Here is a 126,847-nt window from a genome sequence, read left to right as displayed (position 1 = left end):
TCCACCCATCACTAGCCTCACCCTCACTGATCCGCCCATCACTAGCCTCACCCTCACTGATCCACCCAACACTAGCCTCATATTCACTGATCCACCCATCACTAGCCTCACCCTCACTGATCCACCCATCACTAGCCTCATATTCACTGATCCACCCATCACTAGCCTCACATTCACTGATCCACCCATCACTAGCCTCACCCGCACTGATCCGCCCATCACTAGCCTCACCCTCACTGATCCACCCAACACTAGCCTCATATTCACTGATCCACCCATCACTTGCCTCACATTCACTGATCCACCCATCACTAGCCTCACATTCACTGATCCACCCATCACTAGCCTCACCCTCACTGATCCACCCATCACTAGCCTCATATTCACTGATCCACCCATCACTAGCCTCACATTCACTGATCCACCCATCACTAGCCTCACCCTCACTGATCCGCCCATCACTAGCCTCACCCTCACTGATCCACCCAACACTAGCCTCATATTCACTGATCCACCCATCACTTGCCTCACATTCACTGATCCACCCATCACTAGCCTCACATTCACTGATCCACCCATCACTAGCCTCACCCTCACTGATCCGCCCATCACTAGCCTCACCCTCACTGATCCACCCAACACTAGCCTCATATTCACTGATCCACCCATCACTAGCCTCACATTCACTGATCCACCCATCACTAGCCTCATCCTCACTGATCCACCCAACACTAGCCTCATATTCACTGATCCACCCAACACTAGCCTCACATTCTCTGATCCACCCATCACTAGCCTCACCCTCACTGATCCGCCCATCACTAGCCTCATATTCACTCATCCGCCCATCACTAGCCTCATATTCACTGATCCGCCCATCACTAGCCTCATATTCACTGATCTGCCCATCACTAGCCTCATCCTCACTGATCCGCCCATCACTAGCCTCATCCTCACTGATCTATCCATCACTAGCCTCATCCTCACTGATCCACCCATCACTAGCCTCACCCTCACTGATCCACCAATCACTAGCCTCACCCTCACTGATCCACCCATCACTAGCCTCACCCTCACTGATCCACCCATCACTAGCCTCACCCTCACTGATCCACCCATCACTAGTCTCATATTCACTAATCCACCTACCACTAGCCTCATATTCACTAATCCACCTATCACTAGCCTCATATTCACTAATCCACCCATCACTAGCCTTATATTCACTGATCCACCCATCACTAGCCTCATACTCACTCATCCTCCCATCTCTAGCCTCATATTCACTGATCCTCCCATCACTAGCCTCATATTCACTGATCCTCCCATCACTAGCCTCATATTCACTGATCCACCCATCACTAGCCTCATCCTCACTAATCCACCCATCACTAGCCTCATTCACTGATCCTCCCATCACTAGCCTCATATTCACTGATCCACCCATCACTAGCCTCATATTCACTAATCCACCAATCACTAGCCTCATCCTCACTAATCCACCCATCACTAGCCTCATCCTCAATGATCTACCTATCACTAGCCTCATCCTCACTGATCCACCCATCACTAGCCTCTTCCTCACTGATCCACCCATCACTAGCCTCATCCTCAATAAATCCACCCATCACTAGCCTCATCCTCAATAAATCCACCCATCACTAGCATCATATTCACTGATTCATCCATCACTAGGTTCAAATTCACTGATCCACCCATCACTAGCCTCAGCCTTATACTCACTGATCCACTATCCTATATCCTCATAATAAATTATTTACCTATCCCTAATCCCTGGCCTCATCCTCACTAACCTACTATCTCATAGCCTCTTAAAGGTTTTCCCAGGAAACAGGTTAGGGCCTAACTTGCTGATCGGAGGGGTCTCGGTGATGAGAACTGAGACGTGAGTGATCCACACACACGTCTCAAGGACTTCTCCCTAGCTGAACAAATTCCCTGGAATGCCCTACCCCGTTCTAATAGCCAAGCTCCAACTCCAAAGCTTCAATTGTGCTCTGAACCCCTTAAGTTTTCAAATTTAGGCTCAGCCCGTTTTTGTGAAATCTGACCAGTGTCTCTTCGTGTCATAATAACTTTTTAACGCTTTAACTTATCCAACTGATTTTGAGATTGTTTTCTTGTGACACATTGTAGTTTATATTAGTAGTATAATTTTGGTGATTGATCAGGGTTCTTTTGGGTAAAAATTCAACATTTTAGGAAAAATGTGAAAAAAATTAGACAATTTTTAGACAAAAAGTCATACTACTACTTTCTATTTCCATAATATTTTTTAGGTTTGCTTATTTTTTAAAAATTTTAGAAGGTTTCTAGTTTTAGTAACAAGTTCTCACATTGCATGCAGTACTACCTCCTCCACACACGGCGTGCACTACTACCTCCTCCGCAAACTGCGTGCACTACTGCATTCTCCACAAACGGCGTGCCATACTACCTCCTCCACACACGGCGTGCACTACTACCTCCTCCGCACACGGCGTGCACTACTGCATCCTCTGCATACTGATCGCACTGCTACCTCCTCCACCAACGGCGTGCACTACTACCTCCTCCGCACACGGCGTGCACTACTACCTCCTCCACACACGGCGTTCACTACTGCATCCTATGCATACGGATCGCACTACTACCTCCTCCGCACACGGCGTGCACAACTACCTCTTCCACACAGCGTGCACAACTACCTCCTCCGCATACGGCGTGCACTACTACCTCCTCCACACACGGCGTGCACAACTACCTCCTCCGCATACGGCGTGCACTACTACCTCCTCCCCACACACGGCGTGCACTACTACCTCCCCCACACACGGCGTGCACTACTACCTCCCCCACACACGGCGTGCACTACTACCTCCCCCACACACGGCGTGCATTACTACATCCTCTGCATACGGATTGCACTACTACCTCCCCCACACACGGCGTGCATTACTACATCCTCTGCATACGGATTGCACTACTACCTCCTCCACACACGGCATGCACTACTACATCGTTCACCCATGGCGTGCCCTACTATCTCCTCCACACATGGCGTGCCCTACTATCTCCTCCACACGCCACGTGCACTACTTCTACTATCACAACGCACTTACAAGTATGGTTGGGGGGAAGCAAAAACGGACAATGGGGGCATAACTCAAGGAAAAACGGGCTGTGCTAGGAATAACGCAAGGAATAACAGACGATGGAGGGGGGGGGGGGGTGTAATAGTGATTGTGCAACAGTACCTACAGGACAGATCACACATCTCTCTCTAACACCACCAAATGCAGAATGGTTGCGTGGGAGAGCAGGGGGATCTGACTTACATATGTCATGACAGAGATCACTGGGTAGTCTGCAGCATTGACTGGCCAGTTTCAGTGATCAACATCAGCGTGGGAGTGATCCCCATCTGCCCCATACACTCGTCACCCTGTTGCGAGACAGGGTGACTTCACAAAACCAGGAAGCGCGTAGTTGTTAAAACCCATTTATTTAGGCAGGCCTATCACACTCCCTAACTGCATGTAACTTTAACTCTCTTTATAAACCAATTCTGGGTACTCCCACTGTCTGTTATCCGGAAAATGCTTCTCTGCAGTCCCATTGACCTTAGACTTTGTATATAAGATGGTGGCTGATGGCTGGTTCAAGCAGCAGCATTTTTATTTATTAAATTATTTTTATTCCATTCCCTTATAAATAATGTCAGGACCATTATACAAGCTCTTATACCCAGGGCCGATTCTAGGTTTTTTGCTGCCTGAGGCGAAAACTGAAATGCTGCCCCCCCCCCCAAAAAAAAAAAAAAAATCCTAGCCCTGATCTCCTTCTATATTCAGCCCACTGTATTTACAAACACAGCGCTAGTGTACAGGGGCGGCCTTGACCAGATTGTGTATATGTAACGCATGTGATCGGTAACCAGAACCCGGTGTCTTGCAATAAAACAATACAAGACACCGGGTTCTGATTGCTTACCGCAGCAAAAATTGTGCTACATCAGCAGGTGGGAGATGGAGGGGGCAAAAGAGTAACTGAAGGGGTCAAATAAGGACCAAAATAAGTAAGCAGGAGGAGGAGGGAAAATAGCAGCTATGGAGGTGTGAGGTGAGAGAGGCTGAAGGAAAGCCCATGTGTCAGCAGTTTGTGGGAGAGTGAAAACCTCAGAGCTGAGCACCTGGAGTGTGGAGAAGGGGTCAGGAGAGCCATTAGTGGGGCCGGACAGCCATGTTCTTCTTCCTGCCCCATCTCTGCTTCTCTCTCATCCCCTCCTTTCACTGCCGACAACGCAGCAACCGTAGCAGATCAGCGGGGAGGGGAGCCTGTAGCTCTGGAAGACAAGCAATTAGCACTGGCAGAGTGGCACCATATATACACAGCATACACACACTGAATATACATGCAGCATACACACAGCAGGCAGCAGCATACACAGCATCATATACAACAGACAGCAGCATACACAGCATCATATACAACAGACAGCAGCATACACAGCATCATATACAACAGACAGCAGCATACACAGCATCATATACAACAGACAGCAGCATACACAGCATCATATACAGCAGGCAGCAGTATACACACCATCATACACAGCAGGCAGCAGTATACACACCATCATACACAGCAGGCAGCAGCATACACACACAATCATACACAGCAGGCAGCAGTATACACACCATCATACACAGCAGGCAGCAGCATACACACACAATCATACACAGCAGGCAGCAGTATACACACCATCATACACAGCAGGCAGCAGCATACACACACAATCATACACAGCAGGCAGCAGTATACACACCATCATACACAGCAGGCAGCAGCATACACAGCATCATACACAGCAGGCAGCAGTATACACACCATCATACACAGCAGGCAGCAGTATACACACATCATTATGCATACACAGCATGCAGCATCACACAGCAGGCAGCAGCATACATACACAGTATACACACAAAACATACACAGCAGGCTGCAGCATACACACAGCATATACATGTAGCATACCTGTAGATTACCACAGCAACATGCACAGCAGACAGCAGCACACACATAGCTGCTGCTGATCTTCAGAAGCTCCGAGCTGGTGGGCGGGTCTTGCTTATCTGAACAAAAAAAGGAAGGGTCAACTCACTTACGTATACACCGATATGTAGAGTTCATAGTCTTGTGGTGGAGGGTGCTCGGATGAAGAAAGCTGTGTAGATCACCAGCAACAAACCAAGAATCCAAAAGATGAACAAATCCAACACTCCAAGTTTCAGGTAGACTGATAAAAAATCTGTAAAGGTTTATTTAATCCATTTGTAAAAAAGACAAAAAAGACATACGGTCCAGAGACCCAAAAAGACCTACGTGTTTCGAATGACCATGACTAAGAATGTAATATAATCATTCGAAACGCGTAGGTATTTTTGGGTCTCCGGACCGTATGTCTTTTTTGTCTTTTTTACAAATGGATTAAATAAACCTTTACAGATTTTTTATCAGTCTACCTGAAACTTGGAGTGCTGGATTTGTTCATCTTTTGGATTCTTGGCTTGCTTATCTGAGCTTCTGCAGCAGGAGCAGAGCTCAACTCACTGGAGGATCGTTAATGGCTGTCCAAGGCTGTGGTAGAGCAGCAGCATTGTGATCACACTCCAGCTGACTGCTGCTCCACCGGTCAGAAAAGCCTCCACACAGCCATCCCATCCCACCCTTCAGCCAACAAGGAGAAGCCTTCCCCAAACATAACATCAGGCCAGTCTGCCCCTCCCTCCTCCTGCGGGGCAGCGCTGATCTATGGCTCTGGAGGAAGCAGGTGGCCTTTTATGATGTCACGCTGCCTGCGTCCTCCAGAGCCATAGAGCAGCGCTACAGTGAGAATATGAATCATGGCAGCGGCAGGTCCGTAGTGCTAGTGGGTGATTCGGGCGAGTGCCCAAATCACCCACAGCTGTTTTGCCGCCTGCCTCAGGGCTCTGCATCTGCCGCCTGAGGCGAAATTTTCATCCCGCCTCATGGCAGATGCGGCCCTGCTTATACTTCTTGTGTCACCCCCTCATCCTCATAGACTGTAAGGTCCCACTCCTATTGTTCCATATGACAATGCTATTACTGCTAAATAACTGCTCTTAGTTTTACCAAAATAGAATAAGTTAACAAAAAATATCTATAGACTGTCTTAGACTTCCTCTGTCTATAGACTGTCTGTCTCTGAAAGTCTCTTTCAGTGACTGTCTCTGGTAGTCTCATTAGAGTGACTGTCTCCGAATGTTGCTTTCTCTATGGGGAGATATGTCTAAACAGAACTGCTCTAGTTGCCATGGCAACCAATGAGAGCTCAAGTTTAATTTTTGCACAGCTGTTTATAAAATTACAGATTGATTTCCAGGGACAACTGGAACAGTTTTACCTCAGACATTTCTGATAAATCTCCCCCTATGCCTGTTTCCCTACCCATCTTACCTCACACATAAACTGACTTTTACTCATTGCCTATAGAAACCAATCAAAGCTCAGAATTCATATTAATGATCTGTGGCAGAACAGCAACCAATCACGGCTCAGCTACTAACTGCCACGGCAGCAGTAGACAATGGCTCCTGTATATGGTGGTTAAAAATGCATGGATGGATGGTGAAAATTTTGGCTCTAAACAGAGTCCTGATTTGGTGATTGTAAACGCGATGGTACAGATTCCTTCAGTGGACATACATACATACTTATACACACACATACATACACTCAGCTTTATATATTAGATCAGTGATGGCTAACCTATGACACGCGTGTCAGTGCTGACACACGTAGCCATTTTCACTGACACGCGGCTGCCTGAGAGTTAAGTTTCATCCTACATGATCAGGTGCAGTAGCCGGGAGCCTGAGAGATTGCACTGAGCTTCCAGCACTCCCCCCTCCTCCTCCTCCCCCTGGCCGGCCCCCCCCCCATGTGTGAGCTGTGCCTAGTGTCTCCAGTCAGCACAGGTATCAGCACAGGGCACAGCAGGAGAGGTGACCCGGCCATACACCCAGGAGGCTCCTCTGCAGCTCCTGATAGTTGTGGTGGGGGTAGGATGGCAACACAGTCAGAGGCCACATTGCTGCTGCCTTGTGTGATGTCCCAGCAGCTGCCACCTCTACACTGACCAGCTCCAGAGCAGGGACCAGGGAGGACAACCACTCCCATCATACAGTGAGTAATGTCAATGTAACTCTGCCACCTCTACCCTGACCAGCTCCAGAGCAGGGATGAGGGAGGATAACCACTCCCATCATGCAGTGAGTAAGGTCAGTGCACTGTATGATAGAAGACAGTCATTAGGGCTTGTGTGTCAGTTTTGTGACGTACAAGCTCTGAAATAATCGCAACACCTAGCAGATTGCCAGACATTGCGATTATTTTGCTCCGTACACCTTCTCCATGCCAAGAGGGCATGAAGGAAATGCGGACAGTGGCGCCTGCGCCCTCGCTATAACCTGTGAACTTTCATGACTGCAGGCTGCAGTTAGGATCAATCAGACAATCCACGGTTAAAGTACCCTAGAAGTTAAATAGTATACATATTTGTTATTTAAACTATAAATATCACAAAAATATGTTTTTTTGTCAAGGTGACACACCACCCGAGTTATGCTAGTTTTTTTGGCGAATTTTGACACACCAAGCTCAAAAGGTTGCCCATCACTGTATTAGATGTTTCCCAGAATCTGTAAAGCGCTATGGAATTTGATGGCGTTATGTAAATAAAGATTATTATTATTATGATGGTTAATCCACTTATCCGTCAGACAAGTCATATCATCTTAATCATTGATTCACGTAGTCACAGCCTCCTGTTCCTTGACCCACTCATGCTCACGGCACATTATTTCACTTGTGCTCTCACTCATCCACCAACCCTTGGGCTAATCCTCACTGAACCATCAGTCAATAGCATCACGCTTATAAGCCCACCATTCCCAGCAGCCTAGTCAGTGACCCGTGTATCCTTATTGTAGACCAATACTGGCCAATCATTAAAATATTTACCCACCTCTTTTATGCCTAAAAATCAATTTTATGCCCATCTCTTTTACACCCACCAGTTCCCAGGTTTATATTCATTAATTATTCAGTCCCCATACTCACTTATCAACCATCCTCGCCCTAAGTCCGCTTGGCCACAGTGAGTTCGGTGCATCAAACTCGCATTGTGTGCTTGTTCCAATGTCTGGTCCAAATGCTCATATACTGGTACTGAAGCATGTCAGTTCAGTTCTAGTTTCTAAACGTTCTGAGCAGACATTGCACATGATGCAAGAGACACCTGGACAGGTAAAACCAAAAGGGTCAGGTGGGTTCAGGAGGTATGAGCAGGGTGCAGAAGGTGTGCGCAGGAGTCAGTAGGTGTGAGCAGAAGATGATAGTGGAGGTCAGGAGATGTGAGTAGGCACCTGGGTGGTAGAGCCTCAGTGGGCCCCTTTGCAGTAAACTCACATAGCGGCATTAAAAATTCAGAAACTGTTCCCTAAAACATTTCCTAGTATACCAAACAGCCCCTTCATGGGTATTTTAGATAAAGCCCCCCTTACCCTCTTTGTATTCATTAGATACAGCCCTCACACCCCCATTTATTCCTTATGTGGGCCCAGCACTTGCCCTGGTATGCCCAGTGCTGGGGCCGGCTCTATGAGCAGGGGTCAGGAGGTGTGAGCTGGAGATGTACAGTACGTATGAGTCAGGAAGTGTGAACAGGGTTTTTTTTCAATTAAACAATGAAGTGAGCAGATTTGGCGCACTTTATTTATTGTGAGGGCCATAGTGGGGGTGTGTTCTTCCATATGTATTCATGTGATATCTACCAAGCTCGTTACAGGGGGAAGTAACCCCCTGCGGGAGCTGATGTTTCATCAGAGCTGTACTGGGTCTGTCATAAATACTGTTAGGCTATCTGCAAACTTTTTAGATTCTGTGCAGATTGTATGCAGCGTAATACAGTAGCAGTAAAGTTCTCCGGGAGGGGTGAGCGCTCTTCACCTCTCCTCCGTCCATATGCAGGCGAGAGGCTGGGCTGTAAATCTGACAAGTCCTGTACTATGCCGCACTGCCGCCTGACTTGGTCACGGTGCGGTGATGCACCACGTGCTTACTGCTCCATGACTGGAAGCCATAGTGGTCTATGGGGGCCATGATCTGGTTGCAAATTATGGAACCAGATCACTGCCCCTAGTACAGTGAATGAGCCCCTCGTTGTTCTAGTCCAAATCAAGGCTAAAGTTCCATCTTTAGCCAGAAGGTGGCGAGCACGTGTTGTCTGTAGAGTATATGGAGCGGCCATGTTCACGCCAGTGATCTCACCCTACTCCAGGAGCAGCTTGGCCTTGTGCAGTCCAACTCATTGGTGGTGTCCCAGACATGAATGATGATGATGACGATTCACATTGTCAGTGATCAGTTCATGGTCACAGACCAATCACTATACTGGGGACTATGATCTTGTTTTTCTTCATTTCTGGAAGTGTAAGCAGTTGTGTTAACATTTTCACAGGTGCTCACACTTTCAGAATTGATTAAAGACCGATTCAAACCAGCTACCAGCACGGCTGCATGTGTGGCACCGTACCACCGCCGGGCCGCCATTGCCGTCTGCAGAGCATAGCGGCGCATATACATCCCCCTAGATGGGCATGTAAATGCACCCTAATGTTGATGCCACACATAATGCCAGCAACACATGTGGCTTTTTTAACCCGTTTTAGGCCGTTTTTTAAGCAATCCGTTAAAAAAATGCATGCGGTTTTTGAAAACGCATCTGTTTTTGACCCGTTTTAATTAACATAATTGGTAAAACCGGTCAAAAACGGTTGCATTTTCAAAAAGCGCATGCATTTTTCAACGGACAGCTTAAAAACAGCCCAAAAACGGGTTCAAAACACCACGTGTGCCGCCAGCCTTAGCGTTTTGATTCAGTTTTGTAACGGAATCACAGCGCACTGGGGCGGCGTGCGGTCAATCCCATATGCGTTTGTATGCAAAAGCATGCGATCAGCAATCTCACATTTACACAATACAAGACACCGGGTGCTGATTGCCAATCGCATGTGTTTGCATAGAAACCTATAAGTTTACAAAACGCAATCAAAACGCTAACGTGTGGCATCACCCTCATGGTTGAGGACACATCATTGCGAAGCTGCTCCACTTCTTTTTTCATTCCTCTACTGGACATCAAAAAATATATCTGAAAAACTCAACATGTGAACACACCCAAAGACTTCCTAAGAAATGGATGGTAAATCCAGTAGAGATCAAATGATTGTAATCCCACCAATTCCAAGTACATAACTTACTCGTAGTCTATATGCCAAATGTAATACAATGGGGGTTTATATTTCACACTAATTTCTAGATTAAAATATATGACTTGGGGTACATACACACCCGGTATGCCGCCTTGACACCATATGTGGCATCACCCTTAGGCTATATTCACACTGCCGTTGCCCGCCTGTACCGTACCGGGCAACGGCAGTGCACGGGGAGAGGAGGAGGAGGTGAGCGCAGCTCACCCCCGCCCCTCTCCATAGGAAGTTATGGCGGACGGCGCCGTTTTACGGGTAAAGATAGGACAGGTCCTATCTTTTTCCCGGGTACGGAGCGGTACGGTGCCACACCGTACCGCTCCCGTAGGGCGCCGTGCGCCCATTGCCGTCTATGGAAGACGTATATCGGCCGTATATACGTCGGTCATATATACGTCCTCCATACTGTAGTGTGAATGTAGCCTTAGGCTGTGGAGGGGTTGTCACTTCCAATCTAGAAACTTTTGGTGTCATATGCACACTGTCAATATTGTCAGATTTATGCAAGAGTTTGCACGCCTAAATGTTTTATTTTTATTGAAATTCATAGGGAGTAGAGTTAGACTATAAACAAAATTAGAGAAAAGGACATCTACCATCAGACTGACTGATGGTAGATTCCGATTATTGACCATCACGTTAATTTTTTACAAAGTCTACTGCATCAGGTTTTATAATGGCAATTTGCATATACTCCAGAATGTTATAAAGAGTGATCAGCTTAACAGCAATTAATTGAAAAGTCAATATTTTGCAAGTCCAAAGAGAGGTATAGAGTCTCCGCACTGCTCAAAACTTGGTGGACGCCCACGCAGGTGCGTCCTATAGGTGAGGCAAATGGCTAGGAGCAAATAGGTAGTTTACCGATGCTGTGGAGTTGCGTAGCGGTGTTGCTCAGCCTGAGCTCAACAAGTCCACAATGTGCATATAGAAATAAAGAGGCGGCACTCACCGGGCCTGTGGAACTACTTCTTTTATTCAGCAAGCGGTGTGGTACAGGGGGAACACTGGAGCCATACGGCGACGGGCCGTTTCGCGCTTACTAGCGCATCTTCAAGCCGTTGACGTCATCCACCTGTGACGCACCGAATATATGCGCCGAGGCCGGTGGGTGTCGTCAAGGAAACAGTGTAAACAAGGTGAGATCATGAACATGTGCATAAACATCAAATACAACACATCAATATTTAAAAACAAGTACAAAATGTATCAAGTAATACAGCTATAAATGAAAAAAGCTAGTAAAAAGATCATTACGGGGATAACGCAAAAGCTCATTAGAGTACGTATTATGGCACAGAATAAGGGGGGTATGGGCGCATGCGTTATAAGAAAACGCTAAAATCATTTCTGTCGTTCATGCCCAAGGGCCCCATGGCATCGAACCTAATGATACATCTACTTTCGTGCTGCATTAGGATTTTATTTTTATTGCCTCCTAACGGATCCGCTGCCACTACTTCAATGCCTGCGAACTTTAAGATATTAGGATTGCCATAATGGTGATTCCTCACGTGCCCAATCAAACGTGGGCAACCGTTTCCAATTTTTATGGACCTTTGGTGTTCCTGAAATCGTACGTTAAGTCTACGTATTGTTTTACCGATATAAAAGAAATTACAGGGGCAATAAATGATGTATACCACATAAGTGGATTTGCAGGAGATGAAAGACGTGACTTTCTGTATTTGTCCCCCAAATTTGACCCATTTTAGTTGGCTATTGAAATGACAACTGCTGCATCCACCGCATCTAAAATTACCCACCGGCGTTACTTTATCTAACCATGTGGATTTAGGGGTATGGAAGCGACTCCTGATAAGGGCCTTTCTAATAGTGGGGGAGCGTCTGAATGCAATATGGGGACGTGTAGCCTTAAAACTTTGTAAAAGTCAATATTTGCCTAGAAAATGAACTTTTTCCCCCAAAACACATTACAACTTCATTGCAGGCCTGCCTTAAAAGGAGCAGCTAACATTGTTTCGGTGATTGCTCCAGTAACACAGGTGTAGGTGAGGACAGGGCTGGAGATCAATCTGTCATATTTAAGTAAGAATCACACCACTGGACACTTTAAAAGGAGGCTGGTGCTTGGCATCATTGTTTCTCTTCTGTTAACCATGGTTATCTCTAAAGAAACACGTGCTGTCATCATTGCACAAAATTGGCCTAACAGAGAAGAGTATCGCAGCTAAAAAGATTGCTCCTCAGTCAACAATCTATCGCATCATCAAGGAATTCAAGGAGAAAGGTTCCATTGTTGCCAAAAAGGCTCCAGGGCGCCCAAGAAGGACCAGCAAGCGCCAGGACCGTCTCTTAAAAGTGTTTCAGCTTCGGGATCGGGCTACCAGCAGTGCAGAGCTTGCTCAGGAATGGCAGCAGACAGGTGTGAGTGCATCTGTGAGGCGGAGACTCTTGGAGAAAGGCCTGGTGTCATGTAGGGCAGCAAAGAAGCCACTTCTCTCTAGAAAAAACATCAGGGACAGACTGATATTCTGCTTAAAGGAAACCTACCACTTGTAGTGGCAGGTTTCTGATGGAAATACCGGGCACCAGCTCAGGGTGAGCTGGTGCCGGAGCTTATTTTCGTTAGTGTTTTAAACCGCGGTATCGCGGTTTAAAACACTTTTTAAACTTTATAGCCGGCGCAGGCAGGTACGCGCTCGGCGCTTACCGTGCGCGCGGCTACATAGGAAGTGAATGAGAGCCGCGCGCATGGTAAGCGCCGAGCGCGTACCTGCCTGCGCCGGCTATAAAGTTTAAAAAGTGTTTTAAACCGCGATACCGCGGTTTAAAACACTAACAAAAATAAGCTCCGGCACCAGCTCACCCTGAGCTGGTGCCCGGTATTTCCATCAGAAACCTGTCACTACAAGTGGTAGGTTTCCTTTAAGGTACAGGGAGTGGACGGCTGAGGACTGGGGTAAAGTCATTTTCTCTGATGAATCCCAAGGTGAGTGATACCACCAGTCTTGTCTCATGCCAACTGTAAAGCATCCTGCAACCATTCATGTGTGGGGCGGCTTCTCAGCCAAGGGAATCGACTCTCTCACAGTCTTGCCTAAAAAAACATCCATGAATAAAGAATAGTACCAGAATGTCCCCCAAGAGCAACTTCTCCCAATTGTGCAAGAGCAGTTTGGTGATCAACAACGCCTTTTCCAGCATGATGGAGCACGTTGCCATAAAGCAAAGGTGATTACTAAATGGCTCAGGGAACAAAACCTAAGAGATTTTGGGTCCATGGCCTGGAAACTCCCCAGATATTAATCCCATTGAGAACTTGTGGTCAATCATCAAGAGACGGGTGGACAAACAAATACCAACAAATTGTGACAAAATGCAAGCATTGATTGTGCAAGAATGGACTGCTATCAGTCAGGATTTGGTCCAGAAGTTGATTGAGAACATGCCAGGGAGAATTGCTCAATAAAAGCTTTTGTTACTCATAATATGATTGCACTTGTATTTCTGTATGTGATAAAACCATCTGACAAACACACATAAAAACCAGTGGGCAACAGATCATGTGAAAATATAATATTTGTGTCATTCTCAAACCTTATGGCCATGACTGTATATCACAGATATTTACATATTTTAAAATCTTCAATGAGGCAGAGGTGCTCCAGGGTAGGTCACCGGAGCGTGTTTTGGCTCCACCGGCTAAAAATTTATTCATGCCCCACCTTGTTCACTGTAAAACTTCAATTTCTATGCTATATGTCCATTCCCCAATATAAAAGCCAAGGTCTCTAGAGTTTTTCTAAAATGGCCCATCAGTCTCATGGTAGATGTCATTCAATTAGGATTTGTCAGATTAACACCAAGAACGTGCAGATACCTGAAAGCGTTTTTAAATTTTGATCAGCTTTCCTTTACAATTATCTCATTTAATTTTTTATTCTGTACTTTAGAAAGTATACAATTTATTAAATAAGCTGAAAATATTACTATTTTACTCATGTTAGGAGAGATTCTTAATGACCAGGTACGTGCATAGTCCTATGTGAAAGCGTGCACGTTCTCCAATTTTGATCTCAAGTGTATATTGATGTCTGGTATTTGGCTTGTTTTGCTTAAATGGAAATGAATTGAACATAGACCATGTGACCAATGTACGTCTGGCCACTGGCCTGTGATGTGGAAGCAGCCAACCTCTTACTTTTCCCTTTTACAGGCCACGTGCTTTACGTTTTAGGATTTAAAATGAGTAAAACGTGACCTTAGGAGAAAACACACTTGGCAGCAGGAGACAATCAAGCTCCCAGATATCTATAGTTTACAGAATATGGAAAGTTGTTTTTTTTCTAACAGGAGACCTCAGTGAGGACAGTTGGGATGTGGGCGAATTTCAGTTGTTTTCCATCAAGAATTTGTGCAGCAGAACAGTCACCACCATCCTCTGTTACCCAGTGAGAGCAGATTTTAGTAACAAAAGAATGTACCGTAAAAAAAAAATAAAAAATCTAATGCATTATTTTATAATAAAAATGCCTCGTCATATCCAGAGCTGTAGATTAAAACAGATATTTGGGGCTTGACGTAGCAGATGTATACCGGTATGTGCCATTCAGTTACCTACAGATTTTTATATAATGTGTGGCATGCATTTTGTTCATTTTAGTATTTTGTTTTGCTTATAGCAACAGCATTACCAATGCTGTAAAACTCCCATTAATTACACTTGGGGTCCATTCACATATTCAGTTTTTTTTTTTTTGATGTCCAAACCAGATGTGGAGTGAAATAAGAGGAGTAGCAGCATCTCTCAGTGATATGTTCTCCCTCATTGTGATCCACACTTCAAAAGCTGCATGTGAAAAGCTGCATGTGAAAAACTGAACATGTGAACACAGCCTTTGGGCATCTGCAGATGGTTTGGATGCAGAATTTCCACACAACAAATCTCGACAAAGACTCGACCTGGCATGTTCTTACAGAAAGTGCACAGGAAAGGGGCAGAACTGCACTGTGCCAGCCCACTCTGCCGGTGGCCACGTGGCTTCACTCCCACGTGTTATGGAGATTGTGTAGTGGCAAGAAATTGCAATTATTTCAATGCTTCTATGCCAGGAAACTGGCATAAAAGCAGCGATAGATATCCCCCCCAACTTTTGGGGGACATCTATTGTACACTGGCATACGATAAAGTCCCTCACTCCTCCATCCCTTAGTATAAACGGGATAATCGCAATGCCTGGTGGTTCACTAGTAATTGCAATTATTTCAGGGTTAATGTCCCGCATTAAGTCTACATAGCCAATTTTAATTTCCTCCATGGAGATACTGATTTTATGGTATGTCAATGGACCGTTTAACATATATTGGGACAACCTCCTCAGTGAAGAGACACTTGATCGAGGATGGCTACAATGCAGGTAGACCAGGCTTCCTATTATAAGGACCATTATAAATATACCGCTTCCAGGCAGGATTACCAACCTTTCACGTGATCAACACAAGTGAGAACTCACAATAGGTTGACCTCGATAAAACAGTATCTTTATTTAAACCTCACAACTCACAAGATGACAGCTGCCATTTTGAAAGTCATACTCTTTATTGATTCCATGTAAGACACCAAGAGTTGGAAAGCACATAAAGGTTAAGTGCTATGCAAAGTGTGTATAGGTAGGTCCCGCTCCATTATTTAAAGCCCGCCCCCTACAGACACAGAAAAAAAATATAATATATATTTTTAGCTATAGGTAATGGAGGTAATCCAGTTTAGATTTACAGTCAGGAAAAGAAAAATTAGTCTACTGTTTTTCGCAAAGCTGTAATTTGTACACAGGACCATTTTGTACAAAATATGAAGTCTAAAGTTTTATTACTTGTTACCATAAAACAAAGTACAATGTATGTACAATATTAAAATAAAGCCATACTAAAGCCACACTAAAAAGACACTCAAAATAGTACTTAGGACATTCCTCATGTACAGGTAAAATCTCTGAAAGGTGTGTACAATAAATTTTATCAAGAAAAACAAATCACCAATGGAGGAAAAAAAAAATAAAAAAGTAATACCCCCCCAAAGTAATACCTATTAATTTGGTATAATCTACAGGACAAGGGGGAGAGAAAAAAAAAAAAAAAGTTATTGGAGTCCATGTACAGAATATATTTGATTTCTTATTCCATGGGGGAAAAATACAAAAAAATAAAAATAATAGGAGAAATGGATTCCGGTAGCCCCATGGTAATTTCAATTTTTGGTGAATGTTTATCATCAATAAAGAGCACAAATAAAATCTAGACAATATATGATTGGAGGGAGTGAATTATTACAGTCAAACAAATATGGCTATAACAGGTTGTAGGTCGAAAAGGTTTTTTTTTTCCTTCTTCAAGGCAATACGTTGCCATTGGAATCAAAACAACCAAACTCAGAAAAATAAAGAAAAAAACACAGCAAAAGATGGGAGTTCAAACAATGGTATACCATATATACATATAATGTACAAGCACCCAGTGTCCCTTAAAATGATGGCGTCAGTGCTCCTTATCCGAAGGGATTTGTAAAGCGTTACTTCAAGTTTAACAGGAAGGATTTTCAGCACACAGGGGAACAAACCTGCAATAACTCTGCTGAAACATACACCCTGAAATAACACATACCTATGACTTGTGTGCAACTAGCAAAACTATTCAGACATTTGAGATTTGAAGAGGTTTTAATGACAAAAATCGGATTAATACGGCAATAACAGAGGAGCCCTGTTGGTCATTTACTGGAGAATGGTGAACTGGTGAAAGCAGATGTTAGGGGGTACATAGAGCAGGATTGGTAATGTTCTGTCAAGCCGCTTCTCTGCTGACAAGTTAAACCATGCCAACTATCTTATAGCCTTTCTAATCAGATTTTTCTGCAAGAATGGAGATGAACCAATATAAGCAAAACCTGGTTGAGGCATTCTGACTAGAGATGAACAAACATCTTTGGTCTGTTGTAAGTGTTAGATTTTTAGATTTGCTTTTAGAAGAGATTGTTGAATCCATTTCTCAAATATAGACCTGTGATTCTTTCATCTCTAGCTCTGACCACTAATTTCTTTATCCAGCCTGCACAAACAGGTCAAGAACCCAAGTTAGATCATCACAACTGAAAGTCCTCTAAAACTGATCTCTTACAGCCTTCTATCTGTTTCATGGTGCCATGGCAGGCGAATGGTGCCCATAGTCATCGGATCCAGCCGACAGTTATCTATACAAACCTATGGCAGCGACATCGGAAGGACCATAAGGGATGATTATCCAAGTCAAACGTGAGAAAATTCACCAATGCTTTGTTACAAGAAATAAAAGGAACCTGAATACTGGCCACCTGACAAGAAAACAAACAACATTTTGGTACATTGCCATTGTGAAACGTTAAATATGTAGCAGCATCTAAAATTTAAACAAGAATTTGGACATATTTACAACAAGGGAGATCGGCAGGTGATGTGCGCTTCTAAAATACAACTTTAGAAATCCTCTACTCGGAGCTGCTCTCGATTTTCATCTCATCACTACTATAAGATGGATTCACCAACTTGCAAATTGTCAAAAATATACACATTTCTTATACAGCAAGTGTGCAGGCTACCGGCATTCATATATTATAGAAAAAGAACAAAAACCCCTAAAAAGTATCCAATGTAACTTTACTGTAATAAATGAGCACAAAAGAAGAAAATAAAAAAAAAAAAAAAGGTTTTAGCTCCCGTGCACAGGAACAAGATCAGCAGTGAAATGGTATTTTATTTCAAGAACAAAATTTTTAATACAATTTTTTTTTACCACCTTAATTTCAGCTTTCCTTGTTTTTTTTTTTTTTTTTTTAAGTTTCTTGATTGACCAGATAGTAACATGACGCCTTGGTTAGTGCACTTTCTAGAAATGGCATAGTAATATTTAAAAAAAATATATATGACAGATGGCGATGACGGCAACTGACAAGAATATGGCTTTCAATACATGGAGAAAAAAAAGAGACTTTAACAGTATATGAGACTTTTCTGACGCAAACAATATACATAAATGAGGGAAAAAGAACAAAATTCTATCGTATAGATAGAAAAAAAAAACTACCCCATAAAATTCTACACGGCACATGCAGTTAAAGCCTCTATTTTGTTCCCCCTAGTTGCAATTAGACCACACACTCAAGTAAAAGAGATCACAAGAAAGGTTAGTACGTGGACCAGTAGAGGAGAGATCTCTTTGAAGCACCATCATTTTGCATGGCTGTCATGTGGTTTGCGATCATTGCAAAGTGGATGGTGATCTATAGACGGTGCATTTCTTGAAGGAGCCGCTGGAGTGGGCTGACGAATAACACGTAACCCAATGTTCTGCATATACAACAAAGTTTTTTTTTTTTTTTTTTACCATTGTTTGAACATCTGATCTTAGGCTGTACAGCATTTTATGTTATTGCCTACAGAACTGGGTTGAAGAAAACTGACTGCATTAAACAGACCGGTATGGCACAAAAAAACAAAACAAAAAAAACTGCTGTGTAACTGCTTCCGGGAAAACAAAAAAAAAATCCACAAAATGTTTAATTGTCATAGTCTAATGCCCATCATGTGTTATTAAATCGTCAGCTCTGCAATGAGATTCCAAGGCTTTCATGGTATAGATGTCCTGAGGCAATTCTGACTTGCGTCGTACAAGGGGTCTTTCTTTCTTCAGTTCTTTTTGAGCCTGAAAAAAAGGAAAGAAATGAATAAAGAAAACTGTAGCTTCATATTGGTGAATATATAACAGGTGGCTCGTAGTCAGAATCATCAATTCTCATGACAACTTTGGAATACTTAGTGACTCTACCCCCACCAAGTAGTATAATGTCCTGCCAGTATATGGTACAGAAATCTACTGCGATTCACAACATATGACATGTACTCAAGTATAAGCCGAGGCCCCTACTTTCCCAACAACAAACTGAGAGGACTTACTGATTAGCATATAAGCCTTGTGCGAGAAATGCAGCCTCTGACTCGGTATTAAAATGCCCAGCAGAGCCCCATTCAAAATAAAAGTAATACTTACCATGGACGCTCCCCGTAGCTCCTCGTGTTTCCCAGGCATACCCCTTGTGGCGTCTTTCCGGCAGTGCAGGCAGAGGCACGTGTATGTGCTCTGCCCACACACATACTATGACGCAGGGGGGCCCGGGATGTCACAGCATGTGTGTGGGAAGAGCCCATAAAGGTGCTCGCACTGCTTGAAAGACGCCAGGATATAGACACACACACTCGAGTATAAGCCGAGTAGCAAGTCTAATTTTCTGCTTATATAACAGGGGCTTATTGGTTTCGCCCGGAATAGCAGTGTCCCGGGTGCACTAGCTACCATATTAACTCATGGTTCAGAGTGGGAATTCACAGAAATTACACAATGGACCAAAATAGGAAAGGTATTTTCCAGGCATTTCTCTAGAACATACTACTAGCAGATTATAATGTTTGATAGGGCGGTAGACTACTTTAAAGAGCTTTTCAGAGACTTTCATTCAGTTGGTTACCAATTCCAGACAAGTGGAATTGGTAACATCCCATCAAACTATTCACTCTTATGGTTTAACAGACGCAGTGGTTGTGTCACAGCTCCATCCCTTACACCAAAATAAGAGTCACGTCTGGCATCCAACAAAGGGGATGCTACATTTTCTGGGGTAGTGCAACCCCTTCAATGATCTGATCCATGTATATGCAGTGTGTTGCACCCCACTGCACTGATGGCCTAAAAATAAAATACCCATAGACTAGGGTCCAACGCCTCCCCTCCAATTTGCTGTTCTCTGCAACTGATAAAGAGAACGAAACACAAGGCAGGGAGCTCCATTCAAGGTGTAGTGGTCAGAGCGGCTACATTTGAATGGTAGCGACACTGTTCAGCCACTACACAGAGATTAGAGACGTTTTCTTCAGTTACATTCTTCATTAAAGGGGTATTCCGGGAATATGAACGTCTGACACAAAAACCCATGATGATATAAATAAATATGTACAACAATACTCAATGTCATTAGTCACAAAATTGAGCTTATGATTTACAAAATGTATGGTCTCTCTAAAGTAGGTGGAGTTATCACTAAGATGGCCGCCACTGGAAACTACAAGTTCCATGATCCTTTAGTTCCCAGTAACTCCTCCTACCTCTTATGCTCTGCTCCCAGTGATGATGTAACAGACTTTCTTGCTCTGTTACCATAGTAATGCTGTGTAACTGCCATCACCACAACACTGGTCATACTGGATGCACTGCAACCAACCAACTACAGCCAAACGTAGTGGTGATCACATGACCTGCCCAGGCAGGTGCAGGACATGTGATGTGGACATGTGACCAGCGGCCATCTTCTGTCCTGTGTCTGCTCTGCAACGGACCGCGCGGAGGAAATTAACGGACTGATTAAAGGGCCAGTAGCATTTTAATTTTCCATTACAGTGTATGTCACCAGCATTTTCTGCTAAGGGGAACAAAATTTTAAATAACAACTAATTACACTTTATCTTCTATTTTGAGTACCCATTTGTATATGAATTATGCTGATTCCTGGAATACCCCTTTAATCAGGTGGTAATTTGATATTGAGGACGTATCATGAGAATGATCAATATTTTTAGACCAGAGAACCGCTTAAAGTGTTATTCAGTACAGTTTTAACGTCAGTGTTTGATCGTCACTAAAGAACCTTAAAACATTGCAAACATTGTAGGGTTATCTAGAGAGACAGCCAACTACTCAAACCATTAACCCATGCAGTACTTTCTAAGCAGAGGATTAAAGGTGACACTAGAAAACTTTTTTATATGAAATTTAAAAAGTAAAAGAATTGTTGGTAGTTACCTGTGATGCCTCTTCCCTCACGGTCTTCTTAAGCATCTGTACATCTTCAAGTAAGGGGCCATCTGTTTCCATTGCAACAGGACTGTTCAGAGCAGATGTGTCAGTATACATGGGGTACTGAAAGGCAAAGCAGTCATCAACTGGAGAGTAAAGCCACAAGTTGGCGACTCTCTACAAATAATTCAGTCGTGATGATCCATGATTTTCCAACAGCAAAAATGTGCAGGGAAGCCCTAACCTAAAGACGACCTAATAGATGAAGCATATCTAATGGATGGATCATATATTCTAATAGAGGTCCTCACACATTGTTGTACGATGTATGTAGCCATATGGCCAAAACAAACTGAAAACAACCCATTCAGATAGCATGTGTATAAACATCATGGCAGCAGCACACTTCAAAATGTCTATATCTTCTGAACCGTGACTTCTTCAAACACAGTTCTGTAGTCATTTTACAAGAAGGAGACACTCATTTCACTTTTAATATTGCATAGTGCCACATCGGCTGTTAAAGTCTCCTACATAGCTCATTCTAGATGCTATGGTACAGATGTTAGAGAGGTACAGCAACAACTGCATCTCTAGCGGAACCTGGGGAAGGGTGATGGACGGACCCTTTATTTTAAACAGTTTTTGGTATAGGTTCTCTCAATTTTACAGCTTATTAAAAACATGTTTTTTTTTCTCACATTTTCATTATTTTGTCTATAAACAAAAATATGTAATTAATATAACTTTCCCATGTTGAAAAAAAAATATATCAGTATTTAAATAGGAGCATAAAAACAACTGGAAAATATGACCTGTATTTTTGGGTACCAATCTTCCCATGATTTTATCCCCCCCTCCACCCCCTTAAGCGACAGAACCAGTCACTGCTCTGCTCATGAACATATGTGTGAGACACCTCCTGTAGTAGCCATTGTTTGTCACCCAGTATACAATAAGGTATGTGATAGAAATGAGCGGAGAGGAGCAGCTGAGTCAACAATCTTACGTGCGACCCACACAAGAGAAGTGCAGGAATCTCTGGTTCCCTCTCATACAAATCCCCCAGGAGGTAGAGGATGCTGCTTGTCACCAATACCCATAGGACGACCTGTCACTCTCCCCACACTTGGCCACCAGTGACTGCTCTACATTTTTATCTCACAATGTGTCAGGAACAGCTGCTAACTAAAGCCAGATGCTTAAAGAGACCTGCTGATAAAAGGCAGAGGTTATGCTCTATAGAAGTACAAAGCTGCAACCATTATATAGTACAAAACCTACAGGCAGCATCTTACAGAGGAGAAGGGAAAAGATTCAGTAGAACTTGTGTTATATGCAACCTAAATATATTTTTCCATGCTTAGAGCGGGTCCTACCAGTGACTGACTGCCCCTCCATTCATTGGCATATGTTCAGAGATGGCTGTCAACCATCGATAAGCCTGCCTCCTGACTTCACAACATATAAAGAGTGAAAATTGTATTGTAAAAAAAACCTTATTCTGGATATTTTTTCCCCCCACAAAAAACACAGATCAATCCTTTTAGCTCCTGCATGTTGCCTGTGAATTACATATACACTGTATTCTAATGGTGACTGGCTGGCTCCCTTTTAAGTGAATGTAGCATTCCTTTTTACTATACAATACTGCGGTGCATGGTAGCAGCCCTGGAGAGCTTTGTAACCATAGTTTGTGTATGTTGGAGCACTGGGCGAGTTTCCTCAAACTGCTGTGTTCTTTGATCTCTGTATATAAACCTCCCCTAGACCCTCTGCGCGGCTGTAATATCAAACCAGAATACTTATACTGCTCTTACTCAGAGGGGGCTGTGATGTGTTCACTGAAGAGTTCTCACACAGAGCATTCTAGTGTCCCAAGTCCTGCTACAATCCTGGAATATAAATATTTTTTCACAGTCCTGCTTCTACAAGCACTTCATACACAGGTATTGTTACACAGATCTCCAGGGTTAATATCTGCAGCATGTGTACATGAGTTTAACACTTCTAAGTACCCTATATGGCTTGTTTTACCTCTGAAGACTTTCTTTCTATTTTCTCATTCACCATGAGCTGGTGGGTGGAAACTAGCTGCTATGACGTCTCCAAGAAACTGCACATAGAAAGTATTTTTGTTCAAAAAGAATGGAAAAATATTTGTTATTTTCCTTTACGAATAGGTTTTATTCTGCTTTTGGATTTGTCCGCTTGGTTTTTCAGATCAGATATCTGGAAACTCCTAATTAGTAGGATTTCCAGAGGCGGGAAGTTTAAAAAAGCAATGCAAGTGCTCAGGGGTGGGTCTCACCCGAATGCTTCTGCCTTTCCCGTGAAACGCATGCACTCTACAACAATCACCCGGTGTTGTGCATGTAAAAATGCAAAACACTGGGTGCTTGTTACCAACTGCATGCCTTCCAATGGAAACCCAGATGCGATCGGGCCGGCTCGAGCCCAGTCCCCGGATGCTTGCCACATTGTGACTGACAATAGAGAACATCCTCTTCAAAGCTACAAAGTGACCACTTGAGAGGATGCTGTAATTAAAAGGAGAACATAATGGCAGACCTCTACATCAGCCCGAAAACAAAAATTCATCATATATTTTTTAAATTAAAGATTCTTTTTTAAAGGTATTAAAACATAATTACCAAATTTACACGATTAAAAGCAGACCCGAATATAAGCCAATGCCCCTAATTTTACCACAAAAAAACTGGGAAAACCTATTGACTCGAGTATAAGCCAAAGATGGAAAATGCATTGATCACCGCCCCCCCAGTATATTACCTAGCCCCCTGCCCCAGTACTGTATACAGCCCGCCAGCCCCCCGCCCCAGTACTGTATACAGCCCGCCAGCCCCAGTACTGTATACAGACAGCCCCCCCCCCCCCATTATCCAGGCAGCCCGCCCCCATTACATCGCCAGCCTGGCCCATTATCCAACCAGCCCACCCTATTATCCACCCAGCCCACCCTATTATCCACCCTATCCCCTCCCCCAATATTATGGCATGAAAGGTGAGCATTGAATTTCTTTTCTTTTTGACTGCAGTATAAGCAGAGTTTGTGTATTCCGGCACATTTTTTGTGCTGAAAAACTCGGCTTATATGGTATATAAATTTGGCATTTTCCTTACTACACTGAGCCACAGAGTGGAGAGGGAGTGTCACTTCAACTCCTGAGATGTAAAAACAAGATCCATAAGAAAATGTTATAACTTTTTTTTTGTCAATTCCACCTCATTTGGAACATGGATGCCTAATGGCGTGGCATTTGACATGAAGACTCTCCCTTTGGTGTTCTTCATCAAGCTCAATCCCTTCCAACAATGCCCTAAACTTAATACAAATATCTTGTTTTTTGAGTACCGTATTTTCCGGGCCATTAGGCGCACCGGAATATAAGGCGCATCAGTCCGATGTGCCTTATATGTGGAATTATTCCATATATAAGGCGCATCGGACTATAAGGCGCATCGGACTATAAGGCGCATCGGACTATAAGGCGCATCGGACTATAAGGCGCATCGGACTATAAGGCGCATCGGACTATAAGGCGCATCGGACTATAAGCCGGAGAGGTGAGCGGAGACCGGAGAGGTGAGCGGAGACCGGAGAGGTGAGCGGGGAAGGGGGTCCCTTCAGGTGGAGGATGGCAGCGGACCCTACTTACATAGGTCCCCGCTACCGGAAACAGCAGATCTCCAGCGGGAACTGCAGACCGACGCGGCAGAAGTTGTTCGTGCCGCGTGGTCTGCAGTTCCCGCTGGAGATCTGCTGTCTCCGGTTTCCGGTAGCGGGGACCTATGTAAGTAGGGTCCGCTGCCCTGAGCCATACATAGGGCGCAACGGACTATAAGGCGCACTTTGGATTTCTAAGGAAATCCTAGGCTTTTATGCGCGCCTTATAGTCCGGAAAATACGGTATTTCTTTATATACTAGGATCCTTTAGGTTATATTTACACACAAAAGTTCCACTGCAAAAATTTCTGCAACTGAAGATAAATTCCATTCATCGTCATGGGGTTGTCTCAGCAGTGCCGACATGGATTTTAGCATTTAACTGAATAAAACGGTCACAGAAAATTTGCAGTTTGAAGTGTGTGAATATCTCCATAAAGGTTTAGTGATTCTTAGTAGAATTTAAAACAAAGCAGTACACACCTGGGGGTTGGATTTGGCTAGATTCTCAATTTTAACCCAAGCTTCTTCTCTTTCTTTTAGCTTTAGCTTTTCCCTGGAAGGCAGAGAAGCAGAAAAATTTTATCATCTATAAAACTAGTTTAGTTCAGAATTCTGGCATAGACAGATTGATAAATCTCCCTATTGTGGTTTGTAGATAATTCTGAAGTCAGTTTCACCCGAAATGGCTGGCGCCTAATTAAGGGTTATAGGCTATTTTTCCAATCCAATTTATCCAAAAAAAAGGGGAGTGGCGCATTCTCCGTGCCACAAAATTCTGTCTGTTCGGCTGAAAATTCAGTTGGAAACTAGACCAACTAACGACTCGCCTTAATTAGGATTTCAAAGTTCCAAAAATACTACATATAAATCACAGGAAACTACTGTGTAGTCCATTTCTGCTCTGGTCTATTCACCATTTTCATAAAACTCCCAGGAACCATTACAATCAGACTTACTTTTGCTTCTCTGCCTTGAACTGTTGAGTGCAGTCATCAAAGAGTTTTTGGTTCATCTCCATAAACAATTTCAGAGCATTATATATTAAGCCATGGATAGTCCTGTGTTTAAGGTAAAGAAAAAGGAACAGTAAGTGAAAAGATATGCAACATTAATCTTTCATTAACACTACTTCAGAGCGTCTACTGCCTCAGGCAATCCGCACACATATGAAGGATTTATCCCAGCGATCCATAACCATTCTGCAAGCGTCAGAAACCAACAGGCTAAATCTACACGACCCAGAAAATGAGGAAAAATTTTCCGTCCGGTGGAGATGGGAGCCCAGTGGCCACTCCACTAGTTGGGACCTGCTCCATCTTTTGCGGTGTGGCCGCATGGCTTGGTCACGGTACGGCGAGACTTGGTGTACTCACAGCATTGTGAATGATACATAAACGGTGACTGTGAGCAGGCTGCAGTTTGAGTGGACAGTTCATGGCCCAAAAAACGGTTGTGTACACGAGGCCTGATGTGAGATATTGCTGCGGTTAGGGGGCAGAGCTCCACCCTTGCTTGCAAAAGTTTATTTTTGGACCAGGTTACTTATTTGCTGCAGGTTTTTTCTGCAAAACGTGTCTTAAATCCCATACACCACAATGCTACTGTATTAAAATGCTGATATTCCACAAAGTATCATGTACTACGCAACATGTGCTGATAACTTCAGAATATACTAGGACACGGATGTCAAAACTTCTCTTAACCTTAAGCCAACAAAACTGCTTGTGCATGCCCTTGTGCCCTCCCAGCACTCATGCATCCCTGTAATGTTTACTTAAGGCATCCCTCCCTGTATGGTCTTGTATGGATACAGCACACCGGAATAAATGACATTATTAAACATAGTAATCCCTACAGTGCCTAAATGTGCTTCTATACTACTCATATTCTTTCTCTGCTGATCAATGCATACAGAGCTGAAGACTATCCATCAGCCCACTGGAGCGCCATTGTTTACATTGTGACATTGCCAGTAAAGTTCTGCATGACAGGTAATTGTTTTGCGCACAAGTGAAAGATTTCTTACTTGTTCCAATGTGTCTTGGAGTTTCGGTACAAGGATGGGAACATAATGGGAAGGATTTTAGCTGCATTGTCACTGATTAAGCTCATGATGTACTCATTATTCCAATAATACAAGGCTCTTTCTGCCACCTGAAATAAAATAAATTTGGAACTTTTTCCAATATTTGTATCATGTAACATAATAGGGTGAGGGTATTACCCTTAAAAGGACTACGTACCTGGAAATGCGGGCTGGACACACACTTGGCCAGCTGTCTGAAGAGTGGTTCCATGACCTTCACAAACTCGGAAGGCTCTATGACGTCTAAAATTTCTTCTAGTTCATTTAAAAACATAACTTCCTTTGGACTGTGGGTTTTCGGCCAATACTTCAGTAGCGCCATGACCACCTGAAGAAAGCAAAAAAATACTTTAGGTTACTCTTCAGTGGTATACATTTTGCCCCTCAACGTGCACAAAGTATTTTACTAGCCTAGTTTCCTCCCAAAAATACTGAATTATTCTCATCTAACCAAAATAAAAATAACTAAAAACTTACCGGTTCAGTGAGTGTACTGTCCTTCTCCAAAAACTGTACTACACAATACGCCAGCTAAAATAAAATAATTTAGTAAATACAAAAAACACAAAAATAATTCATATGCACAAATAAAGAAAACAAGTTTCATTTTTAACCATTTCTGAACAGCTCACCTCACAGAAATGTAAACAAGAACAATATGCCATAATTCACAAATCTTTTAACCTTTTACTGCCTGAATAAAATTTACTCTTTTCACATTAAAAAAATAAATAAAAAAAAATAAAATCATTCCTGAGTCATAATTTTCTGCACCACTTTGCAATCATAGGCACCTTAACCCCTTCAGAACTCAGCCGATTTTGGCCCCTAGGACACGGCCCCATTTTTTAAATGTGACCTGTGTCACTATAAGTGGTTATAGCTTTGGAACGCTATAAGATATTCAGGGGATTTTGAGACACTACTTCAAATTACCATACATACTCGAGTATAAGCCTAGTTTTTCAGCACAAAAAAAAAGGCCTCTGCTTGTACTCGAGTATATACGGTAGTTTAAAAATTTGGATGAAATCTTTTGTGGTTAGTTATGAAAAAACCAGAAATTTGAAAATGAAGAATTTTTCCCAAAGTTCTAAATTTTCTACTTTTGATGCAGATAGACATTTGGAAAATCTAAGTGATGAATTTATTTGGGTGCTATGACTGCTTTATGTTGGCATGTTTTTTTTTTTTAAGATTCCCCATATTTTACTAGAATGTTATGAGGCTCAGAATTTAGGTGCCATTTTTACATTTTTTTGGGGGGGAAAAAAAAAAAAATCACCAAACCCCGTATTTAGAAGGACCTGCTCAACTTTTAATTAACTGCGAGAGGCCTAAATAATAGCTATACTCGTAAATTACCCCATTAAGGAAACTACACTCAACGTATGAAAAAGCACTTTTAAGAAGTTTATTAATCATTTACGTGTTTTATAGGGGTTAAAAAAAATGGAGGTGCGGTCTACAAGTTGTCATATTTTTTGACAATACATTCATTTTGGGTGGAAAATTAAACATTTGAAATGGATTAAATGAAAGAAAATAAAATAAATAAATGACTCCACAAAGTTTGATACCCAATTTCTCCCGAGTACACTGATACCCCATATGTGGTGGTGCCTGTTGTATGGGCGCACAACCGGGTATAGAGTGGAAGGAGGCCACATCCAGAGCAGATCTGCATTGTCACATTGTACACCTGTAGGTCCTGTTTTTTTTGCTACATGAGATGCACTTTTCTGGTACATAATTTTGGGGCATCTAAAGCTAATTTGGCCGTTTACCATACCATCAAAATAATATAGAATATTATTTTTATTCTATGGGCTGCCACGATTATGAAAATAGCTCATTTATATATATTTTTTTCATTTTTACTGAATAAAAAGTAATTTGTCGAAAATGTTGTTAATTTTAGCATCAAAGTCTTTCATATGCATTACCGTATATAGTCGAGTATAAGCCGACCCGAGTATAAGCCGAGGCCCCTAATTTTACCACCAAAACCTGGGAAAACCTATTGACTTGAGTATAAACCGAGGGTGGAAAATGCATTGGTCACAGCCTCCCAGTATACAGCCTGCCAGCCCCCTTAAAGTATACAGCCTCCAGCCCAGTTTGCCAAGCACATTAAAAAAAAAAAAAAAAACTTCCATACTCAACTGCAGGCGGCTTCCTGATGCTCCGTTCCGCGTGGCTGGTCTTCGGTCTCCGGTCTTCTCTGTGTTGTATCAGCCGGCAGATACGCATCCATGCGATCTGCCGGCTGGTGCACAATATCATGTGGCGGTGTCACCGCTGATGACGTCGCGTGATATTGTGATATCACAACGTCGCGTGATATTGTGCGCCAGCCGGCAGATCGCGTGGATGCGTGTCTGCCAGCTGATACAACACAGAGAAGACCGGAGACCGAAGACCAGCTGCGGGGAAGACAGAAGAGGAGCCGCCGAACATTGGGAGCCACGCGGACCATTGGCCTCCGGAGGGCGAGTATGGAAGTTTTTTGTTTTTTATTGACTCGTGTATAAGCCGAGGGGAGGTTTTTCAGCACATTTTTTGTGCTGAAAAACACGGCTTATACACGAGTATATACGGTACTTTTATTTTTCATCAGACAAATCTAGTTATGGGCTTATTTTTTTCAAGAAGTGTTGTTCTTTTGGTGGTCTTATTTTAGATTGCTCTACAAAGGGATTAAAAAAAAAATGTTCAGCATTTTTAAAAGGGTAATAATTAAAAATTATCTAAGGGATTAACACCGATTGCGGGTATTACAGTGCGGTGTCAGTTGTAACAAAGAGCTGACGGCTGCTGCTTCTGGTGCCTGCTCCGTTTGTGTGCTGGTGCCAGAAGCAGGACGCTATAGTACGTCCCCGTGTGGGAAGTATCTTCCCGCAGGGACGTACTATTGCGTGCTGGTGCGCGTAGGGTTAAAGAGGACCTTTCACCACATATGTAGATTTGTATATCAGTTTGAAGGGGCTGCTACACATATCCATGGACAATTTGAATTTTCCTTCTAGCCCCCACGGTTGCAGACATCAGTATCTGACCATGGTACTCTGTGTTCTGTCAGAGAGGAGGGGCCGTCGGCGTGCGTTATGCTAATATTATGCCAATTCTCTTATACTGTCCAATCAGTGGCAGACATTGTGTGATCTCTCTATGTAGATGCTCTGTATTGTGTTAGCATTCTGCAAATATGCAGGTAACTGTACGTTTACACCATATTTACGAAAACGCAATGTTACAAAAGGAAATGCGAACGGAATGCAAATGCAATGTAAACGCAAATGCAGCGTAAACACACATGCAATGGTAAACACCATGTAAACGCAAACACCATGTAGATGTAAACACCCCACAAAAGCCATGAAAACGCAATGTAAATGCCATTCAAAACGGCATGTAAACACAATGCAATCACCACGTAAATACAAATGTGACGCAAACGTCAAGTAACCGGCAACGCAAATGCAACAAACGCAACTTTAATGGAAAACGCCATAGAAATGCTAACTACGCGTAAACAAAATGTAAGTGCCAAGTCCACATACACACAATGCAAACGTAATGTAAATGCAAGAGCAGCACAAAGGCAGAGTAAACGCAAACGTCACATGAACGCAAATGGCACAGGCAAAGGCCATGTGAAGGCAAAGGCTCCTCCAAAGTTGCCTGCTGCTGATTGGACAATATGAGGGAAGATTAGCATAACACAGGCCTTTAGCTCCTTCTCCCTGACAGAAGACAGATTACAATGGTCACATACCAATACTGATATCTCTACAGCCATAGGGGGTAGAAATCAAATTCAAAGTGCCCCTGGATCTGCATAGCTGCCCCTACATAATGATATATGAATCTCCACATGTGAGGTGGTAAAAGCTCCTCTTTAAAGCAAATATGCATCATCATGTTGAATGGCTTAAGCACATAGCTATGGTTTGTCCATTAATCATGGACCATCAAGTTTCCCTACATTACAGGCTGACCACAGTGACGCAGACAGGACTCTGATATATATCCCTATTCTCCCCTTCTCTGTGCATCTTATCTCACTATGATACATGGAGTCCTGTCCTAGCTACTGTGGTCAGTCCATGAAATCTGGTCACTGCATGGTCTGTGATTGATAGACCACAGTCAAATGGTAGAGCATTCACCGTTATTCCTCTTGCTCATATGCACTTGGGACACTTATAGGACAAATATCCTTCCTGAGCGATATAGAGGCTGATAATATGAAGAAAACTTTAGTGCACAGCCCATTCCCCCGCTCTTACCTGTGGATGGTAGACGCTGAGTGACTTCACTTTATGTAACGGTAATAATACCTTAAGTAAAAATATCTTGTGCTCTTCTTTTAATGGTAAGGCAAATCCATTAATTATACTGTAAAAGAGGGTGAAGCGTTGTATAATGAAAATATTTTCCTGTGGAATAGGGCTTCTTATTTGATTTGCAGTCAACTTTTGCATGCAAAATGCTGTCCCTGGCGGCCACACGCAGAAAGCAGCTACATTTGTGGCCAATTGCCTTTCTGAAGATTTATTTTATTATTAAACCTTTTAAGACTCAACATTCCTATTCTCATAATAGACAGATGTCTGTATTTATTTGCTTCTGTTGCGTATGTAGTGTACATCAGTCCCAGTCTCTAGGCCCCTTGCAATACTATGTCTTACAGACTTAGGCTACATTCACACACATGTATGGGGGACGTATATACGGGTGATATACGTCCCCCATACACTTCTATGGGCTCACGGCCCTGTACGGGAGCGGTACGGTGCAGCACACGTGCGGCACCGTACCGCTCCGTAGCCCGGGAAAAGATAGGACATGTCCTATCTTTTTCCGTGATACGGTGCCGTGCCCTGTATCTTCCTATGGAGAGGGGCGGGGGTGAACAGCGCTCATCCCCGGCTCCTCTCCGCAGTGCCGATGTATGCCGGCCGGACTACGGTGCATACATCGTGTGAATGTAGCCTTCGAGGTTAATCCCACAAAGTGCCACCAACCTGTTATCCAGGACAGTGACAAAGTCACAACTATGTCCTTATATATTCCAGGATTTTTAGCTTTATATAGAAATAAATCTTTGAATGCTGCGTACCAATGACATGAATGTAGTCACGTGGGTGGATGTCCTTTAGGTTTAGCTGCAATAGGTAACATATGAGGATGTACTAGACCTATGGAGCACAATTGTGGCTCTTCTCCATGTCTTAGTTCCTTTGTATGTATAGTACAGTGATCTTTTTGTGTGCAATGCTGAAACTTCCAGCATATAGAAGGACATTCTATCACTGCCCTGCATTAGAGGATAGTGACAGCTTGTTAGCCCAAATCCAGTAGCCATGAACGTTTTCCTAAAACCACAACATTAGCTTGGGTAACCCTCGATTTGCTCTACTCTCCTTAACAGATTGCTGCCAATAACCAATGATTGGGGAGTGCCGTCCAATTTTGCAGATATGCTGCTTATGAACCAAAAGTACAGAAATATACTGGATATGCAATTAACCCCTTCCCGCCGCAGCCCTTTTTCGATTTTGCGTTTTCATTTTTCACTCCCCACATTCAAAAATCTGTAACTTTTTTATTTTTCCATGTAAAGAGCTGTGTGATGGCTTATTTTCTGCGTAACAAATTACACTTCAAAATGGTGGTATTTAATATTTCATGCCGTGTACTGGGAAAAAAATTCCAAATGCAGTGAAATTGGTAAAAAAACGCATTTGTGCCGTATTCTTGTGGGCTTGGATTTTATGGATTTCACTGTGCACCCCAAATGACATGTCTACTTTATTCTTTGGGTCGGTACGATTACGGGGATACCAAATTTGTATAGGTTTTATAATGTTTTCATACATTTAAAAAAATTAAAACCTCCTGTACAAAATTTTTTTGGGGGATTTTGCCATCTTGTGGCGCTAATAACTTTTTCATACTTTGGTGTATGGAGCTGTGGGGGGTGTTTTTTGCGGATTTTGATGACGTTTACAATGTTATCATTTTTAGGACTGTAAGACCTTTTGATCACTTTTTATAGAATTTAAAAAAAATTTTTAAATGGCAAAAACGTGCCATTTTCGAATTTGGGTGCGATTTTCAGTTACGGGGTTAAACACAGTGAAAAACCGTTATCATATTTTGATAGATCGGGCATTTTCGGACGCGGCAATACCTAATGTGTTCATGATTTTTACTGTTTATTTATATTAATTCTAGGGAAAGGGGGGTGATTTGAATTTTTAGGGTTTTTTATTATAATTTTTTTTATTTTAACTCTTATTTTTTACTATTTTTCAGACTCCCTAGGGTACTTTAACCCTAGGTTGTCTGATCGATCTTATCATATATTGCCATACTACAGTATGGCAGTATATGGGGATTTTACTACTCATAAATTACCATGTGCTGACAGCACATGGTAATGAATGGGTTAACCCGAAGTAGCTTCGGGTCTTCGTGAGACCCGAAGCTACCATGGTGACGGATCGCCGCTCCCCGATGACGTCAAGGGGAGCGACGATCCATGGAAAGATGGCGGCGCATGCGCGCCACCGTCTTTTTGAAGCCGCCGGCTCGGCCCGCGAGCCCTCTCCATGTACCTGGACCCGACATGTGACGTACTATTACGTCACATGTCGGTAAGGGGTTAAAAGGTGTATAAATATTTTTGTTATTTATGAATAATAGTTTTAGTCTAAAGTGTTGTCAATGGCAGATTAGAAAAACTGTATCCCATATAAACACATACCTTCCAAGGATTTCCAATAGCTCTGCTATGCCATTGTGATGTTCTGTTTCATAAATAAACCTAAAATAAAAAAAAAAGGTCTAATTTAGAGCTACTTGCTTCCATCACCAAGAACAGCACACCCCTGATCATTGTTAATAAAGTTTTTTCCAGGCCTCTATACGCCTCCATAGGAAAGATCATTAGTAGATGACCAGTTGGAGTCATAAGGAGCCACATAGAAGATGCAATTCTACCTACAACTCTTCAGCCAGTGATGGCCTGTGGAAGAGTAGATCAGCGTGCTTGGCTGTTTTTGCTGCTTCAACATTCAAATGAATCATTGCTCCAAAAAAGGTGGAAGGGCGATGCCCTATAGTGGGGTCCTGCTGGCATTCATTTATTCGGCTTGTACTGTCTCCCATCCTTATGTAGCACATCATGAAATGGATAGTAATATAGAGACAGTTTCTATTACTCTACACTGAAAGTTTGGGTGCGGCGTTACTGTAAAGAAATTCACCCTGCAGCAGTTTTCACTTAGATTGGTCAGAAGACAAGGCACTAGACAGACTGCGCTATAGAACAGCTGACCTTTTCTTTGTAATAATCAGAGCTCTACATGTCAGCTTTGTATAAAAATGCTGATTTTGGGGAAGCTGCAGGCAGTAAAGAGCATTTTAGACAAAATGCAGGTCACATATCTACAGGATTAAAACAAAAAATTAATGACATCACAAAGCAGTAACTCTAACCAGAAAAAAGTTTTTTGCTTTCAGCATGCAGAGAACTGAACAATACATATGACCAGAACCTTCAATTAACTGATTGAAACCCTCAGCTCTTAAGAACATTCTGTACAAAGCAACAATACAGAGGTAAAATTACACACACATATTATACATACAGATACATTATATATACATATAATATACACATGTCCGCATGCACTGGATTAGACTCTTTAGTCTTGGCAAATATACAATTCACATTCTAAGACTGCATTCACACTGCTGCATGGGGGACGTACATATGGCATACATACATCCCCCATAGAGGGCAATGGGGGCCGTACTAGCGAACCGTACAGTTAAGTACCCTGTGTAAAGATAGGACATGTCCTATTTTTTCTTGGAATACCGCGCCGTGCCCAGTGTTACTCCTCCTACCCCCGGTGCCGGGGCTCATTTAGACGAACGTAATGGGGACTTGTATACTTGACCGCACCACTTGTCAATTATGGCACCTGGTCACGGTGCGGAGAGCACACCATGTCTCACCGCACCCTGACTGACATGGCCTATAATCCACTGTGTTATGGCGCTGGCTGCTTGCGAGAGGCTGACACTATTTCTCCTCTCTCCTGTGCATGCCTGTATGCTAGACAGGGTGTGAATGAAGCCTTCGACTATCAGGGTATTTAGACAGAGATGCCACCGTCCTCCATAAACTAAATGTTTATATCCATTATGACAAGTGCTTGGTCGCAAATATACATTTACCCATTGCATATAAAAACTGACAACTTATGGTTACCGACTTAAAGGGACAAAAGAAGTTAGGCCCTCTCACTCAGCAATCGCCGTCAGCTCCACAGAGATGAACAGGGCAGTCCGACAGTGTGCAAACGACTGCTCCAGTCATCTCTGGGTAGCGTCGAGGGGTCCCACTGGGGTACTTAGGACCCTGTTCTCGTGATCTGTGGGGGTCCCATCACTGAGACCCCATTGATCAGAAAGTGGATAGAGTCCAACTTGTTTTGTGGGAAAAACCCCTTCAATAAACTTAAACTTGGAATAAGAATGGACATAGATAAAAATGGAAGGGCTATCCTATAGTGCTTCATATAGTAATATATCATGTTGGAAGTTAATAATCAGGCATAATCTGCCACGTGTCCACACCTACCTATAAAATATATTATTTATTTGTTTCCTGATGTAAGCTCGAAGGCCTAAAAACTTCCCATAGATCCGGTGAAGAGTGGTCTTCAGGAAATCCCTTTCTCTGGGATCTTCACTGTCAAAGAGCTCCAATAACTAAGAGGTAAAAAAACAAAACCAAAAAAAATAAAGACTTCACTCCAAAGAAAGAAAGCAAAGAGTACATAAGAATATACAGGGACCATCTATAAAGAGTTCAATCATTAGACACATTATCAGGCAACTTTATCTATGTGCGGTCAGTGATTTACACAAACTGCATAAATAAGGAAGAAATGCAAGAGGAAAGAGCATATTTCTTTAATAATGTATATTACAAAGTTTCCCATTATAATATGCAGTATTTATTTATGCAATATTGTCAAAATCCTAGTGACACAATTTTACTGCAAAGAAAACTTGGTCATAAAGCAAATATTAAAAGCTTTGATCAATGGATTTGGAATCAGAATTCCCTTTTAGTCCTGGGGTGTCAAGCCCAAAGGATTTTACAGGAAGGGAGTCAAGAAAATGGCTATTACACAATTGGGCATGTCTTCTGAAAGGGCACTTTCAAACTTTCATAGTTAGTCTGTGAACCCTGGACTGTGCACTCTTCCTTCATGGACCGACAACAGAGAAGAGGATGGGACTCCATGTGTTATATTTGGAGTCCCATCCTTTACACTGTGGTCAGTCCAATAAACAGGGCTTCCACAGCCTACCGCAGTCAGTCCGTGAATCAAGGACTGCCCAGTGTCCTAATATATAGGTACAGACACTTGCCTTCTTCATAGAGGAACAGAAACCTCCTCCCAAACAAGACCAAAAACACAAGCCTGAAGAGAGCTCAAAGGACATCAACCACCAGGATGAAAGACTGTATGCAAATGAGCCCGAGGGGCTCCAGGCTCCATACACACTTATGGAGCCTGGAGCCCCTCAAGCTTATTTGCATACAATCCTTTAGATTGCCGAAGTTATTTTAAAGGACATCAACCACCAGGATAAAGTCTCAAATGAAGCCGCAAGTTTCACAAATGTGTGCTTTATTGGGCAAAACACTGGTCCTGTGGTTAGATTATTTGCAGTTTGCAGCTTCCATGGATGAGGTCAGTTCTCACACAATTACAGCAGAAAAGACTGCATAAATCCAAAAAAAAAAAAAAATAATAATAATCAGGCAGCAATTGGACCTTCTCCAAGTTTGAAGCCTCAGATAGGCTTCAGCCACAGCTGTGTATGTGAGCCCATAGAAATGCAATGCATAGAAATAACTGGACGGAAACAATGGAGGTGTTGAAGCAAACATGTTTCCTATCCGGTACTTGCCTATTCAGCTGACAAAAAAAAAAACTATAATTAAAAAAACAAAAAAACACTTACAAAAGTAATAAAACATACCTGAAGAACAAACTTCTGATCAATGTATTTCTTTGCTACGTTGGGTTGAAAATCAGGAGATTCTAGGAATCTCAAGAAAAATTCATACACAAGCTGAAAGAAAGCAAAACATTACTGAAATAAAAGATGGAAAATGTGGAATGTTTTTATAACTGCAAAACCTACACACAGGTGAAAGTATACATGTCCTGGACTAGTAGTTAGCTAGTGTCTTACATAATTAAGCTGAGCAGCTTTTGTTGCATACACCTAGGGTTTTTTTTTTTTTTTTTTTTAAGAGACAAAGTGCTCAGTCTGCCTAGCAGAATGCAACCTATTCTCCGTTATCACCCTCCACCCCCCTACTATCTTGGTTTTTCCTCAAGTCTAAGAGAGATTGTTGGCAATTACCTGCAAATGAGGCCATGCAGCCTCAAGTGTTGGCTCGTCCTCCTCTGGATCAAATTCTGCTCCTGTTGGATTGGATGATGGAGGTAATGTGCGAAACATGTTCACCGCAAACTTGAAAGAAATACAAATTTGAGTCATTTATAGACAAAGTATCTTTGGTTTCTAAACATCATTATTTCTCTAATGTTTGACATTAGGAGAAAAACTTTGGTTTAAAACAGGATTGAGCTGGCAATCACTGACTGGGGATGGAGATACCAGCATTCCCTCACGGTGACAGCAGTATATATGTAAAAGCAAGGCTATGATGTATTAACCCGTTAACGCCAAGGCCCTTTTTCGTTTTTGTGTTTGAATTCTACACTCCCCACCTTCAAAAATCTATAACTTTTTTTTTATTTTTCCATGTAAACAGCTGTGTGACTTTTCTGGGTAACAAATTGCACTTATTAGTGATGGTATTTAATATTCCATGTCGTGTACTGGGAAGCAGGAAAAAAAATCCCAAATGCAGTGAAATAACGCATTTACGACAGTTTCTTGTGGGCTTGGATTTTATGGCTTTCACTGTGCGCCTTAAGTGACATGTCTACTTTATTGCTTGGGTCGATACGATCACGGGGATACCAAGTTTGTATAGGTTTTATAATGTTTTCATATATTTACAAGAATTAAAACCTCCTGTACAGAATTAATTTTTTTTTTTGCCACCTTCTGGAGCCAATAACTTTTTATACTTAGGTTTACGGAGCTGTGGGTGGCGTCATTTTTTGCGACTTTTGATGACATTTTTAATGCTTCTACTTCAAGTTTTCCAAAATGGCAAAAAAAGTTCCATTTTCGACTTTGGGTGCTATTTTCAGTTACGGGGTTAAACGCAGTGAGAAAGCCTTTTCATATTTTGATAGATCGCAAATTTTCGGATGCGGCAATCCATAACTTGTTTATATAGTTATATGACTCAGGAAATGGGGGTGATTTGAATATTTAGGTTTTTAAAAATTTTTTAAACCTTTTTTTTTTATGTTTAGCAATTTTTCAGACTCCATAGGGTACTTTAACGCTAGGTTGTCTGATTGATCCTACCATGTACAGCCAAGTATGGCAGTATATGGGGATTTTCCTCCCCATTCATTACGAGACCAGAGGCTGTCATGGCGACTGATCACTGCCCACGATCACCCCCTCCCCCCCAATCGCATCATGTGGAGTGACGATCTTCACCAAGATGGCTGCACCCGTCTTTTTGAAGCCGACGGCAAAGTGATCGACGGGTTAACACCCACAATCGTGGGCGTTCACCAGTAAGTGTTTGCTGCAATATGCAGCAAAGACATACCGGCTATGGAGAAGGCTCATCCCGTGAGCACTCTCCATTCAACCGCAGCCGACGCGTGGCGTAGTATTACGCCATGTGTCGCCAAGGAGTTAAAAGGGTTGTCCCAATTTTAGGCGTTATCCCTAAGGATAGGGTATAAAGTGATCATTGAGATTCTGACTGCTGGGACCACCACGATTATGAATATGGGTGCCAGCTATGAACGACACCAGTCATAAAAAATGTGACCCTCCATGTGGAGAACGGGGATCCTGTTCTCCCTAATTGATGAAGCTGCAGGAAAACAACAGACTATGAGAGTGCTGGGCTACCTCCAGCACTTCCATTAGTAACTGTGGGGGTCTCAGCAGACGGACCCACACAGATCACCTTATTATCCCTTATCCTCTGGATAGCAGATAACTTCTTAACTTAGGACAATCACTTTAATAACGAAAAACAAAAGCAAACAATGTTGCTTCTTCACCATGTAATTGCAGTGGTTAGTCTGCGAATCAATGTGGATCGTGCGGTGGCCCTTTTTCAGGGACTGACCACAGTACTGGATATGAAATTCATTCATCTGTGTAAACAACTGCATCTGTATAGCCAAACCATATGATGGAATACATGCACACATTAAACTCTCCGTACTCACCATGTGCACAACCTCAGGGTAGATTGGTTCTGTGATGACGTTGCGATTGTGGGTTATATATTCCACCATCTCGCTCAGAGCCGCTCTCTTTACTTCCTTCCATTTTAGGTCACTCAGTGGGTCTGAAACAAAGTCGAAGAGGACGCAACACTGGCGTAGCTTCTGCACAAACAGCTTTTCTTGCTCTGCTGGAGGTACATCTGAAAAAAAAAATGTAAGAGCAAGAAATAAATTAAGTAGACCATTAAGAAAAAACGGAGGACTGACCCTTCCTGCAAAGCATTGTATATTATATTCATCAGCGGGCATCCGCTTAGGTCAGTATCACACTGCAGTATTCTGCTCCGTATTTAGGTTTCTTGGAAACAGCCTTACTTTTCTCATGCTGTACAAGCCATTTAGAGAAACTAAACACAACGTTCTTGTATTTACAGATAAACAAAATCTTGTTCTAAGGCCATTACAGCATTATTATAATTATGTCAACAGATGACTGACAGGAAGGCACAGTCCATGTCCTCCCAGTGTTGTCCTGTCGTTATCAGGTCATTGGTTTCTATGGCAGCAATCCTTTTATGCAACAATATTGTATGTACTTTCAATAACATTATTTCAAGGGAAACCAACACCATGTTTTTATACATTATATATAAATAAATATAAAACCATTGCAAATTATATACCGTATATTCCGGCGTATAAGATTCACGGCGGCGGTCGGATCGCGCTGCATGGAGAGGGCTCACGGGCTGAGCCCTCTCCATAGCCGGTAAGTCTTTGCTGCATATTGCAGCAAAGGCTTACCGGTAACACCGATCTAGCACCGATCGCGGATGTTTTCACAGCGATGGCTGCCGGCAGCCTCAAAGAGATAGCGGCGCATGGGCGCATACTCACCCTCCGGTGGCCCCGATGTCTGCGCGGCTCGTCTTCAGTCTTCCGCGCCGTCTTCTTTCTTCTGCTGGGTGCCGCCATGTTTTTCCCCGGGGCGGCGCCTAGTATGACGTCAGCAGCGGCGCGTCATACTAGGCGCCTGCCGGGGAAGATCAATGGCGGCGCCCAGCAGAAAGAAGACGGCGCGGAACACTGAAGACGGGCCGCGCTGACATCGGGGGAGGAGCGCAGCACATCGGGGCCACCGGAGGGTGAGTATATAAGTTTTTTTTTTTTTTTTATGCTGGGCAGTGCTGTATACTACTGGGTGCAGTGCTGTATACTACTGGGGGCAGTGCTGTATACTACTGGGGGCAGTGCTGTATACTACTGGGGGCAGTGCTGTATACTACTGGGGGCAGTGCTGTATACTACTGGGGGCAGTGCTGTATACTACTGGGGGCAGTGCTGTATACTACTGGGGGCAGTGCTGTATACTACTGGGGGCTGTGCTGTATACTACTGGGGGCAGTGCTGTATACTACTGGGGGCAGTGCTGTATACTACTGGGGGCTGTGCTGTAATGGTAATGTTGTTGTTGTATGCCTTATGTTTATGAGCGACAGTTTTCCTGCTATATACCTGCATGTCATAAGAATTTACATTAAAAAAAGGACCATGTTAAATTCAAATCTGTTTTTTTAAATTTTTACCGGTGTTTTGTATGCGTTGGAAAAGGGGTAGTCTTATACGGCGAATATATCTTAAACTCTATATTTTAAACAGGAAAGTAGGGGGGTCGTCTTATACGCCGGAATATACGGTAATATGTCAAGCTACTCAGTCCCTCCAGCTCAATAACATCTTAGTGACAGATCTGCAGTAGAGGTATAATACTGCTTGGAAAGTTAACCATGAGGTACTATCCAACTTTATGAACATTGCAAATAAATTTAAGGTTATCTTAAGCAGGGTATGCACAGTTAAAGGGAACCTGTCACCACATTTGCACATATACAGCTGGTTCCTAAAGAGTCCTAACTGAAGCCATTCTTTTAGCTAAAAATTGTTTCCTTCATATCCCCATATATCAGTTTTATGTTATATCACCTGGAATCAGAGGGGGCGTGTCTTGCTCAGCAGTCCCTCCCATCTGCTCCTCCCCAAGCCTTAAGCCTCGTTACTATTCTGCAGTTCATGTTAAGTGACCAGGGTGATGTCAAAGGTCCTGTACCCTTTACATTTGCAAAATGTACCTCATGTAATCACAGCAGCCTCCATGGACTTCTACTCCTCTCCATCCTCCATGGAGGCTGCTGTGATTTCATGTGATTACATTGCTAAAGGACCTGAGATGTCACCCTGGTCACAGGACATGAATGTAACACAAGGCAGAGCTGTCAGTCAAAGTAAAGGGGCGTGGTTTACTGGCAGCCTGGGACAGAGAAGAGTCAAAGAGTCAGGAAAGCTAATTTGCATATCAGAAAAACGACTGTAATTAAGGTACAGTGTCGCACTGGCAGCTAATTTTAGGTGATATGGGGAGGACTTGTAATCCTTTACCAGCAGGCATTGTTATTCAGGGTGGTAAAATTCTGGCAACAGTTCTTCTTTAAGTATATAAGGAGCCAGTGTAGGTGGTTTATTGGGTGCTGCCACCATCATGCAGACAACCCACCTACAACATCGCAATGTTATCCATTACATTTTAGCTTGGCTTTCCTCAGTACCTGGTGTCCTGGCTAATTTGGGTGATCTGCATACTTTCTCTCTTTGTGGCACTATCGCTTAAATTTCTACATTTGAATAATTCATGATTCACCCCCTCAATATTGGAAGTTTTTGATATTGTGTAGGCTCCTTTATATGTTATTTGTTTGAGAAACTGATGATGAGACACGGACTTGAATAGTACTTATTTTACTACCTGATGTAAGTCATGATGAACCATGAAAAATAAACGGCAAAACTGTATTCTAAGAAGGTATAGAGTCAGCTCACCTGAAGATCATGCAGCAGCTTCTGGTAAGGTTGGAGCACGGACAATTCTTGTTCCCAGTCCAGCACAAGCAAAAACATGTAGCGGATCCAGCTTCACACAACCATCCAGGGTCAGTAAACACATAGCAATTTATTTCATATTCTCTAAAAATTCTATGTTTTTACTGACCCTGGATGGTTGTGTGAAGCTGGATCCGCTACATGTTTTTGCGAAACCGTATTGGGTTTACTTACCAATACATTTGGACTGTATCAGTTTTTTTTTTGCCTGTAAATGTTATGACATTTGTCTGTTATATGTGTGGTTTGTGGAGCCAACTAATGTTACCGGGACACTATATGTGTGTTAGTTCATATTTAGTATAAGTAGACGTTGCTTTTCTGCCATTTTTAAAAGTATTCTAATAAAAGGTCATCTTTTAGAGGTTCCTAGTGATTTTACAATTCTCTATATAATATCTATATAGGATACATCCTTATTATGTATGTCCTACTGATGGTCAGCCACTGTGATTTATATATCTTAGGCAAAGGAAACAAATTGCAGGGTTGCTGCAGAATGTTTGACTAATGAATTTTTTCTGGTTTCTTGTGATCCAAAAATCCGTCACCACAATTGACCAGCTTTGGGTTCTAAGCTTTTTTTTTTGCAGCATGTGGATTGCCATTCATTTATGCGCTGGCCTCTCTAAAACCAAATGTCAGATGGGTCCCTGAGAGTTCATCTCAGGGAACATGAATTTGTTTACCAATGTAAGTCAATACCCCATCCAACATGCATGAGGTGCGGACACTGAACATGAACATAATGTGTAATGCAAACTCAAGTCCAAAGTCTAAAACCTGTTCTTAAAATAGCCGCTACACTGAAAAGAAACCCCACGGTTCCCATTTTTGTGGCCAAACAAACAGACACTTCTGAATAGATGAGACATTGATGTAGCTGCCATGGGATACAAAGACTCAATCAAAGTATGTGCGGAAGTGGAGCTCAGCGAACAGGACCCGGCACAAACAGAAACTAGAAACAAGGCTTTCTGCGAGACAATTCGTGTGTTGGGTCGGTGTTTATACAAAAACCTCACAATGTCTCCATGGCCTGATTTTGAAAGCAAAATTTGCTCACAAAAGGAACAAATTTAGCCATAAATTCAGACCCCAAAACATAAGCAACATTCAACATTGTAAGTTCAACATTTTTAACACGCGTTCTACCGAGTTCCACCTACACTCAGTGCAAAGGGAATTGGCCATATTAGAATTCATCAGCCCCAATCTTTTATTCTGCAGCATCCAACAAGTCACATACACTGAAAATATGTGATAACACTATATTGAGGGATTTATAGATGCACTTGACTGTAAAAGCACATGCACACACAGCATAGCTCTGTAAAGCATAGTTTACACTTGCACTCAAACCTGGATTAGTTTACTTCACTTCCATTAGGGTGTTGTCACATGTACCTCTAGCGCAGTTTCCAAAGCAGTTCTAGCGTATGTGTACACATATGCATTTAATTATAATAATCTTTATTTATAAAGCGGCATATAATTCTGTAGCGCTTTACAAATCATAGAGGACAAATACAAATATACTATTACATTACAGAATACAAACAGTCATATGGAACAATAGGAGTGAGGGACCTGATCACAAGAGCTTATAGTCTATGAGGATGAGGGGGACACAGGAAGTACAAGAGTTTGTATAATGGTAAAGCCATTCTTTATAAGGGAACAGAATAAAATAATAAAAATTATGCTGCTGAAACCGGTCATCAGTTGCCATCTTATATACAGATTCAAGGTGAAAGTAACTGTAGAGAATTCTAGAGCTCGGTATTAGGACTGGCACCAGCACTGGGCATACCAGGGCATGTTCCAGGGCCCAGAGCTGTTAGAGGGGCCCACAAAAGGCTGTACATAAAGATTCCACGGGGATGAGGGGACTGTATCTAATGAAACCATAGGGGGCTTAAATAAAATAACCATAAAAGGGGCTGATAAACTAGGGAAATGGAGACTGTTTTAGTTTTTGAAATTTTAATGCCGCCATGCGAGTGCATCGCAGAGGAGTCCACTGATGGAGCCAGCAAGGGGACTCTGTTACACAGAGAAGAGCCCCTGAGGCTCATTGGCATAACGGATCATGTTTCAGGAGGCACAAGCCAGTATGTAAGCGTGCTTGGTTTAGAAGCACTGCATCCACTTGTTCCCAATTTTCTACTTCCTAAACCTGCAGTGTGTCAAAAAAAAAAAAAAAAAAAATGCTACTTAAAGAGAGATCTGTCTGGTTAATCCCTTTAGACTCAAACATAGTACGACAACACTCAGAGGCAGAGATGCAAAGTAAAACACCAGGTTTGTCAGAAAGAATTTCTCATGAAACAATATTTTAGCTTTGTGGACTTAAACGTTGAAAAAGAAAGGGACAATACCAAAAGCAATAGAATGGATACCACATAAATAAAGGCAGAACCGTATGTCCTGCCAGTCAGAGAATTCAGCTCCATCACAATAGGAGAGGAAGGTTCTCCTGCAGAGGGGCAAGGTTTTCTACAAGGATACTTGTTGGCATTCTCTCGCCTGGCATCAGCGTCTCCTGCCCCTTCCTGATTGCTAATGAGCAGCGATGCCATGTATCATCATCACCCTGTGCAACAAGCAGGAGACAGGAGGTGGGGGCAGGAAAACCACCACAGTTTATCCCAGTAAATAACACACAATACACAGTCAAACTCAATTACAGCCTTCGTCATCGTTGCCTGGAAACCATTGATGGCTGAGAGCTTTCTTACTGGAAAGGTGCTAAATGACAGCAACGCATGAACCACCAGCGCTCAGGACTGGAAACATACGGGCGAGCGCACAACATGGGAGCCTCCTTCATACACCTATACCACCGGGCTAGGGAGAAAGGGATTTCATCTCCATAAAAAGGGGATTACAGAGATCATGTCAGGGCGGGCGACCATTTTACCCTGTGATGAGAATAAAATTCACAATTGATCTGTCTGACACACATTTAAGCTGATCATAGACTCAATGAGAACATGGAGCAGCAAAAGAAGAATAGAAAAAAAAAAAAAAGCATAAATGGACTCGTTGTTCGAATGTTTGTAACTACAAAGTTTACAAAGGCTCTTGGAGAGAACCCATCTCCAGGTTTTGCCCTACTTAAACCACAAGCCCCTTCAGGTGGGGTATGAAATGCATTTTCTAGAATGTTTTATGTGAAATCTCACCTGTTTAACTAGAAAATCGCCTCCAAAGCAAATCTGACTCTTCACACCTCATTTTCACAAGAGAGAGAAGTCATGTTTCTCTCCTGTCCTATAGCACCTAGAAACATGGGTTTTTGTGTCATATTAAGATCACCTCAAGAGCACATAAGGCTTATGGCTTTGTGAGCAACAGAACCAGAGACACAGGCAGCTAATGATAGCTGGAAATGCAAACTGCAGGTAAAAGGTTCCAGTTCCCACTTTATTTTTAACTGCCTGTGTTTAACATAAAAAGAGAAAATTTTAGAAAATCGCATCCCCTACCTGAGGGGAGTAGTAGTTCGGTGTGGTAAACCTGGTGACAGGTTCCCTTTAAGTTAGATTAATTGACAACATTGCATGCAAATGATGTATGGGGCATTAGAAACTTATTTGGAACCACACTGGCATTTTAATTTTTTTTATATATTTAGCTTACAATAACAATTTTAACCACCTCATTTCCTCTTATTTTATAAATATTATAAGTAACTTTGACAACTGGGCATCACCAGTTTGTCAAAATTTCAGTGTGCATTACATCAGAGATGAAAATGCCATAGTCACGTCTCTGACTAAAGAAAAGGGAAAATTCTAGTACCAAATTTAGCTACAAGCAAAGGTCACACTAACATTTTTCCAGAAGGATAATACAGGCAGTCCCCGGGTTACATGCAAAATTGTTCTGTAAGTTTGTTATCAAGGTGAATTTCTATGCAAGTCGGAACTGTGTATTTCATCATTGAAACCCCAGTCAGAATTTTTTTGGTCTCTGTGACAATTGGATTTTTAAAAATGTTGGATTGTCATAAGAACCAAGATTAATAACAAAGCTTCAATGCAGACACCTTTGATAACTATTATATCTGTTTGTTGTAGCCTAAGGGTAAAGTTCAGTTATTTAACAATATCCAGAGGTCCGTTTGTAACTGGGGGTCATCTGTAAGTCGGGTGCTCTTAAGAAGGGGACCGCCTGTACTCCTCTTAGCAATTTTGAGGTGTATGAAATTTTTATTTATACAAATAAAACTAAAAACTCTTAGGTGTATAGTGTTACTAGACACCATTGATACAAGAAAATTATTACAGCCAGCGTTTTCTGTGCTTAATAACCAATTGAGACAAATATAGTTTTCTAACATAATGCATTAGTCTGCATTCACAAATGGCGTTTTCCTTGCCTTTAGAAACGCAATATAAGCCCCCATCACATTTGGGTTTCCATACAAACTACCAATTAAAACAGCAGATGTTGGTTAACAAATCACATGCATTTCTAGGGAAACGCATATGCAATCAGGCAGAGCGCCGTCCGTGGGGGTTTGTCTTGCTGAGTGCTTCGCCCAGGAGAGCACATGGTTGTCTAAATGTGGCACCCACTACCAGACTGTGGCCGATGCTGCCGACCCCCCTCCAGACCAGACTATGGCTGAATGACTCCATTTACCCCACAAGAGCGGACTATTTATAATAAAAAAAGATTTATTCCCGCATCCCCTCACATAAAAATATAACTTTTAGAATATATATATATATTTTTATTTTTCGACTGGGGCAGCACCTATCAAGGAGCATATTATGGGCGTGTTCCCTGCTGTTCTTTTCAATAGAACAGAGATAAAAGGTGATCTATGGGCCGTTAGGCCCATAGGATGACTTATCAATAACCTGTATAAGGACATCCAGAGAGAATGCACATAGCATCCTCCCAGCATGCCTCTCACCCCCTCAGTGCTCAGTAGATGCAGAGAACTGTTGATATCAGCCCCGTCAGGATTGGGCTGTCAGTGTGATGTGCCATGGGGACAGGCAGGGCTTCTTGTGGCCACTGTATAAGGTCAGGGGACCAGAACACTGGTGCAGGAGTAAAACTGCTTGTGTACGAGTCATAGAAACAGCGTTATTGTGACCTATGGTTACAAGAAATAAAAGAGGAAGAGTTTAAAAGGAAATATGCAGGTTTTATGGGAAGTTACCTCACTCAAGCAGCTGTGTCAGAGGTCATAGGTCTGCACCCAATCCAAAGTATTTAAGGGTTTTTGGTCAACAAGATGATTTTACCATAGGCAAGTGTAAGACAAGATTACCCATGCCAGAAATCCAAGGATGCCACAGAGGTGGTCATACATCTTTCCTCCAGTCCTGAATGGCTGATTTGGTCTAGTTATAGCGTATTTGACATTTCTCACAACAAAATATCCAGGATGACCTCTGACAAGTGTCAAACTGCTGATGACAGAGAATAATAACCATCGAATGGACATACCAGGCAAAGAAATAGAATGATGCAATAGTCAAGAGTCTGGAACCTGTGTGTGTAATTTATGCATTCCTTGTATTTCTTGCTTTAATGCTGGCAGAAAACGTAGAGAAAATGCAAGTCCAGGCCGCATTAGATTTGTGTTAAAGAGGGAATAATACAAGTGGAACAAGAACGTACTTGAAGCAATAAAGACAGTGGCAGCCTCCCGCCCCTACTGTGAATGCGGCAAGTGAGGCGGTCGGCCGTCAATCACCTGCGCTCGGTATGTAGTATGGAGTCAAGCCTGAACATGGAAACAAAATGTGAAATATCTGCATTTCAGAGATAAAAGGGGGTGTAAAAGCTGCGTGACACTTGTGGATTAGCAGACAGAGCTGTGCAATATGTCTCCTATACATATCCAATGCCATCGAGATCTGCACAACAGCAGCTGGCAATGAATCTGATATACATCACAAGGGGGGGGGCATTAGATTAAGACTTTTTAATTCAGCCAGGGAGTAAAATGCAGGAGCAAAAATAAAATCTCATCACACCATCTGTATGATAAGAAATCATGAACTCTGGTTATAGATTACCTGTTTGAACGGCCTTATATGACATACAGAAGTTACAAATGTGAACTGGATGGGCGATGATGTAGGCAGAAATCGAAGTGGCCATGACCTCCTTGGGATTGAGGGTTAGATCTCTGTACATCATGATCTGCTATATGGCAGACTTTTGCCAGCTTAAAGGGAACCTGATACCATATTAAACTCTATTAAAAGATTGCTGCCCCCCCTCCCCTCAGGAAGGGTATGAGAGGTCCTTTCTTCATTTCCGTCTGATGTAAAAACGTACCCTTAAGAGAAAACTCCTCCAAAGTAATATGAAAATGAGAAAAGTCATATTTGCCGGAGAGGAGTCAAGTTTAGAAGCTGCAGGAGGAGCAGCACTATAGATGGCCCCATCTTCAGGTCTACAGAATAAGCAAGAACACTGTCCTGACAGAAAGCAGCCATAGAGACAGAGAAGGCTATCAGTAGTAGGTCCCCGTGTCTAAAGAGATAACACAGCCATATTTCTCTCACATTGCCCTGGGGCAGCAATGCCATGCTACATAGGTGAGTGATGATGATAGGTGGCACAGTCACAAGGGAGATGATGTATGGGGAGTTAACCAGACACGCAGAATCGCTATCTCCTAATACAAATAAAGGGAAATTATTGTCAGTGCACACCTCTACCACATCTCTGAGCGTAGTGCTAGGATTCACAGTGTTCTGGTAAGCAGCACACACATCCTCATCATAGTAGAAACATTTACCCGGAGAGTTCAAGAGAAGTTTAGTAAAACTATCCTCCTAAACAGGTGATCTCCTCCTTAACTCCAATTTTGCAAAAAGGTGTATATAAAACTTTAATTTGAACAACCTCTGGAAGCTGGATGTGAGGTGGAGTTAATGCCCTCCATGAGCAATATGCCGGCTGCGGATTTCTAGGATTGGCTATGTGGCTCCTGCCCCGTTTAAAGGAGTTTTGCCAGTTCTAATTTAACAGAGTTGAATCATTGTAAAATGGAAAATGTTGTAACTTAACATGGTCATCAAACAAAAATTTTATAAATAAGGAGTCATCTTAATCTACCATCTAAATCCATCATGATAAAGCAGGGAACTTACTCATAGATCCAGGCACAACGACTATAGTAATTGTCTCCTACTGTGTCTAAAATCAACCTTTTCACAGTGCCTGGATCTAGGAGTAAGTATGCTCGATTTGGATGGTAGATTTCATCTTATACTATGAAAGAAACTATCGTATAGCCAACATATTCAAAGCTATCAAAATATGAAAAGGGACGAATGAACAACCATTCCACAGAAGAAAACATGTATAAGTAAAAAATGTATATGTAAAGCCTATGAGCCCATATACTTCCTCTATAAGCAGAGCTAAGAAAATATAATCCCTTGTGAAGCAAAAAGGCCCAATAAAAGAGAATGTGTGCCTCTTCAGGTGGGGATCACTTACATTACTGCACATTTTCAGTTACATTAAGGTTTGTTCAGGTTTTTTTTATCCCTGGGATATATGAAAACATGCATCTATTACAGACAGCAAGCAGAGGACCAAGTAATGTTATAAGCAGTAAAACAGAAATACATATTCATTTCTTAGTTAGATCTACAGTATACCCAACAGTGTGCAACACAAAAAACACCTAAATGTTGTGCTAGCAATCCAACAGGTTTCACTGGACTGTTTTATTCTGGGGATATATATATTTATTATATTTATTTATATACATTGGACATGGAGTAGACTATATTAATCATATATTGAATATGAAATTTACCATCTTTAAGACCAAGCAAAGTTTATCACATAGTAACAGCAATAATCAAATCATATCAGATACCCAACTGTAGCTCATAATGTATGGAAAAAAAATCCTGGGATCCCGAAACCAAGAACCAGTATGACAACTCCCAGCAGCTGTATCGTCATCCAAAATAACAACTGTATAGAGTCGCAGTCTATGAGATAAGATACAATATTAAACAAATTAACCAAAAGGGGCAACAAACCAAACACTGATCGACGTATCTGTTTGATATAAAGCTGGAGAGCACGATCCTGATATATTAGATTCTTACCCTGCTGACACGGAGATTAAGGGATTACTGTATGTGTACAATGCTACTGAATATGCTCTAGCAATATGAGCTACAGATCTAGTTACCCACAAGCCCACAATGAGCCTATGCCACACACTATGGCTGGTGTCATACTACTGCTCCGGCATTTATATTGTCATTATACAGCATTGTATCATAACATTTATAAATAAAATGTTGATAAAAGGTTGCTGCAGCACAAATTACAAAATCCTGAGGCCTAGTTTGAGAAAATGCATTCACAAAAAAATAGGAAGGTGGGGGGTAGCATCCCAGATCACAATGTTCCACCCGTCATGCACTGGAGAATAAGAAGTCCAAAAATAGAAACTACCAGGAATCATGAAATCAGCCAGTGTCCTTATCCATAGCAATGATTTAGGTTTCATTCATGGGATGGAGACTTCTACAACAACAAGTGAGGGACGGCCATAACGTGACATCGGCCTGAGTGTCTTGGATATGTTGTTCCAGACTAGTTGTGTAGTATAAGCGAGCCCTACCTCCCATCACCCAAGCACCTTCCCTTAGATACTGATTTCATGTCCTTTGACATAAGAGCTCAGAGAAGGAGGGGAGAAGGGAAGAAAAGACAGAAAAAGGCAGCAATATATCACTGGTGTAAAAGGGGTTAAACCAGAGCAGCAGCGGATCCAGTTATCTGCTCCCAGCCATGGAGCTGAAGGGTTAAGCTGCGGAGAACTTCCTGCTTCTCTTCCCCAGCGCTCACAATGGCTGTGAAGCCTTCACTATTGTACAAGGGTTGGAAGGAAAACGCAACTCACCACGGATATAGAGCAGTGCTGCTGGCTGGAAGGGGCCATTGGAATTTGCTGCGTCTACAACCATCCTGCTTGCAGGTTCGTTACATGTCAGCATCAAAGCAAACCCAGCAGAGGGGAAGAGGAAAAGGCAGCAGCGTACTCCTTAAGGCAGCGATTCAGTCTCCATTTTAGTTATTTTTTTTTAAAGGAAAAAAAAAAGCAAGAGAAAGGAAGCAGCAGGCAGGTCTGCAGCTGGAGGGAACTGGGCTGGAGCTGTGATGTCACCAAACAGGAGGCGTCTCATTGGCTGGCCCAAGCAGCTGAAAGTGACACTAAAAACTACAAATAGAAAAGCAGATCTGATTGGCTGTCACACGACATTACAGACTGCTCAGGGTTAGGCTCAGCCTGCATTCAACTACAACTTTTTTTTTCTCTCAATCTATAGCACTGGGGAAGTAGAGGTCAGAGGTGCTAAAGACCTAAGAGGAACACAACAAACCCTAAGAGGGGAGGAACAAAACACATTCCCTCTCCCTTCACTAACCTTTTGTCTAACAAACTATGCCCCACGATACCAAGAAGAGGGCAGGGAAGGGTTAAAGGGACTGGAAGAAGCATTTACTACACAATACAGCCCGGGAAGTCCTGCCACAAGGAAATGCAGGGGACTGGAAGAGAACACCAGGTCTAGTACACTGCAACTATGTATCACATGCAACAAAGTATCAAGTGTACAAATATACAACACAAAAAAAAAAAAATCATCAACTGCATCACACAGGACACTCAAAAATCTAGGGTAGAATTTAGTAATTTTAAGGTTTCTGGGAAAGCTGGGTTTTGCAACCATAATTCTACATCTATGAAGTGTTGTCACAATGATACGAGGAAGAAGGCTCATCTCTGAATGACTAAATGACAGGGGCACCAGTAATTCAGACTCTTCCTGTATTATTCACAGGCACATGTCAACAGGTAGAGAGCCTAGAAGCCTGAGCTGCCCCACAGCCCGTCACTTGCTGTAATATGGCAGTGCTGAAGCATATCTCAAGGTCTCCTAGGTTATTTAGCGGAATGACAGGATTTTTATTTTCATTTAAATAACAGAAGGGGGGGGGGGAGCATTTTTCATGTGCATGTTTCTGACATGGAGGACTGGCATTGAACACAGGCTCACTGTTTTCAATGGGTATTGTCAGACATGCATTTTTTTCATGTATACACACAAAAATCATCCCATAAATGGGTATGTTCACCTGGGGCATTTGTATTCGATTTTTAAAAAAACCCACAATGCAAATGCCCTGGGCAGGGCCTTGGTCCCATCGCATTGCCGTTTCCTTTGTTTAAATGCAAGACACTGGGTGCTAGTTACTGATCGCAAGCATTTCCATGGATATGCGAATGGCCCAGTGCACATCCCTATACACTTGCAATGCACGTTTTGTGACTGCACCGTGAGATAAACTCTACTAAAGCATAATAAGTGTCTGCCGCTCACCAGTCTGGAATGGATGGCCCACCCATACTCTAAAAAAATAAAAAATAAAAAAAATGGCATCATCCAAATCCATCCTGCGGCTGTCTGGATACGTAAAAAAAGCATGCCAATGTCAGATGTTACGATAGTGCCCATATCAATAGTTGGCAGCACCAGTCAGTCACATTTGGGGATGTAACTGCTGAAGACAAGAACACAGACACTGCTTAGGGAATAAAAGGACAATTATGTTTAGCCCCCCCCCCCCTCCCAAAAAAACAAAAACCAAAGTGGTGGGTATATAGCTAACAACATCATAGCAGTGGCCAACTTCAAATATCCAGATCTCCTGAACCCTGGCACCTAGAAACACAATCTGGTGTCATATTAAACAAGAATATATCCCCTTTAGTATGATATCTGGTATTGTGTATGGATGAGTCATAGAACCAGAGATATCTACTCTTAAAATTGTAGTTTAAAAAGCAAAAAGCTTTCGATTTCCAAGATGTCCGATTTCAGATCTCCGGTTCTGTGAAGCATCCATACACAACCATATCAAATTAAAGGGAACATTCTCCTGCTTAATGTGCCACCAGAAATGTGTTTCTAGGAAATATAGGTGTTAGAAGTGTGCCCCCTTCCAGCATGACAGCTGAAGGCAGAATGTAGAAGGAGCGGCAGCAAGGAATTAGCTTATAGTTTGCAGAATTGCAGAAGTACATGCACCCTCTGAACTTGCAGCTAAACTTTGGGAAAGGGGGATGGAATGAGGCTGTACATATTTGTAATATATTTTGGTAAAAGTTTATGCAGTTTTACTATTCAAAAACTAATTGGAAAAATGACAAAAAAAAAGCATATTTTTCTTATTTTATACAGAAACAAAATATGTAATTAATAAAACTATCCTATCAAGGTATGTAAAGCTACGCATTTTAAAAAGTGCATAACAGAACTGCAAATATTGACCTGGACATTCAGGCATCCAGGTAGAGGCTCCAAAGCAACATTCCCTTTCTGATAACCTGTATGTATAGTGATCTCATGACATTGTGTAGATTATAGGACATGTTGCAGTCAGAGTTATCCTCTTTTGTAACTCTGCAGAAAATAACAGAAGTTGGTACTTTCATGTATAAGGCCTTACTGGATGCACAAACCTCTACAATGACAAATTGCAGACATGGAAGCCAATATGCCATGTACAAATATGTGGACACTACCATTGCATATTTAACATGCTAGAAGTATTGCACTGGACAAACTGAAGCACAATTATCAATTTTCTACATATGTACCCACATTCAGGTTTTCTGATGCCATATTTAAAGCCAAAACCAAAGAATGGAGCGAAAAAAAGAGGATGAGCAGCACCTGTCAATTACATTCTCACCCATTATGATCTGCATCTGCTTTTAGTCAAGGCATCTGTACACTTGAGTCTCGGAGCACACTGTAGATGAGTAAGCCAGTGACTATTCTTTAGGATATGAGGGGGATGACAAGAACTACATCCATTTAACTGTATAAAGAGACTTTATCACGGTGCATCATATTTTCACAACTCTATTGCAGAAGATCACCAGCTTTGCCGGCTGACATCACTGCAACGATTAAACCCCAAAATTAATCATTAGATACAAGGGAGACTGGAAAGTTGGCCGCAGAGGGCTGTGAGTAGTCACTATGGTACCCCAGGACATGTGAAGCACTCCTCTACCTGGTACACGGAACAATACTTAGTAGAGATCACTCATATATATTGGGGCTTTTTTACGCTTTCTTTGATACAATAATTTGGAATATGATAAAAAATACTTGGTGTAGCATTTAGATACTCAATGCTTCCCAATATCGGGGGGGGGGGGGGGGGGAATACAAATTCCTTTCACTGTGTTGCCTTTTCAAATCCTAATCAGTTTCAATTAGGACAAGAATAGACATACAGATGAAACCAGAGCTTTATATAAAAAGGCACACGTGTCTATCTGACATGAAATCAGTACAAGCTTTTCCTGTTTTAGGTCAAATTAGGATTAGCAACATTATTTAAATTAGCCAAATGCCAGAATAACGATAACCTGTTTATCTATAGAGCAACGAAGCGCATGGTAATTGGTCAAAAACGGATGAGTTTTCAAAACGCATGCGTTAAAACAGACTTAAAAACGGGACGTGTCATCATCCTTAGTGAACAAAGTTGATTTTACAGGGATTGAAGGGAAAACGATTATTTTGCTAAAAGAAGGGTGGCATATCATTTTATAGGGCTTTATGGGAAAGTCAATGATTTGGAGTGGCCATTATAAAGCCCTCATCTCAATGTTATTGAAAATTGCATGGGAAAAGCTGAAAACGCAGGTGAGAGCAAGGCAGCTACAAATATGGTTCAGAGACACCAGTTCTGTTCTGAGGAATGGGCCCAAATTCCCACCAACTATTGTGAGAAGCTTGTGGAAGGATAGTCAAAACATTTGACCAAAGCTGTAAAGTTTAAGGGCTTATTCACACAAATCTAATGGTGACCAATATGCGGCAGTACCATTTGTGGGCGCAAATCGGTCCCTCCCCACTGACGTCTGACCGGAAGTGACATGTCCTATATTTCACTGTGTTATGGGGACGTCCATTCTCCATGGAGAGGGGCACCCCTCCTCCTCTCCAGCGCATGGCTGTATGTTCGCCCGGGTGAACATACATTGTGTAATTGTACCCTGAGGACTATGATACCAAATACTAAATGTTTGTAAACTTTTGACTTTGCAGAAAGAAAAAAACTCATTATACTTGGCAAACATACATAATTTTGCTAATCCTAATTTACCCAAAACGGGAAATGTTTATTTGGATTTTGTGTCAGTGAGGAAAACCTGCATGTGTGTCTTTTCATAGTGTATGTAAACTTCTGGTTTCAACTGTATGTGGATTTGCCCCGGGATTTCTATCCTGGTGGAATCTTCCCTCGCCAAGTACCCTACATACTTCTTTTGTAATGCTAGCAGCATGCAGGGTGCCTGTTTAGGAGAAGCGCAGTAACTGTATTTTTCGGACTATAAGGCACATCGGATTATAAAGGCGCACCATCAATAAATGCCTGCTAAAATGTCGAGGTTCATATATAAGGCACACTTGATTATAAGGCGCACCTGATTATAAGGATGAATGACCAGCAGGTGGCAGACATGTGCACAGTTCAAGGCAGCTGTTCTCAAAAAAGTACGGTTCATATATAAGGCGCACCGGACTATAAGGAGCACCTTTGATTTCTGAGAAAGTCAAATGATTTTTTGTGCGCCTTATAGTCTGAAAAATATGGTAACTCTTTAGAGGCCTGCAGAGGTAGGATCTTATAGTCTGTCAGCATCTGCAGAGACTGACAGTCCTAATAAAGCCTAAAATGCCCCTAAGCTATTTAAACCCTGAGAACCCTGATTTAGAGCACTTTAGATCAGGAACAAGCACAGGAACAATTTTATACACGTTTTCATACATCAATTTCAACACTTGGGGAATTTCATCCTTGGATGCCATCACTAAATCTCATAAAAAGAGGATCCCATCATGAAGAACCATGAAATATTAGGGGCATATCAGATGGCTGCAGCTCCCTCCAGCATAGCAGGGTCAATTTATGACATTTTTATAATTACAATTTATGTACTAAAAAGGTTGATTTAAGCAGATAAAATAAACCCATTAGAAAATGAAGTGAAATTTGTAACACACATATGCTCTTTTCCATGTTCTGTACTAATCCTCAGGTAAGATATGGATACGGCTATTTTTGGTGGATGATTCAGGGTCAGCCTTTGATTTGCAGCTGCTGTCTGTATGATGCTTTCATGGCATCGTCTTTTTTTGTATGTCCCTTTCCCATAGAACAATGGAAATAACGTATGTCACGTTTCCTCCCTTGCTGGGTCCACTTCCTTCAATTGACTAGCAAAGTTATCAAGGAGACTGGATTGCTCTGTACCTACAGCAGAACAAGGGGTGGAGATGTTCCAGCAGACAGGAGGTATTTTATATGATAGTTTCTACCCGGACAGCGTCACATACCCAACAATAAGCTGTAGTGCTCCAATGACTACACAGGTCAGCGATATCACATGGGCTGTGTGCAGTGTAAGAAAAGACCCCAGCCTTTATCTAGTGTTTTGGAGACTTCATTTCACCAATTCAAAAAGAGGTCTCCTTAACCCTTTTACTGCCAGAGCGATTTTTTACACATTTGAAGTGTACAAATAAAACAGAATTTGAGGTACATTTTTTATTTTATGCTGTAAACACAAAATAATTAGCATCACATCTCCTGTGTTATAGATGAACAGGAGTTCATAGATACCCGAGTCATATGTTCACATGAATAAATCTTAAAATCACTGAAACAGTCAAAAAACTGCTCATCAGTTTGTAACTTAACATTTCCACCATCATGCAACTTTGTGACAAACACAAATTATTACAAATAAAAAGCATTGAAGTTTTACATAAAACTCACAAATGCGTTGTCAAAGCTCACATTCAGCGGTCCGCCATTTTATAATTATGCACACCTCCTCCCCCTGCCTCAGAGATCCGGTGCTGCAATTAATGCAGAAGACGTGGTGCTTATTCCCAATTGCAAGCATTTCAATTGGGAATCCTCCCCCACAGGATTTTTATTGCATTTCAAATGCTGTGTGTGAACATTGCCTCAACACCAGGCATGCTATACTGTAGTCCATCTACTGTCAGATGGGTGGTCCTGAGCAGGAGCAAAGGACACTTCCCAACTTATAGTGAAAAATTAACTGAATACACCAGTTACACAGCGCTCAACATGCGCTTAAATTATGTTTTCAAACACATTTCGGGCTAATAAGGAGGTGCTCTTCCCTGATCATACAATAGTTTAGACTTAAAAGCTTGTGTTCAGTAAGTATCAATATTTGTTTGCCAGATTACATTGCAAAACATGTATTGCTACTTAACAAATGCAAACACATATATGCGTTCGCTAACTTATGATGCACTTGAAATCTGTTTAAAAAAAATTCATTGCGCATGGGAATGTGGCCTAAAGGATGAAAAGCGTTGTAGTTGATGAAAAGGACAAGTTTCCCATATATTGTCAGTGGATTCAGACAAAATCGATGCAATTCCCATCTACTGTGTAAGTAACATGCAGCCAGGTATATGTTCAGGGGCAGGTCAGCTAGACTGTTTTCATAGGAATGAGCAAAGCTTCTAGAACTTTTCCCTAACAGATAGATAATAAATATTAATATCAATTAGGGTAAAACGGAACACGCCAGCTTTTAATTAAAGGTTTTCCTACTGTGCAGCTTTGCAGGGGTGCAGCATGGAGCAAGAAGCTTGAGTGACTGACTGCAACCTAATAGGTCAACTCCAGATCCTGCAATTCATGCTGATTATCTGACGGAAACTGACAAAAAAAATCTAGCTGGGTAGGCCTATATTGCCTTATTTAGTATAGATGTTTTTAATATATTATAGACTATATTATAGAATTTACAACTTATGAGACTTTGCTTTAATATTAAAGGGGTTGTTTTTCTTTCATAACTGTATTATAGAAAATTTTTATTAAAAATAAAAAAAAACATATTAAGCAATAAGAAAACATCTTGCTAAAAAGTGTCGTAGTCCAGGAGGAGCTAGCACTGCTAAACCCTTCTGACTGAAAGCAGAGCCTCTTCTCTCCTGGCTGTGCAGACTTCGTATTACTGCAGGATCTAGAGTGAAATCAGAAGCTGGTGACTGATCACATGCTTCCTGCATCACTGCAAGGTCCTCAAACCCTTTCATGCTGCCAGAAGATGAGGGTCAGAGAAAAAGTTGAAGCTGGGACTGGGTATTAAGAAAAGCTGTGTGCGCTGTGCTTGTGTGGGACCAACAGGGAATCTGCAATTGGTGTCAAATAAAAGAATGCTGTAGCTACACTGATGCAGGCACACATCTTGTTTAACCCCTTAGTGCTCATCGCCGTACTAGTACTTAACAGGCTTCCATTATTAGCGCTCAGCGCAATTTACTGCTGACATCCCCGAGTAACACCCACGGTCGGAGTGGGCATTTAACTTGCCTGCCTTTAAGATGACGTCTATGACTTCATTTAAAGGCATTGGGTAAGCCTATGCATGTGCATAGGCTGACACAGCTAATACCCTGCAATACAGCAGGATTGCAGGGTATCATCATGAACAAGCAATCAGATGATTGTTTGTTCATGTCCCATGGTGGAACTAATAAAAAAGTAAAAAAAAAAAAAAAAAGTTATTCAGTAAAAATAAAATAAAACAATAAACTGTGCCCAGAAGCCCCAAAACATATAGAGACAAAAAAATGACTAAATCAAAACACCAACCCCAGATATATAGTATCACCGCGTCCGTAACAACCCATAGAATAAAAGTAAATAATTCATGAACCGGCATGATGAACGCAGTAAAACGTAAAAAAAAGGCCAAAAATTACGATTTTTACCTATATAATCCCACAAAAAAAAAAGGAATAAAAAGTGATTAAAAAAAGCATACGTACACCATACCAGAACACCAGAATGATACCGTAACAACATATCCGGCAAAAGACAAGCCATCAACCAGCTCTGTAGCCAAAAAAGTAAAAATGTTATGCCACTTGGAAGACCGCAAGTAATCATACTGACCCTAATAAAAAAAAAAAAAAACAGTTCATAAATTTTCAACAATAGTGGATACTCATTCCACAAAAATTTTTTTTTTAAAAAATGCCAATAACGAAAAAGCTAAGATTTTATAGCCTACAAAAAGGAGCCAATGAGAAAACTAAAATCGGGAAAAATTGCATAACAAATTGTAAGATGCATTTTCTCTTTTTATCTTTTGGAAATGGTAAAATTTTAGGGCTAAATGAATGTATAACCAACAACATTTGACCATTGACCATTCTATTCTATTGTACCCCCATCCATTTTGATTCAATTATTATGAAGATCAAGGAATTAACAATCTTCCTAAAAGCTGTTTCTGATAGTTTGTGGGGTGCAGATTTGAAAATGGGTTGATTATAGGGGTTTTTAATGCCAAATATTTAAAATTTCATTTAAAACAGTATTTATCCCCAAAATAGTCAGTTCTGAAAATACGCTAAAGCGATATTCAATTTGTAAGCGGCGCAACAGCAAAATAAATTATCCAGACATTTCACAAATTATGAAAATGTAAAGTAGACATATGGGAAATGTTATTCAGTAACTTATATAGGTGGTAAATCTATCTGCCTGAAAACGCAATGATTTCAAATTCAGAAAATGGTGAATTTTTCAAAAAATTCATAATTTTTTTTTTTTGGTAAATAAACACAAAACTTATCAGCCAAAATGTACCACTGAAGTGAAATACAAAATGTGTGTGTGTGGGGGGGGGGGGGAAACAACAACAACAAAAAACACACATTCTCAAAATCACTTTGATAAGTAACAGTGTTAGAACCATATAAAGCGATGCAAGAGCCTTAAGCTATAAAATATCTATGTCCTTAAGGGGTTAATCCCTAAGATTATATGTTTGTTTTTTCAGCAAAACTAAATATTCAGGACCTTGGGAAAGCTGGATTGCTTCAGCCTGCTATTGATAAACACATTACACACAGCTTTTTGAATGGTACTTATCTACATGAGCTGGATCACTCATACACAGCAGCAGGGTGATGGTGCAGCAACTGATTACTTCTGCCTGTCAGGCACAACACAGTGATGACATACTTCTCGGGAGCAGCACATAGTTAATGTGAGAGGAAAAGCGCAAAGCCAGGCACAGAAGCGACAGAGCCTCATCCTGAATTTTATAATTGTTTTTTCAGCAAAACCACTCAGCACAGGGATAAAACAAGATCTGTGCCTGCAACAGTGTAGCTACGGCATTCTCAAGGTATGTTTGCATTCTGAGACCAAAACCTACAGACTGGACATCGGCTTGTTAATTGTTGTACTGGTGTCGGTGGTGCTACCAACATTGGTATGACTGCCTAGTCGCTTACTGTGAAACAATCTACAATTCTAATATCTATGAAAATCATAATGATATTTGTGCAGATCAGCGCGCTCCATAACTAAACTATACAGTTTTGTATAATAAACAAGCCATGCCTTTATAATAGACATTTGCTGACAAAATATTATGAAAGAAGCAAATCTATGTATAATTACAAGGACATGAGCAGCAAGGTGGCTGAGTGGGTAGCACTACAGCGCTGGGGTCCTGGGTTCATGTGCAACGCAGGTCAACATCTGCAAAGAGTTTGTATGTTCTCTCTGTGTTTGTGTGGGTTTCCTCCCACACTCCAAAACATTCTGGTAGGTTGATTAGATTTGTCCCTGTCCCCATGGGGCTCACAATTTGTCAAACTCTGTGCAGCGCGGTGTAATCTGCAGGTGCTATATAAAGAATTATTGTTATACATATACCAATAAGGACCTCAACTATTTAAGCGCTCAGGTATAGAGCCCTAACCAATCAAGTTAAGTCCTGGATATGTGTATTATCAATAAATGACATATTCCAAAAAATAAAAAAAAAAAATAATCGATTTCAGTTTACAATAACAAAGGAAAAGAAAAAGGATCATCAAGTGGGCCATCAGCTGAAAACTTTAAAAAAGGGGCATTCCCACGAAGACAAGATTCTTAAATATACTCAGGATAACAAAATAACACATTCTCCGATTGCCTGTTCTTAATAAAAATACAGCATTTAGTCAGGGATCATGAAGTGTCTGCTTAGAGAGTCCTTGGCCAGTCATTTTACAATGACTAGAAGAGAGGCGATTCTACCATCAACATACACAAAGGTTCTTTACTGTAAGAGCAATGAGACTGTGGAACTCTCTGCCGCAGGAGGTTGTTATGGCGGACTCTATGTACATGTTCATATCACGGGTTATGGGTAAAAAAAAAAATTCCATTTGTTTAACCCCCTTCCCGCCGCAGCCCTTTTTCGTTTTTGCGTTTTCATTTTTCACTCCCTACATTCAAAAATCTGTAACTTTTTTTATTTTTCCATGTACAGAGCTGTGTGATGGCTTATTTTCTGCATAACATTACATTTCAAAATGGTGGTATTTAAAATTCCATGCCGTGTACTGGGAAGCGGGAAAAAAATTCCAAATGCAGTGAAATTGGTAAAAAAACGCATTTGTGCTGTATTCTTGTGGGCTTGGATTTTACGGATTTCACTGTGCGCCCCAAATGACATGTCTACTTTGGGCGTGATTTTCCGTTACGGGGTTAAACACAGTGAAAAACCGTTATCATATCTTGATAGATCGGGTCATTTTCGGACGCGGCGATACCTAATGTGTTTATGATTTTTACCGTTTATTTATATCAGTTCTAGGAAAAAAGGGGGCGATTTTAATTTTTAGGTTTTTTTATTATAATTTTTTTTTTTTTTAATTTTTACTATTTTTCAGACTCCCTAGGGTACTTTAACCCTAGGGTGTCTGTACTATCCTATCATATACTGCCATACTACAGTATGGCAGTATATGTGTATTTTACTATTCATACATTACAATGTGCTGATAGCACATTGTAATGAATGGGTTAACCCGAAGCAGCTTCAGGTCTTCGTGAGACCTGAAGCTACCATGGCGATGGATCGCCGCTCCCCGATGACGTCACGGGGAGCGACGATCCTCAGAAAGAAAGGCGGCGCCTTTGCCGGTGGCGATCTGCAGGAAACCATCAGTGCCGGCACCGATCACGGGTGTTGCCGGTAAGTCTTTGCTGCATATTGCCCGTGAGCCCTCTCCATGCACCGGTACCCGACATGTGACATACTATTACGTCACATGTTGGTAAGGGGTTAAATCTTAAGGTTGGACTTGATGAACTTGTGTCTTTTTTCAGCCTTATATACTATGATAACTGAGTTATAGGAGCTAAAACATCAATAAAGTAAATGGGTTAAAACGATTTTTATTGTTTGTTTAAGCATCACTAGGGGGATTTGAGAACTTTCTTTCATGGGAAAACCCCTACGCCCACCAGGACGCAATAGATACTTCCCGCACGGGGACACACTATAGCGTCCCGCTTCTGGCACCCGCACACAAACAGAGCAGGCACCAGAAACAATGGCTGTCAGCTGTTTATTACAGCTGACACTAAACTGTAATACCCGGGATCAGAGCCGGCTCTGATCACGAGTGTTAACCCCTTACATGCTGCAGTCAAGCAGGGGTCTTGTGTAAGGGTCTTCGCCATATGGATCGAATCTCCCGTGCCACTTACCAGAGGATCCAATCCACTTCTGGGCAGCCCAAGGTCTGCCAAGTGCCCCGGGGCTGCCCAATGTTCCAGGCAGTCAGACTCATGCCGGGTCTGACTAAGTGTCAGCGCATGAGTTTGCATGCTCAGACAGTTTACACTGCTCTACAAAGTATAAGTATTGTAAAGCAGTATATTGAACTTCAACCAGCGATCAGAGCATCGCTGGTTAAGGTAAAAAAGGTTTATTAAAAAAAAAAAAAAAAAAAAAAAAAAAAAAAAAAAAAAAAGGTAAAGTTTAAACATCAAAAATACATAAAAAAAAATATAAGCATAGTATAAAAACCACAAATACACAAAAAATCTCCATGTATTTGGGGTATTGCCCGTATAATTAAACAGAACTGTTACTGGACCTGAATTAATACCTCTAGAAAAATGCTCTAAAAAAAAAAAAAAGGAATAAAAAAAAAAGTTACACGCTAAAATAAGACCACTAATAAGAACAACTGTTCTCGCAAAAAATTAAGCCCTTAACCAAATTTGTCAGCCGAAAAATTAAAGAAAGCTATGCATATGAAAAGATGATGCCAAAATGAACAAGATTCTCTCCAAATTAGTTTTTATTCAGTAAAATTTAATAAAATACACAAAAACCCCCACATATTTGGTATCACTGCATCCGGGACAATCTGCATAATAAAATAGAATCATTATTGGACCCGCAAAGTGAACCCAGTAAAAAACAAAACAAAAAAAAGATAATTTTTAATTAATACCCTTTAAAAAAATGCTCTAAAAGGGGATTTTAAAAAAAGTTACGCACTCTAAAGACCACCAAAAAGAACGCTTCTCACAAAAAAATAAGTCCATAAACAGATTTGTCAGCCGAAAAAGTAATGCATATGAAAGACGTTGCTAAAATGAACAACATTTTCGACAAATTACTTTTTATTCAGTAAAAATACCAAAAATTTTTTTTAAAAATCTATATAAATTTGCCATTTTCATATTCACTATACTATACTATCACAACATACTATTTTTATGGTAAACGGCCAAAAAAAATAAAAATAAAATAAATCTAAAAATTGATGATTTTCATTTCCTCCACCAACAAAGAGTTAATAAAATCTCAACCATTAGCTATAGATGCCCCAAAATTATGCACCAGAAAAGTGCATCTCATGTGGCAAAAAATGAGCCCCTACAGGTCACAAAAAAGAAAAATTATAGCCTATATGATTTGGCAATGCAGATCTGCTATGGATGGCTCCTCCTTCCACTCTATGCCCGGTTGTGCGCCCATACAGCAGGTTACCACCACATATGGGGTATCAGTGCACTCGGGAGAAAGTGGGTATCAAACTTTGTGGAGTCTTTTTAATTTAATCCATTACAAATGTTTAATTTTCCACCAAAAATTAGTGTATTGTCAGAAAATATTACAATTTGTAGACTGCACCTCCATTTTGTTTTAACCCCAATAAAACACATAAATGGTTAATAAACTTCTTAAAAGTGCTATTTCATACATTGAGGGGTGTAGTTTCCATAACGGGGTAATTTACGAGTATAGCTATTATTTAGGCATCTCACAGTCAATTAGAAGTTGAGCGTGTCCATCTAAATACGGGTTTTGGTGATTTTCCAAAAAAATTTAAAAACAGCAACCAAATACAGAGCCTCATAACATTCTAGTAAAATATGTGGAATCTTAAAAAAAAAACCATGCCAACAAAAAGAAAACGTTTGGGAAATGTAAGTTATAAATTTATTTGGGTGCCATGACCATCTGCATCAAAAGTAGAGAATTTAGAAAATGTTGTCAAATTTCATTTTTTTTCGTAACTAATCACAAAAGATTTCATCCAAATTTTTAAACTAATGTGAAGTATAATGTGTCGTGAGAAAACAAAACTCAAAATCCCCTGGATATCCTATCCAAAGCTATAAGCACTTCTAGTGACACAGGGCAGATTTGAAAAATGGGGCTGCGTCCTAGAGGCCAAAAAAGGCAGAGTCCTGAAGGGGTTAAGAGAGGTCACAGCAAATTAGGTTTTTCAAGAGCTGCTGCTAGATACCCATGCCAGCAATTTTGTTTACCACACAATTTGGTCTATTAAAAATCAAACAGGCATGCCAAAAATGCAACTAATCTGGTGTAAACTAATCTACCACCTATATGTTGGTTAGACTAGTATTAACAGAGATTTATCATCTGCACCAGACACTGATAAATATTGTAAAGGCTGTCTAACTTTGCACTACTTTAAAAGACTTTATATCTGTACCTCTCGTCAAGTTTAGCACTTTATGGGGCAGATTAATTGTCAATATGAAAATACAGTACAATTTGCAGGCTGCATGTTGCAGAGCAAATTGAGCTGAGCAAGTTGATATTAACTTAAAAAAACAAAAACATAAACAAAAACACTATAACTTGTTTTAAAGCATAGTACCCTGCATTTCCTTTATTGTGCATGCTCACACTTGGTCACATTACTTTGAGCCAAAAACTAGCTTTAACTTCAGTAATGCACTGGATCATTAGCTCCATGTTATACAATAGTTCATGTTGTATAAACTGACCCCAAAAAAGATGTGTCCAACCTACTACAATTTATAAATCTATCCCTGACTGGCAAGCATGACAGGTTTCCATAAGGTAGTAGTTACCTTCAGCCTCTATGTACACTGCCACCTAGCGTGCAATCTGTAAACAGTTTGACGTTCCATAGCCTATGCCAGTGATGGCAAACCTTCTAGAGACCGAGTGCCCAAATTACAACCAAAATCCACTTATTTACCATGAAGTGCCAACGTGACATTTTAAGCAGTAACTTATTGCTACCTGTTCTTCCTTATCTTTCAATCGTATCAACCACCTGAGGCTACCAATACAGTTGAAAGAAGGAACGCAAAAGCAGACTCTGGTTGTAGCTTCTCTCCAGGGTCTCTCTGTAGATAAAGAATGGTGGGTCCAGTAGGATGAGCTCCAAAGACATTGGCAGTAAAAGTGAGAAGGTGTTTACAGAACTGCAGAGGTCGCACTAACATTTTTCCAGAAGGGTAATAATACTCCTCTCACATTTTTTGAGGAGTATTTTTAACCCAGGAGTACGAAATTTTCACTAATAAATGTATAACTCCCAGGCGTATATATAGTGTTAAGAGACTTCTATTAATACAAAGAAAAAGTTAAAGCTCCTGTTTTCTGTGATTAAAACTGTTTTCCCACAAATTCAAGTTAGGCCCTATCCACTGGATAGGGTCGAATTTGAATTCTCGGGGAAACCCCTTTAGGGAGCATTCACACGTGTTTTTGACATATCCAAAGGCTTCACATGTTGAAGTAACATTGCGTTTCAGCCAATGCAATGGAAACACAATGTTACTTCAACATGTGATCGAGGCTGAAGCCTTTGGAATGCGACAAAAAGGCAACGCATCGTGTGAATGCGCCCTCAAATAGCAAGTATCTATTTAACGTGCGGTGCACAACATTTTTATGGTGTGTTCACACATGGCATTTTCAAACACATAAGAACAGCTGAGAAGAGATTTGCCAAATTACATTGCTGTCAATATTGTGTTAACAAAACACATGCATCAACGCAATTTTATTGTGAGCGTTTTGTAACGAAATGTTGACAGCAATGTAATTAGGCAAATCTCTTCTCAGCTGTTGTGATGCGTTTGAAAACGTATGCAATAACCTCACCCTTAGGCTGCATTCACACTACCATATGGGGAACTTATGTACGGCCGCAAGCTTGTGGCTGTACATATGTCCCCAATAGTTGGCAATGGCCGCACGGATACCGCTCCGTACACGGGAAAATGACATGTCTTTCCCTGTGTTACGGCTAGTACCCAATGGCTAGACCCCCTCCTCCTCCTCCTCCTCTCCATGGCACCGAACGCATGCCTGCACGGCTACGGCCAGGCGGGCATACGTTTGTGTGAATGCAGCCTTATTGTCTACATAGCGGACTGTGGCTGATGGCGGCCCCCAGACCAGTCTGGGGCTGATGCTGCTGAAATTTCATTTAATTCATTTTCTGCGGTTTGGGAACATAACTCTTTTGTTTGTTTTTTATTTTTTTGTTTACAGAGGCACATTTAGGGAGGAACACATAATATATGTGTTCCTTGCTTTACTCAAATATAGATGACAGATAACAGTGATCTAATGGTAAGAGCCCATTGGATCACTGTCATCAGTGATCTGTATACAGAGACATGCAGAGAGGATGCATATAGCACCTTCCCTGCATGCTTCTCACTGTATACAGGGGCTGCTGTGACAGGAGACTGATAATAATCAGGCCCCTGTCCCAGTACACGATCGGGCTGTCACATAGACAGCACGATCCTGTTACTGGCTGTGTGCACGATCGCACACAGATATGCCGCTCCTCCCCCACCCCTCGCTCGGCTCCTCCCCCACCCCTCGCTCGGCTCCTCCCCCACCCCTCGCTCGGCTCCTCCCCCACCCCTCGCTCGGCTCCTCCCCCACCCCTCGCTCGGCTCCTCCCCCACCCCTCGCTCGGCTCCTCCCCCACCCCTCGCTCGGCTCCTCCCCCACCCCTCGCTCGGCTCCTCCATCTCTCACCTATCTCTTGGCGCCCCGCGGGAGAGGTTTGGACGGTGAGCAGGAAGTCCCTCCCGGTCCTGCCTCCAGCCACTCAGCGCTGCAATCATGCAGAGAATATCTTGCAGGATCGCAGCCGGCGCCGTCACCGCTTGGAAGCGGCAGCTCACAGAAAAAAATCACCAAGCGTATTAATTGGGGGGTCTATGACGTGTGTAGAGGCGTTATCGCGACCTCTGTTTACCGCAGTTCCAAACAGCCAATGAAATGTTGCTTTAACCCGTTCCCGACCCGTGACGTAATAGCAAGTCACGGGTCGGCCGCGGGTGCATGGAGAGGGCTCACGCGCTGAGCCCTCTCCGTAGCCGGTAAGTCTTTGCTGCATATTGCACACCCGGTGTTTTCCCGCTGATCGCCGCCCGCAAAGCGCATGGGCGCTGCCATCTTTTCGAGGATCGCCGCTCCCCGTGACGTCATCGGAGAGCGGCGATCCGTTGCCATGTTGCCTTGTACTTCGGGTTAACCCATGCATTACAATGTGTTATCAGCACATTGTAATGTATGAGTAGTAAAATACACATATACTGCCATACTGTAGTATGGCAGTATATGATAGGATCGTACAGACAACCTATGGTTAGAGTAACCTAGGGAGTCTGAAAAATTGTAAAAAAAAAAAAAAAAAAAAAAAAAAAAATGATAACCCTAAAAACTCAAATCACCCCCCTTTCCCTAGAACTGATATAAATATAAACAGTAAAAATCATAAACACATTAGGTATCGCCACGTCCGAAAAGGCCCGATTAAAATATGATAGCGGTTTTTCACTGCGTTTAATGCCGTAACGGAAAATCGTGCCCAAAGTCGAAAATGGCACTTTTTTGTCATTTAAAAAATAATAATTCTATAATTCTATAAAAAGTCGAACAGTCCTAAAATTGATAACATTGTAAACGTCATCAAAATCCGCAAAAAACGACACCCCCCACAGCTCCATACACCCAAGAATAAAAAAGTTATTAGCGCCAGAAGATGGCAAAATCCCCCAAAAAATTTTTGTACAGGTGGTTTTAATTTTTTTTAAATGTATGAAAACATTATAAAACCTATGTAAATTTGTTATCCCCGTAATCGCACCGACCCAAAGAATAAAGTAGACATGTCATTTGGGGCCCACAGTGAATCCGTAAGATCCAAGCCCACAAGAAAACGGCACAAATGCGTTTTTTACCAATTTCACAACATTTGGAATTTTTTTCCCGCTTCCCAGTACACGGCATGGAATAATAAATACCATCTCTATGAAGTGTAATTTGTTACGCAGAAAACAAGTTGTCACACAGCTCTGGACATGGAAAAATAAAAAAGTTATGGATTTTTGATCATGGGGAGTGAAAAATGAAAATGAAAAAAACAAAAAAGGGCAAGGTCCTGAAAGGGTCCTCTCAAGTTGCCTGGGACTGCAGGTGGATTTGGTCTTATTTGGTGAACTCTGTCCTGGACCCATGGTCTGAGTGCCCAAAGAAATGGCTTTGAGTGCCACCTCTGGCACCCGTGCCATAAGTTCGCCATCACTGGCCTATTCTATAAGGCAGTGGTGGCGAACCTATGGCACTGGTGCCATAGGCGGCACTCGGAGCCCTCTCTGTGGGCACCCAGGCCATCACCCCAGCATGCAGTTCACCAGACAGGACTCAAAGAATCTTCCTGCAGAATCTTCCTACAATAATAGATACATTTGCCCACCTCCTTTCAACTGTATTGGTGTCCTTGGCAGGCTGAAAGATTGAAAGTTGTCAATGAACACTGAGAAATACATTACTGCTAAAAATTGCTGCACTGGCACTTTGCAATAAATAAGTGGCTTTTGGTTGAAGTTTGGGCACTGAGGCTCAAAAAGCTTTGCCATCACTGCTATAAGGTATTCAGAATGCTTATGTCAGCATTTTGAATATTGTCACTGCTTTCTAAAACTTTATTTTGCATTACAGCAGCATGTGGCGATTCCCAGCGGCAGTGGGTAGCTGCAGCAGCGCGTGTCTCAGTCTTCTCAATGGATTCTTCCTCTCCATCACACTCCTGCAGCCCCTCTACCTGCCATGTGCATTGGGGCAGAGAAAGCAGATATAGGTACAGGGCTGCTGCAGCTGCTCTCCCCACCCCAACAATTCCACTGGTATCCAATGATCTAACACTGCAGCATACCTCAATGTAAACAGAGCTACAGGCCTCATCCATGACGGCAGCATTAGACAACATAAAAGCATCAGGATACATAGATTTGAATAGGAACAGTGTATGTAAAACAACATTTGAATAATCAAAGCTTTCACCTATTTCTCACAATACAAGGACTCTTGTCTGACTCCTGGCTTCAGTGGTAATAAAAGCAAGTACCCCAGAACCCGGCAGTGCCCTGCATTTGGAGAGCACTGCACCTCTGGTAACCCACAGGACACAGGGCCCATTGTCAATTAAACAGCACAAACAATGGATCTTTAAATAAAGAATCTCTATCAGGAACACACAATGGTTGCCATTGTGCGGGTTTGTGAAATGAACCAGATGCTGGAGTCACTTATTTTGGCCCGGTTATTACTATTCAGGTGCTGTGACCTACAATTACAGAATGTCATAAGGCTTCAGATAGCAGCCACACGCACAATATACAAATCTAGATTCTGATAGGGTACTAATTTTGAAAACAAGTAACTGCTTCCCTTTTTCCTTCAGAAGTGGCCTAATTTATTATTCAATATACAGGCGGTCCCCTACTTAAGGACACCTGACTAACAGACGACCCATAGTTAAAGATGGACCCCTCTGCCCACTGTGACCTCTGGTGAAGCTCTCTGGATGGTTTAGTATAGTCCCAGACTGCAATAATCATCTGTAAGATGTCTGTAATGAAGCTTTATTGATAATCCTTGGTCCCATTACAGCAAAAAATGTTGAAACTCCAATTGTCACTGGGACAAAAAAATATTTATATACCATTATAAAATATACAGTTTCGACTTGCATACAAATTCAACTTAAGAACAAACCTACGGACCCCATCTTGTATGTAACTCGGGGACTGCCTGTAGTATACTTAGGATAGCCAGCCAATATCCTAGCAGTACCTCAGGGAGCGCTGCTATCCTTCACTCTTCCCATAGCTCAGCTGTGTACACTTTTCAGCACACTGGCAGCTTCCTGTTTTACATCAAACTATGTAAATTTTATGTCTAAACACTACCATTAGATTGAATAACAAGCAGCCTCTATACATTTCCTGCACTGATGTCCTCTACAACCGCCACCCATATGATATTGATCACCTATTTAACTCCATTATTGGCTGCAGACTATGCCCTCGGCTCGGAGGTGGCATAAAAAATAATTATCAATTCCTGGTGGTCTAGAAGGAATTGCGATTATTTCACGGCTTGTAAACCAGCCGGATAAATGTCTCCAGACAACAACAGATCCTGATAGTTGCAAGGGATTTACAAAGACAAAAGTTTTATGCATCAGTTGCAGTCTATTCTGCCCTGGATAAAGATGCATAGGTCACAGGTTATATTTTTTACCTGTGTAAATTACGTTATAAGATAATTGTAGATTTATACTATAATTTATAGAATAACAGAGAAGGCATTTAGTGCAAATCAGGGGGGCAATGGGGAACATTGCAAATTTTTGGCTTGGCTTTTCTTTTTTTGCAACTTTTCCTGCAGTTATCTGATTCCAGATGTGTGAAATCTGCACCCAATCACTCCCTCCCAAGCCATAGTGAAAATAATTCATATTCCCCGACAACCCCTTTAAGATACATGTGCCTCCATAACTACAGAATGGAAAACATGGATCAGTGCTATATTTAGTTGACAGATTTGCAACAAAGGAGTTTGTTAGCTTTATGAGATATAGATATATATATATATATATACACACACACATACACTCACCGGCCACTTTATTAGGTACACCTGTCCAACTGCTCGTTAACACTTAATTTCTAATCAGCCAATCACATGGCGGCAACTCAGTGCATTTAGGCATGTAGACATGGTCAAGACAATCTCCTGCAGTTCAAACCAAGCATCAGTATGGGGAAGAAAGGTGATTTGAGTTCGTTTGAACGTGGCATGGTTGTTGGTGCCAGAAGGGCTGGTCTGAGTATTTCAGAAACTGCTGATCTACTGGGATTTTCACGCACAACCATCTCTAGGGTTTACAGAGAATGGTCCAAAAAAGAAAAAACATCCAGTGAGCGGCAGTTCTGTGGGCGGAAATGCCTTGTTGATGCCAGAGGTCAGAGGAGAATGGGCAGACTGGTTCGAGCTGATAGAAAGGCAACAGTGACTCAAATCGCCACCCGTTACAACCAAGGTAGGCAGAAGAGCATCTCTGAACGCACAGTACGTCAAACTTTGAGGCAGATGGGCTACAGCAGCAGAAGACCACACCGGGTGCCACTCCTTTCAGCTAAGAACAGGAAACTGAGGCTACAATTTGCACAAGCTCATCGAAATTGGACAGTAGAAGATTGGAAAAACGTTGCCTGGTCTGATGAGTCTCGATTTCTGCTGCGACATTCGGATGGTAGGGTCAGAATTTGGCGTCAACAACATGAAAGCATGGATCCATCCTGCCTTGTATCAATAGTTCAGGCTGGTGGTGGTGGTGTCATTGTGTGGGGAATATTTTCTTGGCACTCTTTGGGCCCCTTGGTACCAATTGAGCATCGTTGCAACGCCACAGCCTACCTGAGTATTGTTGCTGACCATGTCCATCCCTTTATGACCACAATGTACCCAACATCTGATGGCTACTTTCAGCAGAATATTGCGCCATGTCATAAAGCTGGAATCATCTCAGACTGGTTTCTTGAACATGACAATGAGTTCACTGTACTCAAATGGCCTCCACAGTCACCAGATCTCAATCCAATAGAGCATCTTTGGGATGTGGTGGAACGGGAGATTCGCATCATGGATGTGCAGCTGACAAATCTGCGGCAACTGTGTGATGCCATCATGTCAATATGGACCAAAATCTCTGAGGAATGCTTCCAGCACCTTGTTGAATCTATGCCACGAACAATTGAGGCAGTTCTGAAGGCAAAAGGGGGTCCAACCCGTTACTAGCATGGTGTACCTAATAAAGTGGCCGGTGAGTATATATACACACAAACACACATATCTATCTATCTGCCAGGATCAGAACAGAGTGGAGTAAAACTGCAGTACACTGGCACAACCACTACAGAGTGGATGGAGCACTGTTATGTCACCACCAATCTACTAAGGATCCTCCAGAGATTACTGTACATATGATACATTTATTGTTAGTTTTTAATCATATTCAAAGCATCAACCAATACAATTTCATTTATCATAACAGGATTTTGCAGGATATTACTTGTCCCCATTACTCATTTTATATTACTTGGCTAATGACTCCGATTTACCTATCCAATTGTTCACTTCTCAAAACCATGGCTTTGTTTGGTCTATCACAGGCCCATCTGATCTGTAAATAAAACCAATCTTTCCCCACTTAATCATATTCACTACCTAACCCTTCAAAAGATTTCATTTGCCTCTTATCCAAAGGATCCTTTACTACTCCAAAACCTAAATTAAAAAAAAAAAAAAAAATCAACAGCCACCTACACCCTCAGGAGGGGGGCGTGAGAATGAATATTTTTTTGATAAAGTATCAGTAGGGAAAAGTATAGAATTTGGGTGGCATGGTCGAACAGATCAACTTTACAGGGAAGATACAGGCCTTGGCAGAAAGTTTTATGGTTTCTGTGAGTTTTTTAATTTTAATTTAGTTTTTTTTTCCCTCATGTTTTAAAAATTTTATTCACCGTATATACTCGAGTATAAGCCGAGACCCCTAATTTTACCACCAAAAACTGGGAAAAACTACTGACTCGAGTATAAGCCGAGGGTGGGAAATGCATTGGTCAAACCCCCCCCCAGTAGTATACAGCCTGCCAGCCCCCTAGTAGTATACAGCCTGCCAGCCCCCTAGTAGTATACAGCAAGCCCCCTAGTAGTATACAGCAAGCCCCCTAGTAGTATACAGCAAGCCCCCTAGTAGTATACAGCCAGCCTGCCCCCACGGCCCTTAAAAAAATAAACTTATATACTCACCCTCCGATGTCAGCACGACTTACCGATGTTCCCGACGTCAGCGCATCCCGTCTTCTTTCTTCTCCGCGGCTCCTCTTCTCTCTTCCGGCATGGAGGCGGCCATGTTTTCTTCTAGCATGCGCATACTATGACGCAGCCGCTGCTGACGTCATAGTATGCGCGGCCACTAAGAAACCATGGTCGCCTCCATGCCAGAAGATAGAAGAGGAGCCGCGGAGAAGAAAGAAGACGGGACGCGCTGACATCGGGGACATCGGTAAGCCGCGCCGACATCGGGGACATCGGTAAGCCGCGCCGACATCGGGGACATCGGTAAGCCGCGCTGAGGGTGAGTATTTAAGTTTATTTTTTTGTAAGTGGGTAATTTTTTTTGTTATAGACTCGTGTATAAGCCGAGGGGACGTTTTTCAGCACATTTTTTGTGCTGAAAAACTCGACTTATACACGAGTATATACGGTACCTATTTATCAGTTTTTCTTTAAGACTTCCATTCCTGAGGAGGTGGGAAGGGGATTGTATGTATAAAATTACAGGCGGTCCCCTACTTAAGAACACACGACCCCTAGTTACAAACGGACCTCTGGATATTGGTAATTTATTGTACTTTAGTCCTAGGCTACAATAAACAGCTATAACAGTTATAAAATGTGTCTGTAATGAAGCTTTAGTGTTAATATTGGTTCTTATGACAAGCCAACATTTATAAAATCCAATTGTCACAGATTGTTACATACTAACTCAACTTAAGAACAAACCTACAGACCCTATCTTGTATGTAACCCGGGGACTGCCTGTATATGGAAATGTTTTATCATTGTTATAATTGTATGGTATGATGTTTGTGATGGATAAAAATTATAATGCATTACTATTTTCCCATTAAATCTACCACCAGGATGAAAGACTATATGCAAATGAGTGAGGGGATCCAGGCTCAATTAACACCTATGGAGCCTGGAGGCCCTTAGGCTCATTTGCATAGAGTTCTTCCTCCTGGTGGTAGATGTTCTTTAACCTCTTAGCGCTCCGTGCCATAATAGTCCGGCGCTGAGCTGCTAAGAGGGCTCACGGGCGCAGCCCTTGTTATACAGGCATGGGGTTTGTTGCATATTTCAGCAAACAATGATTGCGGGGGTTTACTGATTGCCAGCACCGTCATCTTGTTTGTGAGTGTAGATCTCTGTGACGTCGTTGGGGAGAAGAGATTGGTTGCCATGATAGTTGTATGGCTTCTGCACATTTGTTACCATGTGCCAGTGGCACATGGTAATGAATCATGTGTAAAAACACCATGTACTGCACTACAACAACAAAAAAATTACGGCCTTCTTTAAGTTTGACAAAACCGTCATACAGATCAATAAAATACAATGAAGCGGCAGTCCTCAAGTGAAGCTTTTTTATTCCACCAGTGTTCAGACAGGCAGACGACAGACTTTTCACCTGGTCAATAAAAGGCATTATGATAAAACATTGCCCGTTTGAAAACTGGTGGAATAAAAATCACTTTGCTTGAGGACTGCTGCTTCATCTTATTTTATTGATCTGGATATAATGCAATACAGTAGTCTGCCGTATATGGCAGGAACCCCAAAAATTTATACCACCCCCTTTCTCCTAAAACTGATAAAAATAAATTTTAAAAAAGGAACATTATAAAACATGTTCAGTATAGCCATGTTCCAAAATGCCCAATCAAAATATAAAAATGGTTATTCCCATTAATAAACCCCATAACAAAAAGTAGTGCCCAAGTATCCGAAACGCCCCATTTTACATCGTAAATTTTTTTTTTAATACAAAGTGTCCAAAAGATTGCTACGATTTTGAGGACTGTGCAATAAGAACGTCAGCTCATCTCACAAAAATATGGACAACTTACACAGCTACGTACATTGAAGTATGCATTTTTCCCCAATTTCACCACATTTGGATTTTTTCCAGCTTCCCAGTACATGCCATAGAATAATAAATAACGTCACCGACAAGTAAAATTTGTTATGCAGACAATAAGTACTCAAAGAAAAATGAAAAGGTTGTAGATATTTGAAGGTGGGGGGAGGCAAAAATTAATGAAAAACGCAGCGCAAATGGGTTAAGGACAGTAAAAATCCATATTCCCTATCCACATGCACCTCAACATCTGCCATAAAGAGGCATCTAAAACGCCTTAGATTATCCAAACAATGAATCCTTTGGATAGTAGAACTTGTCCAAATAAATAGGTTTGGCCATTATGCATCTGATACATGCAGCTATTCCCAATCCTGTATGTTGTTAGTGGGGAAACCCCTTTACGGATAATCTCTGCATAAGGACACTTCGAGAAGAGTCTTCTAATGTAACAAAAGCCATGCTGCAAGAATTTATTAAAGGAAGTGACAAGCCGTAGGGGCCGGGTTTCCATATACAACACATGAACAGACATGATGAACTTAATAGGCTTTGCCGCCAAGGATGGTACTTCAACAAAATTAAAGGGGAAACTCTTCATTTGGCAGATTGTTAAATTAACTTCTAAGCCAAGTGTGAAATAATAGCATCAGTCAGATGAACAGGAGGTGAAGTTTCACCTACATTCATTGTAGTAAAAGCAATAAACCCTTTAAAAGGACATCTTTCACCAGATCAAGGATTGTAAACCATGCACACTGACATACTGGTGTCCCTTCTGACAGGATCTGCTCTTCTTTTACCTTTTTTTTTTCTTTTTTTTTCTCTTCTTCAAAGGCTTATAAAATTATGCCAATGAGCCTGAGGGCCATAAGAAGCTAAAAGAGTCCTGGGGAGCCTTTGTGGGTACTCCACAGAGTCCAAGGACTCCCCCATGGTTCTGTTCATTATTACTACAAAATTGGCTGGAGTACAGTGGAGACTGGAAAGTGAACACATATGTATAACACCTAATGTGATTAGATGTAATGTATACCATCCTTATCAATGTGACAAGGACTGCATTCCTGTTTTCTTCTTGTATTCTGGCTACCAATAAAAGCTAATTATAAAGAAAAAAAAAAAAAAAAAAGGAGGCGGCACACACAGTTATGTCCAGTATGTCAGTGTGCTTGGTTTACAATCCTTGATCTGGTGATCAAGGTCCTTTAAGGGAGGGGACTTTAAGGGATGTGCCCATGTAAGAAAATTCTCAAAGCTCAATCCCCTAGTTATGTTTACACAATAAAGATAATTTTTGACTCCTTACTTTACAGTTTTACTCAGTTATATTGCAGTTTTCGCTCCTATAATTCAGTGATGGTCAGTGTAAAATTCCAGAGTGTGGGTGGGGACTCTCCAAGCACACACTTTATATTTCCTCTAGTGGCGTGTGCTGATAATGTGGTTAGATTATCAGGGTACAGGTTTATCTACACTTTCATTTAGCTTCTGGACAGTCACTAGTATCTGACACAGACAGATCAGAGATGAGATCCATGCGATGCATTACATTGTCAGGCCTACCATCACAGCCATAACATACACAATTCTGCTCAGCTCAGTGTCACACAGGAGAATAATATGTCTGCCAACCCTAAACTCAGAAGATGCAGGGTTGGGTCCAGCGGCATCTACAAACTGTATACACAAGGACTTATAAAGATGGGTTGGAATTATATATGTGAAATGCTGTATTTTTGTGAATAACATTGAATTAGAGAAAGTGTTTGTTATCTTGTTATTTAGTTATCCTAAGAACGTTTAAGAAACCCCGGCCACATTGCTGGGTTTTTTTTAGATCTCTCAGACAATTACTTTAAATTTTCCTCTGCCTTTTTGTAGAGGTAAAAATACTTACTGCAACCATACCTTTATTATACAAAAAAGGAATTTAAGATTTATGTAAATGTGGTAGAAATGCTTCAGTGGGGATGTTACCAGAGCTGCCTCCTCCCAAGGATATCACTTCTCAAAGCATACTAGCACACGTGCAATATGCCACACCAATGCAGGTAATGGAAGTGCTGCAGGGGGCATTAATCAAGAGGTAATAAACCCCAAAGCACTCCTGCTACATTTACATTAAATTATTTTGATATTAAAAAGGAAACAGCTAATTTATATAGCAAAAATCATCATCAAAATAATTATTAGGAACTTAGTATGTGGCTCATACTTTAGCTGATAATCTAGAAGTGGGTACTGAGAGTCACATTTCTGGCATTCTCTGCACTTCATCATGTGAAAGCTGTCAGTACAGCACGTTACATTTATGATTGGTCCAGTGGATCACACTTTGTGTATACATATTTCCAGACATTATGGAACTTGTAATCTTAAATCGCTAGCAGCTCTCCTTTCTTCTTGTAGTCATCTTTGTGCTATTGTGTATACATTTATTTTTTCCATTGTATAGCAAAGTAGCTGCCATGATTCTGTGTTATACTGAAGGATACATGAACCAAATACCGTATATACTCGAGTATAAGCCGAGACCCCCAATTTTAACCCCCAAAACTGGGAAAACCTATCGACTCGAGTATAAGCCGAGGGTGGGAAATTCAGAAGAAAACTAGCATCTAGGTACACTGGGGCCTGGAAGTTATAATAATAAAAATGGAAAGGAGGTGTCCAAAGCAGACTACCACCAAAATATTTTAGGGGCAGACATTATCAGCAATTTCCTATGACCAAGAGTAATTCCTTTCCTGGAAACGTATTACCTCTGCCATGTGTTACTCCTTGCCCGCAAAGCAAATAGAATAGCATAATTTATGGGACCCTAGGAGCCAGGGATCAGCTTAATAATGGGTGTTTCACCAGCCTCCCTGGGGATCCAGCTGACATAATGCAGGCTGCAATGAATTGTACCTGCATTCTGCTGAAATTTGCCAAGCTTGAAAAGGAAGCAATTAGAAAATTGCTGATGAGACATAAAAATGTAGCAGGTTGGTACTAAATAACGTGACAAGAAGGTTGCCAAATATGAATAAGCTGACGTCCTACATCGGTAAAAATACTTACCTTCATCCAACCAGGAGAAAAATTGTAATTCTGCTTTCAGATTGAAGTGACTGGTAAGAAAAGTAAATGTGTTATGCTCAACTTAAAGCTAAGGAACAAGAAAGGCACCTTTAAGAGCTGGTAGCTTCTGAAGTTCACGGTTATTGCTCACGTTAAATCTTGAGGAGCTCTGACGCTTTTCCTTCTTTACAACAGTTTGAGGGGTGGGTACCTTGATTTTCGATACCTGAGCTGGTGGTGGGGCATTGTTTGCCTTCTTGTTGGACGCCTAAAATTGAAAAACCAACAAAACAAAAAAAGGTTACAAATCAAAAACTTTAACTGGAATAGATTTACCAAGGGTTCAAAAACGCAACACAGCCACAATGTGTGATCCCAGACCAAACTCTAAAGGGGTTGTGTACCATAAAATTCCCCTTTACAGGCCACCAGCTGAATAGTAGAAATTGGCACAATACTGGTGCAGCCGACACATCATGTGCAGTTGCTGCAGGGGTCACTGCTAAGCCTGTGATTGGCTATAATCTAGCATGCCTTGAAAAATGAACAAGTAAAATCTTAAACACGTAAGGGGTCCCCGAGCCCCAAAATAGATCACTCATGCAATATACAGCATCGGCATCTGATCACAGACACAGCATCGCTGCCTTACTGCCTAGTGTAAAGACACTGCGCCTGGGATCAGATGTGAGGAGGTGTGCAGGGAGCATGGGAAAGATATGCAAATTAACCCTTCCCACACAGCAGTATGAGGCGAGAGGTGCCCATGAACAGATTATGCCTGTGAAGGAGCTGTGCCAGTGATCAGGGACATCCCCACCTACTCCTGCCAAAGACAGAATGTACTCAGCAAAAGCTACTGGAAAAAAAAAATTGAAGGACAGGAGCCCCCTGGTGGCAGGAGTTTTTAAAACAGTTTCAAAGAAAATTTACCATAAAAATCAAGCATGATAAACCAGGGGCACTTGCACATAGATCCAGGCACTGTGACTCTGGTATTCTTCTTATATTTGTTATCCATGGCCCGCTTCCTTCTAAAATGATTTAAATAATGCTAATGAGCCAGAAGAGTTCTGTGCTGTAGCTTGTGGCCGGTTTCCCACGTGGCGTTTTTGTCGCGTTAACGCATCCAAAACGAAAGTGCGTTTGCAATGAAACGCATGCGTGGGAAGGCGCCCTTTCAGTCTGTTAAACTGTGCAAGGGGGGAGGGAAAAATGCCCCTGACCAGTGTACACTGGCAGGGAAGCTACAGCACTGAGGAGCTCTGGTAACACTGCCCAAACCCTTTGGCTCATTAGCATAATTTTCCAAGTCAATTTCAGAAGGAAGGAGCCCATTGGTAACAAAATGTAAGATTACCACAGTCACAGTGTCTGAATCTATATTTTGCTGGTATATTTCCTTGAAGGGTGAAAAATGTCAGATTTTAAACAAAAGTGATTTGAGGTTATGTTTGGCCTAGAGTTATTGTACATATGAGCATAAGGTGTGTGAAAAGTTAAAGTTATTCCCCATCTGTCATTTTCAATGTGATGCAGGCAGCATTGGTTCTTATTACATGTTATAGGGGAGATCTGTTAGTGCCTCTATGTCAGTTTTTTGTCGTAGAAGCACTGATAAGCACAATTTCTTGTGCACTACAATTATTATGGTGAAGTGGGGTGTTCCTGCAAAATTTTTAAAGATCAGCAAACATTCACCGAATAACGTTTGCTGAGTTTTACGGAAAACTATACCAGGTCGGTCCTGGCGTAGTTTTATCTAAGCCTCATAATGCATCCGCCGTGCCATAACGGCTTTAACCCCTTAAGGACCAGGCCCTTTTTCGTTTTTATTTCCCTCCCCACTTTCAAAAATATATAAAACTTTTTTTTATTTTTTCATGTAAAGAGCTGTGTGACTGCTTATTTTCTGCGTAACAAATAGCACTTCGTAGTGGTAGTGTACAATATTCCATGCTATGTACAGGGAACCGGGAAAAAAAATTCTAAATGCGCTAATAACTTTTTCATACTTTAGTGTACGGAGCTGTGGGTGGTGTCATTTTCTGATGACGTTTAAATGCTTTTATTTTTAGGACTGTACAACCTTTTGATCACTTTTTAATAGAATTTTTTCTATTTTTCAAAATGGCAAAAAAATGCCATTTGCGACATCGTTATTTTTCGTTACGGGGTTAAACAGTGAAAAACGGTTATTATATTTTGATAGATTGCACATTTTTGGACGCGGTGATACCTAATGTGTTTATGATTTTTACTGTTTATTTCTATTTATATCAGTTCTAGGGAAAGGGGTGTGATTTGAATTTTTATGTTTTTTAAATATAATTTTTTTTTCCTTTTTTTCCAGACTCCCTAGGGTACTTTAAGCCTAGATTGTCTGATTGATCCTACCATACTACAGTATGGCAGTATATGGGGATTTTGCTCACCATCTATTATGTGCAAATCGCACATTATAATAGATAGCTGAGATCATGATTGCCTCAGATCTTTATGTCATGACAACGGATCGCCGCTCCTAATGAAGTCACGGGGAGCGACGATTGGAGCCAAGATGCGGCGCCGACGCGCCTCCGGCTCTTTAATGCCACCAGCGATCAATGGGTTAACACGATGTGTTAGCGATGGGCGTTTGCCTAATTATGAAGCGTCTTATTGCGCTGTGGGGTTAATATATGTATGTATTCATATATGGCCCAACAATCAAAAAGTCAGCTTATTCACTGCACAAATTTTTTCTAAATCTTTTCAAGTCTTGGATGCTGAACTTAAAGGGAACCCGTCACCACAATTTACATATAAAACCAGTCATGGTTCCTATAGAGCTTTAACTGACTGACCCGCTTCTTTTAGCTAACAAAATGGTTTTGCCTACATCCACATAAATCATGTTTAATCTTATATTACCTGGTATCAGAGGGGGTGTTTCCTGCTCGGCTGGCCCCTCCCATCTATTCCTCCCCATACCTTATGCTGCCTAACAGGTCACATTTCATGTCATGTGACCAGTGACATCATCTCAGGTACTTTTGCCTCTTAAAAATAGCAACTGAACCCCATGCATGTATCTGACCAGATGAAGTCACAACAGCCTCCGTGGACTTCTTTCTACTCCTCCTCATCCTCCTTGAAGGCTGCTGTGATTTCATGTCATCACATACTTTGTGTACAACTTGCTATTCTTAGATGGCCGAGATACCTGTGATGTCGTCACTGGTCACATGTCATGAATGCAACAAGGAACCGTGTAAAAAAATGGATACAATTTTGTACATAGAGTTTTATATGTCTGTAGTTGAATATTAGCAGACGGTCCCCAAGTACAAGGAGGCAGAGCATTGATTTGAAGAGACACAGAGCTGTCAGAATAATGGGGCGTGGCGCACCCCCAGCCTGAGAGGGGAGAAGAGTCACAAAGACCAGACATGAGTCACAAAAGCTAATTTGCATATCAGAAAACCGTCTGTAAAAAGGTACAGTGCATCACTGGCAGCTAATTTTATGAGATATGGGGAGGATTTGTAACGCTTTATCAGCATCAGTGTTGACTAACAACAGTGTTGTTAGTCAGGATGGTCAAAATCTGGTGACAGGTACTCTTTAAAGATTTGTTGGATTTAATGTGTATTTATTTTAAATCCCAAATAAGAATGAACAAGGTGGACATACTAGATGGATTAAGTAGGCCTAGGCCATTAGGATCCCAGACCAGACCCACAGTAGCTCGAGAGGGTCAACCCACTGACCGGTTTCAGTAAGGACTAGTGAATCCCCTTCTATACATTTGCCTTGATACCGAGACAACCTTTGCTTCCTATTATACATAATGATTCACCACTGCCTTTGATGTCACCTCACACCAACAGTCTATCCTTTACATTCAGCATTACACTTGAAGCACATCAAAGGAAGTCATTACAGCGAACCTGTGCAGCGGAAGAAACCCATAAGATCATTACAATATGTAGCACACAGGAAGGCAGGTGTGCCCAGTAGAGGGCAAAACCAGATTCAAAAACACACACACGCCCGTCACAGAAGTCTTACCCCCATGGTACTGCACAGTGTGTTGCTGAAGATCTAACACTGTATATTTTAAGCTAAAAGCCGTTGTAATTAATATTATTGTGTTTTAGGGATTTGCATTCAGGGTAATGTCCAGTTTACACAAGCAGAGTCCCCAGAATTACACCAGCTTAGAAGAGTTGTTAGGAGTGTCCATCAACAAGCTTGCTGACAGTTTCCAGCAAGACCCCTTCAATGTATTAAATCCTGTGACAAATTAAGAACATGTTATGTATATTCAGAGAGATGCGCCTTCATATAACTGAGGTGGTGATGAAAGGCTGACATATGCGTCTTCCTGCTAATATGCAAATTTCAACAACAAATCAAATGAGAACCATGTGTTATATACATATATCTGTACTGGGGACATCTGAGAAATCAGCATCAGATGTGCGATTGTCAAATGCACCAGGAACAGAGCCATGCAGAAACAAAACAAAAGACAGTGGTCTACCTATATTAATTTTTTTCGTCCACACATATAGGAATATACAATGGTAGATGTCACAGACATACTGACAGGTGTTAGAACTGCCAGAGTGACTTGTCTCATACTACATACTGCACGTGTCTGTGATCCTGCCCTTATATAATTTACTTAAGAGATCAACAGTCGATGCTGCCAAGTCCGTACTGACCTGCTGTTTACATAGTGTCTAGTGCACAATGCAATGTAGGTCTATCTCGCTAAAAGCACTACTTTGGGCAAACAGCCAAAATGTTGGCATATTTGTGGTATCACAAACATCTTAAATGATCTAATGTTGAAGGTGAGATCTAGTTGGTTTTTCTCCTCAGGTTAGTTTAAATGGGGGGCTGCACCAAGCATTAGACAGAGAAAATCAACATCTGACTAGAAGATTTTCCCCCAGCGATAGCCACTGACCCAAACCTACAACACCGAAGAGGGGGCTCCAACAAAGTCTTAAAAACGACAGCCCTCAGAGCATAACATATGACAATGAGTAGCAGACACTCATCCAACATAAACACCAAATACATTCATACACATTGTATATCAGGTTTTGCCAAAATATTACAGAAGATCGGCATCTACCAGATGAGGTGGAATAAAAGAATTGTGAAAACAAACTCCACGTACATGATCTTAGAAAACAATGGCTGCCTGCAAACACACAAAATTTCATGTCTGTGTACAGTATATAGTAATAGAAGCAGATTGCTTCACTAATTTCCATGCATAAAGCTCACAAGTCTCCCCTCCACTGCAGCTACAAGTTTCAGCCGCATATCTTCCACAAAGTAAGAGCAGCGAGTCCTCTTCCCCCGGACGCCGGCTGCTCCTCATTTTCTGCTCCCCTAGAGAAAAGCCTAAGGTGCGCCAGAGCCACACGGGGGCCTGATGTCTCGTGCCAGAAACTCACATCGTGTTCAGGATTATCTTGTCCTTCTTTTCCACTTTTGACACTTTTTCCGGTTTTGGGAGGTTCCTGAAATAAGGAGCAGAAGACTTTGTTACTAAAATTCTGATCCCTGTATACATGAGAGCAAAGAGGAATGTCTGCAGGAAAAATAAAGCCAACCCTGATATCTGGAGCTTATAAAAGCATGAACAGAGGAGTGGCCAATATCAGCTCTGGAAATAGGTGACAAATACAGGCGGTCCCCTACTTAAGAACACTTGAGTTACAGAAGACCCCTAGTTACAGACAGACATTTTCTGTAAGAATGATAAAGAAGTAATTGTTACCTCTATCACTGTCAGCCACTTAGTATACAAAGGCTCAAAAAGGATGTCTGACAGAGCAGACCCCACTACAGGCTGCATACAGAGGCTGTAGCAGCTGTGCTGTGCCAAAGTCCTACTATACCAACATAGACAAGCAGTAATGGGAGATAGCATAGTGGAAGTATTACTTCTAATGAAACACAATTGATTTGATGGTAAATACAATGATATATAGATATAGATATATATATATATATATATATCTCTCCCGCCACTTTATTTTGGTACACCATGCTAGTAACGGGTTGGACCCCCTTTTGCCTTCAGAACTGCCTCAATTCTTCGTGGCATAGATTCAACAAGGTGCTGGAAGCATTCCTCAGAGATTTTGGTCCATATTGACATGATGGCATCACACAGTTGCCGCAGATTTGTCGGCTGCACATCCATGATGCGAATCTCCCGTTCCACCATATCCCAAAGATGCTTTATTGGATTGAGAACTGGTGACTGTGGAGGCCATTTGAGTACAGTGAACTCATTGTCATGTTCAAGAAACCAGTCTGAGATGATTCCAGCTTTATGACATGGCGCATTATCCTGCTGAAAGTAGCCATCAGATGTTGGGTACATTGTGGTCATAAAAGGATGGACATGGTCAGCAACAATACTCAGGTAGGCTGTGGCGTTGCAACGATGCTCAATTGGTACCAAGGGGCCCAAAGAGTGGCAAGAAAATATTCCCCACACCATGACACCACCACCACCAGCCTGAACCGTTGATGCAAGGCAGGATGGATCCATGCTTTCATGTTGTTGATGCCAAATTCTGACCCTACCATCCGAATGTCGCAGCAGAAATCGAGACTCATCAGACCAGGCAACGTTTTTCCAATCTTCTACTGTCCAATTTCGATGAGCTTGTGCAAATTGTAGCCTCAGTTTCCTGTTCTTAGCTGAAAGGAGTGGCACCCGGTGTGGTCTTCTGCTGCTGTAGCCCATCTGCCTCAAAGTTTGACGTACTGTGCGTTCAGAGATGCTCTTCTGCCTACCTTGGTTGTAACGGGTGGCGATTTGAGTCACTGTTGCCTTTCTATCAGCTCGAACCAGTCTGCCCATTCTCCTCTGACCTCTGGAATCAACAAGGCATTTCTGCCCACAGGACTGCCGCTCACTGGATGTTTTTTCTTTTTCGGATCATTCTCTGTAAACCCTAGAGATGGTTGTGCGTGAAAATCCCAGTAGATCAGCAGTTTCTGAAATACTCAGACCAGCCCTTCTGGCACCAACAACCATGCCACGTTCAAAGGCACTCAAATCACCTTTCTTCCCCATACTGATGCACGGTTTGAACTGCAGGAGATTGTCTTGACCATGTCTACATGCCTAAATGCACTGAGTTGCCGCCATGTGATTGGCTGATTAGAAATTAAGTGTTAACGAGCAGTTGGACAGGTGTACCTAATAAAGTGGCCGGTGAGTGTATATCATAATTGTACACAAGGGTAATACAAGATATCCCCAACCGTGTTTGGGGGGGGGGGGGGGGGGGGATCCTAAAACATTTACTCTTTGCGCGATTTCAACTTGGTTCTGGTTTCCATCCATAAGCACTAGGTAGGACCACTAGTTATCGAGACATGTACAATAGTCAAATTGTAGGTAAAACTGCAGGGATTGGGATTGTATTTACTTATAAACACATCACTCTTCCACAAAACCAGCGGAGATCCAAACACTTGGATTTTTATCAATCATGAAAACAGATGTCTGTTCCACCCCACCCCCTCCTAATAGGAATAAAGCAGCAGTTAAGCATAAGCAGATTTATCTCTATTGGGTCGAAGAGCTCTCTGTATCACAGTCAGCCGCACACAGGTGGACAGAAAAGCAGCCCACATGCTCCAGTTCTACTTCCAGCCTTCACTTTTATGACTGCAAGGTTATGCTGGACGGTGTAGTTTTGTAACTTGTAGGGATCGACCATTAGTTCTTATCTTGATGGAAAAGTGACCTGCAATTTACGTTCCTGCTTTTCCATGACCACTGATAGAAGTCATTGGCTGAATGGTCACATGACTTAGGGCATGTGACTTAAAGGGAACCTGCCACAAGGGACTTCATTTTTACTAAACAGTTTGCAAAAGCCCATTACAACTGTATTATACATATGCCTTTCTGCTTTCTCATTTGCATTACAATACAATTGTGTGTTATAACTTACCTTGCACCCAGACAGAATCCTCTGTGTAATCCTAGGGGTTGGGCTTTGGTCTGGATGAATTTCAAACAACAACATGTGCTGCAGACTCCTCAGCTCTCAGCCCCCACCTTTGTGCTCCTGTGCAGTTCCTCCCTCCCCCACCGATGACACTTCCTGTGACCTCTGAAGGAGAAGGAGCTGTACAGGAGCACAAAGGTGGTGGCCAAGTGCTGAGGAGTCTGCACTTGTTGTTTATTTGAAATGCATCCAAACCAAAGCCCAACCCCTGGGGTTACACAGAGGATTCTGTCAGGGTACAAGGTAAGTTATAACACACAATTATATTGTAATGCAAATGCTTAGAAAAGGCAAAAAGATATTTACAATGCAGCTGTAATGGGCTTCTGTAACCTGTCTATAGTGAAAATAAGTTCCCGGTTGACAGGTTCCCTTTAATTTCTTCACTTTCCCAACTGATGCAGGAGATACCTGGAGCCCCAGTAACAGGAGGCCCTTTTGCTAATGTGTGTGTAGAATAATATAAAACATATACACACACACTACATGTCACTCTACATACATTACGTATCCGGTACTGATCCTGTATTATAATAATAAATACTGCAAAGCTGCATGCACAGTTCTTCAGGTCATCATTAACATCTCACAGCAAGTCTGATCTCCAACACATCTCTAACACCTAAATTGTAATAGTAAAGTGTGTTGTAAATAAAGTACTTTCCAAAAGGCCAAACACCAGAGTAGTCCTGTGCATATATGAAACAAGAAGAGGAAGCTGAGATATTTCAGCTGTCAATCCTGATAAATAGTGAGTGCAGCTCTGCAGTGTAATACAGCATGTAACTCTAGATCAGTACAGCATAAGTGATGTAATATATGTACACAGTGCCTCACCGGCAGAATAGTGCAGATCTGGAATATAATGCAATATGTAACTCAGGATCCGTACAAGATAAGTAATGTCATGTACATACAAAGAGACTTTAGCAGTAGAATAGTGAGTGCAGATCTGAGGATAATATATGACGTAACTCAGGATAAGCAGAGGATAAGTAATGTCATGTTTGTACACAGTGACAGTGAGTGTCGCTCTGAGGATAATACAGGACAAGTAATATATGTACAAAGCGACTCCACCAGCAGAATAGTTAGTGCAGCTCTGGTGTATAATACAGGAGTACACTTTAGGTAGTGTCAATTTTGCATTGAAAACTGGTCTTATAAAAAGAGGTGGTCTGCCCTTGTGTGGGGGAGCGTCCATGGAGTAGAATGGGTGAAAAAATATTGGTCACTTAGGGATGGAGTCTTCTTAAAAGGATGGAGAGCTCTCATGGTATAATTTATATTTTGAATGTTACAACATGTTTTGAAGGGGAAAATGTTTTCATTCAGCTACTGCCACCAAGTGACAGCTAAGTGACAGCAGTGGCCGGCAGCGCCTCCTCCCTGCACCTCTACTTGTATCATCACAGAACAGGACGTGTGCACAACTTAGCAGGAGAGTTTCTCATAGTGGCCAATCGGACTCCGGCTCTCATTTCTCGGTTCCATGAGAGCAGTGTGCCGATTGGCTGCTAGTGTTCGCCTCGCGCTCCCCTTGCCCTGACATCTAGATGAATGGATGAGCGGCTCCAGATGTTCTCCGCGCTCCGCAGCCTCCGTCCCGCACGGGGATGCAGGCGGGAAGTTTGTGTGTGCACGTGCGAGCGGTGCCCGGCGCCCTGCAGTACGGGATGCAACTTCTGCTACTCCAGTCCCAGGCAGCGGGCTAGGCCCCTGAGCGCCCGCTAAAGTTCAATCCCTGCTGCCGCACCTCCCTCATATCCCCCGGGCCGCCGCCCACTCCACACACGCTGCGGCCGGATACGGAACACTCACTTTGTCCTTCTTGTTTTTATTCGGCATGGTGGCGCTCGTGGCGAGGCTGCGGCTGGTGGTGGCGGCAGCGGCGGTGGCTCTCGGTGACACTCACCCCTCCCCCGCCCGCCTCCTTCTCTTCTCAGGCAGCTCCGTCTACCCCTCACAGCTCTTCCCAGGCTGCTGCCGCAGCGCCTCACCTCCGTCCGCGCCTCCTCCCATTGGATAGCCTTAGTCACATGGGTCAACGTCTTTAGGTCAAAGCCCCTCCCAGTGGCACGCCCCCTACTCTGTCTCGGTAAGGGGGACGGGAGGAAGCGTCCTGAAAGGATCCCGTGCGGAGTGTCCGGAGAGCGGCTGTACATGTACTCGTTATACTGTATGAGCACCCAGCCAGTCACCAGCACTCCCATCATCTCTGTAACTGGTTATACAGTATGAGCGCCCGGCCAGTCACCAGCACTCCCATCATCTCTGTAACTGGTTATACAGTATGAGCGCCCGGCCAGTCACCAGCACTCCCATCATCTCTGTAACTGGTGATACTGTATGAGCGCCCGGCCAGTCACCAGCACTCCCATCATCTCTGTAACTGGTGATACTGTATGAGCGCCCGGCCAGTCACCAGCACTCCCATCATCTCTGTAACTGGTGATACTGTATGAGCGCCCGGCCAGTCACCAGCACTCCCATCATCTCTGTAACTGGTGATACTGTATGAGCGCCCGGCCAGTCACCAGCACTCCCATCATCTCTGTAACTGGTGATACTGTATGAGCGCCCGGCCAGTCACCAGCACTCCCATCATCTCTGTAACTGGTGATACTGTATGAGCGCCCGGCCAGTCACCAGCACTCCCATCATCTCTGTAACTGGTTATACTGTATGAGCACCCAGCCAGTCACCAGCACTCCCATCATCTCTGTAACTGGTTATACTGTATGAGCACCCAGCCAGTCACCAGCACTCCCATCATCTCTGTAACTGGTTATACAGTATGAGCGCCCGGCCAGTCACCAGCACTCCCATCATCTCTGTAACTGGTGATACTGTATGAGCGCCCGGCCAGTCACCAGCACTCCCATCATCTCTGTAACTGGTGATACTGTATGAGCGCCCGGCCAGTCACCAGCACTCCCATCATCTCTGTAACTGGTTATACTGTATGAGCGCTATGCACCCTGTCACCAGCACTCCCATCATCTCTGTAACACATTAACTAAGTAAGTGTCCAGGTAATGTGAAGTACTTCATCTGCAACTCCATATAATGGCCAGGATAAGACTGCAGCTCTGGATGTGACTGGAGTATCACATATGATGTAAGCGGTGTAGTTGGAAACATATAACATCACATATACTGCCTTATACTAAGAATGATTGATAATGCCATGTGTGAACGCACACTTATACTCATTGCCTACGGCAACCAAGCTCAGAGCTTGTGATAGGTGGATTAGGAAAGAGAACGACAGGAGTCAGGTCCCTTCAGTGAGCTGAAAGCTCACTTAGCCCCACCCCTAAATGGCTCGCCAGCACCCTTTTAATCCGATAAAATCGGGTTCAAATTGGTGTGGAGTTGGGCACTGGCTGGACTGTGGCTGTGGTGTTAATATTTAATAGGGAGTCCTTCAGGAGCCAGAGAACCGGCTCTTCTTAGTGAGTGGAGCCTAAAGATCCAGCTCACTAAGAAGAGCCGGACTTCCCATGACTGCTCAAAGCTCATATTAATGACCTATGGCACAATAGAAACTGAGCTGTGACAGCAGCAGACAATGGCTCCTGTACATGGTGGTTAATAAGTGTATTTTGGAAATCGAGGGTTGAAAATTTTGCCTCAAAACCAAGTCTATGATATCCCCTGAGTCACAAGGAGAGGCTGTGGAAAATTTGGTGGAAATGTGACAGTGCAGATCCTTTAGCGGACATACACATACATTTTTTTGTAGTAGAAGCAGAGAAAGAATCACAAATTCTTCAGGACAGGAATTGTGAAGAATTTGCGATTAAGTTAGTAACTAGGCCACTTCCATGCTATGTGGGCATGAAGGTGGCGCAGAGGGGAGTGGCAGCCAGCGGAGTTGCAGGCACGGTGTGTTTCCGCCAAGTGCCTGCGTTATTTACGCAAAATGATGCTAGGTCGGCCTATGATGAATTTTCCCCATACATTCAGCTTTATATATTAGATTTCATACCTCCCAAATTTTGGGCTTGAGAAAGAGGGATAAAAGTCTCTCCAGTTTTTCCTAAGCCACGCCAATGTCCCAACCACAAGCATAATATAATATTGACCATAATGGCAGCCACATAGTATAATGCATTCTTCCTGTGGCCAACCTCCCTAAGGACCCATATAATGCATTCTCTTAAATTTTATCCTCCCGTTACTTTTGTTCTCTCACTTTTATTTATCTCCCCTTATTTATAATACCCTAGATTTCTACACTCCTACCCTCTCTCCCTCATATTGTGGCCATTCTCTTCCTGTCCTTCCCATTGTGGCCCCCTGCCTTTCATCCTAATATTGTGGCCTCCTGTTCTCCATACTTCTCTTATTGTAGCCTCCTGTCCTCCATCTCCCTCATATTGTTGCCTCCTGTTCTCCATCTCCCTCATATTGTTGCCTCCTGTCCTCCATCTCCCTCATATTGTGGCTTCCTGTCCTCCATACTCCTAATATTGTGGCCTCCTATCCTCCATCTCCCTCATATTGTTTCCTCCTGTCCTCCATATTCTTAATATTGTAGCCTACTATCCTCCATCCCCCTCATGTTGTTTTTTCCTGTCCTCCATACTGCTAATATTGTAGCCTCCTTTCCTCTATCCCCCTCATATTGTGGCCTCCTGTCCTCAATTCCCCTAGTTTGCGGCATCCTGTTCTCCACCCCCCTCATATCGTAAAAACAATATAGTTCTTGGCACTAAATGCAATGTAATCTCCTTTTGTAGCAGTATTTAAATTGGTCCCAAAAAAAAAGAAAAAAGACAGCAACCAATCTATTTAGCACAAGCTGTTTGTTTGATGCACGCAGCCCAGGGTCCTAGTGTGCAGGATCCATAGTCCAGGACAAAAAGATGAAAGAAGGCCACAGCATCCAAGACAAAAAGATAAGAGAAGGCCACAGAATCTCAGTATTTAAATTGGAACATAACATTTATGACCAAATTTATTATTATCATAAGTGCGCAAAGACGTGGGGGGGGGGGGTCACATGATAGGGGCGGGGCTACCCAATTCAGGGCAAGGCTAAGTAAGGCTGGGTACAAACCACCTTTTATGTATATGCTAAGGGACTGTCACATGTGCGTAACCATAAATTTGGCTGGTTTGAATCAGTTTTTCTTCATTTCTAGAAGTGTAAGCAGCAGTGAAACAGATTAAAACGCATGTGGTAAACGCTTGCATTTTCAGTGCGTTTAAAGACGGTCCAAGAACTGTCCAACAACGTGTGACCCCTTAGCATATACATCGGGAAAGCACCCAACGTATATGCTTAGCGTATACATTGATAAATAGTGGCAGTTATGCTGGACACTACAACTCCCGTACACCAAAAAAACAGGATGGCAAGCTACGTCTTGTTATCCTTCAGTCTCCGCCGGAGCTACATATGTGCTCAGCGGAGGTAATGGACGGCTGTGGGGAGCGGATGCAGCGTATTACATCTCTCTTCACAGCCGCGGCAGGGAGGACCCAGTGATGTCACTGTCCATATTAGGATAGTGACATAACTGGGGGAGCTATGTGGGAGGGGAGGCCCGGGCGATGTATACCACTGTATAGGCATACGACGGGAAGTGTCTGTGCCATATGTTGTAAGGAAAGGTCGGAATCCTCCTGACTGTTCTTACAATGGCAATTAATGTGGTGTGAAACCAGCCTAAGACTGCATGATGTTTTTGGTCGCGTTTTTTGTTGTGCTTTTGATGGTTTTATACACTGCCATTACCATTATACTGCATGCAATTTCTTTTAACAAACAAGACAGCATCCGTCACAAAGCAAAAAAACATTCAAAAATGTATTGAAAATAGGCAATGTTGGAATGCAGCCTCAGGGAAGAACCGACTCCTGTACCCCTGAAAAAATTTCTATGGGTCTACCAGAGTACAACTCTCCCTATCTCAGGCAGTCCCACAGAAGTGAAATAAGTATTCAGGTGTGCAAACTTTTTGGTACATATATCTGCAGGTATAAGATACTTGAAATTACTGTTACTTGAAATACTAAGGGTGTGTTCAGATGTGGCGTTTTGGGGATACATTTATAAACGCATGTGTTTTACATGTTACCTTGCATTTTTCTGCTACCAAAGCGTTTTTCTTCATTGCTGGAAGTGTAAGTAGTTGTGTTAACATTTTCACAGCTGCTTACACTTCCAGTAATGAAGAAAAACTCTTTCAAAGCAGCCAAACGCATGGTAACATGTAAACCACATGCGTTATGACGCATGTGTTTTAAACGGCATCCCCAAATGATAGGTGTTACTGCACCTTCAGTGCTTTATTAAAAAGTAGCTTGTACATTAATTATGGTCCAGGTCAAGAACTGGCTCCTCTCTAACATCACATCCACTTACTGGCAGTCTGGAGGCAATGGGCTCAACCAGCTATCCTCCGCATATTCCCCCAGCTTCTGTCTTTTTCCATCTAAATAATTTATCTCCAAAATCGTGTTTACCTTCTCCCTACTTATCGATGGGAGTGCAGCGGGCGGCGTGTTCGCTGGCTGTTTGCACCATCTGGCAGCTATACTTACAGTATAGTCTATTGCTGAATAATGGTTTGCTGGGATGACGTCCTCAGTAAATTTCTAGTTACTCTGTAGCCAGAAGGCAGCAGCATAATGGAGGTTCATAGACTTCATATCTCTGCTTGTGTTTTATGAAACCAGCGGAAGTGTGCGATTTACCAACACCACCTGATGTATCCCATCGCCTTAGGTTTTTGTGGGGATTTGAAATGGTTCTCATGATACTGAAGACATGGCCCTCAGTGACTTACACAAGTGAAGAATGAGTGGATTCAATTACATCAGGCTAATAAAATTATTTATCTACATTAGATTCTAGATGGATTTTATACTGTGTGATGTAATTGACCCAGGAACTCCTATAACTTACTGGCTAGCAAAATGGGCCTGAATGGCCTCAGGTTAGCTGCAGCAAAATTCACTGACAACTAACCCACGGTCATTAACTGTTACAACATGTACAGGTTCCGCCTGGTATATAATTCTTCTGTAACATGTGCCAGCAGAGTTCTGTGCACCAGCCTGCACAGTCTATGCTCATATGCTAACTGAACTCGGCATGTCCATTCTGTTCAGCAGTTCTATGTTTGGCTGGTAAATCCAACAGACACACGGGTGGGGGGAGCGGGGTGTGTCTGTTGGATTTACCAGCCAGGAGCTTCTTAATTTAGTAAGCAGCTCTTAGGGCGCTTTTGTACGATGACAGGTCCTCTTTAAGGAACTTGTTAGTAGGACACGTCTTCCATTAGTAGATGTCCTTTAAGTAGGACACAATTCGAGATAAGCGGTGACAGTGGTGGCTGGAAGCCACTTTTCCCATATTGCAAATCACATTGTTGATTACCATGAAAATCTATAGGATGAGTTTGGAGGTTGGGTATCATTTTGTTTCACATCACACCCTAAGCAGTTTGCAGTTATTATCAGCAGAGTGTTTTGAGGAACGCACGTTGTTTCAAAGACAGGTCCTCTTTTGTTAAGTAGAGGTTATTCTTAGCCTGAGGGGCAGTACAGCCCCCCCCATTCTCTTGATAAACTGGATGACTGTGCTTTTCCATAACCGTCTCATCTCTTGGTTAGTGAAAGTTTGAGCCTCCTTTGTAAAAAAGTAAAAATACCATAGCAGGCAATCAGATAATAGCTTACTGGACAACCAAAATTTGATTGGATAATATGCTGTTATGCACAGGGACTTGTAGAGGAGTCGTCCATAGCAACCACACAGATTAAGTATTAAGTGCAAAGTCTGCGCCAGACCCACGACTATAATGTATGGTTTATAGTAATAGTCTTCTGATATGGGAAAGTGACACCATAAGGGCCCCCTAAACCTCTTTGGCCTTGGTACGACCGCAACCTCTGCAACCCCCCCCCCCCCCAAGTTACGCCCCTGGCTGCTTGGCATGCATCTGCATACTGCTTGAATTTTCCAATGGCCCTTTGACGGCATGTTCAAACGCAATTCAAAGCAATGGGGAGAAATCCTCATTCGATCAGTGTGAACATATGCGATTGGATCAAACTCTTCACCGCTGCCTTTGAACTTAAAGTTCAGGCAGTCCCCAACTTAAAGGGGTTTTCTGAGACATATAAAAAGCTGCTATGCTGCTGAGAGGTTTCTTAAAAAAAAAAAATATGGTCCCTCCTGGTGTTCCACGCAGTGCTCTCTCAATGACGTGCCCTAATCTGTTTACAGGGGTAAGAAAGCTAGGCTCAAACCAGCTCCTGTCCAGGTGGCTGGCCACACCCACCTGTCCCCTGTCCTAGCGCAGTCCCCGGCCGGTAGCTGGGGGTCACAGCATGGACTACCATTGGACACCAATAGGCACCAAGGAGATAAGTTCATGTGTCATTTTTTAAGTAGCCCCCACCACATACCTGTTTTTATATGTCTCAGACAACCCCTTTAAGGACACCGGATTTACAGATGACCCCAAGTTACAGACAGAGACCTTTTTTACACCTGTGATCTCTGGTGAAGCTTTCTGGATGATTTACATTATTCTCAGATCAGCTGTAAGATGTCTGTAATAAAGTTTTATTGATAATCATTGTTCCCATGACAGCACAAAATTTTGAAAATGCAATTGTCACTGGGACATAAAAAATCCATCATGATAAACCACGGGCACTTACTCACAAATCCAAGCACCATGGCTGTGGTAATCTTCTTATATTTATTACCCATGGCCTCCTTCCTACTCAAATTAAATTTTAAAATTATGCGAATGAGCCAGAACGCATTACCAGAGCCCCTCAGGCTCTAAGGGGAGTTTCCAGAGCCCCTCAGTGATGTTTATGTCTGCCCCACCCGCTCTCTCCCTCTCTTCCTGCTCCTCAGCCTATGTAATCTAGCAGCAGCAGGAAATGCAGGTGGAAGGCAGATCTGCTCTACTTATTGTAACAACCAGTTAAAAGACATGAGTGAGGGTCTCTAGAAGCAACCCCCATAACACCTCATGCTCATTAGCATAATTTAGTTGATTTTAGAAGAAAAGAGGCCATGGATAACAAATATAAGAATATTACCACAGTCAAGGTGTCTGGATCTATGAATAAGTGCCCCTTTGCATTCTTTAATAGGAATTGTTCTACTGACTGAAGGTGTGTTGACATTGGCGTTTACGAAAAGTTTTTAAATGCATGCGTTTTTAGATGTTACTATGCATTTGGCTGGTTTGAAAGTGTTTTTCTTCATTTCTGGATGTGTAAGCAGCTGTGTTAACATTTTCGCAGCTGCTTACACTTCCAGCAGTGAAGAAAAATGCTTTCAAATCAGCCACATGTATGATAAGATGTAAAAACACATGCATTTCTCAATGCATCGCAAACGTGTGGCCGCATCCTGACTGTCCATTGTCATATGGAAAGGGCAAGGCTGTCTGCTCCAGCCCGGGACCTATAGAGCTTATATTATTATTATTATTATTATTATTATTATTAGCTTACTGTTAACACAACCATTAAATGATTCCAAGTGTACAATGGGTGGTCCTGGCCTGGATCTGACACCACCAGCTGTAAGGGTGAAGACACACATGGCGTTTTTAGGCCGTTTTTGGGCCGTTTTTAGTTTCCAGATCGTTAAAACGCATGCGTTTTTGACCAGTTTGAATTAAGATAATTGCTCAAACCTGTCAAAAACGCATGTGTTTTTAACGATCTGAAAACGCACTAACTAAAAACGGCCTAAAAACGCCAAGTGTGTCTTCACCCTAAATAATGACATGGATCGAATAGCAGCGGCTAGAGAAAGTTTCCCAAGTAAGCCTGAATCAGTGGAACACTGCCTATTAATGTATTCAGAGAGTTAGGATAGGTGAAGGTGGGAGAAAGATCATTGCTATTAACAACTGGAACAACTCTCATTTCCCCATTAAATTGTGTCCTGTACAATCTACTAACTCCCACACACAGGACCGGTATTAGGCTTAGTGAGGTGCTGGGTAAAATTTAAACTGGGACCCCAAATGTTTAAAGGGAACCTGTCACCAGCGGGATGCCGGTTAAACCCCTAAACATGCCTTAGAGTCTGCATTAAATGTTGACCAGGCATGTCCTTATAATGATGGTGTGCCTGCCTCATGCTGAAATAAAAACTTATATTCCAAGGCAGCTACAGTCAAGGGGGCGGGCTTGAGCAGTCAAGCATGGCACCAAGCCTCCGGCCTGCTGCGTCATCCAAACTCCTCCTACTGTTCAGCCGATTCCTGTCCTGCCTCCCGCGCCTACCTGTCCTCTGCGCTCTTATTGAAATCTCGGACAGGGAGAAACGTGCATTGCGCACGGGCTGGTAGAACAGGAGCTTATGTTGCTATATCAATTATGTGACGGCAAGGTGCACAGCTTGCGAGATTTTAAAAGAGATCACAGAGGACGCGGAGGCGCGGGAGGCAGGGAAGGAATCGGCTGAAAAGGGAACAGTAGGAGCAGGACTGGCTCCAGGTTTTAGTGGGCCCCTGGGCGACAGAGCCTTAGTGGGCCCCTCCATGGACCGCCCTCCAGTGGCCACACTGCGCCCCCTCCCCTTGCGGACACACTGAACCCGGACACACTGAACCCCCCCTGCTGACACAATGACCCCCTCCAGACACATTGAACCCCCCCCCTCCCCCTGTTGTCACAATGATCCCCGTGCTGACACACTAACCCCCCCCCCCCCTCTCCCCCTGTATACACACTGACCCCCGCCCCCCACAGACACCCTGACTCCCCTCTGGAAAAGAAAAAAGAAAAAATTCACCTTTCCTGGTTCCCCCGGAGCAGCGCCTGCAGCTGTCTTCGGCCTGGGCCTCCCGTACGCGCCGGCTCTGAAGCCGGCACACATGATCCGATGACGTCATCATGTGCGCCGGCTTCAAAGCCATCGCATACCCTGCGGAGCGCTGCATCGTGGGAACCGGGACAGGTGAGTTTTAGATTCTGCCTCTATGCTGCGCTCCCGACCAGCGCAGCATAGAGGCAGAAACGCGATCAATCCGGATGGTGATCAATTGTACCAGTGTCTTATAGCGACACTGGTACAATTGATCCGGGGGCCCGAGTGGGCCCCTCCATTACCCCGGGGCCCGGCACTTGCCCAGGTTTGCCGGGTGCTGGCGCCGGGCCTGGGTAGGAGAAGTTTTGGTGCACACTTGTCTGCTCGACCCCTAAGCCCGCCGCCCTGACTGGTAGCTGCCTTGGAATATAAGTTGTTATTTCAGCATACGGCCGACACACCATCATTATACGGACTTGCCTGGACAACATTTATTGCAGCCTATTAGGTATGTTTAGGAGTTTAACAGGCTACTTTACCAGCAACACATTCACATTTAGCTGGTTTGGCTATGGGCACAAGAAGATAAGGTACACAAGCCCCAAGATTTGCACCCTAATGAATGAAATACACTTAGCCCTGTAATAAATTATGCACTCTGGGCCCCCTCATGAATTGTATACACTGCCCCCTTAATGAATTTACATACTGGGCCCCATCATTATATACCCTGCTCCCCATGAATTTTATATACTGGGCCCCATCATTAATTATATACACTGCCTGCTCCCCCCCCCCCCATGAATTTTATATACTGGTTCCCCTCATTATTTTTATACACTGACCCCCATGAATTGTTTATACTGTGCCCCTTCATTAATTATATACATTAATTTTATGTACTGGGCCCCCTCATTATATACACTGCTCCCTTCATGAATTTTATATACTGGGTCCCCTCTAGAGATGAGCGAACATGCTCGTCCGAGCTTGATGCTCGGTCGAGCATTAGCGTACTCGAAACTGCTCGTTGCTCGGACGAATACTTCGCCCGCTCGAGAAAATGGCAGCTCCCGCCGTTTTGCTTTTTGGCGGCCAGAAACAGAGCCAATCACAAGCCAGGAGACTCTGCACTCCACCCAGCATGACGTGGTACCCTTACACGTCGATAGCAGTGGTTGGCTGGCCAGATCAGGTGACCCTGGGATAGACTAGCCGCTGCCCGCGCTGCTCGGATCATTCTGTGTCTGGATGCCGCTAGGGAGAGAGCTGCTGCTGGTCAGGGAAAGCGTTAGGGTGTTCTATTAGCTTACTGTTAGGCAGGAGTGATTCTCCAAGAACCCAACAGCCCTTTTTAGGGCTACAATAACGTTAAAAATTTTTTTATTTTTTTTTATTTGCAGCTAGTACCATATTGTGAGGAATTTGCAGGGGGACTTGCTACCGTTGTGTTTAGCTCTTAGTGACACACATATCCACCTCAAACACCAAAGTGGGAAAATTTATTAGGGGTTTGATTTCAATTAGGCACAGTCTGCCATTTACTTTTTATTTTACGTTTATTTTTTTAATAACTCAGTGTCATCTCATCTTGCATAGTAGTGTGCTTTCATACTTGGCTAGAAAATAGCCATAGGAGAATCCAAACGGCTTACTTACGCCTACAGTAGCGTTATATATATTTGATTTGTGGTTGATCTGCTGGTGGCTGTACTTGCTGCAGTGCATCTACTAGCAAATTGTGAGCAATTTGTAGTGAGACTTGCGACCGCTGTGTTTTGCGCTTAGTGACGCACATATCCATTGCAAAGACCGAAGTGGGAAAATTTATTAGGGGTTGGATTTCAATTAGGCACAGTCTGCCATTTCCTTTTTTATTTTACGTTTATTTTGTTTAATAACTCAGCGTCATCTCATCTGGCATAGTAGTGTGCTTTCATGCTTGGCTAGAAAATAGCCATAGGAGAATCCAAACGGCTTACTTACGCCTACAGTAGCGTTATATATATTTGATTTCTGGTTGATCTGCTGGTGGCTGTACTTGCTGCAGTGCATCTACTAGCAAATTGTGAGCAATTTGTAGTGAGACTTGCGACCGCTGTGTTTTGCGCTTAGTGACGCACATATCCATTGCAAAGACCGAAGTGGGAAAATTTATTAGGGGTTGGATTTCAATTAGGCACAGTCTGCCATTTCCTTTTTTATTTTACGTTTATTTTGTTTAATAACTCAGCGTCATCTCATCTGGCATAGTAGTGTGCTTTCATACTTGGCTAGAAAATAGCCATAGGAGAATCCAAACGGCTTACTTACGCCTACAGTAGCGTTATATATATTTGATTTCTGGTTGATCTGCTGGTGGCTGTACTTGCTGCAGTGCATCTACTAGCAAATTGTGAGCAATTTGTAGTGAGACTTGCGACCGCTGTGTTTTGCGCTTAGTGACGCACATATCCATTGCAAAGACCGAAGTGGGAAAATTTATTAGGGGTTGGATTTCAATTAGGCACAGTCTGCCATTTCCTTTTTTATTTTACGTTTATTTTTTTAATAACTCAGCGTCATCTCATCTGGCATAGTAGTGTGCTTTCATACTTGGCTAGAAAATAGCCATAGCAATAGGATAGCATCGTTTGGTTTTAAAAACTAAAAAACACAGAAAAAAACAAAAAAACACAAAAAAAAGTTAAAAAAAAATTAAAGTTATAACTCTCATTTTAAAAATGTTTAACCCGAGGGCTAGGGGTAGAGGACGAGGGCGGGGACGTGGGCGTCCAACTACTGCAGGGGTCAGAGGCCGTGGTCCTAGGCGGGGTGAGACACCACCTGCTTATGAGGGAGCAGGGGAACGCCGCAGAGCTACACTCCCTAGGTTCATGTCTGAAGTTACTGGGACTCGTGGTAGAGCACTGTTGAGGCCAGAACAGTGCGAACAGGTGATGTCGTGGATTGCCGACAATGCTTCGAGCAATTTGTCCAGCAGTCAGTCTTCCACGCAGTCCACCCATGTCACCGAAATCGGCACTCCTCCAGCTCCTGCACCTCAGTCTCCTCCCCCCCAGTCTGCCCCCTCCAAGGAAAATTTGGCATTTGAACCGGCATACTCTGAGGAACTGTTTTCTGGACCCTTCCCACAGTCACAAACCACTTGTCCGGTTGCTGCTGAGCAATTTTCCGATGCCCAGGTTTTCCACCAGTCGCAGTCTGTGGGTGATGATGACCTTCGTGACGTAGTGGAAGAAGTGTCTAAAGAGGTGTCCGACGATGAGGAGACACGGTTGTCAGACAGTGGGGAAGTTGTTGTCAGGGCAGGAAGTCCGAGGGGGGAGCAGACTGAGGGATCGGAGGATGATGAGGTGACAGACCCAAGCTGGGTTGATAGGCCGGGTGAACAGAGTGCTTCTGAGACAGAGGAGAGTCCTCGACCAGAACAGGTTGGAAGAGGCAGTGGTGGGGCCAGACGGAGAGGCAGGGCCAGAGCTGGTGCATCAGCGCCAAATGTGTCAACTAGTGAAGCTCCCGTGGCGAGGGCTCCTGCGGCGAGGGCTAGATTTTCAGAAGTCTGGAGGTTCTTTAAGGAAACACCGGATGACCGACGGACTGTGGTGTGCAACATTTGCCAAACCAGGATCAGCAGGGGTTCCACCACTACTAGCTTAACTACCACCAGTATGCGCAGGCATATGAATGCTAAACACCCCACTCAGTGGCAACAAGCCCGTTCACCTCCGGCCGTGCACACCACTGCTCCTTCCCCTGTGTCAGCTGATAGTCAGCCCCCTGCCCAGGACCCTGCCACAAAAACCTCATCGTCGCCTCCACGATCCTCCACAGCATCCACCAGCGTTCAGCTCTCCATACCCCAGACGCTGGAGCGGAAACGCAAATATAGTGCAACCCACCCGCACGCCCAAGCCCTTAATGTCCACATCTCCAGATTGCTTAGCCTGGAGATGCTGCCCTATAGGCTAGTAGAGACCGAGGCCTTTCGCAACCTCATGGCGGCGGCCGCCCCTCGGTATTCGGTCCCCAGCCGCCACTACTTTTCCCGATGTGCCGTCCCAGCCCTGCACCAGCACGTGTCAGACAACATCATCCGTGCCCTGACCAACGCCGTTTCTGACAAGGTCCACCTGACCACGGACACGTGGACGAGTGCTGCCGGGCAGGGCCACTATATATCGCTGACGGCACATTGGGTTAACTTGGTGGAGGCTGGGACCGAGTCTGACCCTGCGGCTGGTCATATACTGCCGACGCCGAGGATTGCGGGGCCTACCTCGGTCCAGGTCTTTCAGGCCTACTATGCCTCCTCCTCCTCCCACCCCTCCTCCACCTCCTCCTCCTCCGAATTACCATCCGTGGGCATGGCGCCATCAGTCGGTAGCTCTAGGCACAGCAGCAGTGCCGTCGCTAAGCGACAGCAGGCGGTGCTCAAACTGCTGAGCCTAGGCGATAAAAGGCACACCGCCCAAGAGCTATTACAGGGCATCACGGCGCAGACTGATCTGTGGCTGGCACCGCTGAACCTGAAGCCAGGCATGGTTGTGTGTGACAACGGCCGTAACCTGGTGGCGGCTCTGCAACTCGGCAGACTGACACATGTGCCATGCCTGGCCCATGTGTTAAATCTGATAGTTCAGCGTTTCCTCAAGACATACCCCAATCTGTCAGATTTGCTCACGAAGGTGCGCCGCATCTGTGCGCATTTCAGGAAGTCCAGCACAACAGATGCTGCCACTCTCAGGGCAGCACAGCGCCGCCTCCAACTGCCCGCTCACCGACTGTTGTGCGACGTGCCCACGAGGTGGAATTCAACACTGACCATGTTATCCAGAGTTTACCAGCAGCGCCGAGCGATTGTAGACTGCCAGATGTCAACTTCCACCAGAACTGGTAGTCAGGTCAGTCAGCTTCCTCAAGTCTACAATGAGGAGTGGACGTGGATGTCTGATATCTGTCAGGTGCTGAGTAACTTTGAGGAGTCAACACAGATGGTCAGTGGCGATGCCGCCATCATCAGCCTCACCATCCCGCTGCTTGGCCTGTTGAAAAACTCTCTGATCAGCATGAAGTCGAAAGCTTTGCGCTCGTCACAAGAGACGGGGGAAGAAGATTCCCTTGTTGATAGCCAAAGCACCCTTAGGTCTGTTTCTCAGCGCATATCGGAGGAGGTGGAGGTGGAGGAGGATGAGGAGGAAGAGGAGGAGAATGTTGGCGAGACACAAGAGGGGACCATTGTTGAGTCCTTCACTGTTCAGCGTGTATGGGCAGAAGAAGAGGAGTTGGAGGAGTTGGAGGAGGAGGAAATGGACAGTCAGGCCAGTGAGGGGAGTGAATTCTTACGCATTGGTACTCTGGCGCATATGGCAGATTTCATGCTAGGCTGCCTATCCCGTGACCCTCGCGTTCAAAGAATTTATTCCAGCACCGATTACTGGGTGTTCACTCTCCTGGACCCACGGTACAAGCAAAATCTTTCCACTCTCGTCCCTGGAGAGGAAAGGAGTGTGAGAATGCATGAATACCAGCAGGCCCTGGTTCACAAGCTGAAACAGTATTTCCCTTCTGACAGCGCTAGCGGCAGAGTGCGTAGTTCTGCGGGACAAGTAGCGAGGGAGAGTAGGCGAGCAGGCAGCTTTTCCAGCACTGGCAAGGGTACGCTTTACAAGGCTTTTGCCAGCTTTATGTCACCCCAGCAAGACACTGTCACCTGTCCCCAGTCTCGGCAGAGTAGGGCTGATCTTTACAGAAAGATGGTGAGGGAGTACGTAGCTGACCATACCATCGTCCTAAATGATCACACAGCTCCCTACAACTACTGGGTTTAAAAGCTGGACATGTGGCACGAACTGGCGCTGTACGCCTTGGAGGTTCTTGCCTGCCCTGCCGCTAGCGTCTTGTCCGAGCGGGTTTTCAGTGCAGCTGGTGGCATCATCACCGATAAGCGTACACGCCTGTCGACTGACAGCGCTGACAGGCTGACGCTTATTAAGATGAATAAAGCCTGGATTTCTCATAATTTCCAATCTCCACCAGGTGAAGGAAGCTCAACCTGAATTATTTATCCACTCCTCCTCCTCCTCATTTTCCTCCTTCTCCTCCTCTTTGTACAGTAAAGCAGAGGAAACTGGCTATTTTTTGACAGGGCCCACTGGCTCTAGCTATAGTACTTTATGCATTTAATTTTTCTACCCGGTCCTCTGTTTTAAACAATTTTTGGGAGTGCCACATACAGGCACTCAATCTATTCAATTTTTCTGGAGGGCCACCTACCCGGTCCTCTGTTTTAAACAATTTTTGGGAGTGCCACATACAGGCACTCAATCTATTCAATTTTTCTGGAGGGCCACCTACCTGCTCCTCTGGTTTGAAAACTTTTTTGTACTGCCACATACAGGCTCTCAATCTATTCCATTTTACTGGAGGGCCACCTACCTGCTCCTCTGGTTTGAAAAGTTTTTTGGACTGCCACATACAGGCACTCAATCTATTCAATTTTTCTGGAGGGCCACCTACCCGCTCCTCTGGTTTGAAAACTTTTTTGGACTGCCACATACAGGCACTCAATCTATTCCATTTTACTGGAGGGCCACCTACCTGCTCCTCTGGTTTGAAAAGTTTTTTGGACTGCCACATACAGGCACTCAATCTATTTCATTTTTCTGGAGGGCCACCTACCTGCTCCTCTGGTTTGAAAACTTTTTTGGACTGCCACATACAGGCACTATCCAAATTAAATTGTCTCCATAGCAGCCTCCACACGTTGTCTCCATTGCTACCTCCAAAAGTCGTCCATATAGCTGCCTCCATACATCGTCCCCTTATCAAACGAGGTGTGTCAGGCAGAAATTTGGGTTGTTTTCATGGATTCCACATCAAAGTTGTTAGCTTTGTCGCCACCCTGCTGTGTTATCCACAAAATATACTGGCAAACTTTTATCATTTACCAATATTATTTCAGCGCTTCTTGCGCATCTGTTTACATTCCCCTCACCCGGCATATCCTAAACTTATAAGAACGCTACTACACTTGATCTTATACAAAAGGTTCTTAGAAGTGCTGTTTGGGGAGTAGCCTAGAGACAGGGGCTTGGATTGGCGAAAGCTCGCCTGGCAGCGGAGCGCCAGCTCCATGCGCATCATGCGCTTCTTGCGCATCTGTTTACATTCCCCTCACCCGCCATATCCCAAACTTATAAGAACGCTACTACACTTGATCTTATACAAAAGGTTCTTAGAAGTGCTGTTTGGGGAGTAGCCTAGAGACAGGGGATTGGATTGGCGAAAGCTCGCCTGGCAGCGGAGCGCCAGCTCCATGCCAAGATCCAACTAACATAGTTTTAACTGCAGCACCTTTAATCTACTACTAGTTCACTGCCTCCATACATGGTCCCCTTATCAAACGAGCTGTGTCAGGCAGAATTTTGGGTTGTTTTCATGGCTTCCATGTTAACTTTGTCGCCACCCTGCTGTGTAATCCACAAAATATACTGGCAAACTTTTATCATGTACCGATATTATTTGAGCGCTTCTTGCTCACCTCCTTTGGTTCCTCTCTGCCACCCATTGGTTTGAAGCCTGAGTCCATTTAGAGTATGTCGCCATGAGACTCTCTAGCCTGCCGCTGCTGCCGCTGCCTCTGCATGCCGTCCCCTATAGTGTCAGGGTCAATTATTGGATGTTTCCATAGCGTCCCCCATGACGGCACCTGGAGGTTGCACCTTGACCTTTGGTAGGGACAGGATGTTGCGAAGGTTATAAGGCCCCTCCTCTGCCGCTGTTCCCCAGTGTATTCCTGTCCCTACCAAGGGTCAGGGTTGCGAGACCTCGTCTCTCCCCCTGGGGGCGGGGGGGATGAAATTAGAGCCCCCTCCAGGACTGGTCGCGAGCGGGGGTCCTACCTCCCTTCCTGGCCTGGTGTCCTGCAGGACACGGTCCTGGCCCCCCTCCTCCTGCGGCCCAGAGCTAAAGCCGAGGGGGGCATGGGTCTCCGGACCCTGGATGAGGTGCCTCCCGGCCTCCGGGGGCTACCTCCCACAGCTATTTCCCCTCAGAACGCCGGCTGTTCGTTTCGACGCGTACTGCGCAACGGCCGTGTATCGCCGGCCGGTTCGCGCATGCGCAGTACGCGCGACTTCCGGGTTCGGGCCACGTGATCGCTAAAGAAGCCATCTGATTGGCTTAGGGGGTGGCGGGAAGCTTAAAAATGCTTCCTGCTTAGTGTCAGCCTCTATACCACCAACGAGCTCACTGCTGAAGCTGTGGAAATAATCCTTTACTATGGCGGACGACCCTGGTTCTTCCCCCATTGTCCTGGGTACCGTGAGTACAACCAAAAAACTTTTCTTAAAAAAAATCTTGTTGTGCACTATTTTGTGGATTTTAATGTAGTCTGTCTCCTTGTCCTAGGACGACCCTTCAAGACCTAAGGACAAGGAGAGGAAAGACAAGGACCCCAAAAAAGGGAAATGCGTTACTAAATCAAAAAGATGCCTTTCTTGTAACATAAGATCATCAGATTTATATCCAAAATCGCTATGCTCTGAATGCCTAGCCAGGGCCTTACAAGAAGAAAAGGAGTCAATGTTAAATGAGCTTAAAGCGGCCATGCGGGAGGAATTCCAATCCTCCCTTATGATGTTCACTAATTTAAACTGACCGGTACTGGGACTAGGTCCTGAGCCAAATCCTGAACCTGAACCAGACCAGGATCCGGGATTATATCTAGAGCCAGCTCCTAAAAGACTCAGATCTCTAGATACTGATTCCGACTATGATAAACACTCTGCGGCTCCTACCTATTCTTGGAAGGACTCGCTTGAAGACGTCTCCTTGGTATCTGAGGACAAAGGAACCTCAAAATACCTCTTTTCCAATGACGAACTGGATAACCTCCTTAAAGCCGTACGCAATACGCTTAATGTGGAAGAGGTGGTAGAGCCTAAATCCATTCAAGACGAACTTTTTGGAGGGTTAAAATCCAAAAGGAAAAGGGTTTTTCCCATAAACCAAACCCTAAAGGATATCATCCAAGAAGAATGGAAGAGTCCTGAGGGGCGGGCAATCATCACTAAAGAGTTCAGAAACAGGTTACTCTTTGACCCCAAAGAGACAGAAAACTGGGACAGCCCCCCCAAGGTAGACATCCAAGTGTCTAAGGTGGTGAAAAAAACGGACCTGCCATTTGAGGACTCTTCCCAATTAAGAGACCCCATGGACAGGAAGGCTGATGGCCTACTCCGTAGAGGCTGGGAATCCTCCATGCTTAGCCTCAAGTCCAACATAGCCGCTACTTCGGTAGCAAGGACTCTGTTTTTTTGGTTGGGGGAATTAGAAGACCACCTGAAAACAGATGCGGACAGGAATCTCCTTCTACAGACGATACCGCTGCTGTGTTCAGCGACAGGATTTCTTGCTGATGCTTCAGCAGAAAACATCAGACTGTCAGCAAAAGAAGGGGCGCTATCTAATTCAGTCCGCAGGGCTATTTGGCTTAGACAGTGGGGAGGGGATGTAAAGTCCAAGACGAAGCTCTGCAACATCCCATTCACAGGAGACTTCATGTTCGGCGCTGAACTAGATACTCTTCTGGAAAAAGCCTCTGATAAAAAGAAAGGGTTTCCTGAAATTAAAAAACCTCAGAAAAGCTTTTCCTTTCGGAATCCCAAGGATCCTAAAGACTCCAGAGGCAAAGGAAAACAGGGCCGCTGGTCCTACAACAAAGGTGGAAGAGGCCGAGGATACCTATTCTCCAACCTTCCACATCAATCAAAAAAACAGTGACTACCAGGTAGGGGGGCGTCTTCTTTTCTTCCTCCACAGATGGAAGACGATCACATCAAACAAGTGGATCCTGAGTATCATCAAATCAGGTTACCAGATAGAATTCAGCTCCCCTCCACAACAAAAATTTCTTGTCTCCAACCTAACATCTCGGAGAATGACAACACAGTTATGGAAAAATCTTCAAGATCTGTTAACAATGAAGGTAATTGTTACAGTTCCCAAAGAAGAAGAAAAGAAGGGCTTCTACTCCCCCTTATTTCTTGTGAAAAAGCCAAATGGGACCCTTCGACTTATCATAAATCTCAGAAGGCTAAACAAAAACATAAAATACAAATATTTCAAGATGGAATCGGTGAAGACAGCCACCCCACTAATTCCTCCAGGCGCACAAATGTGCACCATCGACCTAAAGGACGCCTACTATCACGTCCCCATACACAAAAATCATCAGAAATTCCTAAGATTCGCGGTAGAATCGCCACAGGGGAAGGTCTGCCACTTTCAATTCAGAGCCTTGCCTTTCGGAATTTCATCAGCCCCAAGGACCTTCACAAAGGTCATGGCGGAAGTGACGGCATTCTTAAGGAAAGAAGGAATCTCCATTATTCCATATCTGGACGACCTCCTCATAGTGGCAGACTCGACCCTGACTCTTCTCGACCACAGAGATCGGACAATCCGAACCCTGGAAAATCTGGGGTGGATTATAAATCTCCAAAAGTCTCATCTAGACCCCCAGAGGGAGACAAGATTCTTAGGGGTGATGTTAGATTCCAGGCGCCAAGCTTCTTTTCTCCCACAAGACAAGAGAGAATCCGTTACCTCTTTCATAGACAAATTCCAAAAGAAAAGATCATGCAGTGTCCGTTCAGCCATGAGACTGCTAGGTCACTTAACAGCTTGCCTAAACTGTGTATCATGGAGCCAGTTCCATGTAAGAACACTACAGGCGTGGACATTAAAAATCTGGGACAAGAACTTGGAACATTTAGACTTCAAGAAGGTCATTCCTCTGGAAGTCAAAAATTCTCTAAACTGGTGGAAACACCAGCAACATCTAGAAAAGGGAATACCATGGAACCCGATTCCAGTCCTGGCCATCCAAACGGACGCCAGTTCCTCAGGATGGGGAGCCGTACTACCAGACCGTTACCTTCGGGGGTCATGGTCCCCTTGGATGAGAAGACAATCTTCAAATCTAAGGGAATTATCGGCAGTGTGGGAAACACTAAAAAGGCTACCCAAAACCCAGGTAAAAAATATCAGGATCCTGTCAGACAATGTGACTACAGTGGCCTATCTACGCCGTCAAGGGGGCACAAGATCCTCGGACCTGACGGAGGTCACCAAGAAGATCTTTTTCTGGGCGGAGAATCACCTAAATTCCCTAACAGCGGTGTTCTTAAAAGGGTCAGAGAATCAGTCGGCGGACTTCTTGAGCAGAGAAAAGATGGACCCACACGAGTGGTCCCTGAACAGGGAAGTCTTTCTTTACCTAACCCAGAAATGGGGCTCTCCGTCAATAGATCTGTTCGCTTCAAAAAAGAATACTCAAATAGAGGCATTTTTTTCCATCTCACCCAAGGACAACCCTCTAGGACTGGATGCCTTAAGCCAGTCATGGAGGACAAATCTAGCATATGCTTTCCCTCCATTTCCCCTAATCCCCAGAATCTTACAAAAAATTCAATCGAGTCAGACGACAGTGATCCTAGTAGCACCATTCTGGCCGAAAAAACCATGGTTTCCACTTCTCTTAAAATTAGCAATCTCAGGACCCATCTTCCTTCCCTGCAGAAGGGATCTGCTACACCAGGGCCCTCTTCTTTACCCAGACCCGAAGTTTCTGAACCTAGTGGCCTGGCTCCTGAAAGGGAATTGCTCCTAGCTAAGGGAATTTCTCACCAGGTCATACAGACCCTAATAGCAAACAGAAAACCAATCACCAACAAAATATACTACAAAATCTGGAAAAAGTATATATCTTGGTGCGGGGACTTTCCCCCGACTCCAGGCAAACCGAATATCGTTAGAATTCTTGATTTTTTACAGGATGGTTTCTCTAAAGGGTTAAGACCTAATACCCTTAAAGTCCAAATATCGTCCCTAAGCGCCTGTTTTGACTTCCCCTTAGCAGAGCACAAGTGGGTGAAGAAGTTCATGAAAGCAGTCTTAAGACTGCGACCTACAATTAGATCAGATATACCTAAGTGGAACTTATCACTAGTCCTAAACTCCCTTATGAAGCCTCCGTTCGAACCACTCTCGGAATGCAACCTGAAAGACCTATCTCTCAAAACTTCCTTCCTTGTGGCCATAACATCCGCCAGGAGAATTGGAGAACTTCAGGCCCTATCCTCCAAAGAACCCTTCCTGATCATCTCGGAAGACAAAATAGTTCTGAAATTAGATACGTCTTTTCTTCCAAAGGTAGTCTCAGACTTCCATAGAAATCAGGAAATCGTTTTACCATCTTTCTGTAACAACCCAAGGAATGAGAAGGAAGCACTCTGGCATACTCTTGATGTCAGAAGAGCTGTCATAATTTATCTAGACAGAACCAAATCTTTCAGAAAGTGCAGAAACCTGTTTATTCAGTTTGGAGGAAAAAATAAAGGAGAAAAATCATCAAGTTCCACCATTGCTAGGTGGATAAAACAGACTATCTCTAAATCCTACCAGCTGCAAGATGTGAGTCTTTCAGAAAGCATAACAGCCCATTCTACTAGAGCTATGTCTACTTCCTGGGCAGAGAAACGGGGAGCATCCATCTACCAGATCTGCAAGGCAGCTACGTGGTCAAGTACATCGACATTTCCAAAACACTACCGCCTGGATCTACCCTCTAGCCATGACTTGAGCTTCGGACGGAAAGTTCTCCAGGCCGTGGTCCCTCCCTAGTCTATTTATCTGGTAAGTCTCCAGGTGCCGTCATGGGGGACGCTATGGAAAAAGTGAATTAGTCTCACCGGTAATTCTGTTTCCATGAGTCCACCATGACGGCTATATATACCCTGCCCTGTGTTATTAATGATGTCTGGCTAATATCTTCTAGCACTCTACCGGAACCTCTGGTGGTTATTTGGAAGACACTGGGGAACAGCGGCAGAGGAGGGGCCTTATAACCTTCGCAACATCCTGTCCCTACCAAAGGTCAAGGTGCAACCTCCAGGTGCCGTCATGGTGGACTCATGGAAACAGAATTACCGGTGAGACTAATTCACTTTTTTACATGCTATCTAGCTTCATTCTGTCACTCTGTCATGGCCATGCTGTTGCCCATAGTTTTGGCATAATGGTGCGATTAAGCAGCCTCAGAGGCATCCATGCATGCTGCCCCTGCTGTTTCCTGTCCATTTCCGTGGTGTTTCCATCCTTTTCTGAGGTTCCCAGGTGTTTGGCCAAGCTTCCCTGTGCAGAGCCTTGGTCCCCTTGAAAAATGCTCGAGTCTCCCATTGACTTCAATGGGGCTCGTTATTCGAGACGAGCACTCGAGCATCGGGAAAAGTTCGTCTCGAATAACGAGTACCCGAGCATTTTAGTGCTCGCTCATCTCTAGTCCCCTCATTAATTATATTTACTACTCCCCATGAATTTTATATACTGGGCCGCCTCATTATACACACTGTCCCCTCCATGAATTGTATATACTGGTCCCCCTCTTTAATTATATACATTGCCCCCATGAATTTAATATACTGGGCCACCTCATTATATACACTGCCTCCACATAAATTTATACAAAGTGCCCATTATTATTTACACTGCCCCCCCCCCCCCCCCCCCGTGGCATGAGTTTTATATACTGCCCCTTCTTGAATTGACATAAAGGGCGCCTTTCATTATATACACTGCTCCCAACCCATGAATTTTATATACTGGGCCCCCTCATTTTACACACCACCCCCTATGAATTGTATATACTGGGCCTTCTCATTTACTATATACACTGCCCCCCCCCCATAAGTTGTATATACTGTCCCACTTCATGAATTTAGATAATGGGCCCCCTCATTATATACACTAACCCTCCCATGAATTTTAAATACTGGGCCCCTCATGAATTATATACACTACCCCCCCTATCCCCCAAGAATTTTATACACCGGGACCCTTCATTAAAAATATACACTGCCACTATGAGTTTTATATACTGCCCCCTTAATGAATTTACATAATGGGCCCCTTCATTATATACTGTACTCCCCCACCATGAATTTTATATACTGGGATCCCACATTAATTATATACACTGCCCCCAATGAATTTTATATACTGGGCCCTCTCATTACTAATATACACTTCCCCTCCCCAATGAATTTTATATTCTGGGCCCCCTCTTTCTGTTGCAAAAGCAAAATAACCAAAAATTCTAGCTTTGACCGCTGGCAATACCGGATGGGAATATGCATTTTTGCATAGTTTACCTGCAAAACATGTGGTTCGTATTAGTTTAAATGGAAACGTATATGAGATCAGGCCGGGCCCCTCCCACATGCATTTGCATTGTATCTCTGAACACAATGCAGACACACACTGTGTGAGTGCTACCCAAAAATTCTGCACTTAAAAACTTTTTTTTTGTGTAAAATGGAGCAGTATTTGTATTCATCTTCGGAACTGGTTAAGGATAAAAGATTCTGACAAGTTTCCCGTTTCGTACTTGTTGAGGTTTTTCTTGTTTGGTAATCAGGAAACAAACAGCAGCAGAAGGGAGTGTTGCTACACAACAAGCTGTGTGTGTTCCAGGGCTGAGCGCAGCGCTTCCATTACTAATACTGCTGCATGGCGATAATTGGCTGCCGTCCTGCAGCGTGACCTTCAGCTGTTACTTGTTGGATGAAAACTAGAGGAAGGTGATTTACATGGACTGAAAGTAAAAATTAGGAAACAAAAACATGACCTTTCACCTTCTTTTCAACACCCTTTTAAAGAGCTTTTTACACTCCTAAAAGGAAAGTAATATAAATAACAATAAGGCTTTTTCATTAGCTGCTGCAGATTAATTATTGTTTTCCTTTATGCACAAGTATTTTTCTTCTAACTCTCTAGGGGTGCGTAAACACGTTAAGGTTTTCCAAATGCAATTCTGAATCCAAAAAACAGGTGTGGATCAAAATGTGTGAGAACATATACCATATATACTCGAGTATAAGCCGACCTGAGTATAAGCCGAGGTACCTAATTTTACCACAAAAAAACTGTGAAAACCTATTGACTTGAGTATAAGCCGAGAATGGGAAATGCATTGGGCACAACCAGTATATAGCCTGCTAGCCAACTGCAGTATATAGCCTGCTAGCCCACCGTAGTATATAGCCTGCCAGCCCCCTGTAGTATATAGCCTGCCAGCCCCCTGTAGTATATAGCCTGCCAGCCCCCCGTAGTATGTAGCCTGCCTGCTCCCCCCTGTAGTTTATAGCCTGCCTGCCTCTCCTTGTAGTTTATAGCCAGCCTGCCCCCCGTAGTATATAGCCTGTCAGCCCCCCCCTGTAGTATATAGCCTCCCTGTTAAAAAAGTTAACACTGTACTCACCTTTCCGACATCCCCCATAGCTCCTCTTCTGCTTCCGATGCTCCGGTGCCTCCTCGGGTCATTCCGCTCCTCTTCAGCTCCTCTTCGGGTCCTTCCGCTCTTCTTCGGGTCTTCACGCTCGGTTAGTACACAAAATGACGTTAGCAGCTTGCCGACGTCATTGTTTGTGAGCTGCCGGCATCGCGTGGGGAACCGAAGAGGAGCGGAAACAAGCCAGTGCGTTTGTCAAATGCCAAGGGACGCAGATGATTCAATTAACGCACATGAAGCATTACGCTTTTAAAAGGCAAAGATTAAAAATGTTGTTTTTTTAATTGCATTCAAAAATGCAATCTAAACGCCAGGTATATCACTGGCCTTACAGACAAGAAGGGGCTATCACTGGCTCTATCATAGACAATCAATGAGAGTCCAGAGATAGCCAGAACTCCCACAGTACTGATTTCATTTTATGGGTAATTGGACTTGAGATCGGTGTAGGCCCAAGCAGTGTGACTGCCACTCATGAGCTTTGAACAACCCCTGTATATACATAGCAGCAGAATGTTCCAAAGAGAAAAAATATGGTGGCTGGAAGGGACCTCATGCTTGATATCTAATTTTTTTTATTTTATAATACTGCTATTGGCAGGGGGTGGAGTGTGTTGTGTGATTTTGCATCAGCGCTACAGTATATGGTTATACACCGGGCTCATGGGGTGCACATGGAAGCCAATTTCCTTGCTTCTATTTTTTCTCCTTCCGACCAGTTCCAGGATATTTTCTGTATAATGATGAGCAGAGTGCTGTGCTGACTGTGCAGCAGGACCTTCATGTCTCCTGTATCCGTCTGGAAAAGGTCATTGTGCAGGAGTGACAGCATCTGGTCCTGAGACTACACAGGATCTCACATGTTAGCGATGGGAAGTGTTACAGTATTATTCATACTGACATGAGTTAATGTGTCAGCACCTGGCTCAGTGAATAAAAAACTTGTCCAGAAATTGCAAATATAATTTGTTTTAAAACAGAACCAAAAAAAAAAAACAAAACACACATTTAGATTTAGGTAAATACTGTAAATCAAATGATGTATAGAAGACCCATCTAGACCCGTGAGTGTCAAATGAAGGGGTTGTGACATTACAAGTAGGACCTGCAGTCAGCTGCATCAGATGTGCGTGCCTACAGGGCCGCCATCTGGGGGGTTTACTCCAGTCACGGGCCCAGCCATTTTCATAATGAAGGGGGGGGGGGGCGAGCTGGGCCCCCAGAGTCACACTTAAGATCCTTTGTTGTATATTGTGTATACTAGTGTGTATAATGCATATATGTTTGTATATTGTGTATACTAGTGTTTATTATGCATGTACAGGCGGTCCCCTACTTAAGAACATCTGACTTACATATGACCCCTAGTTACAAACGGACCTCTGGATTTTGGTAATTTACTGTACTTTATAACAGTTATCAATGGTGCCTGTAATTAAGATTTATTGTTAATCCTGGTTTTTATGACAATCCAACATTTTTAAAATCCAATTGTCACAGAGACCAAAAAAATTTTGACTGGGGTTACAATAATAAAGTATACAGTTTCGACTTACACACAAACTCAACTTAAGAACAAACCTACAGAACCTATCTTGTATGTAACCCGGGGACTGCCGGTATATGTGTGTCTACTAGTGTGGTTTAACCCCTTAATGACCGCCCTATCGGCTTTTTACGGCGGTCATTAAGGGTACTTCTTCTGACGCGTACGCCTTTCTACGGCGGCGCGTCAGAAGAAGTTTTCGGGACACCGGGTCTCGCTGGTGCCGGTGTCGGGCTGTGATATCACAGCCCAGACCCGGAACTAACACCCGGGATCGGAAAAACTCCGATCCCGGGTGTTTAACCCCTTACACGCCGTGGTCAAGCATGACCGCGGCGTGCAAGTGTGTCCCCCGTGGATCGGACCCCCCCCCGGTGAGCTTACCGGGGGATCCGATCCCTCCTGCCTCAGCCCCGGGTTCCGACGAGTGACCTGGGGCTGTCGGCTCCTTTCTGTGCCGGGTTCCGTCTCCTGGCAGGACCTGTCTGTGTGTTACTGAGCATGCTCAGCATGCTCAGTTACGTACAGTATACACTGCAATACAAGTGTATTGCAGTGTAAAGGCTTGAATAAGCGATCGGATGATTGCTTATTCAAGCCAAGAAGTAGAAAGTGTAAAAAAAGTTAAAAAAAAAATTAAATCTTTTTATAATATAATTAAATAAATAAATAAAATAAAAGTCCCATAATCTCCCCAATAACACATAAAATGCAAATAAAGTAAATAAAACACAAAAACACGTACATATTTGGTATCACCGCGTCCGTATTAATCTGTACAATAAATATAAATCAATATTGAACCCGCTCGGTGAACTATGTAAAAAAAAAAACTCGAAAAACTTCCCATAATATACAATTTTCCATCAAACACCATCACAAAAAATGTTCTAAAAAGTGATCAAAAAAAGTTACGTTCCCTAATATGATACGACTGAAAAGAACAACTGTTTTCGCAAAAAATAAGCCCTCAACCAGATCTGACAACAGAAAAATACAGAAGTTATGGCCCTGAAAAGTTGTCAATAGTAAAAACAATGCGATTTTCTCCAATATTGGTTTTGCTCAGGAAAATTGAGCAAAAATAAGAAAAACTATATAAATGAGGTATCATCGCAATCGTAGTGAACCAGAGAATAAAGATAAAATATTATTTTTACGTTACGGTGAGTGGGGGAAAAAATGCTAACAATCCAAAATAAAAATTGATGATTTTGTTTGTGTCCCCCTTGAAATAGTTAATAAAATCTCATGAATAAGCTTTAGACTCCAAAAATAAATTATCTATACATTGTATCTCATCCCATACATAATAAGCCCTCATATGTTCGCATTACCAAAAAAAAAAAAATTTATAGGTCGTACAATGTGACAATACAAATCTGCTGTGAATGGCGCCTCCATTCATTCTATACTTGGCCGTGCGCCCGTACAGCAGTTTACCACCACATATGGGGTATCAGTACACTCGGGAGGAATTGGGCATCAAGCGTTGCAGTGCGTTTCATCATTTAATTTATTCTGAAAATGTCAGTTTATAGTTTCTAAATCGCAGGTCCATATTTTTTAACCCATGTGAAACACTTAAAGGGTTAATAGACTTAATAGAAGTTGTTTTACATATGTTGAAGGGGTGAACTTTCTATAGTGGGGTAATTTACTATTATTTAGGCCTCTCAAAGTCACTTGAAAGCTGAGTTGTCCCTCAAAATGTGAGTTTTGGCAATTTTCATGAAAATAAGAAAAATCGCACCTAAAGTTCTGCACCTCATAACATCCTAGAAAAATGACCGGAAGCATAAAATATCATCCCAACACAAAGCAGATATTCTGTAAATGTTAATTATCAAACTTTTTGGGTAGTTTTACATCTTGTCTGGAAACCAGAACATTTCAAACTTTTTTTCAGAACGAAACGCAAAACTTATCACTTACATTTTATAACTAACATGAAGTACAATGTGTCACGAGAAAACATTCTCAAAATCACCCGGATATGTTAAAGCGTTCCGATGTTATAACCAATTATCGTGAGACATGTCAGATTTGAAAAATCGAGTCTGGTCGTTGAGCTGAAAACTAGTGTCGGTGATAAGGGGTTAACATAAACATATGTGTTTATACAGGGGCACATTTACTTAGCCGGTCCTGTTGGGTTCACCGACCCTAAGTCAGAAGATTCACGGTCGGAACCACGGGCAATCAAAATTGTGTACAGCAGGACTTATAGAGACTGGTTGGAATTATATCTGTGAAATGTTGTATTTTTTTTTAATAGCAGTGAATTAGAGAATGGGGCACATTTACTTACTCAGTCCCGCGGAGTTCACGAAAGTGAACTTTTTTGCTTTTTTTAAAGCTCACCTTACAGCTGATCATTGCAGCCTGGGACTAAAGTAAAGCATCCAGAAAACTTCACCAGAGGTCACAGTGGGCAGAGAGGTCTTTATGCAACTAGGGGTCGTCTGTAAGTGGGGTGTCATTTTGGTTCTGTAGTACTCTTTGTTCTGGTAATATATCTATGTAGTAAGCATGGTTCTGAATTTGTCATCTTATGATGTCATCTTGATTCTTGTAAGGATTCGATGTAGTAGCTTGATTCCGTTGCTGTATCTAAGAGTAAGGTTTTTGTACTATTCTCAAGTAATACATTTAGTTATGTCATAGTTTCTATGAAGAAAGTTGTCTTAAATTACTGTATTTATGCATGAAAAGTCATCTAAAATCTGTAAACTGTTGGGATGGCCATAATTTCTCCATAGTCCAGGCCCCGTGTTAGTCTTTTGCGTATGTTTGTAATGTGGTGTAGTGGTATAAGTTGGGAAAATAATGTGTAGGGAGGGAGGGGGGTACATATTTTACCAGTCAGGCCGAGAAATTCCAAGTTGCGGCCCTGCCTGAATAAACAGTGCATGGGCTTTGGAACATGTGGAGCACTGTGTACGAGCATAAATATATTGTAAAAGTGATTCTAATTTTAGTTAGTTTTAGTAACAATAGGTTGTTATCCACCATGACACTACACATTGCTATGTCACTGCACCCTCCTCCCCTCTCAACCCACTGAAGCCATTTTTATTTTTAATTTGAATTTTAAACTCCTTCCTCATGTATATTTGGCCCAGACAGCAATCCATAGCTATTATTAAAGAACAGTGTAGAGTCTCTTGTGAAAACCTGTTTTACTTGATGTGTCATTTATTGGATGTCTTTTTAGTTCCTTCTTCCCTGGTTCCCTAATGCAGCACATAGTTGCGTGAAAAAAGTGTAGAGGTGTTTCAATACATCAATATTTCTGGGGTGCCTTGCATGTTCAACCATTCACCTTCAATTTGTGTCATTGGTGCCATTAAATATATACATTTCATACTATAAATTTAGGAATAGTGTTGAATTTTTTTTCTTATCATGAAAGCTGTCATGGGCATTTTTGGTATAACTGTCGGTAGTTTACATGAGGTTAAACAACAAAGGATCTTAAGTAGGTAATTGTTAGTACATTATGCATTGTAATGGAGTCCATTACCATCCCTAGAGAGGCTGCTCATATAGAGCAAGATGTGTGTATGTGGATTCCAGGATTACCCAAGGAATATCACTGACATACAAAATAGAAACGTCATGAAACATTAAAGACGTTGTTCCAGGAAAAGATGAATGCTGGGAGATGATAGCTTACAAAGTCCTGGATTATAAAGATGCAAACCAACACCATGTGGAATACCTGCGCTGACTACTAAAATTTATACATGATCGCTATGAATAATACAAAGGAAGGGGTTAATGGACAACTGACCCTATATATCTGTTGCCCAGATGCTAAGGATGACGCTGCTGGATTCTGCATGTCCATAGGTGTCCATTTGTTCATAAATCCGTTTTGGTGGGGTCCAATGTATATTTTTGCAATCAGGTGAGAAGAGCAGTTTGATGCGGAAGCCCTGGCTGGTGATGTCACTGTTTGTATGGATGGGGCAAAAGCACAAGGGTAAACTTGCACCTAACGGATTTTCGAGAGCAGTGGCTCTCTTTCTCAAGGTAGGAAACTGATGAAAACCCTCAGGAGAATCAAACAAGGAGGAAGAGAGCCGCTGCTCTCGAAAACGCGCTAGATGCAAGTTTTCCCCCCGCCCTTTTGCCCCATCAGTGACGTCACTGCCAACTCCGGAGAAGTGCATGTTGAAGCCACCGGCCGGGGCTTCCACGCCAAACTGCTCTTCTCACCCGATTGCAAAAATATACATCGGACCACACACCAAAAGGGATTTATATACAAATGGACACCTACCTTATCGCATGCAGAATCCAGCAGCTTCATCCTTACCATCTGGGCAACAGATATATAGGGTCAGTCGTCTATTAACCCCTTCCTTTGTATTATTCATAGCGATCATGTATAAATTTTTGTAGTCGGTGAAGGTACCATTCTGCTCCATACATCTCAATGGAGCTAAGGGAAATTGTTGAGCGCCGCGCCGTATCACTGAGACTCACTTGGTTTGTGGGACAACCCTTTAATGAATACGCCATAGCACACATTTGCAGCCAAAAACGTGTCTGGCAGGCGGATTCAAAAACGTTATGTGGACCCAGTCTAAATCTTCCTGATCATTCTCAGGAGCCATGAAGAGTAACTATGCATTAGGGGGTACCCCATGCAGGGCAACAGAAGCAAGGCTGTTTTAGACACTTTATCACAGTGTTATCCACCGCATCACAATTGAGTGTTATCACCAACATGGCAGAAGGATAACAAAAAAATGTATACACAAAAAACCAAGAAGGTGAAAAAATTATTACAATAAACAGAGCAAAGTCGAGTCTTGTGAAGCCTAATAATGACAATACACAATAAAGTAAATGGTAAAGATGACCTATCAGACGGGCCTAAGAAACCTGAAGAATCAATCAATGTTTACTGCACCTGTGGGAGAGTAGGGGGGCTGTGCCAGGCATCATACTCCAGTTTGTTTTTGGCATTTTTATTGTTATTATTGGTTTGATTTCTAACGTTGCTTTTGTGAAAGGGGGTTCCTGAACCTTTGTGTTCATTTTCTTGTGAGCTCCATCTCACTTTTTTAATGTTGGCTTTTACTTGAATTTTCTATAAAATGTATATTTTTATATCATAAAATTTGATATAATTTTTCACATACTGAGTGGAGGCACAATTTTTTTTGTGTGTAAGTATAAGAGGGGCTAATTATTTTGGTCCAGTTTTTGGCCACTGATACAGTTTTACATGTTGTCTTGGTAAACTCCTTGTTTATATAGAAAATATACTACAAGAAAGAGGCAATTGGGATTGCCTAAATATTGACATCGATACTTGTTGTACATGCCAATGTGCAATGAAAAATGGGTCTGAAATAATTGTCATATTTTAATATGATAAACATGATTTTAGGGAGTATAAGTATCACACACCTACTCAAATCCCCTTAATAGGGCCAGCGCTCATAGCATGAATATATCAATCACTACAGATTCTCTAATGGACCAGCTAAGGCATCTCAGGCGGGATCCATTCCATGTTCATGTGTTTCTAGTAAATATTGCATGCTACAGTTGCCTGGTCTGTGTATAAGATGACAGCTGTGCCAGGCAAGCTGTGAGCATTTTAGATGCAATCTAAAAATATATTGATCTTTTACAGTGATAAATATATATACTTATATACATATACATATATATGTATATATATATATATATATATATATATATACCTTATATACTCGAGTATAAGCCTAGTTTTTCAGCACAAAAATATGTGCTGAAAACCAAAACTCGGCTTATACTCGAGTAAACAAAATATAGGTTTTACCAGGTTTTTGTGGTAAAATTAGGGGCCTCGGCTTATACTTGGGTCGGCTTATACTCAAGTATATACGGTATATATATATACACACACACATATATTTAATTGTGATTATTATTTTGATGCAGTTTTATTTAAGTTACTATTACAATTTTTTTTATTATTGATTTTTATTTTATTAATATTGAAAATGTTATTTGAATTACTATAGAATGTGCTTTTAAGTTAAATTTCTTTTTTATTATCATTGTAAATTATTTTGCAATTAAATTTGTTCTTACATATTATGCAGCAAACAATTCCAATACTGCCACCTACTGTACAGCAATGCAACATGCGTCTTCAGAGGTTATTGGCGTCTCTGATTAGCTTTATGTGTGGAATGACAATTACTCCCTCTGGTGGGAAATTGGTGGCATCGATATATTTTAACTAAAAAAATAGAAAAACTTTTTTAGTGGTCTACTCTTTTTTACCTAATTATTTTAGATCAATTTATTTTTAAATTCCTTACCATATAAATAGTTTTACTCACATCTACATAGAGGGTGGTACAGTAGTAATAATCTTGTACATAGGGATCAGTATTATAGTAGTTATATTCTTGTATATCAGAGCAGTATTATAGTAGTTATATTCTTGTACATAGGAGCAGTATTATAGTAGTTATAATATTGTACATAGGGGGCTGTATTATAATAGTTATATTCTTATACATAGGGAGCAGTATTATAGTAGTTATATTCTTGTACATAGGGGGCAGTATTATAGGTGATTATATTCTTGTACATAGGAGCAGTATTATAGTAGTTATATTCTTGTACATAGGAGGTATTATTATAGTAGTTATATTCGTGTACATAGGAGGCAGTATTATAGTAGTTATATTCATGTACTTGGGATGCAGTATTATAGTAGTTATATTCTTGTACATAGGAGCAGTATTATAGTAGCTATATTATTGTACATAGGGGGCAGTGTTATAGTAGTTATATTCTTGGACATAGGAGCAGTATTATAGTAGTTATATTCTTGTACGTAGGATGTAGTATTATAGTAGTTATATTCTTGTACATAGGAGCAGTATTATAGTAGTTATATTCATGTACTTGGGATGCAGTATTATAGTAGTTATATTCTTGTACGTAGGAGGTAGTATTATAGTAGTTATATTCTTATACATAGGGAGCAGTATTATAGTAGTTATATTCTTGTACATAGGGGGCAGTATTATAGTAGTTATATTCTTGTACATAGGAGCAGTATTATAGTAGTTATATTCTTGTACATAGGGGGCAGTATTATAGTAGTTTTATTCTTGTACATAGGAGGCAGTATTATAGTAGTTATATTCATGTACTTGGGATGCAGTATTATAGTAGTTATATTCTTGTACATAGGAGCAGTATTATAGTAGTTATATTCTTGTACATAGGGGGCAGTATTATAGTAGTTATATTCTTGTACATAGGAGCAGTATTATAGTAGTTATATTCTTGTACATAGGAGCAGTATTATAGTAGTTATATTCTTGTACATAGGAGCAGTATTATAGTAGCTATATTCTTGTACATAGGGGGCAGTATTATAGTAGTTATATTCTTGTACATAGGAGCAGTATTATAGTAGTTATATTCTTGTACACAGGAGGTAGTATTATAGTAGTTATATTCTTGTACATAGGAGGCAGTATTATAATAGTTATATTCTTGTACATAGGAGGCAGTATTATAGTAGTTATATTCATGTAATTGGGATGCAGTATTATAGTAGTTATATTCTTGTACATAGGAGCAGTATTATAGTAGTTATATTCTTGTACATAGGTGGCAGTATTATAGTAGTTATATTCTTGTACATAGGAGCAGTATTATAGTAGTTATATTCCTGTACATAGGGGGCAGTATTATAGTAGTTATATTCTTGTACATAGGAGCAGTATTATAGTAGTTATATTCTTGTACATAGGATGTAGTATTATAGTAGTTATATTCTTGTACATAGGAGCAGTATTATAGTAGTTATATTCTTGTACATAGGGTGCAGTATTATATAAGTTATATTCTTGTACATAGGGGCAGTATTATAGTAGTTATGTTCTTGTACATAGGAGCAGTATTATAGTAGTTATATTCTTGTACATAGGAGGTAGTATTATAGTAGTTATATTCTTGTACATAGGAGCAGTATTATAGTAGTTATATTCTTGTACATAGGAGGTAATATTATAGTAGTTATATTCTTGTACATAGGAGCAGTATTATAGTAGTTATATTCATGTACTTGGGATGCAGTATTATAGTAGTTATATTCTTGTACATAGGAGCAGTATTATAGTAGTTATATTCTTGTACATAGGGGGCAGTATTATAGTAGTTATATTCTTGTACATAGGAGCAGTAGTATAGTAGTTATATTCTTGTACATAGGAGGTAGTATTATAGTAGTTATATTCTTGTACATAGGAGGCAGTATTATAGTAGTTATATTCATGTACTTGGGATGCAGTATTATAGTAGTTATATTCTTGTACATAGGGGGCAGTATTATAGTAGTTATATTCTTGTACATAGGAGCCGTATTATAGTAGTTATATTCTTGTACATAGGGGGCAGTATTATAGTAGTTATATTCTTGTACATAGGAGCAGTATTATAGTAGTTATATTCTTGTACATAGGATGTAGTATTATAGTAGTTATATTCTTGTACATAGGAGCAGTATTATAGTAGTTATATTCTTGTACATAGGAGCAGTATTATAGTAGTTATATTCCTGTACATAGGAGCAGTATTATAGTAGTTATATTCTTGTACATAGGGGGCAGTATTATAGTAGTTATATTCTTGTACATGGGGGCAGTATTATAGTAGTTATGTTCTTGTACATAGGAGCAGTATTATAGCAGTTATATTCTTGTACATAGGGGCAGCATTATAGTAGTTATATTCTAGTACATAGGGGGCAGTATTATAGTAGTTATATTCGTGTACATGGGAGCAGTATTATAGTAGTTATATTCTTGTACATAGTGGCAGTATTATAGTAGTTATATTCTTGTACATAGGAGCAGTATTATAGTAGTTATATTCTTGTACATAGGAGGTAGTATTATAGTAGTTATATTCTTGTACATAGGAGCAGTATTATAGTATTTTTTTACTCATTAATTTACTCTTTGCATCTCCCCCCCTTGTTCTGAGTGATGGGTGGTATTAGGATCATCTCTTGGAATGTAAGAGGGATGAAGGACTGTTTGAAACAGTGTATTATTTTTAATTACATTTGCAAACAATTGCCCACAATTGTTATTCTGTTAGAAAACCCACCTTGTTAGGGAGACCTTGTACTTAATAGAAAGAAGATGGGCAAGTCAGACTTATAGCTCAGTCTTCTCTTCCTTCTCTAGGGGAGTTACTATCTTGATCCATAGATCCATTGAATTTAAAGTGCTTGATGTGTGTGACGTGGATGGTAAATTCGTTTTCCTCTATGGTATTCTGGAAGGCATTAAATGTATAGTGGCAGGGATTTATATACCTCCTCCCTTTGCATATGAGGTTCCGTTAAGACTTGTACGGTTTGTTGAGAAAGTAGGGGATTGCCCTGTGCTGGCTCTTGGTGACCTCAATTCTGCATTTTCCGATAAGGAAGATCGTTTAGGGAAAACCCACTCTGTTAACCTAGGAGCGAGGGATACCCCCTTTGCTAGATTTTGTCATGAAAATTGGATGGATAGATGTGTTGAGGTCCATTTATGGTGATCAGTCGGCATACTCATGTTTTAACCGCTCCCATAATTCCTTATCTAAGATAGATCTGGCTTTGGCGAATGAATTAGCTGTTGGGCGGATAAAAAAAAAGAGATATGATAATCGCTCGATCTCAGATCATTCTCCGTTGGTCTAGAAGTTATCTGGCTTGATCGATCCTTCATGCAGATTTTGGAAACTGAACCCACATTGCCTGTCTTTGATTACGAATGAAGACAAAATACATAGCCAGAGTGAGATCAAGGCTGTATTTTTACAGTATTTTCAAAACGTCTATTCTTCCGATTTGGATGGTACTGTAGATAATGTAAAATGTTATTTGGATGGTATTTGTATTCCCAAACTGCAAGCAGATAAGAGAAATCAACTCTCCCTCCCAATCTTGGTCAAGGAGCTGGAGGAGATGTAATGCCTCTCCAGGTTTGAATGGGTTACCATTGGAGATCTATGATAGATTTGGTTCTCTTCTCCTTCCTCTCATGGTGGAGGTATGGGATAGGGCACAGGTTGTGGGCAGACTCCCTGAGTCCTGGTGTGAAGCGGGAATTGTTTTGATCCAAAAAAAGGGGGAATCGTAACGACCAATCTCGCTTTTGAATGCTGATGCAAAGCTCATGGCCAAATTATTGACAAACAGATTAAAAATAATGGTACCATCCTTAGTACATAAAGAACAATGTGGCTTTGTGGGAGGTCGCCATATTAGTACAAATACAGGCAGTTACATACAAGATAGGGTCTGTAGGTTTGTTCTTAAGTGGAATTTGTATGTAAGTCGGAACTGTATATTTTATCATTGTAATCCCAGACAGAACTTTTTTGGTCTCTGTGACAATTAAATTTTAAAAATGTTGGGTTGTCATAAGAATCAGGATTAACACTAAAGCTTCATTACAGACGCCTGTGATAACTGTTACAGCTGTTTATTGTAGCCTAGAATTAAAGCACAATAAATTACCAATATCCAGAGGTCCGTTTGTAACTAGGGGTCGTATGTAAGTCGAGTGTTCTTAAGTAGGGGACCGCCTGTACTACTCTTTACGAGTTTGCAGTTGAGCCGGGGGGGGGGGGGGGGGGGGAGGGGGTCCTGCTCCATTCTGTTGTTGGATGCCTCTAAGGCCTTTGACAGGGTGGAGTGGGACTTCCTCTGGGAAGTACTACATAGACTTGGATCGGGCAATATTTTTGTGGAATGGGTTAAATTGTTTTACATTGCTCCCAGAGCTTGTATTAAAGTCAATGGAGAGTTTTCCTCCTTTTTTTCTTTAACAAGGGGCACCAGATAGGGTTGTCCCCTCGCCCCCCCCCCCGTTATTTGCTCTGTTCATTGAACCCCTGGCAATAAAGGTCAGGGCTAGCGAGGAGATCGGAGGGGCAGGCTCTGGGGGACCTACTGATAAGATCATGCGCTGATGATATTCTTCTCTGCCTGAAAGACTCAGGGATGTCAGTTCCGAAGGTCTTAAAAGTGATCAGAACTAAAATACCTGGAAATAGTTATTAGAAGAAATTGGAATGATTGTATGAATCTTAATGTAAAACCTCTGTTACAAAAAATAAAACAGAATGTGGGATCATGGAAAAAAATGAACCTTTCCCTTGCAGCTAGATCAATTCTGTGTAAAATGGTGATATTGCCACAGGCCCTTTACATACTTCAGAATAGCCTCATAGTAATTTCAAAAAAGGGATTTACACTTATTGATAGATTAATTAGGGATTTGAAATGTGGGGTGGGGGGTGAGAGAGCACGTACAAAAAAATTAAATGCACCGGTAGAGAATGGAGGCTTGGCTCTCCCAGATTTTGGGAAATATTTTTTAGCAGCACAGCTGCAAAATATAATTTATTGCGACATGGGGAAATTGATGTATATACTACAGGGGAAATTTAATTATTTGGTAGGGTGTAATATACGGAGTGTATTAGAATCCAAGGTATTGGTGACATTTTTTTTAAAAAAATGATCATTTATTCATTTTGATGCAATAGGTGTGGGATAGTTTTAAAATAAAGTTAGGTTGGGAAAGCTTTTTGTATGAAACCCCACTCTGGGCACTAGCACCTATAGAAGGGCGTAATTTTTGGTATGGTAAAGGGGTTGCATATGTGCACCAGATTATAAAAGGGAATAGCTTAAAATCACAAGAAGAAATGAGACAACAATTTGGGATTCAGCAAAGGGATTGGTTATTTTATGCCCAGATTGGATATGCCTTCAGTGCATTATTGACTCATGGTAACTGCAGAGAAGTACAGCACTCTTTGCTCAATTTTCTTAGATCACAAGAGAAAATATTATAAGTTGTTAGATAATGAAGCAAGGGAATGTTATGCCCCATACTGCTATGAAAAGTGGAAAAAAGATACACAGGATTTAACAAAGGAAGAATGGGAAGACTCGTTGGGTATGATTAGGCAAACTACGAAAAACTTGTCATACATAGGATCCCAGCTATTCTTGATACACAGAGTGCATTGTACTCCTAAAATAATGAATACGTTTGGGCGGCATTCATGTGATCTGGAGGTGCCCAAAATTGCATCGTTTCTGGGAAGAAATATTAGAATGTATAAGGGTATCATACGGATGTATTATCCTATATGAAATAAAGTACTACATTCTGGGTAGTTTAGGGCTTATTACGTGTTGAGTTGTCCTTTTTAGTGGTACAATTTTGGCACACAACTTTTTTTGATCACTTTTTGGAACCTTTTTTATGAAGGGATCTTATGAAAAGTGTACATTTTCTGGCGAGTTTTTTTTAAAATTTACTTTTACAGGTTGGCTTGAA

General features: G+C 42.4%; 1 protein-coding gene across 4 annotated transcripts; it reads right to left on the bottom strand.

Moving 5' to 3' along the window:
* Window positions 1–18,701: 18,701 nt before the first annotated feature.
* PPP2R5C (protein phosphatase 2 regulatory subunit B'gamma) lies at window positions 18,702–88,932 on the bottom strand. 4 transcript variants are annotated; one of them, XM_072116195.1, is made up of 16 exons: window positions 88,751–88,920; window positions 84,165–84,230; window positions 78,814–78,973; window positions 39,425–39,624; window positions 37,449–37,559; window positions 37,059–37,151; window positions 35,641–35,771; window positions 33,754–33,813; window positions 31,271–31,379; window positions 27,456–27,509; window positions 27,136–27,306; window positions 26,919–27,046; window positions 25,849–25,950; window positions 25,373–25,445; window positions 21,207–21,323; window positions 18,702–19,058 (listed from the first exon to the last, which is right to left on the bottom strand). In XM_072116195.1, exons 1-16 carry the CDS (start codon window positions 88,913–88,915, stop codon window positions 18,927–18,929), a joined length of 1,872 nt encoding a protein of 623 aa, XP_071972296.1. In that variant the 5' UTR covers window positions 88,916–88,920; the 3' UTR covers window positions 18,702–18,926. The 4 variants fall into 4 exon arrangements, with proteins under 4 accessions (XP_071972296.1, XP_071972297.1, XP_071972299.1 ...); XM_072116196.1 differs by lacking the exon at window positions 88,751–88,920 and adding an exon at window positions 88,572–88,744; XM_072116197.1 differs by lacking the exon at window positions 18,702–19,058 and adding an exon at window positions 23,238–23,316 and having other exon boundaries at window positions 88,751–88,932.
* Window positions 88,933–126,847: the final 37,915 nt, after the last annotated feature.

Source organism: Engystomops pustulosus, chromosome 7, assembly GCF_040894005.1.
Source record: "Engystomops pustulosus chromosome 7, aEngPut4.maternal, whole genome shotgun sequence".
NCBI classification, from domain to species: domain Eukaryota; kingdom Metazoa; phylum Chordata; class Amphibia; order Anura; family Leptodactylidae; genus Engystomops; species Engystomops pustulosus.
Note: the sequence above shows the minus strand (reverse complement) of the source record. Positions and strands in the feature narration are given on the sequence as shown.

Coding starts and splice junctions, on each gene's coding strand:
- PPP2R5C (XM_072116195.1), bottom strand. CDS start 88,915: ATGTACAGCCGCTCTCCGGACACTCCGCACGGGATCCTTTCAGGACGC. Junction 35,772..37,058: donor ATCAGAAGTTTGTTCTTCAG/GTATGTTTTATT, acceptor TTTACCTCTTAG/TTATTGGAGCTCTTTGACAG. Junction 25,446..25,848: donor TTCAAGGCAGAGAAGCAAAA/GTAAGTCTGATT, acceptor TCTGCCTTCCAG/GGAAAAGCTAAAGCTAAAAG.